The sequence below is a fragment of the Diplotaxodon limnothrissa genome, linkage group LG23 (genome assembly GCF_057381915.1).
Source record: "Diplotaxodon limnothrissa isolate DT_005_m linkage group LG23, D_limnothrissa_male_GT1.1, whole genome shotgun sequence".
Taxonomy (NCBI): Eukaryota; Metazoa; Chordata; class Actinopteri; order Cichliformes; family Cichlidae; genus Diplotaxodon; species Diplotaxodon limnothrissa.
Genome location: NC_140617.1, coordinates 11,289,112 through 11,401,772, shown reverse-complemented (window position 1 = coordinate 11,401,772; position 112,661 = coordinate 11,289,112). Strand labels below are relative to the sequence as shown.

The following is a 112,661-nucleotide window of genomic DNA, read 5'->3' as shown; positions in this document are numbered from 1 at the left end:
TGAGCCACGATCGCCCCTAAACACTGATAGAGATGATTTAAGAATCATCAGCTTACTGTAAGGAGGCAATTTATTAGAATCCAAGGTGTTCAGTGAGACTCTGGATAATAATGATTATTATGAGTAAATTGAGAAGTTTGATGAGGGCTCCACGGCAGCAGCAGCCCTCGGGGATGTAGGAGGAGTAAGGAGGTGTGGAGACCTACACCCACCCACACCTTCCTTCCTCTCTCCCTCCCTCCCTCCCTCCCAGTGGCAGCGTGGCTGATCCTCGGCTCACTCCTCTCTCTCTGCCTCACTCTCTGGACTCGCGGCGGATTTTGGAAGCGACGATGCGAGCTGCCCGGACTGCGGGAGCCGGTGTGCTGTGGGCGCTGCTGTGCGCTCTGGTGCCCGGCGGGGTGTCGGAGCTGGTGACGGCGGTGCAGGAGCAGGTCAAGCCCGAGTCCTCCCTGCTGAAGCCCAAGGTTATGATCGCCATCGTGGCTCGTAACGCGGCGCACAGCCTGCCATACTACCTGGGCTGCATCGAGAGGCTGGAGTACCCGAAAGAGCGCATAGCGATCTGGTGAGAGCCGCACTCACAGGCTGCAAACCCTGGTTTTATTTCGGGCAGTGGCCCGTAGATTCTCAGCGCACACCCAGGAGCTACATGATGCTGAGCATCTGTAACGAGAAGCAGCGGGTGTGCGCGTTAATTCTTGGAAACCTCCGAGACCTGTTGCAGAGTTTTATGATGTACTTAACTCGCGTGTCTGCCGGCATCCAAATTGCACACTGTGGGAGAAGATGAAAGGGCTGCTGTGCATGTTAGGTTCGACTTAACCCTTAATCACGGTTCCTTCTGTCTGATTCAGCACAAACCTGCGGAAACGGGGCTTTAAAGCAGCGGGGCTGCCGGGTATGAAGGGGCCTCACCCCAGGTGAGGTCCTGTGTTCCGTTTGGTCTCATAGAGCTGACTGTGATAATAAAAAGCAGGTGAAGGGGATAAAAGGAAACACTGAGCTGGTCTGACAGCAGGACGGGAAGTCATGCGTAAACTGTGTGTGTGTGTGTGTGTGTGTACCCAGGATGTGGGTTCTGCGGGCTGATGGATCATATCAAAGATGGGTGATTTCTGGCTTCCACAGGCTTAAATATCCAAGTGCAAAACATGTGAAATGGCAGATAGAAACAGCTCTGTGTTGAAGCTTTGCAATGTTGTTGGCATTGGTCTCCGGCTTTCGGTGTTTTCCTTTGTTTCCCAGCCTTCCCTTGCCGAATGTCTTGCTTTTCTTTGCAGAGAGTCTAATTGAAAGACCCTCAGGAGAATACACAGAGGCACTAGAGGGACTCACAAAGAGGAGGGAGGCTTCATTACACAGCAAAGTGCCTGAGATGCCATGGCTTTGTGAGTGGTTTAGGGCCCCATCAGCTACGACAGGCATCTCTGTACCTTGCAGTCAAAGTAGAAGCACAAAAAAGCTTTACGTTCTTGAAACATAACAGCACCTAACACACGTCTGTTTTAGGTGCAGCTGATTAAAATATTTCCACTAACATCCATCTGGTGATGTAAGAGGATGTGAACAGTATAAGTATAACAGTATAACAGTATAATACTTTGAGCAACACCTCCAGAACACTGAGTCTGTAATATGTGGTGCTGCCTTATTGTAATTTGAAGGAGGAGTAATTGGAAACAGTGAAACAGTTTTAATGTTTATAAAGTTCTTATTTTTCTAAGTTAACAAAAAGTGTCTGTGTGGTTAAGTCGGTCCGGAAAATGACATGTTTCACTGCAGCTCTGTGCTTCTCTGCTGTCATCATTACTGTTACCCATCGTGTAAGCCAAACCACCCAATGAATGCCCAATTGTAGTTCAGTTATCCCTAAACACATAAATACGCGTCAGAGCGTTTTACAGCATTTTTTACAAAACTCATTACTGCTGTGCGACAGCTTCAAACCCAAACATCAGAGTGTCCGAAGCTCCTCAGATAGATGGGTGATGCAAACACTTTGAGAATAAAACAGTAACACAAATTCCTTCTGATGACCTCAACATTACTGCATCTGAGCTGTTATTTTATATTATATGTTTGACTGTGGACTGCTTGGACAAATAGAGACATGAGTTTGGAGTTCCCATAAGGTAAGAGCCAAAGACTCTGTGGTTTAATGTTGCACAGCCATCCCGGAGCGTAGCTGGTGTGCTTTACTACCATCCTCAGCTTGTCTATGGGCCAAGTGATAAAACCTAAAGGGAAAGTTTGTGGCTGTGAAGCTTCACTTTTGTGAGGGGACACGGTGTTCCTCACTGTACTCGCTCTCGGAATCTTCATGCTTGAACACCACAGAGGACTGTTTTCTTTCTCCATACCCGTTTCATAAAATGCAGTCCAATAGGAACAGATCGGGAAAGGTGGTGAAGGATTCAGGTGATTTTTAGAGGGAGACACTGGGAAGACCAATGTTTTAAGTGAGAGTCCTCTCTAGTCTTCAGTAAAATAAGCTCACGGTACTTAAATTAAAAAAAAATCTAAAATTGTTTGTTCCTTAAATATTTTCCACTGGATCCACGGCTTTTTAATAACATAAAATATGATGTCAAATTGAGAAGCTTCTTTAGCTTTTAGAGTTTTGAATCCTTTGTCTTCAAGTATTTTTGTCCGCTTTAAATCATCTGGGTAAGGTCACACAGCTATTTCTAATGCAAGATTTTCTCCTGACAGGGCTGTGGATGTTGGGATGACCATTTCATTTTATTCCAGTTTCTATGGCAATCTGATCATCCGCTCAGATCTTCACCACTCTCTACCAGTTTTGGGAAGGTCAGACAAAACTGCCCGCCTGTAAAAGTTTTCCCCCTACAAGCGGGCACAGGTCTCACAGAGAAGTGGCAGTGGCTTGAAAAAAGCTCTCACACCGCTGCTAAAGAATGAAAGAATGCAGGGAATTAGCAAGAGAGGGGGCAGCTGTGCAGAGAGAAGGTGGTCAACAATGGTAGCAGGTTAGTTAATCCACATTCCCACACTAGCTCCACCAAATCTGCTCTCCTCGATCCTCTTGTTGTTTTTCTCCTTTCGGGCACTGAAAGAGAAATGTGCCGATGTTTAGAAAGGCTAACAATAAGGTCAGAGAAACTGGATTTAAGCGTCAAACTCAGTGACTCATCAAGGGCGTTGCCATCTCTGTGATTTATAGGCATGGACATGACGGGAAACAATGAAATTAGATTGCTTGTATTTCTTCTGATGCTTCTTGTAACAGTAGGAGGAAACAAGGTTGAGTTGAGATTACTTCATGCTTTATCTTTGGCCAGTTAAAAGTTTTAAGAGTTTCACCTTCAAAGGAGGCGATGGAGATTTCCCCGTACACTGAACTGTGTTTATGTTTGATGCACAATGCATGAAAAACCTCAAACTCAGCACAGCCTCCTATTAGTTTCCTGCTAATGCTGCTTTTCGCTGGCTGCCGGCTGTGTGTTGCCTGCAGGCTGTGTTCATCTGAAGCGCTTTCCCAGGTGCTCAGTTGGAGGTCGTGATGATTTGTGGACCCAATCTGGAAAATAGAGCGCCAGCATCGCTGCCTTTTCCCAGGGGGACTCTCTTTTTCACTTTCATAATGTCGTGTTGTTTATTATCCTGTAAAGCCACTTAACCCATATTTATGACCGTCACTGCACTTTATACTCAGACACAATGGGGAATGGTCCTTGTGGTATGTTTTTTATAGCGTTTAACATAATGAGCAGTTCTTGTCATTACATTTCATTGATAGAAATATTGCACAGCTGCAAAATAACAGGGAACGCTAAAAAGCCAACCACAGCTATTATTTTATTTTTTCTAAATAATGAGATAATTGCAAGTCCTCATGTACCCAAAAGCCTCAGGCACCATGAGTGTAAAAGTTCGCAATGTTCCACGGCTGTGTGAATACATGCTGAAGGCCTTGGTGAACAGTGTGCCGTGTACTCTGGAGATCCTGCCAGGTATGCCACGGTATCTTTGATCTATCATGTCATTATGACATCACGAAAAGATCCGATGTGCGTCACGTGACATAACGTGACATATGCAATCAGAGTTAGGTAGTAATAATACATCTCCCTCTCTGGTTTATTCACTACATTCATTTATTAGTTATTATTCATCTCTGGCGATATCTTCCCCAGTGCAGCTTTTGTCCATTCTCCATCCTCTCACCCCCAACAGGTCGCAGCAGAGGTTTCTTCCTGCTGAAAGCGTTTTCTTCCTTCCTTCTGTCGCCACGTGCCTGCTTATAGGCGTTGATTGTTAAAGTTCCTCTGTGTTATTGTTGGCTCAAACACACAAAATTCTCTTGCGAATGCAGTTCTTTGCATTCACAGTACAGAACTAGTTTTCTGTCATATTGTCCAGTAAAAGCTGAGTGTAGCTGTGATGCTGTGCAGGATTATCAGTACATAGTTTCTTTCTTTTAGCCCTTTGCTCACCAGGCTTTTTATATTCCCTCTGACTGATACAGTGGAGGAAAGTGGAAAGAATAAAACGGGCTTAGACGTTTATCGGTTTTGGAGCGCGGAGCAGATTTGCCGTGCCAGGTGTGTTACCTCGGGGCTCATTCCTCTGTGGAATTGCACCAGTGAAGGAGAAATTGTTCTTGGTTTTGTTGGGACAGAGCGGGACTTTTCAGAAGAGCAGCTCCTCCGAGCGTATGGAATAAATTTTGAGGACGGGATAAACTGTTGTGAGTTAGTGCTGACAGCGTGGGCATTTGTGAATGATTAGAAAAGTGCTTTTTTATTTCCCAAGTTTTTTTTACTAAGGAAAAATATGAGTGTGTCTAATGATCTCCTTAGTTCTGCTACAAGTATGACTGGATTTTCAAGCATGTGCACAGCATCTCTTCTCACATCAACCCTGTGTGTTTGATGTGGACATGTGTGTGTTCTGTTAGACACATAATGATTGTGTGTTCCACTCTGCTCCTTTGGCTCTGCCCCAGTTTTCCATTTACTTCCCCTTTATAACCACCAGGCCCACAGTGAGCCAGAAACAGTCCATGATCATCTCTTACCTCCCACTCATTATCACTTGAAAACTGCAGTCACATCCAGTCCATGGGAAACTTTAAAATCTCTTCAAACATCTGCTCTGATTTTTTAAAATAAATTCCAGAAACACAAGGTGACATTTTCCAGATAAGCAGCTGGTAATGACACAAACTCAGTGGAGCAGACGAAACTCTTTTCTTCTCAGCTGCAGCACAGTTTGCTTTGCAAACGTGAAGTTATCCTAAACCGATTTGATCTGAGCACAAGATGCATGTTTAGCGTGGTCACATTTTTTCTTGCATCTTGAAAGCTTTCTGGAAACAGGGCTTTTATTTAACACCAGCCCATTAGGTGGTATTAGTAGAAGTTATTACAGTATGTGGCCCTCCGACTATTTTCTAAACGCAGTAACTTCGAAGGTTAATCTTTGCCAGCCCCGCGCTCAGCCTTACCATCCAACTCTCTGTGAAGTTGAAAGGACGCAGCCGATATTTTACCCGATAACAGACCGGCCCCGTAGCAACAGGCTCTTCATGGGAATGTCTTCTCTCTAGCATCGACATATTTGTTCAATCTAGTGAAATAAACAAAGATGATTTACTCTCCAATCCCTCAGCCTCTTCTTCAAGCTCTCTTTCTCGCTCTCTCTCCCCCCCCCCCGGAGTGGAAATGATTGTTCCCGTGCTGGACTCCAGATGGTGAATTCTTGCTTAGATGCCCCATGTGCTCCGCAGCACCTCAGCAGCATGGTCAGACGTTGGCAGCACACCAGCAGTAGAATTTGCAAATACCTAAACACAATGGCAGCTTGGTATTGTCTATAGGATGAGGGAGGCCTGAGTATGAAATTAGATTAGTTGAAGTCGAGGGACATTCAGAGGGAGGCAAGAACGAATTAGTCGGGTAAAGAATTTAGAAAAACATTTTCATAACTAGTATGATATTCATTAGACTTAAGCGTCACTTTACTGACTTGTCTCCTGCCCCACTGTGTCCTTTCCACTCGTTCCCTGACATCCTTCTGGTCCTCCATCTCTTCTTCCATCTCAACGTTTTGCTGATTTTCTCTCTCTCTGTCTTTCTGTTCATTTTAACCTCCAACTTTTCTTTTTACAGTAAGAAAGTATTGATGTAATTCACCGGCCGAACGTACTTTACACGTTTACACATGTTAACTCTACATATCCGTAACATTAGAGCACATATTTAGGGTTTTGGTGCCAAAAAAAGCCAAAACTCACCTGAGATTAACTTGAAAAAACTGAGAATAGCTTCCTGTGAACACTGAGATGGTGTCCTGTGAGTTTAAAAAATAGATTCAGGGAGACATACGCAACCATACACAGTCATATCAACAGCATATAGAGCAGTATGTTGAGATAATTCTGTGAAACTGATCAGTTAAACTATGTCTTATGAGTTTTTTAAATCATGAAAATTTCATACTAGAGCCTGGGATTGCCACTTTTTAGTGTATCATCTTGTTGTAGTATATTTGCTGGTTGCTGCCGCTTTAAATGCATGTCTTACTTCTAGCTGCTCCCTTGTCAAAGCTCTTTCATACATGCATTCTTTTGAGTTATTCAGATTCAGAAGCTTCAGTCAGCAGCTTGATCCACAAGGACGACCAAAATAGGACAGATGCACACGCAAGAACTGTATTAGTTTATAATATATGATTATTAATTACATGTAAACAGGATCTAAAAGCAAAATTATGTACTTCACTTTAAACCATTTTGAGATAATTATATAATTATAAGTTTATTGAGTTGACTAAAATGTGAATGGATGTCTTTCTGTATATGTGGGCTCTGGCCTCTGTAACTGCCGTGGTAAGAAAACTCGTGTATCACATGTCACATGATTTCATGCGTAGAGGCAGATTGAATGATAGAATCCTTTGACCTTTACATGATATTAAAGCGAGAACCATATGAATTTCAAATCCTTCTTGTCGAGATCTCAGGTAGAGCGCTTTGCTCTCAGACTGCAGGCTTGTATGAGAGGGGCTCATTTCTTCTGTGCTTCAGTGCTGTCCTTCTCTAACATTTGATGACTATCTTTTTCGAGCCTTGAATATGAATGCCAGAAATTACACTACAGTGTGAGTCTGTTGGCCTTGGGTACTTTTGTTGACCCTGAAAGTCATGAGGAATTTCAGTCCAGACGTCTCAGCTCACCGCTCCCTACTCTTCTCTGTTCTTCCTCCATCTCTCTCTGACCATCCACCCCCACCCCTTTCCCCTTTGCCCCGCCGGGCCGTCAAGAAGCCGACAGCCACGTCAGCCTACGGACTGTATAGCAAAGTCAACCCAAAGAAGCACACCCTGTATCATAGTTATTATGTTTTAAAGGCATCAGTGTTCACGCCTGTAAGAGGTACTCTTACTCCCTAATTAAATGCAGCACCCAGTCATTATTGGCAGTGATATTAGATAGTTTATTGAATAAACAGTCAGCTGATACTAGCCTCCTGGGCCTTTCAGAACTGTGTTTACCTCAATGGGCCAATCTCAGAGTCAAGCCTCTGTGCTTAAAGTCAGAATATCTGGCTCACCTTTCTGGCTTGGATAACCATAAGGAAGAGTGTGTGAAATAATGTTGGTAATCATTTTTATGCAATGTTATTACAAAACATTGCCCAGAGTCTTTAAATTTTTGACTCCTTTATGAACATTTTTTAAAATGATTTGTTTTTGTCGTGCCTCACTCTGTTTGTCTCACGTGTAACACTGTGTGCACGTGCTACTTTGATTGCTTTATTTTACACTAATCCACTGCTCTTAAACTTTAATCCCCATTGGACCAATCACGTGCTGCATTCCCATCTCATATGGACCCCAGATTTCATGTTTCACATGAAATCTGGGGTCCGTATGAGATGGGAATGCAGCACGTGATTGGTCCAATGGGGATTAAAGTTTAAAAGGCAGATTGCTGAAAAGCTCTTATGGAAGAACAAATATCTTCCATAAAGTGATAGAGAGAAGGAGTGATGGGATGTGTAGGTGAGGCTTCAGGAAGCATGTGCTATCCAGATGCTGAGCCTAACCCCAAAGCTGCAGGCAACAGAATAATGAGGCTGCAGCTTACCCTAACCTTAAAAAACGGTGATGAGGGGACAGTATCGGGCAAGAGAGGAAAATAAAAAGGGTATGGAATGATGAAGAAGGGGGATATAAATCCAAGATCCTAAATTGTTGCATTTACCCAGTTATTGAATCGTGTTGCATCCCTGTGCATCAACGCCTGCACATCCATTTTTATCTTACTTCCCATAGCTAGAGGGACAAAAAGCTGCAGAGGTTTAAGTATCATCTCAGCACAGCTGAAGGATTTGAAAGAAACTGCAGGGGCTCTTTGAGGTCTCGCTGATCCAGCCTAAAGGTAGAGGAAATCCACCAGAAAGGATGATAGTTGCCTTGTAATAAAGAATGAATGCAGTAAGATCGAATGAGTTGGAGCCCCGGCTGTTCGGCAAACGTGATGAGGAGCAGAAAATGAGGTCGACTCTGGGTAAGTGTGTTTTCTGTGTCCCCATACACAGAAGCCTCGGTCTGTTTGTTTCACATGTGCACATTGTGTGCACATGGTGCTTGGATTCATACATTGCTAAGTTTCTCATGTTCAGAAATCATAAGGAACACTAAGATGCAATGTTGGTAATGGAAAATCACAGTGTGCTCGGAGCTCTTAGTGCTCAGAGGGGCTGGGCTGCAGGAGCGGCAGCCAAACAGGATGTGTTTCAGGGGGAAAGAGTCAGAAAGCAAACTTAATTCTAAAGCAGCTGCGGATCATTCTCAATAGCTTAATTTGTATTTATGTACCCAGACGGAAGCTGTGATGCTGCACACGGTTACTGTAAAAATACTATAAATGCTAATGTTTTATGTATCAGGACATTATAGAAATAATCCTTAGCAGGTCTAACATTAGGAAAATACAACCTCAGATAAATAGAAACACATAAATAGAAACACTGTCTTTTTATTTATTCAAGAAGAACAGCCAAGCTGCAGAATCAGTGTGTGAAACACAGGCAGGTGCTGCTAATCAACTGCACTTCATTAACTGATCTTCAGTCAGTGTGAGCACCCAGCAGTGCCAACAAAACTAATGAGGAACAACATTATCAATGATCCTAATCACAAGGCCAGCGACCTGAGCTGAAGGTCAGATGATGAAGGTCAGAAAAAAACCCCTCAAGATTTCCATCTCAGAGTCCACAGTTTGGGTCATACTATGTAAAACTGCAAGTTTTCTGGAACAATGTTCTTTGGATAGATCCAAGTGGAGATGCAAATACCTCGTATCAACTGTAAAGCCGGTGGTGGAGGGCGTGAGTTTGTCTCGCAGCCACAGGACCTGTGCACCTTACAGGCATCGAGTGGACCATGAAATCCTCTGTATATATCGAGTCAAGTGTGATGTCTGTCCCACGGTCAAAGCTGGGACCAAACTGGGTCATACAACTGGACAATGATCCTAAGCACAGCAGCAAATCTCCAGCAGAACAGATGAAAAAGAAAAGAATCAAGCTGCTGCAGCGGTCCAAAGTCCAGACCTCAAGCTGACAGTCAAAGAGCTGTGCATAAATTAATTCCCCAAAACTTCAATGAATGAACTGAAGCAACTTTGTGAGTGGGCCAAAATTCCTCCACAGTGATGAGAGAGACTGATAAAGTCACACAGAAAACAGTTTCTTTGAGTTCTTACAGCCAAAGTTGTTTCTACCAGCTATTGAATAAGTAACATTCAACGTATGTATAGTATACTTTTAGGCTTTAGCTACAAATTCCTCTTAACAGAGGACAATTATTCTAAAATCGGTCATTCCCATATTTTCCAAACCATTTGTAAGAGGCTGCAGACTGTTTGCTGCTTATTTGAAGACACCCATCAACCTTCAGTTGGCCGGTTACCTGGACACAGCATCCTGCCAAAAAGAGCCTATAAAAATAAAATAGAACTCTGCAGAGATTTAGATCCTTGCAGATTGAACAAAAGCATCATTAGTATTTTAATATGGTGTGGGCAAAACAAAGCCAGGACAATCTTTGGTTTGGAAGTGATTTTAATGAGCTCTGTGAGGTATTCACTAAAGTGCTCAGTCTTAACTGAAAACAGTTTAAAATGATTTTTTACAGCATATGTTTACCAAACACAAAGCCACTTTTCTTCTCCTTTCACTTTCAGTCATTCGTTCCTCGCATCTCGCCCATCGTTCGTGTCCCATCCGTGCACGTGCTCCCTGTACGTTACGTCCCCGTTTCTCGTGCCTCGCATTGTTATTTTTGTCAAACTTTCGCCTGGAGCTGGATCTGTTCGTCAGAGCTGGCATGTGGGAACATATTCATGTCCTGGAGCGAAATGCTGTTTAGCAGATGAAAAAATGTGTAATGTGTGGGCACATCTGCTTATTACCAGGTGTTTCAGTGTGTTCAGCAGCTATTCATCAAGAGCTTCTTTCTGCCTTTGTTGCTCTCTTGCTTAGAATTGTGCACCTGCTTTTACTTACGTTTGACTTTCGACGCACTCGGGCAGACGGGTATATTTAAAATGTCCAAACACAGGCATGCTGCTGTAAAACACAGCTCTGAACATCCTCGTGGTCTGCCGCACACATCTACAAGTACTGACGTGCACACACCACACATGCTGTTAGAGTTATTGATCATATAGCTTGTGGTTCTCTCCAGCTGTTCATGTCGGACGGAGAGTTTATTGGCCCGATTGAAGTTGACTTAAAGCCCAAACATAAGCTCGCCCTGATGGTCGGACTAACCTCCGTGTACAATGCAAGACTGCACATCTGTTTTCTTCACGGATGTAATTTATTTACATGTAATTATATGAAGATAATGAGCATGTAAGCAAATGCTTATTGTACAGAGAGCAGGTGTGTGTGTGTGTGTGTGTGTGTGTGTGTGTGTGTGTGTGTGTGTGTGTGTGTGTGTGTGTGTGTGTGAAATATGGAAGGAGAAGACAGGAGCGAAGTTTGGGCGTGTTGGTGTTTCTGTCTCTGTTCATCCAGACTAAAACTGGGTGTGATTTTGGAGACAGTACAGTAGGGAATATTACAGCAAGCAGTGGAAAACTCCATCTGTGTGTGTTTGTACACACACATTCAAATGGCTTCTGCTTCCAGATCTGTTGACCTCTCCTCCTTAAGTGACATTTTAAAAGTAAAGTGAGTTTGTGGCAGGTGACGTTTATTTTTCTGCTGCCCCAAAAAGTGAAGTGATCGCAAAAACTACAACGAGGGCATGTTTATGGTCTTAAGATCTCTCGCACAGATTTATATATCCACACAAGCTCCCGCTCACACATACAGTAGTCACACTGTCTCCTCTGAGTCAGCTGTTAGCTCAAGTGGAAATCTTTGCAAAGAAAGAGTGCAAACCACAGGGGTGACACCCCGATGCTTACAGGTATTTCTGCTGTTTTTCGGGGTCTAAATCTGTTTATGTATTCATATGGGATCATATCATAAACAGTTTTTCTTTAAGTTATAACTTTGGACATGTTTTAGGGTTAGGGTGAGGCTTGACAGAAGTAATTGCATTGTAACATTTTATTGTTTGCTCCAATCACATTGCATCAACATTCACAATTTAATGAAGCTAAAGACAGTTGTAGCTACAGTTATTCCTGCTTTTTTAAGTCTTTGTGCCCAAAGTTGGAGTGGTTTAATGATTCTCTTTGTCAGCGCTAATAATTGTTCAAAACCTAGCAGTCAGGCTTAAAGCAGGGTTATGGTAGGCTTGCAGTAACACTTCCCTGCATGGTGACTCATGAGACTTTGCCTGTTCTCCAGCACTGCAGTTAATTAGGCAGCAAAGAGGCTCTGCAACACTGAAACTGCCTGCTGTAACAACGGACAGTACTTAGGAAGAAACACTCTTCCCTTGACATGGAAGAGAGTACCTACCTCTTCCATGTTACATCAAGCTGACCACAGTCTGCAGTTCTGAGCGTTGTGTTCGACTCTTCTTCACTTCCTCTTGTTTCTGCACAGTGAAAACAGTCCTGGCGTGGTGTGCTCAGGAGAAGTGTTCAGCAGATGCGTGTGAACAAGCTGTGCTGTTGTTTCTCCAGTTGAACTTGTGGCTGTTCATTGAATGGAGTCCTGTGTTGTCTGCGTTGGTCATTTAGGGCAGCGACAGACCATAATGTGGACAACAGCACCGCCATGTTAAGAGAATGGCTGAAGAGAGCTCAGCACGTCTACCACTACGTGGAGTGGAGACCGATGGAGGAGCCGAGGTAAATCTACGAGAATTACTCATCAGACCTGTTTAGAGCAAGTCTAGTTCCTCCTCTCTTCATCAGTCATTTGTGCCCATTGATGGGATAGTGGACACTGAAAAAGTGTGTTTTTTCTCTCAGGTCCTACACAGACGAATGGGGCCCTAAACACTGGCCTCCTTCCAGATTCAACCATGTAATGAAGCTAAGGCAGGCTGCTCTGAAGGCCGCCCGGGAACGATGGGCTGACTACATCCTGGTAACCTCTTTAGTTTAAATTTAAATGTGCAGTAGGTATTTACCCTGAAGCTCTTTCCCCAGAATCTAGAAGCAGAGCCAGTATCCCGCTGAGTGCTTACAGCCATATTAAACCTCAGAACAAAATCAAATCAGCCAATGACATTTGCACCAGTGGATCATTCTGGTGGCTGGTTGTGTGCTGCTGTGATCCTTAAAGGCAGGGGTGTCAAACATAAGGCCCGTGAACCAGAATCAGCCCAGCAAGGACTCCAATCTGACCTGCTTGATAGCTTTTTTAGGATGTGAAAGAGGGCTCAAACTTAGGACTGATTTTTAATGGGGGTTTACAGCTTTACCGATAATAGTCGTGCTAACAGAGGCCTTTTGTTCACTACAGCAGCTTTTCTTTATCATGTAGAAAACCTGAGACGATATTTAAACATATCTCAGGGATTCAGTCTGTAGTTTAACTTCTTTACTCTGACAGAAACTTAATAACAAAGTGTGCCGTATGTGTAAAGCAGACGCCAAACAGCTAACGTTTATGTGATTTGTGTGTTTGAAGTGATATTATGTTTAGCTTTGTTTGCAGTGAGAGCATTAAATCATTTTTAGATGTGTACACAATGGTGTAAAATTACTTTTTATATTTAAATGGTTTGTTTTGTCTGATGTACAATGTAAAATATATCAGTTAAAGCTTTTTACATTTTGACGGTTAATGAATTTTTGAGTGCTGTTTTTTTGAAGAAGCTGTGACTGTGTTCAAGCTAACATCTGCGTATATGAAATCTCTGTAATTTCATGTTTCGTGTTCTTTGTTTGTAATTGCTCTCGCCTGCTCCTCTTCAGTTTGTGGACAGCGACAACCTGCTGACTAATCCTCGCGTGCTGAACCTGATGATGGCGGAGAACTTAACCTTGGTGGCTCCCATGTTAGAATCGCGCTCTCTTTACTCTAACTTCTGGTGTGGCATGACTCCACAGGTACAGTTAAATTCAACCCTCCGTCCATCCACTAATCCGGATTTATTAATTAGCCTGCCGTTTTTTTAAACGCCGTCCTTCATGTCAGGGTTACTACAAGCGAACCCCAGACTACCAGCCAATCAGGGAGTGGAAGCGGCTCGGCTGCTTCCCTGTTCCCATGGTGCACAGCACCTTCCTATTGGACCTGCGTCGTGAATCCAGCAGGGACCTGGCTTTCTACCCCCCTCACCCAGACTACAGCTGGGCATTTGATGACATCATAGTTTTTGCCTTCTCGGCACGTCAAGCAGGTCAGTTTGAATCTCCCTGCTCGCAGCAGACCACAAAAGGAGAGAAATGCCTTATGGCAGCTTCACCGTGTTGAACTCTGAGCTATCTATGACTTCATTCATGCACCTGCATTTTTTTGCAAACTTTTTTATTGTGCAGATGTTTACTGTTGTATAACACAAAGCGTTTCATTGGTTTCATGCACATGCGTCAAATTAAGGTAAATGAGCAAGAGAGTAAGATAAATGGATCCACGTGTCTTCTTTGCTGAACATGGGGGAGGTTTGTAAGTGTGTGCAACCAAATCAGTGTTTGTGGATTTGCATAATCCGATATGGAACAAATGCGACTGTTAGGATTGATCTTCTGGAAGAAGGAAAAGCACTAACAGATGCAAACCCGAAGACACAGAAAGAAACAAAGACGTCTTCTTCAAAATTTGTTTCAGCATGTATAGCTGTGCATTTAGGTGCCTGCAGTTGTGCATTATTTCACTGCACGTGTTAGACCGGAATCATTCACAAATGTAATAAAATCTCAAACGTTCTGCAGCATTGAAACATGTTTGGGCATAAACAAGGCACCATCAACAGCTCATACACTGATAAGACCGATTATGTCCACCTGCCTAATACTGTGGTGGGGAATAGAGATGTTGCCCGTTGAAGCATGGACTCCAGTCGACCCGTGAAGCTGTGCTGTGGTATCTGCTTGTGCAGATACCAATGTTTGCAGCAGATCCTCTCGGTCCTGTTAGCTGTGAGCTGGAGATTCCATGGATCCTTGGGCTGCAACTGGGGAATTTGGGGGCGGAGTCAACATCTCAAACTTTTCTGATACCTTTCTATCAGGATGAACTGTTTCTGCAGTTTGAGCAACAGCAGCTCGTCTGCTGGTGGGCCGGCCTTCGCTCCCCACGTGATTCAGTGAGCCTTGGCCGCCCATGACCCTGTTGCTGGGTCGCCACTCTTCCTTCCCTGGACCTTTTTATAGATACTGACGGCTGCAGAGATAATCAGTGTTATTCACTTCACCTGTCAGTGGTAATAATGTCCTGCCCGATCAGTGTATTTATATGATTTCAAGCCTGTGCAGCCTCTCGCTCTCATTCAGGTTGTGATTGGGAAGAGTTTCTGTTTGGTTTCAGAGATTATTTACTGTGTGCACGTGAGAGGAGGGGCGAGGGCCCCAAGTAGTCTAATTTGGGTCAAGAGGTTATGTTTACATCCCTGTGTGTGTGTGTGTGTGTGTGTGTGTGTGTGTGTGTGTGTGTGTGTGTGTGTGTGTGTTAGGTGTGCAGATGTATGTGTGTAACAGAGAGCACTATGGCTTCCTGCCCGTCCCTCTCAAGGCACAGCAAAATGTTGAAGATGAAAGCGAGAGTTTCATACACACCATCACAGAGGCTCTGAGTGAGTACAAACACACTCTATTACACACTTATTGTGACTGCTATCTGTCATTCCTTGATTACTCCGCCTCTCAGCCTGGCTTCTTCTCTTTCTTGACCGCCATGACCTTCCATGATTGCGATCTTGCTGCCCTCCCCGCTCTGTTTATCCATGCCACCCCCATTTCTTCTTGTTTTCTTTCCCTTTGACTTCTGTTACTACTCCTCCCTCTGCTGAGCTTTCATATGAGCCTAATCAAATGAACCATCACAATCAAGAGGAAGTTCAGGCTTTTACTAATCCTGTTTATCCTGTTATAACCCTTCACCTCCCTCCTCTCTGTGTCAACAGTTGACCACGATATCGAGCCGTCCGAGTATTTGTACTCTCCACCATCCCCCCAGAGCAGGATGGGCTTTGATGAAGTGAGTTAAAAAATGCTTGTGCCCAGAATGCTGACTTAGAGTAATCTGATTACATGTAAATTAAGAGCAAAATGTTATATATAGTGTACATTAGTTTATACTGTCACATTTTAATGATTAAATCCTTCATGTTTATGGTTAAAAATCATTTTTTCTGTGAGTGCTGGCTCTGCCCAGAGGAACAAGAGTGCAACCAAAACTGTCTCTTTGCACTTTCACAGTTTTTTCTTATGTCTCTTATTTTCTTTGCTTGCTTAGATTTTCTTGATCAACCTCAAGCGCCGGCTGGACAGAAGCACCAGGATGTTGAAAACAATGGCCGCACTGGGGCTTCACTCCACGCTGATAGACGCAGTGGACGGGAAGTACGTTCCAGACAAACACCTATCCATGAATCCGATGATGATTAAATCCAAGCCATACATTCTTTAATTTAGTCACAAAAGCGTGTTTTTATGCTACAGATACTTTGCTTTTGTAGAAATACACTTGACTGGTTTTTCCTCCTCTGCTTATTTTAATCCACAAATGAGAATGTTCTAGTCCCTTTTCCTGTGTTTATTTGCACGGCACCGCGGCTGTTTTTACTGATGACTAACAAAGCAGTGAGTGTAAACTGTAGATATATGATGTTTTTCATCGTTTTTTCAATCTGTTCCCTCTCTCAGGGCTTTGAATACGTCCCAGCTGCAGAGGTTGGGAATAGAGATGTTGCCAGGCTATAAGGACCCGTACTCTGGTCGGGTACTGACCAGAGGGGAGATCGGCTGCTTCCTCAGCCATCACTCTATATGGACACAGGTGAGGCCAGGGAGAGCAAAAGCACTATATCAGATAAAGAAGGTTCTGTAAAAGTGTTCAAACTTAAAAGCATCGATTCCACTTGCTTAAGTTTTGTTTTACTGAATACTTAATTCCTTCAGAGTAGCTGGTGTCTGACACTCTGATATTAAAATTAATATAATGATTTATTAATTAACAGAAAAAACTTTGAGATCATTTGATATATATTTATATTATATTGTATCGAATATATTTGTAGTTGGATGCTGTCACTGCTGCTTAAAGTGGTGTTTCAAGTAAGATAACTCTTTATTGTCATTGCGCAGTCATTTCTATTACAATAGTACAATGAAACTGGAAAGTGCTGAATCCTCTAGTGTACTTGATTTTTCACAAGGCTTTATGTAGACCTGTGAAATCTCTTTTTCTCATGACTGAGTGGCTTTGATTAAATAAGTAACACTATGAAAAGGAGGTGCTTTGTAAGTTTGAGAAGAGCTCACAGAGGGAGCAGGAAACATAGGGAGCTATTTGATGTACAGAGACTGGTGCCTGACTTCATGACCTACATGAACAGATCAAGTCAAATCAAGTGCCTTTTTTGTCATTTCAACAATGTGCAGTGATACAGTACACAGTTGAAGTGAGACTACGTTCCTCCAAGACCTTGGTGCTACATATAACAGACAATCAACACAGGACTACATAAAGTGCAAGTGTGAACAAATTGCAAACATGACAGTGCAATACCAGACAGAACAAAATGATATGGAAACAAGACAGTGCACTAGTTATGTGCAAAAGACTGAGCATTGTGTAGAAGTAAACATGAACACCACTTGTTTTGGTGTCCATGTGGCTCAGAAGTCGCAATGAAAAGCACAAAAACTGCACAATTTTGGTCCAGAGTGGCCATTGCTGTGTCGCCACCCCCCATCTGAAATCTTAGAGCACGTGGCATTCCTAGGCAGTCTCCCATCTAAATACTAACCAGACCTGACGCCGCTTAGCTTCTGAGATCAGACACGTTCAGGTGTGCTCAGGGTGGTATGGCTGTAAGCTGTTAATCGCACTCATGACTGTCCAAAGAAGAGACAGACAGACACAGCATCGTTGATTGCTACAGTAAAACGAGGAAAAACCAACACTGAGTTAAGGTGACTCAGCTTTTCGGTTTTAAAAAAACAGTCACCGCAGAAAACGATGGCCAAAAATCAATCTAAGGAGAGCAGCACTCGTGGCATGCTTTCATTTTAACCCCAGTGTTTGTGTTTTGTCACCATCAGGTGGTGGAGCGTGACCTCCAGAAGGTTCTTGTCTTAGAGGATGACGTGAGGTTTGAGCCCAGGTTTAAGCGACGGCTGCAGGCTATAATGGATGACACAGACAACACCCAGCTGGACTGGGACCTGATGTGAGATCACCTGCTTGACATTAGCTATATTCAGATCAGAAATCTTCTGGTTTTTCATTATTTTTATGAATGCGTGTCATTCGAGCACATTTAAACGAAGCCTGGTTAAAGCTGCATTTGTCTTGGTCTGTTTTCAGCTACGTGGGCCGTAAACGCATGCAGGTGCAGCAGCCAGAGCGGTCAGTGGAGGGTGTAAACAACCTAGTCGAGGCTGACTACTCCTACTGGACGCTCGGCTACGCACTGTCACACCGAGGGGCCAGAAAGCTGCTGGCTGCTCAGCCTTTGCCTAAGATGCTCCCTGTTGACGAGTTCCTGCCCATCATGTTCAACAAACACCCCAAGTCTGTCTTTATGACCCTCCTCTTTAATTTTAAATTACAGCGATTACGTGAAATGTGCTTAATCTGATACACTGTAAATAACATGGATGGGATGCAGAGGAAGAGGGTTTTATTTAAGGACTGCACAACGGTACAGGACACAACGCCTCTGTGTGATACTCAGACAAAGACCCTTTAGACGGTCTGGTTTCTGAACAGACAGGCAAATATTTACTGAGGACCACAAATAGATGATCGCAGGTGCACTGCACTCTTACCTAAGAGTAGATCAGGTGATCCACGTGGAGAGGATGACATAGCCAAGGCTAAATTTAAAAGTGTATGGACTTTTGGCATGCGTGGATCCAGTTTATGCATAAAAAGTCATACTCAAAGGGCAATGAAGCAGCACAGAAATAAAGCAGTTTCTATGCAGTAATTATCTATACATAGACATGGACACGCGTGCGCATGTCTCTGTTGTGATTTTTAGACTGCACGGCAGTGTGCAGATTTCTAATTTGTGCTCTGGTGGTGAACCACAACATCTGTCTGTTATGTTCTTTGTAATGTCTCTGCTTCCATCATTTTTCACTTTCCCTTGTCCCGTTTTCTTTGCTTTTCTCACCAGCACCAGCTCATTCCCCCTCTCTGTGCTCCTCGCCCACAGGGCTGGGATTGTTCTGGGGTTTCACTGGGTACGGTGCCTTACATGAGACACAATGCTGGCTTTTCTCTTTCGTTTTTTTTTTTCCTTGGGAATTCCTGCTCAACCCCCCCCCCCCCCCCCCCCCCCCCCCCCGTTATTTTAGCGTAGCACCTTCATTGCCACGCTGTGGCGTCCACTCTTCTTGGCTCTCCTTTTTTTTCGCCATTCTTTGCACGTTCTCCTTAGCGCTTTATTACATTCTCCTCTGCAAAATTTACTTCTTTGTACACCTCCTGCGTCCCTGTGTCACCCACGTCTCCACCCCCTTCCTCCTCTCTCTTTGAGGAATGTAGACCAGCACGGCTTTTCCTGCTGGTTGTGGAAAGAGGGACAGGATTCCCATTGATAGAGTTCCCAGTGTGGGGGTGTGCATAAGATGAACACTGTGCAAGTGTGTGTGTTACTATATAAATATATGGCGATGTGTGTCCAGCGTGGAGTGTATAGATTACTACACAAATACGCTGTGTGTATTCAACAGTGAGAGAGTTTGTGAGGGAAATGTGGAAAAGTGTGCGGGGGAAAAAGTGCCATGTGTTGTACGATACTAGGGGTTATCAGCTCCATTTTTCGTGTGGGATTTTGTTGTCTTCCATCCCCGTCTTTGCTCACAAATACACAAAAACAGGAGAAAGAGGAATATCTGACAGTGAAGCCAGAGTGAAAGACCTCATTGTGTGGAAGAGGCAGCAGCTCCTTTCAGCACTAATAAAGGTGTAGGGTTTCACTGTCCTTGTGGAGTGTTAACGGGCTTTTAACGTGTGATTAGAACTGCCTGGTCTGTTTCATGTAAGTGAGATTTTGAAAAAGATAAACACACCACAAACCAAATACAGGGAGTGCAGAATTATTAGGCAAGTTGTATTTTTGAGGAATAATTTTATTATTGAACAACAACCATGTTGTCAATGAACCCAAAAAACTAATTAATATCAAAGCTGAATGTTTTTGGAAGTAGCTTTTAGTTTGTTTTTAGTTTTAGCTATTTTAGGGGGATATCTGTGTGTGCAGGTGACTATTACTGTGCATAATTATTAGGCAACTTAACAAAAAACAAATATATACCCATTTCAATTATTTATTTTTACCAGTGACACCAATATAACATCTCCACATTCACAAACATACATTTCTGACAAAAACAAATCAGCGACCAATATAGCCACCTTTCTTTGCAAGGACACTCAAAAGCCTGCCATCCATGGATTCTGTCAGTGTTTTGATCTGTTCACCATCAACATTGCGTGCAGCAGCAACCACAGCCTCCCAGACACTGTTCAGAGAGGTGTACTGTTTTCCCTCCTTGTAAATCTCACATTTGATGATGGACCACAGGTTCTCAATGGGGTTCAGATCAGGTGAACAAGGAGGCCATGTCATTAGTTTTTCTTCTTTTATACCCTTTCTTGCCAGCCACGCTGTGGAGTACTTGGACGCGTGTGATGGAGCATTGTCCTGCATGAAAATCATGTTTTTCTTGAAGGATGCAGACTTCTTCCTGTACCACTGCTTGAAGAAGGTGTCTTCTAGAAACTGGCAGTAGGACTGGGAGTTGAGCTTGACTCCATCCTCAACCCGAAAAGGTCCCACAAGCTCATCTTTGATGATACCAGCCCAAACCAGTACTCCACCTCCACCTTGCTGGCGTCTGAGTCGGACTGGAGCTCTCTGCCCTTTACCAATCCAGCCACGGGCCCATCCATCTGGCCCATCAAGACTCACTCTCGTTTCATCAGTCCATAAAACCTTAGAAAAATCAGTCTTGAGATATTTCTTGGCCCAGTCTTGACGTTTCAGCTTGTGTGTCTTGTTCAGTGGTGGTCGTCTTTCAGCCTTTCTTACCTTGGCCATGTCTCTGAGTATTGCACACCTTGTGCTTTTGGGCACTCCAGTGATGTTGCAGCTCTGAAATATGGCCAAACTGGTGGCAAGTGGCATCTTGGCAGCTGCACGCTTGACTTTTCTCAGTTCATGGGCAGTTATTTTGTGCTTTGGTTTTTCCACACGCTTCTTGCGACCCTGTTGACTATTTTGAATGAAACGCTTGATTGTTCGATGATCACGCTTCAGAAGCTTTGCAATTTTGAGACTGCTGCATCCCTCTGCAAGATATCTCACTATTTTTGACTTTTCTGAGCCTGTCAAGTCCTTCTTTTGACCCATTTTGCCAAAGGAAAGGAAGTTGCCTAATAATTATGCACACCTGATATAGGGTGTTGATGTCATTAGACCACACCCCTTCTCATTACAGAGATGCACATCACCTAATATGCTTAATTGGTAGTAGGCTTTCGAGCCTATACAGCTTGGAGTAAGACAACATGCATGAAGAGGATGATGTGGACAAAATACTCATTTGCCTAATAATTCTGCACTCCCTGTATATTCACTTTTACTGTGCTTTATTTAAATATTAAGAGGTGTGGCGCAATATTTCTATCCATATAGCGTCTCCTCTGACTTCATGTACAAAGAATATGGGTTCTTGTCTGCAGCCAAAGTAAAACAAACTTGCTGTTATCATCATGAAGTTTGTTTCAACATTGTCTCTTATGCCCCTCCTCTTCCTCTCCTCTATATTCTCAGCGTTGAGTACATGTCTCACTTTGGGCCCCGAGACCTGAAGGCCTTCTCCGTGGAGCCGCTGCTCATCTATCCCACACACTACACCGGAGAGCCGGGGTACATCAGCGACACCGAGACCTCCACCATTTGGGACGATGATGCCGTGGCGACAGACTGGGACCGGCAGCACGCCCGCAAAACGGCCCAGCAGGGTCGCATCCGGCCCGTGGCGCAAAACAGCGTGACGGGAGACTCGCCGCCTCCTGCGGCCCGAGCGTCGCGTGATGAACTGTGATACGGAGAGTCGAAGAGAAAGACTCGTGTTTAGAAAAAACACACAGTGAATGCCATGCGTACACACACTGAAAAGACAGTACAAGCAGACACTCTGTGCATGCATAGCACAGGTGTCCAAACGGATAAAGGCAGTATTGAGCTGTCAGCCTTGTCTGCTACCTGAGGAGGCACAGAGGACGCACAGAGGAAGAGGATGGGATGAAGAAACTGGGACGAGGGCCAGCAGGCGTTTGACAAAAGCTTTATTTATTTCCCACTTGCCTCCTCTCAGCATGTGGAGACCGTTGGGCCTGAAAAAAATCCAAGCGACACATGGAAGACAACTAGCATCATTTGCAGGGTGTGAAAAAAAAATCACAATTGAAATTTATATTTTATTTAAAGAAAACAGATGTGTTTTAGTGGAAGAATAAAAGAAACTAAAAGCTTTCCTAAAACAACTCTGTAAGCTTTAAGCGTGAGAAACTGCCCATCAGCATCCCTTTGGTGTTATTGCGTGTGCGTGTGGACATATGCACGTGTTTATAGAGCTGAACATGTGTGGGAGGAGGGAGGCTGATGTATCGTACCCAAGAGTGTCACTGCTTCAAATGATGTCAGAAGCACACAAAGTAAATAAAAGTCCTTTTCTCGCCACGCGGGGGGGTAACAGACCCAAAGTCTCTGCTGTGCAGCAGGCTGGACCTGCTGGTTAGGAATTCAGAGCGCCAGTCTCACACTACATAACGCCTGAACGATGCGTGATATGCCGTTTCAGACACATGCTTTTGCAATTATGTGTGCTAAATATTTAGGAAAAACTGGATTATCAAAAGTTTTCATGTCCACATGGTCTTTGTTCAGTTGTGCTGCTGGGCTGAACTAATAAAACTTCTTCTCTATTTCTGTGTTTTCATTGACTCTGCAGGATAAACTGATGCAGATGTTATCTGTCTGTCTTCTTACAGAAATTAGGTTATTATTGTGTGTGTGTGTGAGAGTGAGTGTGTTATTCCTGTGGGACTAACAGAGCTTCCACTAAGTAATGCATATTATCGTGTATTCGGTTGAACAGCAAACATAAACGTTGCTACTTTGTTCCCATGATCTTCTGCTGTCTCCTCCAGTGGAAGTCGAGGCTTTTGCTCCTCATGGAATCACACAAATTGTGGTGAAGCCTGCACACAGCTCCAACCTCCCAGTAATTTTAAAGGTTAGAATGGTGACCATGTGCAGGACTACACTGTCCTCCACTATTTGTCTTTCACCTCAGTGGCTGAGTGAAATTCAGCTCCAAACTTTATAGTTTCTGCAAAGGCAAGATCTGACAGAGAAAAGGGTGGAAGGGGAAATGGGCAAGCAGGGTGGGGGTGGCGGAGTTTTTATGGGATCTTGTGAGATAGAGAGTAAGAAATGGAAAGAGCCTGTAATTGATTATTGAGCACAAAGCTCTCCTCCCATCTTAGCTCATGCTTTTGCTCTCATTGCACCAAGACTTTAAAATGATCTGAGCGACCTCAGACATCCGTCAGCTTGAATTATGTTTAAGTCTAACCTGAAGATGCACCTCTGTCCTCTCATTTTCTGTGCAGTTGGTGTTTTTATGTGTAGAAGCAGTGTGGGAGCCTTCTTCTGTCTTTACTGTAAAACACCATATACATACACACATACACATGTTGGTTTACTTGTTTCTACTATATTAATCCTGGTTCATGCAGCACTAACCAGACCTTACCTAATACAGCTGTTATGTCCTGAAGTTGCTTCTTATTCATTTCAGTTTACCTCAGGTGTCCCCCCCTCTTTTCTTTTCCTTTAGAAGAGAGATTGTGCTGCTCTCTGGTGGCCACGTGTGATACAGCAATTGAATGCTACGTGTTGCTTAATGAGGACTGTCACGTGGACATAACATAACCACATATGCTAAGATCCAGATCATGGTCAAATCGACAATGTAAGACATAAATAAAATATTTTACACCACAATTTGCTAAAACACATACAAATATTGAGTTGGAGCCCTCTCTCGTGTGCTGTGCATATTTCCAAACTGCATCATTTGAAAACACAGAAATTTGGGGCCTGGTCTACCACATGTGATGTTTGCATGCGTTTAGCTGGATGATGCAAACATGAAACATAGCGGAAGAGCTGCAAGTGGACAGCTCTGCTCATAACTCCTGTGTTGACAGGGAAGCAGATTCTGCATTGAGGTAAGAGATTTTACAGTTTTTACGATATTTTTTGGCTCAGATTTTATATCCAGTCAACATAACTCGGCTCTTTATTACCTGAAAAATTGAGCAGGTGCTGCAGCAGTTTTGTAGCAGGGCCCTTAGACATTTAATATTGTCACATACAGCACCTTGCACTTTATTAATAATGCAGTAGACCCAAAAGCCTGCTTGTCCTGCAGTGTGTTACACATGTCTGTGTTTGTGTGGAAGCTCACATATGCATGCATGCTTTTCTGCAAAATGTGAATGTTTGTGTGTTAGTGTAAGTATGTGTGCTGTGAGTAGACTAGAGGTACAGTAGCAGCAGAGCAGCTTTACTTTACCAGAACAGAGTCTGCAGCATTCATCAGTCCCAGTCGCCTCCTTCTGTGATTGCTCCTTCATCTCTTATTTAAAAGTTGATTGACTCTTAGCTCACTGTCATAACACCATAAAGCATAATGTAATTTTCCATCCACAGAAGCATTCAAAAAGACGCCATTTCTAAAGCACGCTGTTGTGCTTTCAAGTTTCTAGGAATCTCATTTCCATATTGTATGAAAATGAGCTATGGTTAGACCTATGTACACACCACACACTGAACATCAGGCCTTTGTTATGCTGGTGTCACCGTAAAGCATCTGTAATGCATCTTAAAAATCACATTTCTTCTACAAGTGCACCAATATATGAAAATGTGACTCGGAAACAAATATCACAGGCAAGACGATCATTCCAGATTAACTGAGTAAATTAAACATGTCAGCCGTTCAAATAATAATGACTTTTACATTGGCTGTGTTTCCACTCGTTTAACCGTGGTTTCATTGCGATTACATTAATAACTGACTTCCAAGTTTCTGGCGTGAAGCTCATTGGACCACAAAGAATGTGTTCAGTCCATAAGCAGCGTGTTCCTGTTTTGATTTTACCAGATACCAATCGTGCATAGATGACAGGAAACAAGAGGGAGATACAACAGAGGTCCTCAGCTGCTTTTTCCACATTACAGTTCATGGTGGGTGTCTTAACCTCGATGAGTAACGCTTTTCACAGTGTATATACAGAAAAAAAAGGTTTTCACATAGTTTTTCACAGGCCTGTACGGAGCCCTAAGTACAACTTTACGACCTCTGTAAGAATTAAGAGAGTACAACACAGCTGGTAATTGTATTTGACTACGAACGTCAGTATGAGCACTCTATGAAAGCAAAAGTTGCGACACTTTGCAGGTCTGGAGGATTCAGGTGTGAGCTAACATGACACCAAGGAGGTTTATCAGGCCATTTCCAAACAATATGAAGTCTATCAGGCTGCAGTGAGAAAGCCTAATAGACAGTGGAAATCATTTAGCACAGTTACAAGTGGACCTCGCAACATAGTTAGACCATGCAACGCTCAGAGAAACTGTAAAAAGAGATCCATCTCCGAGTCTACAGGCCTCTGTTAGCATGTTAAAGGTTAAAGATAACGACAGCATAGTCACAAATAGTCAGAAAAAGGCTGACCAGGCTTGTTTTGGACAGACAGGATCAAAGCGGAGATGTTTGTCCACCCTAACCCTAAACCCACTTCAGAGAGCTGTGCATAAATGAATGCTAATAAACTTGTGGAGTGGAGAGAGTGTGGACCCAACTGCAGACACTGACGAATGGACTTTAATGGTGGCAGGAACACAATAAAAATCAAAGGAGAAAGTGACTAAGAACTACACAAAACTTAAACTGGGAACAACTGCAAAGTAATACAAAGGAACTAAAAACCTGAGACGTGAAACACAGAACATGAAAACCTGAGACCAGGAACTCAAAGAAGGTAATACACAGACAATCCAGCAACAAACAGAGGACGACAAGGGGCTCAACACACAGAGGGATAACGAGAGAATGAGACACAGGAGCAGAGCACAGCTGTGAGAAATCCCACACAACGAGACCGGGGTAATCAAAACTGCAGCCTGTCAAAGTAAAACAGGAAACACTTGACACTGAAACGATGAGAAGCACAGACGTGAAAACAAAACTAAACTAGACGCAACACAAGGAACACAGGAGAAGCACAGAGACAGAAACCAAGAACCACTGACCTGCGATTACAACCAACTATTTACTCATTTTAATCATTATGTTTAGAGCCTTTTTTTTATTGATACCATTTTAGCCAACACTTTCACGTCTTTATCAACAGGCCTACTTTAGCCCAGCTTTTCAGTAATGCATCCTTGAATCTAAAACGTTCAACGGCTACCATACTTGTCGGTATGTTGTAGTATTATCACGATCCTGGGTCTTTTGACCCAGCGTTTTGGAGTTTTGGTTTATTCTGTTGTTTATGGTATGTTTAAGTTATTTAGGTTCTCTACGTTCATTTGCCTTTTAGTTTCCCCTTGTGTTTTCAACCCCTGTTAAGTCTCCCTTGCCCTTCATGTGTTTCATGTCTGTGTGTCTTATGTTGTCAAGTATTGATCCCTAGGGGAAATAAAGGATTCTGATTCTGATTCATGTTCTCATGTCTGTGTCTCATTATGTTTCCTGTTTTATTTTGAAGGGGTCCTCTTTTCAATATTTTTAGTTTTAATCTCCCCTTGTGACGTTGTTACATTCATGTGTGTCAGCTGTTTCCCCATGTGTTCCCACTTCCCTCATTAGCCTTTTTAGTTTTTGTTCACCGAGTTTAGGTTTTTGTTTACTTTGTTTGTACCGTTTTTGCTAGCCTTAATAAACGGCTTGTTTTTTGTTAATCCACGTCACGTTTGTTTTTGGTCTGCGTTTGAGTCCTCTTTTGCAAACGCATACAGTCTGCCTCAGCCAGACTGTGACAAGTATTTATGATTATGATTAGCATTAACGATGCCTTTATGACGTTTACTCCAAACTTTGATTCGACCTGCCGAATGTCACAGCAGAAATCGAGATTCATCAGACCGAGGAACTTCTTCCAGTCTCATGTCGTTGAGTTGTAGTGAGCCCATGTGAGTCAGTGTGGTTTTCTGCTGCTTCGAGGTTAGATGTGTTTATTCAGAGATGAGTTACTGTTCCTATCAGCTCAAAGCAGCTCGGCCATTCTTCTCTGGCATCAAGCATTTTCTCTCAGAGAGCTGCTGCTCACTGAACGTTTTCTCTTTTTGGGTCCATTCTCTGTGAACCATGGGAATGTTTGTGTGGGAAAATCTCACCATCAACCGTGCTGCACTCAAAGTCACCTACATCAGCTTTCTTCCTCATTATGAGGCTCTGTTTTCACTTTTCTTGAATATTCTGAGCTGCTACCGTTTGGTTCTCACTGAACCAAACAGCAGGAAATGTGTCAAAGTGGGCTGTGTGGCAGGCAGCAATCGGACCTGAAGCACTCAAGGGATAACACAAAAGAGTGAGCTAGTATGTATGCACGCAGGCGGACAAACACAGCTCAAACTAATCACAGACTAATGAGGCACACAAAGCAAAACTGAACATAATGGACATGGAGTGAAAGACTATCAAAATAAAACAGGAAATGACTAACTCTAACATACGACATATGAACCTGACACAAAGACAGAGGTTGGAGGGACAGAATGGGAACACAAAAGATGATGACGAACCTATCATCAGCTAAAAAACATCAGAGAGCCAAAGAGACAGAAAACAGGATCGTCACAACTTTTTATTGATAATTTTCAGAATTAGATCATATTAGTGGGCTGTTTTTCACTTTGGGGATGAGGCTGATTTAAAGCACATCCAGGATAAGTGTGGTAGTTGTCACCTGTTCACTGATCATCTATGACCGTGCATGCTTTGCAGCTCATATCAGTGTGGGAGTCTAAGTCGTCACAGGAAACAGCTGGTGATCTGTCAGTGTTCCTGACACGGATTACAGTATTTGGCGACTCTTTGAATAACGAAGTGAAATTGTTGCGTAAACGAATAAATGAGTCAGTGTTGCTGTGCTGAACAGTGACGACGCAGTGACCAACAAGTGCTGTCGTAAAACACTCACATGCATGCGGGCTTTTATGCATGCGCACAATACATTCAACTCACACTCACAAGAAAAGAGAAGGATGTGGAAAAAGAAAGCATTGTTCTCAAAACACGGCCTCCTGCTTCTCTTTAGTTTTTCCTTTTCTCCCGGTCAGTGATTGGGAGACAGTGCCCGTTATCTCCTTCTGTTCTCTTCCTCATACTGATAATAAGTAACTGTTCAATGTCAACAAGAGCTCCTCAGACAGCCACTCAGTGAGCAAGAGCAAGTGCGCATGAGGCAAGGGAGAAAAGGCCAACTCTACAACAGCATAGCGGAGACAAAGAGAATCTTAATATAAACAGTCTGTTGTGCAAAAAGATAAGAAAATCCTCTCTGTATTTGTGGTGTCCACTGGCAGCCAGCAGAGGGCAGTGTGGAGATGTGCAACGTTCGATCATTTCAGAGGATATATATATATATATATATATATATATATATATATATATATATATATATATATATATATATATATATATATTTAATAAAGGGATGTGTAAGATATGTCACAGATGTTCATTTGTCATGTTCGAGTTGATGTTGTGGGTTTTCACTGAAGTACATTTACTCTTATAACATTTGACAGTTACATGTACTGATGTCCACTGAAAGAGCCTGCACATCAGGGGTGTAATTTCCAGGGGGGTTAGGGGGGTTATGCCCCCCCCCCCAATAATCAGACCCAGCCAATATAACCCCCCCCCCCAAATAAAATTATGAATTATCTTGCATGAATAGGTTGTTGATTTTCTTTACTCATTTCAGTTATTGCCAGCAAAATAGAATCATCTGGGAATTTACCCAGATTTATTTATTTATTTAGACGGAGATCTTGCTGCACACGGACAGCGAATGAACCCCAGAGAGAAGGGGAACGTTTCAGTGAGGAGCTTCATTGCAGGACAAAGTATACTTTTCTTCTTCTTCCACTGTCTTTATCTCATTCCTACTTATTTACAGAGCATTTACTATTGTGTTCGTCTTGTTTTGTGTGCCATTGTTTGAGGCTCTGTGAGAGAGAAAATGAGGGGGAGAGAGATTTTGTTTGTATTGACCCAAGCTGAGCAGAGCTCGAATGTGTAGTGTGTGCACAGAGGTTTGGTTTCCCAGCGCTGGCCACGCTGCGACTGTGTCAGCACACTCAGACTGAAGCAGTGGGAAGAAGAAATAAGAAAATGTCAAGAACAACATGTTACACAGAAAGACCAAATGTGGGTGGGTTCAATGAGAGATAAAAAAGAGCAATTTGGGCTGAAGTGAAGTAACTTCCAGTTCACTGGAAGTCCGTCCAGACAGCGAGAAGAGTGGCCGCATGTTTGCTCACTCTTCCTGTCCATTCGTTCCCAGAAGGCACCGGCAGTCATGACCTTGTTTATCCTCCCTCTTCAGACACTCCATTGGAGCTGGGTTCATCCGGTTTGATTAGGCAGGCATTTCAGTGCTGTTTCCATGCATGAGCTGCAATCATGAATCAGTGCTAAATATAAGCATATTTTAGGAGGAGCCTGACTGCATTTCTGTGTGTGCAATGGATTCAAAGGAATTTTGTCACGCTGAGTCAGAGAGTAGGTCTGAGTCACGGCCGCAGCGAGCTCGAGTTTCAGGGGAGGTTTTCTGATGCTGGAGCGCTGCTGCACCGATTAAAGACAATTTAGTAAAAGTGCTCACACACACGCACGCACACACAGAGGGTAAACAAAGAAACACCTCACATATGAAATCCAGAAGTGGTCATATCAGCAATTAAAAATGAAAGCACTAACATAAACAGCAGGAAACCACGTTCGACCTGGATGGCAGTTAAGTCGAGTTTAGTTAAGTTCAGTTTATTTTGTTTGGCATGGTTTATTTTAGTTGGATCCTAGTTTAGTTTAGTGCAGTCGTTCTCAATCTGTTCAATTTGTTCAGTTTCTGAAGACTTTTTATTTTTAGTTTAGTTCACTTTAATTTAGTCTAATTAAGTTTAGAATGGTTTATTTGATCTAGTTTCATTAGTTTAGCAGGATTTAATTCAGTTGGTCTCTTCTCAAATTATGAAACACTAATGTAAAAACCACAGGGACCGTGTCAGCTTTTCGAGGAGATCCTGTAAATACGATAGCTTCATGTGTTTCAAAAAGTCCCATTCGATGAAAATGATTATGGGAAAGAAAACGAGAGAGGCTTTTCTGTTTTATCTGTCTGAGTCAAACCACAATATTTAAACGATGCACTCTGAACGGTTTGGAGGGAAGCGTGTCCGCTGGATCTTTGAGCAACCCCGACGCAGACGGTCCTGGTTTAACTTCTGTAATCATTTGTATTTTCTTGGCTTATCAAGTGATTTTTGAGTAGCATTTTTAATCTAAAAGAAATGACGAACGGCAACAGAAAGCGAAGAAAGCCGCCAGTCTTCAATCTCAAATACATCAAACCAGCCAGATTAAAAAATAAAAGAATACAACTCTCGAGTAAATGAAAATCTTTTACTTTAAAGTTCTGTTTCAGACCTGTGTGTGTGTGTCTGTGTGTGTGTGACCGGATGCTTGTGTTTTTCTGATGGTTGTTTATTTACTCGAGAAAACGGATGCGATGTCTGACTTCATAGTGCACCTCGCTACTGTAGAAAGCAGCTTTCATCACACCTTGTTCAGTATTAACTGCTCAGGCTACAGTGTGTGTGTGTGTGTGTGTGTGTGTGTGTGTGTGTGTGTGTGTGTGTGTGTGTGTGTGTGTGTGTGTGTGTGTGTGTGTGAGAGAGAGCACTGCCTGGTCCCAGATAATCCTCCTCTCTGTGTTTTACACATGACTGCTTCTTATTCCCTTCCCACACACACACACACAAGCGCTCTCTCTCTCCCTCTGGCCATCATTGTTACACATTTATTATGGTTTGACCTTTGACCCCGCTGTCACGAATGCCAACAAGCTGCGCTGCTTATCGGAGAGTTAAATCAGTAACTTCATGAGGTTGTTCACACTTCAGCTGTAACATTTTATTAGACTTTAAGGACTTTTATAACCCAAAGACGAGAACATTAAGAAAGGAAGATTTTAAGCTTAGATTAAAACACGGTCATTTCTCAAAACTCTGAGGATTTATTGAGGAACCTTTGGAGAGTCCTCAGGACCAATATGTTAGACACACTTTAAGTCTCTATCTTCACTGTCCTTTTCTGCTTTTAGTGTGTAGTTTTCGTAGGAGGGGGGCAGGGCCACTAGGTCATAACTCCTCCCCTTTTAGCTCTGATGAATGTAAGGGGCAAGGAAAGAAAGAGAGAGAGAGACAATAGACTTTAATCACTCATGTGGCTGAGAGCTGTTGGCAAACGGAGTTCCTTGAGCGCTGAGAGGGGAGGAAAAAAACAGAAGAAACAGGAAGGGAGAAGACTGAGGTGGACAACTTGAGTGGGCATTTCTCATCAGTCACACCTCTGAGCTGAAGCCAAGACCAGTTTGCAACCTTACTGAGAAGAGAGGAGGGCAAATCTGACATAAGATCATCCTGAAGGAAACCCTTTACCTCGTCACAGTTCGTAAAGGCTGCAGACGCAGACGTTTCCATCCACCCTGCCGTCCAAGCTAGAGTATGATCTGCTATCCTCGTCACCCCTGTCGCTGATGCAGGCAATCAGCATGATCTCTCACTACCCTCTGGCCACCTTCCTACCCTGGCCTACAGGCTCCTACCATCACCACTACCCCGACCTGGACTGCACCTTACTACTGGAGGGGGAGGGAGGGGTTGCCCTGCAGAGGTACCAGCCTCGCTCCCCGGAGAGCAGCCCGCGACACTGGGTCAGTCAGAGAATAATCATATCTATCAACTCTTTTGTTTGCACGAAATCTATTTGTATTTCTGGGAAGCACAGACATTTCCAGTCTCCTTAAACAATCTGGCAGCTGCTGGCCTTCGTATGAAGGCCTTCTGTTGTTTGGGAATGTGTGAGGTGCTGAAGTATGTGTGTGTGTACGTGCTGTCAAATGCTGAGTTTTTGGAAATGTAAATGGAAAAGTTTGGGAGCCAGAGAAGAGAGAAAAAAACGACACTGAGAAAAGAAGCTTGGAATTATAAACATTAAAGATACGCACTGAGGAGCAAAGATACAGGTGATGTTTGCCACTTCTGTTTGTCGGATGGTGATCTTGAGAAAGTTGAGGAGAAGCATAGGGAAGGAAAATCTGCAGATGTTACACAGGGACAGCTAACATGTACACATCCTGCATCCAGCTGTCTACACAACAAAAACCACATGAAACACACCTTTAATTTTCTCCATATATTAATCCAAGAAATCGCTTGGTTAATGTTTTGCCGTCTGTCATATGATTCCTCTATTTGGCCTCTACTTGAGTAAGTTTTATGCAATAATCTGACAGCTCATAGTGAAATAACGCAAACACGACGGTAACCTTTGGTGACACAGACGGGTGTCCGGCTGACCTCTTATGAAACGCAGTAATTCTCATTCATTCGAACGACCCCTTACTGGTCGTTCTGTGAGTGTGTCTTGTCACACACACATACAGGAGCCATAATGTGTTGGATTTTGCTTTTGTTAAATTTATTCTTCTATTCAGCTCTATTTTTATTCATCTTTGGTGTTTCTCATTTCCCAAAACAGCGTGACTGCCAGAAAATTAGCAGCGGCTTATTCCAGCTAAGCTGTGGCTATTTTTTTTTATGCACACACTTACTTGTGGTATTAATGCTGAAGTGAAAGTATGTTTGGTGTTTTCAGACAGCGCATAGGCACTTATTGGCTTGTAGAGGAGAGAAACTGAGGTCTGAAAACCAACCCGATGAAACGTCCTTTAATAAAAACAATAAGAGGAAGAAAGAATAAAATCTCCCAGAAGCCAGATTTTTTAACCTAAAATACATTTATTGCAAAATAACTGAAACTTAATAACTCCATGAGGATAAAGCACGAGCAGTGAAAACTTTGAAAAGCAGAGAGATGTGCAGACGTTTGAAAACGAAAACTCTGACAACTGAAAAAAATCTGGGTGTAAGAACAGAAACAGTATATTAAAGATCGACAAAGCCACCGCGATGACACCTACAAATTTAAAAGTGAATGTCGGGACTGTGAGGCTCAGTCTGAGAACCCGAGGATGCTATGTAAGCACATCAGATGCTGACTCCTCAGAGGGTTTCTGTCTGTTTCCTGCCTGTTTAAGAGTTTATGGGAAAAAAAAGTACACAAGAGTTCAATCTAAGCTGCTAGGAAGATCACTGAGTGGTGGAGGGGCCAAACATTTGTTGCTACAGCATTCAACAAGTGCTGGAAACTGATCCAATGAGCAATTCAAAACCCATCACAGTCACTGGAGAAGAAATTCGTGGAAACATTTTTGCGAGTGTAAACAAACTGTATGAAATTACTCTTTTTGCTATCATGATTTCTTCTATTTAGTCCGATAAGATTTGGAAAGTGTAAAAAGAGCCATATGATTTCTTTTATTCCATTCGTGTGTGCAGAGAGCAGGCAGGAAGTCAGCTGACTCAGTTCGCAGGAATCTCTGCCATGCTTAGCGGAGAAGGATGCTAATTGTGTGTGGGCCCAGAATTGTACAGGGGTGGGTAACGTCGTTCTTTTAAAATTAGCGCAGCGTTCTCTTTCTTCTTCTCTTGAGCAAGTCCACATGTCTATGGGAGGCTGCATTAGCTGCTACACACTCAAATTCAATTTGAGTGTGTGCAGCGTTGGTTCTGCAGGTTTAGGTTTTGCAAAGGAAAAAGAACACGAGGAGGGAAACACACGGTTCTGCTGGATTCACTGTGATTGCTCTTTTATTGGTAAACTGAGCATCTAACACAGTGCAGTGATGTATTTGTAGTTATAATTCACATTCAGAGGAGACGAGTGTGACACAGTGGTGCCTGAAGACCATCCTCCTCAGTGCTTGTCTGACATCCTGGCTGTCATGTTGCCCCATCACACAGCGCTGTTTCCTGCGATTGTTTGAAGGGGTAAGGATGCTGGAGGTTAGCCCACAGACCTCCTCTGAATGCTCAGGTTACATACATCGGCTCTGCTGTCAGATGCTTATCTGTTTGACTGTTTTTACAGAGCTGCGATTGTCCACATGCTTGGAATAGTCTTTCCATAAAATTATGTAAGGTAAAGAAAAGTATTTGTGGTGCAGCTACTTGCAGCAACTCCAAGAAATTCCTTTTAGTCATGTAGGATAACCTGCACCGAGTGCTTCTATTCTTAGTTTGCTTTGTACCCAGTTACACATGGTTATGAAACCATATCAGTCATAAAGTTAGTGACTGCAGTACTCAGCCTGTTGCAGACAGCTGTCAGGTCCACAGTTCAAGTCAGAGATGAGGGAGGAGTGCTGAGGAGGCAGTCAGTATCAAAGGTTCACTGACAGTTAAACTTACGACTGGAATGTGCACATAAAAAAATGAACTCGATAATAAAATGCATGTTTTTTGTTACATAAAATTCAACATTGGAGGGTTAGTGGCAAGTAGGAATGAAGGACTCGATAGAAATGTTGTCTTCATTTTGTGGTCTGTAGTGTCCTTTGCACCCTCCTCTTACTCACTGATTAGGCAGTTTAATTAAGCAGCAGGCCCATCAATAAGAGCTCCGGCACTGGGAATATCAGCGGATGGCTTACAGTAACCTGCAGGGCAGTTCAATAACCTCAGCTGGCCATAAGCTGGAAACACAGAAGTGACTTTATACAGGAAAAACAAGAGCAGGCAGTTTTGATGATGCTGTGTTTTCCATTGAAAGAAAGGCAGAAAGCTGAGTTAGCGCTCCTGCTTCCTCTTTCTCGACTTCTTTGGAGAGAGAAGTGCACGTTTAGTGCTGATGCTCCGTGACGTCTCAGTATTTCCAGTCTTCCAGTTCTGCCTCTTACTTGTCATTTGTTTTGATGACTTGACAATGATTTCGACATTTAGGTGATTTGTTCGTCCGGATGAAACTAGTTTTTATGCCTTTTGACCTCTTTCTTTCTGAATTTACACAAAAACAGGACCATATCCTCTTCAGCAGCACAGTTCAGTAACTTTCTGACACTACACTGACTTCTCTTTTCTCCTAAATGCGGACCTCGGCCGCCGTTTTCAGTCAGTCAGCCACGACGAATGTTGTTTACACGTGCTGCGAGTCAAGTTGTCTAGTCGCCTGCAGCTCTGTAGAGGTCCGTATTGTTAACTTCGACCTAATTAAGTCACATAATAGGACTCGTGTGAAAAGTCAATACTAAAGGCATTGCTTCTGTCACCCAAATGTCCATCCCAGGGCAACAACACCCCAGGAGCAGCCTGCTCAACTGGGGCAGAAACTCATCACACCATATGGTAGCTGTAAGGGTGCATGGTGCTGACTGCTGTGCTAAAAGTGGGTTAATATGAGGCAGCACCGGCTTTCATTTAGTTTGTTTTCAATGCTTTGGCAGCGGTGTGTGTGAGCGGTGTGTGTGTGTGTGTGTGTGTGTGTGTGTGTGTGTGTGTGTGGACCAAAAATTGGAAGCTTACTATACTTGTGGGGACCAAAATCCTGGTCCCTACGAGTTTGAAAACATTTTTGAGACTCAAAATGTGGTTTTAGTGACAGGGTTACAATTGGGTTATAGTTAGATTTAGGGTCAGGAATAAATTTTTCATTGTTAGGTTTAAGGCAAGGGGCTAAGAAAATTACGTCAATTAGATGTCCCCACAAGATATGAATACCTGACGTGTGTGTGTGTGTGTGTGTGTTAAACACACACAAAATTCTCTACTCCTTTTCCCGCTCAGGCAGGACATGCAGCATTAGCAGGACCCGTGACTGGGATCAAGCTGGCATTGTGTGTGTGTGTGTGCCCAGTTTTAGTAAAGCTGGGGCTTGTTGGTTTCCAGCTCTAATATGATTGGCCAGCACTCACAGATTTTATACCAGCAGATTACTGACTGCAATAACTGTGCTGACCTTACAGTGGATAATAAATAACATGAAAACTATATGCTAAGGAACCATGGTTTTCACAGTGTTCGCTCTCTGGCAGAGTAAACATATTGCTACATTTCGGTCAATGGTATAGTATCACCGGTGACGTGAATGCGCCGTTTCTGTGCCTCGGAGCAGCTAATGTTTGCTTTTTGTGCATCTCCTGCAGTTTCATTTCCTATGAAAAAACCCGTGGATGTGCATAATAATGCTCAGAATTAATCTGAGCAGCAGAAATGAAATGCAAGGAGTGTGTTTTTTTTGCTACGGGGAAGTGCATAAAAAACAAGTGGAAACAGCACGCTGCTGTCGTTTTGGTTTGTTGGCTGCTGCACTTTGGTGTGTTTGTGTTGCTTTGTTTTGCACACGTGATGCTTTCAGAGTCGCATGTATTATTGGCTGAGCAACAGATGGTCCTGCTCTCATTAGCAGAGGGTCAGACAGCCCAACCAAGCCAGTCCAGACCGATTCATTCAGGGCTTAGCAGGGCTTAGATCTGGGAGGGGGTGGTCACAGTTGGGGGCTACAGAGGGGAGGGTTTACCATGACTTCTCTTACTCTTTTAAACACAGAGAAACCTGAAATCACCTTAGCAAGCATCGTGGTATCTGAGTCACCAGAAATCGGATTATCCAGCTTCTGTGTAACCGTCCAACTGAGCCCGTATGCAGGCTGAGAAAAACCATGTGCCCCCAAATTTTGCATTCGTTAAACATTATTTGGTAGCTTTGATGATAACAAGCCTGGACTGAAAAACAGTTTTAGCTGAAAGCTGTATTAGTTTGGTTTGTATGTGAAGTGTGGAGGAGGAGGTGGAGGAGGAGGTGTGGGGGGTCTCTTGTCTGCAGCTCTGGACTTTACTGGAAACTAATGATGTCACCCGTCCAGAGGCAGAGAGAGAAAGAGAGAGCTAGCTCAACAACAGCCGGGACAATAGATCTGAGGGGAGCAGAGACGTGACATCAGAGGAGGGGAGAGTGGGAAGGAGCGAGGAGAGGAGCGTTTAATGTGGCCGCCTGAACAAAGGCTGAGCTGAGTGAGGGAGAAACAGAAGAAAAGCTGCGTGCAGCTGTGTGTTTTCATGAGAGATGACCTGACAGTCTTTATGCCTATTATCTATTGTTTTTGCTGGATTCCCTGACCATCTCCTGCTGATGTGCCACATCATTAAAACCCCGTCACATGAACACATGTGCTGACTGGGGGCATTGCCACTGCTTCATTGCTCCTAAACGACCCATTTAAGCTGCTTTGATTCTGTCATTTCAGCTTTTTATGAAGTTATAGCAGATCATCCTGACCCATAAATCCAGCCCTCTTGTTTTTTTCCCTCTGCCCCGGGGTGACTTGAGCCTCTGCTGACTCTGGATAAACACAGCAGTTTATGAACTCTGCCCTCTGCTGGGAAGCATGCTTTGGAAACACAAACACAAACACAAACCCACCAACCACACACAAACACACAGTGAAAGGCAAGTGTGATTAAGTGACTGTGCGCGCAAAAGAGAAATGGACGACATTCTGAGCAACATCTGGTTCCGATGCAGTACCGGGAAAGATCCTCCCAAATTTTTGGACTTGACGCAGAGACTTTCCACGGCAGGATCACAGCTGATACTCTTCTCACTGCGATGAATCTCCTGTCTGCTGTTTACGCGGGAGAAAGAGAGGGACGTCTCTTTCCGGCCTACATGACGGAATGACTTTCTCTCTGCATGCCAGCATGAGCTGGTCCAGCTGTATCGCGCCTGTCTTTCCACAAGTGTGGATCTTCTCGGTTTCTGACTGTGCCGTGAACTCTTCCCCCGCCTGCCTCGGTCTCTCCCTCTCACAGCACAGATAGTGCCATTTCAAGTTAATCTCCAAAGTGTACTACACTTTCTCTGATACGTGACCTTCTTATCTAACGTGTAAACACAGAGACGTTGCACATGCCACCCAAGACCCTCCTAATTTTGTCCCCTGTGTGTTAGCGGTTTCTGTTTTTTCTGTGCTGACATTCCTAGCTGACGTGAGTCTCTCACGTAATCTGTTCATGTTAAGTACTAAATCACCTCCCGTCTCCTTTCCTATCCTTTCCTTTCCTCTCCTTTCCTTTCCTTTATGACCATTCTCCAGGACAGAGTGGCTCCACAGCCAGTCAGGTATGAGGACACCAGCCTCGGTGGAGTCGAGAGGCTGGAGGCAGGAAGCGGGAGATTTCCTGGAATGTGCGTTTTTTCCCTGCTGTGGTGTAATAACAGTGCAAGCGGTGCTCCTCCTGTTTTTGTCCCCTCTCTGTCTCTGCTGTAGCTATTCTGACCAAGGAACAAAGGGAAGAGAGTACTCGGGAAGCCCAATAATGGCTGTAATCCATCATTCAAAAAATGGCCTTCCCTTGTCAAGGGCTTTCCTAAGTGTAATTACGTCATTAGTTTTTCAACAGAGCGGAAAACTTGGAATGAGGATTTGCCTGGACGACTGTGTCGGAGTTTAGTGTGCAGTGTTCAGACAGAGAAACATGATAAACTTTGGCTTTCTAGAGAGATGCATGAAGCTGAGTTAGATTTACGGAGCTGTGCACGCGTATACATGCAAGGATGGAAAAACATTTTTTTTATACAGTGTATAAAGACGTATTTACCCTGTAGCATTGTGTTACAGTATTGCACCTCTCCTCCACAGAATTTAATTCTGATTTACTATATTTAATAATGAATGAAGCAAATAAGATGCACCGCTGTGCACGATTAAAAGAACCTTTGTTTCATCCAACTATATTTTCCTAATATTATAACATATAAAACAAACGGTCTGTTTTGATCTACTCTGAGACATACTTCACATGATTGACTCTTTTCTGGACCATAATTTACAAAATGGACACAAATTAATAATATTTCAACCCAGCAGCTGACCAAGACCATAAACCAATCAGGACAGAGTTTACTGAGATCACGGGTCAGCTCAGTGTTTGATTGTTTTGCTTCTACAGTTGGACTTCTTTTTTGCAGACAGATGAGTCGCCCCCTGCTGGCCTTTCTAAAGATTGCAGCTCTACTTTCAGTCCTGGAAGTTCATCTTTTATTTACAGTCTGTGGTTCATGAATTAATTGAAAGTGTGATAAGCTTCATTTCATTCTTTAAAGTCAGCTGACCTGCTGGCTCGAATCTGGTGTACCTTCTTACAGAAGGTGGATTTTCCCAAATGTCAGGCTGTTTCCTCTTGGATTTGTCCTTCAGAGCTGGGATTGACTGAAACCAGAAGCAGCTCTGAATTTACTGAAATCTGCAGTCTAAATCTACTTTAGAGCTCAGAGCAGACTTTAATGGGCCCAATGGAAGCAAACTGAAAGATGAGCTCGTCCATCAGACAGAGCGGCAGCTGTCACGCTCATCAGACGTCTTGTTTACACTGAGGGATGACATCACTCCCACTGTGAGACCAACACTCCAATCCCCAAGGGGCTGAGCTAGAGGTCGTGTGGGGTCACAACCTTCCCACTGGCACTCTGGGCTTCCCAGAGTTCCTAAGACTGGGCCTGGGAACTGGACAGCAGCCAGATGTGCAGCACGATGAAGATTCAGCTAGAAGAAAAGCCAATCCTGTGCGGTTACCGCACATGGAGAACCACCAACTCAGTTGTACTCCTGGCAAAGCTGGGTGGAGCTACAGTGCAGTGCTGTGTGTGTGTCTGTGAGTGGGGTGCACCGTGGACGACAGTGGGAGCCAGTGACGAAGAGGGTGACGTTTGGGAGCCAGGGAGGTGGGTTGGGTGATTACGCATCTACACACAAAAAACACACAATTTTGAAAAGGGGACCACCACAGATCTACCTCCCACTGCTTCAGAAGACAGTTAGCATCATAAGGCTTCCAGTGTCCCCTCTGGATAAGGCCTTGTGACTATTGGATCACCAATTTAGCATTTTAGCGCATGTAAATGAGTCACAGGTGGCTCATTTTTTCATATTTGTTTACAATACACCAAAAGAGCCCTCACAACGCAGCCACTCGATTCACATCCTCCTGTTTATTCACAAAAGTGGGCTGTTTGAGTACGTGTGTAGACACAGTGGAACAGAGTTATCCATTCTCACACACTCGGCCTGTTCTCCTCTCCGGTTACTGACAATGCACAGTAGCGGTGACGCCATCTGAAGCCTTCCTTGTATTGTCCCACGCAGGGACTGCGAGGCTGCAGCTGCTTCATACAAGAAGGGCCTACAGTCCATCACTTCATCCTCTTAAACAACATCTGTATGTTAATGCATTATAGCAATAATCTTCATTTTAACTGCCCATATGGAAAGGAAATTGTAGTTTTATAGCTTTCTCCATTCTCCTGCAATGATTTGCTTATTAAAGTGTCCCATTTGACTAAGAATTATGACTCCAATTAGGATGAAAATGGGAAAATTGCCATTTGCATGGGTAATTCAAAGCATAAAGGAAAGTGTTTTCACTTTTTCTCCACATGGGTGGTGCTTATGTTCGTAATCGGACCGGTGAACTGTATCCATAAAGCTGGTGTGTTTCATCATCAACCAAAGAAAACCCTGAATGTGTTAGAGTACAGGATATCCACCCTGACTGCAACAAACCGCAAAAAACCCAAATCCACCATAACAGGTGTTTAAAAAATAAACTTTAAGTGAATTATTTATGGTCTTTGTTAGCAGTCGGCTGGATTACTGTAATGCGCTTTATATTAGGGTCAGTGCTTCATACTTTACTTATCTACAGAGGATGCAAACTGCTGCAGCTCATCTTTTAACTGTCACTTGAAAGTTTGAGCACATTTCCCTATTTTAGCTTCACTTCACTGGCTGCCCCTTCATTTTAGGATTCATTTTAAAATTCTTTTATTTGCTTTTAAAGCCCTCCATGGCCTAGCCCTATCTTATCTCTGTGAGCTGCTACAGCCTTATACATCCACCCGCTCTCTCAGGTCAGCTGATCAGCTGGTCCAGGACTGAGCGTAAACTTAGAGGAGATTGTGCTTTTGCTTTAGCAGCTCCCAAACTGTGGAGCGATCTGCCTTTAGAGATGAGACAGGCCTATTCTTTGACACCCTGTGCGATGTTGTTTTTTTAAGCTGATTGTATGTTGTTGTTGTTTTTTCTAATATAGGGCTGTTTTAATTTTTATGTATTATGTGTTTTTTTTGTTTGTTTTTGCTGCTTCGTTTTATCTATTGTTCTTAACTTATTTACTGTAGAGCACCTTGGTCCTTTTCTAAAGTGCTTTATAAATAAAGTTGGATTGCCTGCCTGAGAAGCTTCACGTTCTCTCTCAGCAGCCGCGAGTTGGTGAATATTCTGGATGAATTTTCACTTAATGAGGACAAACAGGATTGAAAGAAAAATTTAAGTGATTAGGCAGTTTAATTTAACCCCCCCCCCCCCCCCCCACCACCACCACCACCACCATAAATTATACATTAAATTTAAAAATTTATTTTAAAAAAAAGTTTACTATACGAAGGTAGAGCCTAAAATATAATTTCTTTAAAAAACAAACAGCGATGAATGAAAATGACTATAAAACAAATGAGAGTTATTGGTGATTAATGAATGAAACACAGGTTATAACCAGGTTACAGTGGCGTGTCTAGAAAATTTTTGTTGGGGGGGCCAGGTAGGGGCACAGATTTGGAGAAGGGTGGCAGATTTAATTGGCAGATAATGTTTAAAAAAAAATTCTACCAACCCTTAACCATAATTCAATAATCCTATAAACCTAATAACCAAATGCACTTTTAACTCTTATTAGAATGAGATTTTAACCACTACGGTGCAAAGTTTTTAGATACTGCGTTGATAAAGTACAAGAGATACAATCAGTGCTTTGTCAGTGTTTACTCAGCATTCAAGGACAGCAATATTTGCATAGTATTTTTACTGACATATACTGCACATATGTTTTGGGCAAAAACATTTTTGAATATTAAAATACGAACATTTGTAGCAAACAATTGACAAATTAGCCAGTTCCAATGTAAAACTTTCTCTGCCTGTTAAAAAAAGAAGATAATCTTCTCACAAACTGGTGTTTGATTTTGAAACAGGAAAAAAGTGGAGAAACAACTGAAAAGACTAATATTTGAATAAAACCTGAAAGCAAGTAAATACTTTCTATGCTGCCTTATGGTAAACTTTGGTAATATTGATAAAGAACAACACTGGCTGATGATGAAATACAGTCAGCTGGCATGGTGACACTGCCAGTATTAACCTGCAGGGCTGGACTGGGACAGAAAATCGGGCATTTTGACTACAGACCGACCCACCAGGTATTAAAGCCATAAAGCCTTTGAATGAAAACAAACCCTGTTGTGACAGTGATGTACAGTCTTTTTGGTATATGTATGATTTCTATACATTTTACGTCAGATAAAAACTTTGGTTGTAAGATTTAGATAATTATTTAATAAAAGCTAGATATTTTAAATGAGAATAAGAAAGAAAAGTATTTCTTTGTGCCCCCTTTCCCTGTTAATGCCCTACCTGGCCCCCTGGCAAAACTTTGCTAGACCCGCCCCTGCACAGTTACCAGCTGTCAGCTACATAAAAAAGGATCCTGGTGGGTGGTCTTCACGTTTCCCTCTCACCAGATATCCAAACCGACATCATGACCAGCAGCTTTACAGCTGTGGCTCCAGCAAACATCAGCTGATACTAGAAATTAATATTAAATAAATTCTAACAACAGCCGATCAAGCTTAAACGTGCTGCTGTTGTTTAGCGCAACATCTGCTGGTTTCGTCTTTCTGGCGCAAAGTGGGCGATAAACAAACAAGAGAGAAAAGCCGATCAGCTGATCATCGATCAGTTTCATGATTGAAGTAGCAACAGGAGAGGCAGGATGAGAGAAGAGGCAGCTGTGCAGCGTAAAGACAGAATAAATCCAGCTTTGTGTCTTTTTCCATTCTAGCTGAAGTTCGGGACAAACTGCGTCTCTTCTCAGCTCAATACGAAACGTGTAATATTTTCTCTGATTGAGGGACCATTCCATTTTTTTAAGGAGCCGTTGGCAACTCTACTAACTAACCTTATGAATAAAATAAAGTTCACTATCAGTAACATCATAGCAACCGAACAGCTGTATAAAAACTCCAAGCTGGCTAGAACGCAGTATGAGTTATTGCAACTGACAGTAAAAAGTCAGCACAACGAAAATAAACTCCACCTAAACTTAGTTTATATCTGACCCAGATAGACTGCAGGTCATAACTTCTTACCTGAAGTTCAGTTCACCTGACACTCGGACTGGCGGCTGCCTCGGGGCTCTCCTCCTGCCTCCCCTTCCCTCATCCACCTGCTGCCTCTGTGGAAGCCCCGCCATAGCCACCACCAAACAACGGAGTTATTTCTACACATCGACCTGCATCTGGCCAATCCACCACCTCTCATTGTTCATGCCGTTACAAAAAAAATAAAAAATAAGTCAAATAAGCCCGATGGCCAGTCCAGCTATGTTAACCTGCAACCAAATCTGCAGCTCCATACAGCAATGTTACGACTTAGATTACATCTTATAACTCATAACTCTTATGTTAGCTGCCCTCTGTAGCATACTGTCTGAAATATTCCACGGCTGCAATAATTCTTTAAGTGTTATTTTTTCCTTGGTATTCTAATTTCGCCGAAGTTTACTAAACTCAACAAACTTAATATTACTTACCGGGACATTTATTCTGTCCTCATTTTCTTTCACCGAAAAATTGTTTCCTGCAGTGCCGTCTTTCGCGCTTGGCTCTCCTACCTTTGCTAACGTGATGCACATAGCGCAGAAGCGATGCTGCATTCACTTACACTCGGATATCTGAGCGTCACCGTGAAAACATAATCGGACATTTGATATTTGATTGAATTTTATTGTTTTGCCTTTGGGGTGGCACCTGGGGTGGCCAGTCTGGTTGGGGGGAGTGGCCTGTGCCCCCCCAGGCCACCCCGCTGGACACGCCATTGCCAGGTTATACTACAAACACGTTATTATTGTTTTTTGAGTCAATGTTTTTATGAATTTCGGAGGAAGGACATTTATGCATGTGGAATATTTTGCACGCTCGAGTCCCAGCCCTGCGTGTGCGCTGATGTCAGTCTGATGGAAGTTGGAGAAAGAGCTCGGGGGAGGAGTTTAAATGGGGCTGCTGCGAGTGCAGGAAGGAGGAGTCTGCTCATTCAGCGGAGAGTCGAGCGCCTGTTGACAGAGGAGGGCTTGGAGTTTGGAAAAGAGCGCAGTGAACGTTTGCGGATCGCAGTTTATTTTGAAAGGAGCGCATCTTCTTGTGTACGTGCGGGAGAAACGTCGATCTCTGATGCTGACTTCAGATCATGAGAGAAGCGCTCACTATGAAGTTCGCCTGGAAAACTAAGATGGTAAAAATCCAAGCGCAGACTCGCAGTGTCTGTTGTTTGTGGTCAGAGTGGGGGGGTTAGAGTGGAAAAGGGGGTGAGTGTTTGTAGGCTTGGGAAAGTAGCGGATAACTGAGTGAGGGGGAGAGGGCGGGGGTGGTGGTGAGGGTTGTTTTTACTGCTGCGTAAAGATGTCGCGGTGAGCTCGAACCTGTACGTGGAGGAGTTCGGTTCAGTGGATAATGCTGAGAAATGTCCTCACCTGATGCTGTAGATCCAAACTTCTTCGTGGGTTTTTTATGGGCTCCACAGCAAAAAGCAGAGGGGGAGCAAAAGGCGAGGCCCCGGGGCCATCACAGCCCGTGCAGCTGGGTCCAGGCGAACAGATCAGCGCCACTCTCCTTATCTCCGTTATTCTTCCCAACCAGCTGATGGGCTGATGTGCAGATTAGAATTATTTGCAGAGAGAGAGTAATGTTTGTGCAGATTTTTGAAGGATCCCAGGTAGTGCGGTGTAAAGAGCTCACCTCCTGCTCTCTGAGAACTCTGTTTTTTGGATGCTTGGATAACTTATTCACTTATGTTACTGGCTGCTTTCATTTGCATTTGCATTGGGAAAACAACAACAAAAAGCAAACTTGATACACAAAGAGAGTGTAGCTTTTTTTTAAAAAAAAAAATCTGTCCACCTTTCAGAAAGCAGTCTGTGTGTGCAGACTGTGAACTCAGCAGCCCGGCCAGCCAGCACAGGGACCTCCCGCTATTGTTTTGGGAGTGTGTGGACTGCATGACTCATACACTGATGTATTTATCTGTCTCTGTGCCAGCCAGCGGGCAGCAGCCAAAAAAGAGAAAGGGAGAGAAACATGTTGCTGACCATAGGACAAGATGGAGAACAGCAGCATGGGACGGGCGTGCAGACATGTTTCAGATCCTCTGACTTGCAGTAACGCAGGCGCGTTGGCTGGTTTCATCTGTCAGAGTCGGTTAAAATCACATCTTTTTGTTTTTGGCTTTCTTTGAATATCTGCCCCTCACGTGTTTCTGTTCGAATCCAAACACTGCCGAGTAATGGCTGAGCGCCACTGGTCTCCAGGACTGACCATTGAACTTGCTAATGGTGAGTTTGGCCCTTGATCTCTTTGCCGGCGGCCCGTCTGTGTGGACTTTATGGGGACGAGTAATCTTGGCGTCCGTTGCCTTTGTGTGAGGACTTGGCTGAGATTTTGCCTGTGTGCTGTTTATAGGCACCTTATCCTTCGATGGCTGTCCGCTCCTTCTGTTTTCGTCTCCGTCTCCATGTGTTGGTGTCTGAGCCGGCCTCGGCCTCTGTCTGGATGCGATATCTGAGCAGCAGTTTGGGGTTTTGATTCCTCTCTGCTCCCTCTGTTTGTTTATGCACTCTGCTGCCGTCATTGATTTACAACCAGCAGCAGACGCAGCGCTTTCGACTCGGTGGATCCTTTTAGTCTCGGTGTGGTTGCGACACTGATTTGTAATCAAGCGCCGCCGACTTGTAGAAGCAGACAAACCGACAAACTCATATGTTCATAGAGGGGGGGGGGGGGGGGAAGCAATGTAAATATTACTGTGGAGGTGTTTATTCTGGACTTGGCCCATTCTGGCTCTTATCTACAACTTGGGTGAGCTCGGGTAAAGCTGTCCAGCTCTGACTTCAGCTCCAGAGACACCAAGACATCATGAAAGACATGGATTGGGAATAAAAGAGGGAGTAGAGACAGAGAGGAGGAGGGAGGGAGGCCTGGCAGGCTGCAGGGATGGGGGTTGGGGAGTTGGTCATTCTTGATGTTTTACTGCACTTCACTTCTTCTTCTTAGTTTTTTAAGCACTGGAGTTGTTTGTGTGTGCGTTTTTCCGTTCCCTCTGCTTTTCTCATACACAAAAATCACTTTCCTTTCTTGTTAAACTACTGAAGTTAGACTTGTGTTGGTCAGCTCTGCAGCGCGTCTGTCTCGATCTTTCTAATATTTCCACCGATATCTTCTTTCAGAGCTCAGTGCAGGACTGGGGGGAGGAAGTAGAGGACGGAGCAGTCTACAACGTGACGCTGAAGAGGGTCCAGATTCAGCAGGCGGCCAACAAGGGAGCGAGATGGCTGGGGGTGAGTAGGCCCTGACGAGGAGCTGAGCTCCAAACCTTCAAACGTTAAAAGTTCAGACTCCTTTCTGCACTCTCAGCTGCTGTAGAGGGAAAAAAGTGAATGTTTTTAAAGCAAACAATGTCCGGATTAGATTTTATCGTGTCCAGATGGCTTTTTTTGTTTAAAGCAGTCCAGTTATCTGTGTTCAGACTGCTGACCTTAAAAATGGCAAACCTAATCTGTATTGTCTTCTCTCGGGGCATTGTGCTCTACCGAGGCTCCTATTGTTTTAACGTTTGAGCTATAAATCTCCCAGTGGAGACAACACCTTTGAGCTGCCTGCTGAAAACGAACAGCTTCACCAGAGCTGGACCGTTTAGCCAAAGCATGTGATTTCCTGACTTTCCGAGCTGCCAACAAAGCCAGCACGTTCCCCTGTTTTGCAGAATGCTGGTGTGACATAGTTTCCCACAGTTGTGCATTTTTTCAGTGAATATAAGGCATTGCCGTTTCCCCCACAGAGCTGTTTATGTATCCGTAATAAGATGTTATGCAGTGCATCATTATACTGCACAGACGGGGCAATTAGGAGCATTGTTTCTCTTAGTTTCATAGTTTCTCTGGTGAGTTTTCCCAGAAAATGCTAAAGGATCTTCAGGATATTGTGTTTGTTAGCTTCTTTGGAACTGTGTGGCTGACATAAGGGATGAGAGCTGGCGCATAAAGAAGAATCTGATATCTGCTGCGAGCCTCCAACACTGCCTGGATGTATTGACAGTGGTGTAAGCCCAATTAGAGCTGATTAAAACAACATGGGTGTTTTGTGCAGAACAAAGAGCGAGCTCCCAATGAGATGAGTATATTTACTATAAACAGTCAGCTGTACGAGAACAAAAGCAGCTCCAGTCTGCACAGTTTGAGGCGTGTGTGTGTGTGTGTGTGTATGTGCAGTTGTGCTCATTGTGGCGGTGCCGTGGATCGCCTCGGACAGATAAATAATCAGACTTTTTGTGTGCTCCGTGCTGTTATCGGAGGGGAGAAGTCAACTGTGCCGCCATCCTCCTCTCTGTCTGGAGGGATGGTGGAGGAGGGGCTTCGCTGTGATTAAAAGCAGATTGGAGCGTTTCCTGTTGTAGCGTGCTAACTTCACCAAGGTCTCTCTCTCTCTCTGGGTCTTGTGCCACCCCTTACTCTCTCTTCTCTCTCTCCTCTGCTGTTTTGCAACCACCCGTTCTGTTTTCCCTGTAGACACAATAGTCGGACACATCTGGAGAAATCCAAATTAAATATAGGTCACCGTACTGTTTCCTTCATCCCCCTGATGTTTCGAGCCCTCGTTGTTTGTTTCCATTTCTTTCAGAGTTCCTCTCGACCCTTTACTTAAATGTATTAAATGCATTACAAGCACCAGCCAACTGCAGAAATGCAACAGTTTAAAAATGTATAAGGCAGATGGGTGACAAGTTAAAGAAACATTTGTGGATTTGTTATGAATCACTGTGTCCCTGCGGTAGACTTACCCACGGCTGTAGAATAGATTTCTGGTGGTTTTTGCTTAAATTTGTCATAATTCGCATGTTTCTTGTTTAGGCGGAAGGGGATCGCCTGCCTCCTGGCCACACGGTGAGCCAGCTGGAGACCTGCAAAATCCGAAGTATCCGTGCTGGAACGCTGGAGCGACTGGTGGAGACTTTGCTCACGGCGTTCGGAGACAACGACCTCACCTACACGTCCATCTTCCTCTCCACCTACAGAGCCTTCGCGTGCACGCAAACCGTACTGCAGCAGCTGCTCGACAAGTAGGCTGAAATGACACGATCCGAACTGAAAAATAATACTCTGCCTGTTTGTTGTGGCGATTTTTAAAACGCGTCGTCTTCTTATTTTCTGTGACAGATATGGAAGCATGGAAGAAAACGAGCAAGGCGCTGACAGATGCCACAGCTCTGAAACCACCGGCGCCATCAGAAAGTGAGCTGCAGTGTGACGTGCGCATCAGTGTTCCCGCTCACCTGGATTTCCACCTCTCTAAAAGGTTTCCCGGCTCTCTCCACAGCACCTTGGCTTCGATCCTGCGTGCCTGGCTCGATCAGTGTCCCGAAGACTTCCAGGAGCCTCCAGATTACCCCTGTCTCCACAGGGTGATGGACTACCTGCGCAAGGTTCTGCCAGGCTCAGAGGCTCTCAGAAAGGCAGAGGGTCTGCTGGAACAGCTGCAGGCTCAGGCCGGCATGGATGACACTGATGGTACTGCTATTTTCTTTTTATTTATTTATCTTTTTAAGCTTTGCATGACTCACAATTTTAAAATTCCTTCTTTACCTTGTGCTGGGCCTTCAAGCAGCACAAGCTGCCTTTAAGCTAACTTCCCTCTGATTGGCTACCCCTCACAAACAGAGGATTTGAAGAGCACTTGGGTGGGGTGGAGTTCATATTATGAGTATTGCCTCTCTGTGATATCATGCAGATGATGCTGACGTCAGTATTGTAAACTTTGACCATATTTAACGAGGATTCAGTGTTTACGCTGAGAACGGCTCACATCACTGCCTCCTGTATTCATGGGAAAAAGCATAGCAGGTCTCCTTTAAAATGTCTTCCTCCGACGCTGAGAAACGATGCGTTATCTTAGATGTGTCGTTTATTTCCTGTGCCTGTTTTGTTTATTTTCAGCTGGTTTCCACAGCAACCATTCATATAGCCTGGGGGAAGAGGATGAAGCGGAGATTGAGGTCCAGGAGGACTTCCTGTCGTTTGACGCCGACCTGGTGGCCGAGCAGCTGACCTACATGGATGCGGTAAGTGGAGGGAAATGATGTGGAAACAGGAGGGAAAGGTTACATCCCGTTTCTTCTGCGTCGCCTCACTAACATCGTACTCTTTGGGGGGGGCTTTTCTTGGTGGTGCTTTAGGTGCTGTTCAAAAAGGTCGTACCCCATCATTGTCTGGGCTCTGTCTGGTCTCAGAGGGACAAGAAGGACAACAAGCACAGCGCTCCCACCATCCGTGCCACCATTACGCAGTTCAATGCTGTCGCGGCCTGCGTGGTCAACACAGTGCTGAAGCACAGACAGCTCAGGCCTCACGTCAGAGCACGGGTCATCCAGCGCTGGATAGACATCGCGCAGGTCGGCCGAAGAGACAGACTCGCTCACGAACGCTTGGAATCAGTAAGAATGTTATCTGACTTGTGATCGTCTTTTAACAGGAGTGCAGAATACGGAAGAACTTCTCATCTCTGCGAGCCATTGTGTCGGCACTTCAGTCCAACCCTCTGTACAGACTGAAGAGAGTGTGGGCCTGCGTGCACAAGTAAGCCTCCGAACTCTCGTCTCTGCAGATGATCTCAGCTGGTTTTGATAGTAACGAGATCTCGCAGATCCTTTGGTGTGTTTTGCACGCGTGTTTTCCTGCCATGTCACATCACGTTAGCTGACGCGAATCTGCGCTTGTTGCAGAGACAGCGTGCAGACATTCGAGGAGCTCTCCGACATTTTCTCGGACCATAACAACTACCTGACCAGCAGAGAGCTACTGATGAGGGTGAGTGTGTTCATTTCATATCTGATCCAGTTTAGGAATGCTTAGTAACCATCTGTTACTCGAAATCCCAAAATTGCTTGTTCGCCGCATGGTTGGAACCAGAATTGGAGCCATTTTTTTGTTTGCCCCACAGGAAGGCACGTCAAAGTTTGCCAGTCTCGAGAGCTGTGCCAAAGAGCACCAGAAACGCACCCACAAGAGGCTCCAGCTGCAGAAGGAAATGGTAAGACAAATGCCGGCTGACAACGAGCTTTAGAAACAAATGCCGGCTGACAACGAGCTTTAGAAACAAACGCCAAACAAAGCGGTGTACTCTACACTAACTGCTAGCCTGTGCAGATCGTGAAGCCACACAGCTCTGCTTACGCCACGTGCCACGCTCCCATTGTTATTATCATCGCCATCTGCAGAGAACAAAGTGTAAATAAAGATGTGACTTTACTGCAAGATCCCACGGAATAATCGAACCGTTCCTCCACAGGGAGCGATGCAGGGAACGATACCGTACCTGGGGACTTTCCTCACCGACCTGACCATGCTGGATACGGCCCTGCCTGACCTAGTGGAGGTAAGAGCACCTGCTGATCGTGTGTGCGAGTGTTTGAACATTTGAAAGTCTATCTGTCAGAAATGGGCCTAAGTTTCCATAAGTGCGTGAGGAATTTTGTCGGTGCGTTTGTGGAGCTGTCCGCCGAACGCTGTTTGCGTAAGCGGTCGCTGGCGCGTGATGTCTCGGCTCTGATGGCGTGCTCTTTGTGTCTTCTGCAGGGTGGTCTGATCAACTTTGAGAAGAGACGCAGGGTGAGTCTTTAGTCTGCCTCCTTTGACATGATTACAGTTACTCACGTGGTGTTTACTCTGAGCAACCTTCTTTGTGCCTCTGCAGGAGTTTGAGGTGATCGCTCAGATCAAGCTGCTCCAGTCGGCCTGTAACAGCTACTGTCTGACTGCAGACCCAGCTTTCCTGCGCTGGTTTAAGGGCCAGCCTCAGCTCAGCGAGGAGGAAAGGTACACTCTACTCTGAATACCTTTTTTATTTTCATTGCACCGTTATCCATGTGATAATAAGCAAATTAGTGCATGAGTCATGGTCTGCTGGATCCATTCCCCCACAAATACACCAGAGCAGCTTTGTTCTGTCTTTTCTTATCGTCTCTCCCTGCTGATTTTGTCATTTCTTTAGTTCCTACTGATCTGTTCTACATGTTGTTTTGCTCTCTGAGCGCTTTTTTTTGTCTCACTGCTATTCTTGAAACCACCATCCGCTTGAAGGTTCACTGTTAATACTCTTTCTTGCAGCTATGCCTTGTCTTGTGAGATTGAAGGTCTCGGTGACAGCAGTCCGACTTTAACCAAACCTCGGAAAAGCATGGTGAAGAGGCTCAGCTTGTAAGTGCATTAAGAAAGGGGACATTTTTCGAAGCTAATAAAGACGAGTGCTGTTTTTAAATTTGAAGTGAAGTCCAGAGTAGAATGAGGAAATGAAACTGCAGGGACTTTTTAATGTTTTATCATCTAACAGCTCGCTTCATTTTCTGTTCAGGCTTTTTCTTGGAACAGACAGTAATTCGGCCAGTTCTCCGGTCAGAGAGACGCCACGCTCGCCCCCTACTGGCAGCTCCGGAGAGAGCATGGACTCGGTCAGCGTGTCCTCCAGTGACTCCGGCAGTCCGTCGGACAGCGAGGGACTCGCCACCCCGACTCACACCTCCGACTCCCAGCAAAACAAGGTGGGTGACAAAGCCACTGGGAGGAAGTGCTGTGCACTAAAAAAAAGTACACAACTTTATTAAAAACGAGTCAATTCCATTTAAATTTTTTATTGGATTAACATTTTTACACATATAAAGTTGCACATGAGAATTAACAAATGTTCTAATTTTTGAGCATTCACTGGCCACTTCATTAAGTATGCATTTTCCTTCAGAACTGGTGCAGTTCTTCATGGCACAGATTCAACACGGTGCTGGAAACATTATTCAGATTTTGTTCCGCGTTGATATGAACGCGCAGTTCATCACACAGCTGCTGCATCCGTGACTCTCCCGTTCCCTCGCGCCCTAATTCTGACCCTGTATGAACTGTAGCCTCAGTCTCCTGTTCTTAGCGGACAGGATTGGCGCAAGTGTGGTCTTCTGCTGCTGTAGCCCATCTGCTACAACAAGCATGGACCTATTGTGTATTCAGAGATGCTCTTCCGCAGACCTTGGCTGTAATGATGGTTGTGTGGGAAAGTCCCAGCAGATCAGATATTTCTGAAATATTGAGAGCAGTGTGTCTGGCACCTGCAACCACGCCACAGTCAAAGTCTCTTTGATTGGACGGTTAAATAGGTGTAATGAGCCAAGTGGCCGGCCAGCGTATAAGCTACATTTAACTCTTTTGACACAAGATGCAAAATGAAGTAAATGTTGGAGTTGTGTCAGATGATAATGAATCTTAATAATAATTTTAATGAAAAATGAAAATAATTGTTGTTTTTCATCGTGACCCCCAGCTATCAGAATCATCCTCCTGCACTTCACTCCACTCTATGGACACAAACTCCTCCACAGCCAGCGTCTCCGTGATTCCTACATCTCCCTCCTTCCCCGGGCCTTCCTGTATGCACCGACGCTCCATCTCCCTCACACCCCTGTCTTCCCCGAGTCAGACTCTCGCCTATAACACCCAGGCCCAGGACGCCTGCATCATAAGAGTCAGTCTGGAACACGGCAACGGAAATCTGTACAAGAGCATACTGGTGAATAAGTACTGACGCTTCTGCTAAAGATTTACATTTTCACAGTTTATGTTAAAGCTAACTTAATCTAATCTGTCCCACAAACAGCTGACCAATCAGGATAAGACCCCAGCTGTAATCGCTAGAGCAATGGCAAAGCACAACCTGGAGGTGGAGCCGGAGGAAGGATACGAGCTGGTGCAGGTCATCTCGGAGGAGAGAGGTAAAACATCGACTTTAAAATCTTTGGGAACTGTAAGCTAACCGTAAGCTAACATTGCTCGCTAGCAGTAGTCATATAAAAACTCAATTCTTTAAGATTTGCACGTCAGAATTTTAATTTGTTTTTTCCACTAATCAGCTGTTTTCAGGCTTTGTGAACCACACTGCCCTCTGTACTGGTGTGAAGATGGTATCACTGGTTGTAAAATTTACCCGGTTCTTATCCTGCTCTTAATTTCTTTCAGAACTGGTGATTCCAGACAACGCTAACGTTTTTTACGCCATGAACACGTCGGCAAACTTTGACTTCCTGCTGCGGGTGCGGGGCTCGGCAGGCCGGCCCGTGCAGCTGCGTAGCCGATGTAGTTCCACGCTCCCGCGGACCCAGCACCGCTCGAGCCTCTCGCTTAGACTTAGCAAAGTCACGTTGTGACCCTGCCGTGTCACCACTAACCCAGGGCGAGACACGACGGAGGGTGGACATATAATTGGATGAGGAGCTCTCTGGGATCCAGGGTGGAACCCTCCGGGCTTTCAGACTTTCCCTCTCATCCCGAACTGTGCCATTCCTCGCCCAGCCTTAACGTGAACCTTGGATGTGGATTAAACTGCTAATGCCTGTGACAGAGTGAAACAGTGACCCCAAGTGGCCTGAACTCTTTACTACAACAGATATTTTTTGCACATGTATTGGGAGCACCAACCTCCTGACCTCCAACAGTATTCTGATATTGAATGAACTCCTTTATGTCTTGTGACGTACATGTAGCTCAAGCTTTACCTTTCTCCTAATACAAGAGTGCTGAATGCAGAGACAGAAGATGGAGCAGTGAAAGAATGAATGAATGGACCTCTAACAGTATTCTGAATGATATTAATAATTGACAGAAGCTGTGATGCCTTTGGTTTCTCTTGTCAGACAGCTACGTGTGTGTGTTCTTCTCCATATTGTGAGCTGTGTGACGAATGCATCATTTTGTGCATTCTGATTGGTTCCAGTACTTGGTTTTATCAAGTCCTCTGCAAATGCTGAATTGCCTTACCTGCCCAATGTTTTGGGTGTAAAGAGTGTTTGAGCTTCTTTCTAATCTAGAGAGACTCTCAGATCTACAAAAAACCCGAGTTGTACAAGAACAAAAAGGATAAAGCGGAGTATCGTACTGAAATGGAAAGTATTTGTACCTCTTTGCCCTTCATTATATGAACTACAGAGTTGCACTTGACAGTTGGTAGCAGATGCCAATGGGATGTGAATATGGGAGAGCGTGCAAACTGCCGCGTGAAGTAGTTTGCTCCCTCTTCACTAAATGAGTTTCTTTTTTGTAATTTTGTTGCTTTTTCTATGCTTTTTGTAACACAGTTCAAAGCCACACATGTATACCAGACTGGAGCATTGCTAACATACATGCTAATTGTGTCAGAGTGTCATAAATCTGGCGGGATACTTCATTTCATTTAACGCCGTAAACGCCCATCTGTTTGTCTGTTTCAACACATGTCAGAAGCCTTCACACTTTCACTCCACCGCAGATAAAAACTGAACGTCACGTGAAAATGTTCCCATTAATTCAGCCTCGGTGTTTGTTCTCCACTGCCAAAGACTCTGAATAAATAAATTATTATCACTATTCTGACTCATTGCCTGTCGTGTTTAATGACTTTATTATCCGTAAGGCCTAAGGAAGCTTTGCGTCTGTATTTTTACCCTTGTGCAGTGGCAGATCACGTGCTCCGCACTGTTAGGACTGACATTGCTGCTCTGGACTGAACCCAACTCATTCTGCTGAGTGGGAAACGTTTGTGCTGACTTGAATGCAGCAGTCATGACCTTCCTTCCTTGGTTATACAATTTGTTTTTTAGGAATTCAAACACGAACGTGTGACATCCACAGGTTTTACTGTAAAACAGGACACGGCAGAAGCAAATGAGATTCCCCTTCTTTAAAAACACTAGATTTTACATTCTAAACATTATCACAGACATTAATAGGTTGTCCCTGTGTGATGTGCTGGTTAAGTTGCTGGTGGGTGTGCTTGGTTGTTTCAAGGACTCGTTCAGCTGACAGCCTAACAACTGCCAATAAAAGAATTTCATTTTAATTCAAACATGAAATGATGAAAAGAACTAAAAAGCAGAGACTAGTCTACTTTTTCAAAGCAGTCACCATGTAAGAGGCAATACAAAATGAAACGAACAGTTAAAAGTATGTGTGGGTGGGTGGGTGTGCTTATGAGGACCAATGTAGTGTTAGACCCTGTGATTGAGGGTCATCACTTCACCTTCAAAGGCCTGTTTCGGGGTTAAGGATAGAGTTTAGGATTCAGGTTAGAGCGGGAATTTGTGCTCGATTAGTTTGAGGTCGACAGCTACAGAATAAACCGGGAAGACGTGTTTGTGAGAAGTGTTGCTGGGGTTTTATGCTACCCTCATGGAGTTTCATTTTGACAGATTAGTCAGAAACATGTTGGCGCTCCTCCAGTTCCTCTCACACAGAGGAGCAGATACCGGTCCTTCTGTGACAGACGCTCACAGCAAACCTTGGTGTGAAGACACGCATGGATGTACCTTTCTGAGCCCATCTCTTCCTGCCAGTATCGAAAAGGACACCAACAAAAAGCAAAACCTGAGAAAAACGAGTAGGGAGGAAGAAGAATCATCTAGAGACCCTGTCGTCTGTTTCATTTGCACCAAAGCAGCTGAACAGAACTCGCAGTGGTTTGTGCTTTCTAACCGGACAGACTGGGAACCTGAACTTTAACTGGCTTTGTGTTGTCATGAATAGTGTTATTTGCACTCAAAAGACACGAGTCTGCGAATTTACCTCAACATTCTCCGCCTACTGTAAGTCTCGGCGGGCTCAGCTAACAGGTGCAGCATCAGTGCACCATCGTTAATGTTCACATATGTGTTTGAACTTTTGTGCTATTTTAAATGTCATGTGAGTGAATGTTATTTATTCTCCTGAAGCTGATAAAGTATTCACATGGAGGAGTTATTCTGTACTTCGACTCATGCTCGCTCTCCTTTTTCAGTCTAAATCTTGACAACAATCCTCAGGTTAGGAACACTTAAAGGCAGATTAATAAGTGCTGTTAAGCTTCAGCTTTGTGTGCTTCAGTGTTAGAGGTCTTCCTCTGCTCTTGCAGGACGCACTAACATTGCCGTACACAGAGGGACGCATTACTGCAGCTGTTGTTAATCCGTACGAGCCTCTGAGTGACACGCTGTAGTTTATGTGGTCCACTGAAAACAGCTGGCAAGTGTGTGTGTGTTCAGGGGGAGGAGCTTATGATCCATCTGTCTCCGTTTCTCCACAGCTCAACACGGTAGCAGGCAGCGAGGGGAGGCTGGGACAGACCCGAGTCCTTGTACTGCTTTAATTAAAACACGATTTGAGCCTCTGTTGGCTCAGAATCTAACAAGCGTCCAACACATCAGCCAAAGAAGACAACACCAGGCAATTAAACACTCATTTTGCCTTCGTCCGAGCCAGTCCTGGAGCCTCGATGCTCAGCCCCATGAGGCCTTTCACAGCAGACAGGTCTTTATTCAGCCAGTGCCAGGTCTGCCATGAGTGCAAAATCAGGGACTGTTGAAAACACTCATCTCTGGCAGATTTAAGCAAGGACACCAAATAAAAAAAAAAAAAAAAAGAGTCACATTTAATATCAACTTCTGGTTATGATTTATTAACTTATTCTCTTTAATTCATGAAAAAGAAAGAAAGAAAATCTTTAAAAACTAAAAAACTGTCAGTATAATAAACAATTGATAAGAATGTTTGATGATGAAAATAAAACCCAGAAATGAAACAATCCTCAGCAGAAACCCACACGTCTGAAAAAAGCTTTTCATGTGTCGGCATGAAGCCGGCCTTTCATCTTCTTTCATCACACAAACATATTCAAATACACGTGGTTTCCTCCCTGCACAAACGAGAAATCATAAACAGCTTAGAGAAAAACAAAAAATCCCAACTTGGTTAATTTATCAAGTTCATATTCGGTTCTTGCATATTTCAAAGCAAACGTGATTTGATAAAACTCGATTATTTAGCAAACAGAGAATTTTACAATGAATCTGTATCCAAATGTGAAGAGAATAAGAAGATAAGCTCAGTTTGACGTTCTTTACATAAGATATAAAACATAAGCAGCAGGTAAACTGGGTAAAGCACTAACAACAAAAGCTTTGGTTTGTCCACTGAGCCTAAAAATTCTCCTCAAAAATGTTGAGAATCTGAGTGTTCATCAATCGTGCCTAAGCTTCAAATACAACAACGCACGTAAGCAAAAACACCCGATTCCTTTACAATTTGTTATAAATATTACAATTTTGGTTACAGTTTTAAAACTTTGGTGGATTGCTGGATCACCACAAAGAAAAGGGAAAAAAAAAAAAACACATGGAAAACCCCCACAACAGATATGCATTTACCCTCAGAGCCACCTACAGCAATTCCAACAGGCTCCAACATCTATTTGTACCAGTTCAGGTACGAGGCAGGTCCGTCTCCTGTTACGGGTTAGTCAGATTTCTCCAATAACAAGCTGAAGAATTGAGATCAATCAAATAATGTGCCAATATTTCCTAAAAATATTCTTAGAAGACAGAAAACGCACCTCACAAAACAAAAATTATACTTAAAGAGGACCTATTATGCTCCTTTCCAGCTCCATATTTCTATACTTGGGCTCTACTAGAGTAGCTTTGCATGATTCCCAGCCTAAAATAATCCTTATTTGTCCTACAATGGGTCTCGTGAACAGCAGGAGCTCAAGACCTGATCTGTTTTCTGAGAAAAGCATAATAAACAATGGCTCTCAGTGCGATCACACAGAACCAGAGACAGTCTGACCTCGACTCGCCAGATCGTTTGAAACTTGGTGCTGTTTAATAATGGATATAAGCATAACAGGTCCCCTTTAATCATTATGCAGGTTTGTACACATAGACAGGATAATAATACAAGCAGCTGTTATAAAGTCTAAATTATTTAGATGAAACACTAATCTGTTTAGTGCCTGGTGTTAGTGTTCCTGCTTAACTCTGACAAATCTGCTGATATGTTCTAAGAAGAACATGTGCTCTGATCACACAGATGTTCCTGCGAAACTGGGGAACTATCAGAATATGGACCTGAATGTGGTTACTCTCCCTGCCTTCACTGAAAAAAAACAAAAACAAATCCCTGATGACGGGGTGCAGGTGAGTAATGTGTTGAACTTTAGTGTTGCTCTCCTTGTCTCTGCGCACCGTGAGGAGCAAGAACAGGCCGACAGCTGTGACCCAGCAGTGCGAGACATAAACAAGGCTAAAAGAAACGGACGGGGCTAATGGACTCGAACCCATTCCATTAAATGAAAGAACTGGAGGAATTTTCCATCTGAGCCTCTTCAACGTCTTTCTTTCATACAGCCAATCCCACAGCAGCAGTGGGACACAGATGTGTTAGAGAGAAGCGTGAGGGGGCATCGACGGCTCAGCAAACTGGAGGTGTGGACTGCAGCTCAGATGTAGGATCGAAGTTCGGCTGAACGCTTCGTTGGAAGGAAATATTTTAGGCTGGATGAAATCTGAGGCGCTTCAGCTGTCCGCGCACTAAACAATTGCGAACACTCGAAAAAGTTACCTGAGCGAAATGTTCAATACGTAAAAACAAGACGCAAAATATAAACTCATATTTATGCCAGCATAATTTTCCCCAAGATTAAAAGCTGTGAGCGGTTTCAAACCTTCATGATGAAAGTTAGAAACGATTTTAAAGATGATGCAGTCTGCGCCAACAAAATGCAGGTAAACGAATACCTTTAAAACATGATATATTGTGTTTAAATTGGCTTCCATTCAACTGTACAGGTGCAATAATTCAATGTAACATAATACCTGCTTCAACAAAAGTCCTCTAATAAAAAGCTGCTAGCAAAAATGAAGTTCCACTCGAAGTGTACGCTGAGGTGGTGACAGGAGCTTTCCAGGTCATGTGATCACTTTGTTGTTCTACTTTTACATCTATCAGTGAAAACCTTTCCCTCTTTTTCATGTTATTGCACAGTACAGGCATCTGCACTATTAAAGTTTCTGCTAAAAGACACACAAACAAACACAAACCCCAACAGTCTCCACTGTGATTATGAAGAGACGCCTCTTTTCCCCTGCGTCTAAATGATCCACGGTCCATTAAAGGTGAACTGCGTCCTGAAGTATGTGCACACGTCACACAGGACGGTTAAGACGGGTCAGATGGTTTCCATCTCAGACAAAAACAGGTGAGGTGCTTTGAACGGACCGGGAAATATGGTCATTATGACGAGCGTAGTGTTGATGGTCAGCCGTGCTGTACCGCCAGCTCCTGTCCTATGAAGCGGCGCAGGCGCTCCAGATACTGGCTGTAGAGTTCAATGTCGTTGTGTCCCGCTCCCTCAACCCAGAGAGGCTCCACAGCCTTCGGGCAGCGCTCGAACAAGGCCAGGCCGTGGGAAAAGTCGATCACCTCGTCCTCCGTGCCGTGGATGATGAGCACTGGGGAAGTGATTTTGGATACTTTCTCAATGCTGAAATGGAAAGAGAGGAAAACAGGAATTAGAAACAGAACCCGCTGAAACAGTGTGGACCGTTCTGACCAGAGATCAGGTTATCGAGTCTGACCCCGTGGCCCTCAGCAGGAAAAGGTTGCAGTGCCCACTCCAGGTCAAGGCTGAGTTCTCCAGAAGTCTTCTGTTGTTTTCCTACCACCTCTGTTCCTCGCCCACTTTACCATCGGATATTAGCTCCTGTGCTAAAGCTGACATGGGCTGCTACTGACTCCGAGTCCTTATTGTGTGGCCAAGAGACTCGTTCTGGGGCCGAGGATCAAAAATAAAAGAACTGTAACAACACATTCGAGTGAACACCCACACTACAACTGCACACCCATGTGTAGCAGCACGTGGGGTTAAACTGAACAAAGAGCTTCAACAATCCTACTGGCACGTACTGGGATTAAAACTGTTTACAGAGAGACTTGAACAACCACAGTTAGTCCAACTGGACTAACAAAACGAGCACACACACACAGGGCAGTGTGTGTGATGAGTCCTCCAGACGTAATTATGTAAAGTCTGAAAATAAACAGTGGCATGGTGGAACAACAGTTAGTACAGACACCTCAGTCAAAGACGGTTTGTAGTCCAAACCCCATTGGTGGCTTTACCGTGTAGAGTTCACATGTCGTCCCACAGAATGAACACGTTGGGGATCCTAACGTAGTCACCTGTGTGAGTGTGAGCTCCGCAGCACTGCCAGCATGCACGGTTAGATGTGTCTTGCAAAGTGCTTTGAGTGGTCATAATAGCAATGCATTTCCATAGTGAGAAAGAGCAACCACGAATCATAACCTACAAATCAGCAGATATTATCAATCATCCAGTCGATACCAGTACACCCAGTATAAGTGTGAGTGGTTTGTAAATGCACTCAACCTTGCCTTCGTGATTTTCCAGTCCAAAAAAACCAAACAAACAAAAAACTATGTGTCAACAGGATTTTCCAACAAATGAGACTCACTACACTGAAAAAACTAAAAACAAATAATTTAAACAGCACTTCAGAAGAAGAAAGGCTTTCCTTTCAGCACGTCTGTTTTCCCTGGACAAACACACTTTCACAAGTCTAAGTGGGAATCATGCTCTTCTGCTGACAGATTAATAATAATGTGAAAATATCAACAGACAGTCAAAGAGTCAGAGCACACAGATTGTGCATTTTGTTTTTGTGCATGACGTTTAAACACCCTACTCAGTGACAGAAAGAAAGAAGATGAAGCACGAACAGCTAGAGGGCAGTATAGAAAGCAGATCCCGTTTCCAACTCATCCACATGACTTGTACAGTCTCAGCTGACTCACAGCTGCATAATGGCTCAACTGTCTGGGATTTCCTTACCAGGATGACTGAGCATGCATCACATATACGGCTTTCACAGCCAATTGCTATGATGTGTTTGATATGCCGCAGTTTATCAAACATCATTTTAATTGGACAACGCAGGGAAACACAAAACCAGTTCATATCAAATTAACATTTTGTGTTTACGAACAAAATGTTATGTGGGAAAGAAATGAAGAGCTTCATACATACAAAACGTGTGAACAGTAAGAAGACTCTCTCTTACTTGGGGAAAGCGTCGAAGCAGTAGGTTTTCTTTGTGTCAGGAAACGCCACTCTCATACCAGATGTTAGAGGCGAGTGAAGAACCACGGCGGCACACTCGTACCGTGACGCCAGGTCTACAGTGGGAACTGTACCGATGCTCTGCCCGTACAGGATGATGTTCTCCGGGCTTATGCCATACCTGGTTAGAAATAAACAGAAAGAAAAAATACGTATAATACAGATGAGAGACAGCAGCCAAATCCACAAATATTACCTTTGGTGTACTAATGATTACTGACAGTACTTTCATTAATGCTTTAGTTATTTTTCAGAAAGAATTTTGTTCCTCAAGGGTCAAAGGTCACATGTCAGGTAAATTTTTTTATAGTCACCAAAAATGACTGACCAGTTTCTAAAATTCAAATTTTTATTTCACTTCATGACTACTCGCAGCTCCGTTAATGAGTGAATCTTTTACTGGCCCACACACAACACAAAAGTTTACTAACAGTGGGATTCTTCTGTAACAGAAGGACTTTCACAGAAACCTTTATATTTCAGAAAGCACATGCATATTTTTTTCAACATGCTGAAATTAAGACCCGAGTAAAGAGTGACACACAACGGTGACTTTTACATGAGCCGACCTTTAGTTAGCGCTCTGTTTTGTAACCCCCGGGCTACAGCTGCATTAGCACAGCACCGCTTCTGTTAATGAGACACTTCATCACCCTACAACGCCCTTGAGATACATCACCCCTTAGCCTTCCCTCATCCATCCATCTCGCTCTTCTTTATTCACACAGCAGCTGTCCTCACTCTGCTCCGTCCTCACCACCACCTCCATTCAACCCCCTTCATCACGCCCCTTTATTCGAACGTTCGTTTTCTGCTTTTTCTCTTCTTTAGCACTTCTCACAACAAAGGCATTTTTTGCCTGGGCACATTTTAAACATCGTTTGATCCCAGCTGTATCCATTGTAAACTCATGCCCCATTTTGCCCGAACAAGTTCGCCTGGGATAATAAAATTACACCTCGAAGGACACGTTTGGGCCAACTGCATCATCACATACCGTGTACGCAGGGCGTGCCAGGCAGCATCTATGTCTGCATACAGATTCTTCTCGGAGGGCTTGCCGGTGCTGACGCCATAGCCCGAGTAATCATAAGAGAAGATGTTGCAGTTGATGCGAGTGCCGAGGCCAATGTAGAAACTGCTCATCTGGCCGAGGTCAACTGCATTGCCGTGGGAGAAAAGCACCGTAAACCTGCAGGGATGATTCAGACAAAGGGTTAGTAACGAGCTAACAGACACAGACAGGTGCACGCTTGTCGGTTTTCCTATTTCCTTTAAAATAAATAAATAAAAATCACTATCAGCACTGGAGCCAAAGATCCAGCCTCTGCTGTGCTCTAATCAGAAATATATGATATACAGAGAACTACATTGTGATTACATGAGAAATATTCTTGTTTAGCGTTGCCAACAATACCATAGCTAAACACAGAACTTTTATTACGGCAGAAAAACAACTGTGCACAGAAATTAATCAAATCACAAGTAACCTGCTGTTTAAATCAAAAAGGTACTTGATTCTATAAAACTGCTGCAGGTTGAAGGATTATTTACCACGAAGGACTCTTGCTTCCAGACATTTAGTATAACCTGAGAAGCAGGGTATCCACTGTGAACGCTGGGTATCTAGCCCTTGGCTGTTATTCATGAATGCGTGTTGTGCTCTCTGGAGTAACCTGATACTTTTTCTACACACCGACTGTTTTGAAATTCTCCCTCAGTGGTTTTGTTTATGAGCTCTTGCAGCCCGTGGCTTCGCTCTTAGCCTTTCCACTTAGAAAGCAGCAAAACAATGACTCTGCCATATCACGTCAGGCCTGGGATCATTCTTTGTAATACTAGAGACACATTAATGCAAGATAAATGGACTGTAACACAAGCCTGTCCATTTCTTTTTAATTCATTTGGTAAATTAATCAGTAGCAGTTGAGAGTTAAATTCTTTTACATCTCATAAAATACTGTCAAACCTTCTAAGATGAAGAAGGTTATTTCCTCTTATAAAGCCATTTACCAACAACGGCCAATAAAGTCAATCACACCACATAGCTGCAAATGTTTTGTCTCTGACTGGAAACTTATGTTGTCAGGGAGTGTGCAAATCTTTTTACTGCGATCAGTATCACGAACAACAGTAAATTCAACTTTAAGGCTCTACAAACAAGCAGAGAAAATAATGAGAAAGAATAAAGACAACAGAATAAAGTCTGACAGGTGTGCCATGATCTACAGGAAAAAACCAGGAAGAGAAAATCTTTGCGTCAGCTGAGTCAACAAGAAAAGAAAAGAAAGCAAACCTGGGCGTGAAGAAGACTGTTGAGGAAGAAGACTGTTTAAATGCTTCAGAGCGAGTGTGACATACCTGTCAGTCACAGCTGACAGCTAATTCCATTTACCTGGAACTAGGAGCGCAGCGAATGTACATGCAGCCGACTCGGTTCCCTCGGCTGGATCGAGCAAGAAAGACCTCCGTAGTGTCCAGCTCTCTTTGAGAGTACTGAAACTCCGCTCGGTCCGTCAGGTGAAGCTTCCATCCCCCCTCTACGGCCCCGGTCCCCCCGCTTCCAGCAACCGAGGCGCCACTCCGCGCCCGCAGGCTGGATGTCCCCGTCGCCCCTGGTGCAGCAGGGCCCGCCTCTGGGTCTGGCAGAAAGGTGTACGTGGGTTCTGGGGGCAGGAAAGCTAGCTTGGCTGCAATGCGGCTCGGGCAAGGCGGGCAACAGAACAGGCAGCAGAGCTCACTGAGAGAGAGGCCATTCATCCTTCACTGAGAAGAAGAACACAGACAAGAGGATCACTGTGCAAATGAATTCACATCATGCAAACGTTAACACAATGAAACACTTATTACAATTTAATGCACAGGCCCTTAGTCTGTGGGTGCCGACAATGGGGATGAAGATTTGTCTACACCAGTTTTGGCAGAAAGCATTTCAAACATATTAAATTAATTTTGACGGTTAATGCACTGTCAATCATAATAAGCAATAATAATAATCTGTAAAAGTTTGCCACCTTGAGCGCCTTAATCTCCTTAAATGTGGCTCAATAATTATTCACAGAATAAGTTTCAGGGTTTTTTTGTTTGTTGTTGTTGTTTTTTTAAGAAATCTGAACGCCAACCTGGGCTTTTGCAGCTGTGATGGACCATATATTAAATGTGTTAAATGATTTGACAGACTTGAGCCACAGACCCATCGTTTTTTCTTCATACTTCACACTGATGTTTATAGAGTTCCAGGTAAACCACAGTGACTAATGCTCGTTGTTTTTATTACAAGTCATGAGTGAGAATAAATGCACGTACACGGGGTCCAACATGACCCCCCCGTGTGAAACAGCAGACCTACCTGTTGAGTTGAAGCCTGGTCAAAGAGAAACGAGCTGTGCTGAAACAAAACAAACAAGGAAGTCTTCCTTCCACCTGACCAGAATTCAAACTCGGGACGCTGCCTGCAGCCCTGTCAGCTGAACAAGGAAAAAGAGCTGGAGCCTTCCGGCTGACAGGGAAGTGTTATTTACAAAGTGTCTGCTGGCTTTTCTTTGTAGTCCCTGAACGCCACATTCCACTCATTTTACACCCTGGGACAGACAAACGACGCGCTTTTCTCTCCAAACGCGTCCTGGAGAGCTAACTAAATAAAAACACCAGCAGCTGGTTTTAGTTTGAGATCCCAACTTCTCAGTTTGGGAGACTCGCTTCCAATAAAAGTCCTGCCCTCAAAGTTACCGAAACTAACTTTATACACGAACACAGAGATGTCCCTCTGTGCCCCCTGTCCGAAGAAGTGACAGTGAAGACCAAAAGAAGGGACAAGTCTTCCCCTCGCTTCCCGGAGAGACGTAGTTTTTTAGCGCGTCCCAGCTAACGCTATGCTGGCTTAAGCTAGCAAGAAGACACAAACACAGCTGCTCGGTAAAAGCGGGCTCGCGCTGTGACGTACAGCGCCGTTAAAATGCAGATCCCGGTGTGAACGCTTCTGTCCGCGAGCCCATTCTGGACGCTGCTGGCGTGTCCTCCCGGTTTATACACAGCCCTGCCTGTCGTTATTAATCCACACAGATGCGGTGTTTTCCTACTTCTCTGCTGTTTCACCGCATCCGGAAGTGACAGTTGACCGGATATGACGCAGGAAGTTTCCATTGGACAATTATGGGAAAGGTGTTATCAGCGCGGATGACGGCGCTGTAAAAGGTGACATGTTTGAACTTGACTGTTAATTTGTATCTTTAAAGATAAAGAAGCTCAATTCACGGTATTTCTCATAATCCAAGAGTCATCGCAGTTACTTGGAGACCCGGCTGATTCATCAAAGATGATATGTGCTACTTACAACTAATTTTATTTGATAAAGAGCACATTGTGCCCTAATGGATCTATGTGTGATCTCAATTCAGTTAACAGCTTATATCCCCTTTAATTTCTCAGTTCAGTTTTATTTATATAAAGTCAAATCGCAACAACAGTCACCTCAAGACGCTTTATATTGTAAAGATGTAAGAAAAAAATACAAAGAAAAACCAACAATCAAATGACCAGGTACTTCCCAACTGTGGGAAGGGGAAAAAAATCCCTTTTAACAGGAAGTTTGACCATAACCAATAATTAAAGTAAATGATTTAAGCTTGTTTTGTGTCCTAAAGGAAGGTGGGTCTTCCACAGGTCAACACTCTTAAGCTGTAACTCTCCCCAACAGTTTATATTAAAACAAACACACACACACACACACACACACACACACACACACACACACACACACACACACACACACACACACACACACACACAGAGCTTTGCTGGCTCAGGAGCCACCTTTACCATCTATTCAAGAGAAATGTCAGCTTTACAACCTGCTATGTAGGCCATCCTACATAAATATCCATAGCCTTGTTAAAACAGCCCTGCATACCCACACCTTTACCTCAGTTATTTTTGCACAGATTTTGAGAGATTCACCTTTGCACTGGAACTGACAAGTGTCGGGGTGATTTATGAGGGGAGGATAGCAGCAAGAGCCAAAGGGAAGATTTATAAGATGGCAGTGAGACTTGCTGTCATGTGGTTTGGAGACAGGGGTACTGACAAAAATTGGGGGCTGAGCTGAAGATACTGAGATCTTCTCTGTGAGTGAGCAGGATGGACAGGATTAGAAATGAATCCATCAGAGGCCGATGATGGAGCCTCAATGACTACCGACCAGTTGCTCTAACACCTGTTATAATGAAGTGCTTCGAGAAACTGGTCCGACGTCACATCATGTCCTGCCTGCCACCCACACTCGACCTGCTCCAGTTCGCATACAGAGCTAACAGATCAACTGAAGATGCCATTGCTACAACGCTCCACACCACCATCTCTCACCTGGAAGTGCAGGGCCGTTACGCCAGGCTGCTCTTTGTTGACTTTAGCTCTGCTTTCAATACGATACTCCCGGACAGACTAATAGTTAAACTGCTGGAAATTGGACTTCCTTCTACCACCTGCCGCTGGATCAGAGACTTCCTCTCAGACCGTGTACAGAGAGTTAGAGTGGGGCCTCATCTTTCCTCAGCCTTAACACCGGCTCTCCACAAGGCTGTGTACTGAGTCCCCTACTGTACACTCTGTACACACATGACTGTGCTAGTACCCACCCAGACAACACAGTCATCAAGTTTGCAGATGATACCACCGTGGTGGGGCTCATCTCAGGGGGAGAAGTTCAGAGGCTGTCAGATTGGTGTGTAGATAACAACCTGGACCTCAATACCACCAAGACAAAAGAACTGGTAGTTGACTTCAGAAGGAGGAAGTCTGAGCTGTAGCCTGTCAGCATCAATGGCGAGTGTGTGGAAAAGGTCTCCAGTTTCACACAGAAAGGCACTCCAGAGGGTCATCAATATGGCCCAAAAAATCATTGGACATCCTCTTCCCTCCCTGAAGGACCTGTACAGCACTCGCTGTCTCAAGAGGGCACGAGCATCCTACGGGACGGTACACACCCAGGACACCGGGTGTTTAAGCTGCTGCCGTCTGGCAGGAGGTTCAGGCTGCTGAGGTCCCGAACAAATAGACTCAAGGACAGCTTTTACAACAGGGCAATAGCCCTAATCAATGCAAATAGCTCACCTGACTGGCTACCTACCTGGACTTTTTGGGGGGGGAGGTAACAATGGTAAAAACAGTAACAATAATAATATTTATATTTATAACAAGGTGCAATAACAATTAATGTGCAATAATAACAGTGTGTAATACAAATACACTTATTATTTTTTATTACTAAGTTATTATACTGTGTTGTGTTGTGTTGTGTTGTTTGTGTTGCGTTGTGATGTGTCGTATCGGGTCATGTTGTGTTATATGTAGTGTCGACATAGGACAGTTTTCCAATTTCATTGGACTATTGGACTATGTACGACTGTGCAATGACAATAAAGAGTTATCTTATCTTAAGGTCCATTAGGCACATCAGTACAAACCCACAGGGCCCCGAGAGGAGGTCTAACTTTTTTTTTGCCCTTTATTAAACACTGGATGACATCAAACAACAAAGCTACTGCCTAGAATGTAACTTGTAATTGTTAACTTTAATGACTAAATCATGATGGAAGTAGGATGGATATCTTATACATGTAAATAAACGGGCTTAATTATACATAATAACACAGGAATATCCTATATCAAACTGATATTATTCAGACAGATAACAGAATAAATGAAAAAATTAACGTGGTCTCCATGTGCTAGAGAAAGGCTTTGATAATAATAATAATAATAATAATAATGGATATCGGCCATCGGCCCCTCTGGCCATCACCAGTAGGCGGTAGGTGAAGTGTCTTGCCCAAGGACACAACGACCAAGCCGGGGCTCGAACTGGCAACCTTCCGGTTACAAGACGAACTGCCAACTCTTTGAGCCACGACCGCCCCCGGTGTCATTCCTGTCATTCCGCCCCTTTGAGTCATTCCTTCAAAAGATATTTCCTCATTCTGTGTTTTGGTGTTGTACGTGTTGACCTGGGAATAATTTCATGAGTGCAGAGGCATGTTTATACTCAAAGTAAGCCCTTGTTCTATAGACAGAAGCATTCTGGGAGATCTGAAAGTAGTATGGATAAAGGTGATAACCTTTATTGACCTGTGGCGCCCCTACGTCTTAGGGCAGGGCTGTCAAACTGCAGAAAGATCAGAACAAGACCTCCAAAGGCTACAAACTGGCCCACTTGATGGCTTTACAAAAATGTGAAAAATCATAGAAAAGTCATTTATAACAGTTAAATACGCTTTTCCCGCTGTGGTGATAACAGCACAACTACATTAGCTGTAAAAACGCGTATATTTCCACATCTCCACATGCAGCTTGTATCACAGTAAAATACTGAGGTTTTCTTCTAAAGCAGAGTGCAAGGAGCTTGGATTTAAAATGAGTATTTATTTAGCATACATTAAGACAAATAAATACAAACGACAAGTGTAAATTAAAATAAACTTTGTGATTTTATTGTTTATACTTACTCTTACACATCATACAATCCTAACTCTTAAAAGAAAAAATAAAAAGATATCTGGTGGTGTTTCTGGGGGACTGGAGTGCCAAGGGACGGCAACTACACCTCTGTGAACATCGTAGATTTCATCTCAAGTCCCTAAAGCTCATCTTGAAAGACAGAATAATATGTCTTTATTCCTGCAGTGAAGCTGAAGAAAATTCATCCTAACTCACAAGTTTATTATTCTCAATCAAAACCCTTGCATGATGAAGACACTGATTATGAAAGGTGTGAGAACATCAAACAATAATCAATGCAACAAAAAAGGGGAAAAAAAACCCCAAACAAAACACAAGTATATGCACTGATAATATCTCAGTTACTCAGGTCACGTAGCCCTAATTGCTGGTGGCAAGTCAAACAGTCAAAAGATTTGAATGATTCAAATGTCTCAAATCACATAAAGACAACCATCGTCGGCCAACGGACAGTCAGTCTGACGGCAACACGACTTATCGTGTGACTTGTGGTGGTTTACATTCAAACTGCTCACATTTATCAGGAAAAACATGCTGAAACGTTTGGAGCACTGATATGAGCAGTCAATAGAAAATGAGCGTAAACCATGCAACCCCCCATGATTTACATAACTGAACAATCATCACAGGAAAATTCTCCCATGAAGAGACAATTAATCTGTAAAGGAAAACCGAGCTTACCGTATGCAACGATGTTTTATAATCATCAACCAAGTCTGAGAATTCTGTGTCTAAAACACAACGAACTGCAGAGCAGCACCAACCACTCGTCCCCCTGAATATCACAGTTAACACCTTCTCAATTTGAAATTTACACTGTAGGTGTGACGGTGGAAGAAGTTAAATCACCGTCACTGCGGGCTCAACTCATCCACGGCAAAACGTCTCGCCGTCGGCATGCCAAGTCATCACGTCGGCCATTAACGCAAAGACTCGACGAAGGCTCTTTTTCAATCAGAAGAGGCAGAACTAAGCCGACACACGGAGGAGTGTGATTCCTCTCTTTCGCCTTTTGCGGTGGATTATTTTTAAATTGCATTCCCTGAAAATTCAAATGCAACTTTTCTCCAGCTTTCATTAATATATAATGAACCGCATCAAGCAACATTTACAGGGAAAGCTTTTAATAATGAAAAGATGAACCCTCTATTTCTTGCTTGGGGCCCTTTAAACTTTCAGTAATATCGCTATTGCTACAAATCAGTAACAGGATAAAAGCTCTGACTGAGATACTCTGTTATTCAGCAACGTTAATATAGCTCGGGAGGGAGGAGGGGGGGCTGGTTAAGAGTGTAGCTAGTATGGTAAAATAGAAACCACGTGGCCTGCAGGGGATACTAGTGGTTATTAAACAATTTGAACATTACACGTAAAAACCTGAAAAATTAATGAGGAAACAAGATGGGGAAAACATCAGTGCTAGTTGTAGCACATTTTTTTGGATAATTATGAAAAGCACTTTAATACAGAGAGTACTATTTGTTGCCTTAATTCCCCACCTTTATTACCTGGCAAAAATCTACATTGAGGTTATACTATAAGAAGAGGAGCTGTATGGTATTTACATTTGAGGAAAAAAAAAAAAACAGAGTCCTGTTAACGGGAACCTTACGGTTCCGGCCATGCATTGTGCTACTGCTGTGCGGCTTTTTAAACATTCCAGCTTCATTTCAAACTACGCGGTCACAAAACAGCAACGCGTGTTTGACTGCACACATGCACGTGGGACTGATCTTCCTAGAAGAAGCTAGCTAGAAGCAGTCTGAGCACACTGTAAAAGCACAGCACGCAACTCTGCGGCACTGCAACGCTGAGCAGAACGTACGCCATCGTCTATGAGAGCAACTGCGACCCGGGTCAGTTTTCATTCAGCATGTGTCAGTGGTCTGCTGGTGGTAGGAGAAACGTGGAGCTTCATACAGGCTCCGAAGAACATAAAAGGTCATTCGAGGCGAGCGCGCCGCCTTACCGAAGAAGAAAATCTCAGCAACTCGACAAGGCAATTTCATCAGCAAGGCTGCGATACAGCTCGGATATAAACTGCAAGTGACCCGAATGCTGAACAAAACTGAGCGGGCATGGCACCGTAGCTTGTGCTCTGCAGCGGACATACGTCGTTGTGCTTCATACCCAAAGCCTTAATCACTGACATCCTACTGCACTCGCTCCCTCCGAGCGGCTCAGCCGGGCTCCGCTCCGTCACGTCAGAGCTCGGGCGCGCATTTTCTTCTTCACTGGTTACATAATCAGGATGGAATTACTTAAATATAATCGAAGAAAAAGTTAAGAGCAAATCGTTAAAGATTCGCGGACACATGCTGCCAATCCTCCAGCACAGACCAACCAAACAATAAAAAATAAATAGAATGCAATCACACAATTCAAGCTAACTACAATATATTAATATAGATCTTCTGATGTCATACGCTCATTAAAATAAAGAAGAAAAAAAAAAATCAATCACACAGTTAAGTCAAGGTCGTTTGTTTCCCTCCCCGGCTTTCCCCTTCCAATGACTGTTCATGCACCCGGTATCCATACAAGCCTACATATCAAAGAGAGACGCATGTGGAAAACTCAGACTTTGGAGTACTACATGTGGTCGCCCACAGAGTAAAGGAGTTGCCAATTTGACAAGTAGTTGACATCATTTTTCAGTCTGGGATAAAATACTATATTCCAAAGCCCTTAAAGGTCTTGCTGATACATGAGTCACTAGACCCCCTAAATGTGTTTCTGTCATTATCCCGATTGACACATTCCTTAACAGCTTATCCTCGTTCATTTCAGCTACCTACAGGGATTGTATAAAAAAATACACTCACACGATCCCGCTAAGTGGAAAAACAACAACAACAAAAAAAACAAAAGGGGTAAAAATCAAATTCCTGCCCTTCCCACGGCAAAACAAATGTCCACCAAGCCCTCATGGCTCTCTCCCCAGCTCTCAAGCAAATGTGCACGCACACACACACTTTCATACAAACACACGCGCGCGCTGCAGCCACAAGTGGAGAGAGGGGGAGATGCTAGTAAGGGAAGTGTCTGGACTGTGGCTGCGACCGCACCACCCCCACCCCGCCCGCTTTACACTACCATGAACAAATGAAGCCACGATATCAGGTGTTTTCATCCAAGTCGCCATTGTTCAAATTCACAAAGTCAGAAACTTCTTTTTTGCTCTCAGTCCTCATAACTTCTGAATCTTCTCAGCCACTACGATGGGGTTCTCCTTGCGTAACTGGGCAGCGGCTGCGCTCCGGTAATCATAGGGACAGTCGTGTTTGTCGGAGTAACGATGGATGGCGCAGAACAGGTTGCCACAGCGACAGTCAAAACCTTGAGGAAAAAGAAGCAATTAAACTTGGACGCTTTATTATAGATATCACATGTATCTGGACACCAGAGACCAAAACTCACATCTCGTTTTGGGGCAGAATGGCTATTTTCTTCAATTTGGGATTGTTTCATTTCTCGGGTGCTGACCCCAAATCAGTGTGTTAGAACAGACAAGAGGACAGAGCAGCAAGGAAACTATGTGCTGCAGTAGATAGGGCCAGCAGTAAAACCCACATATGTTTGGGTTTATATACAGCATATTTGATGCATTACCTGCCATCAGACCAGACTACTAAGACACCACTGACAAAAACATTCATTTGACCTTAAAAAAAAAAATACGGCAATTGTTCCTTGACTGCTGCCTTGTTAGGTCGGTAAATCTCACCACATGACTTGGTTCAGATCTTCCAACTTCTGTGAGGTAAAATTCACCGACTTCTTTTTAGCGTACCATTTCCAAAAGTTAATAAGCTTTGGTTACACACACACACACATTATGAAAACTCAGTTTTCATGCTGTCTATCCGTAAACTAAAGAGTTATTTTTCATTGTTGGGAACAGCCCTGTGTCTCTCTCCAAGCTGCAGGAAAACAGAGTCAGCTCGAGGTGCAGAGGGAGACTGAGGCTATATTAAAAAAGAAAGAAATGCATCACCCAGTCCTACTACATCCCGATTATTTTACAGACTTATTCTTACACTGCCCTGTGTAAGGTTTTAATTAAATTCAGTTTGACTGGGCCTTGATGATGTTGCTCAATTTTACATGCTAACTCAGGATGTGGTCTCAATTAAGCTGATATATAATCATTGCTATTAAGTCTCAGAGTCTCCTATGAAGCAAAAAAAAAAAAAAGGACCGAGCTGCACACTGTGAAATGTATCACTTAAGTGCAGAATGTCGCTCGCTGTACATAAGCAATCATCACAGAATAAATGCACATATGAATCATTTGTGTGCAGCTGTCATTATTGTCCTTTAAAAACAGGTTTAGCTCCAAAAGCTCTGCAGGCGAAGAATATTAAAGATGTCTTTGACATTGCACCACATACATCCGTGTGCCAAATCAATGTCTTATTAGGGGTGAGGAACCCCTGCCGACTCATAAAACACAGGATAAACAGATAAGAAACTTGAGTGAAATTCTTCCCTCACTTACCAGTAAGTCCTACTTTCTTCCGGCAAGAAAAGCAGCGATTCTTTTTCTTGTTTTTATCAGGAGTCTGGTCGCCATCAGACGAAGCCTGCGCAGCTTCCCCGACTGGCTCTGGTGGGGAAAAACAAAGCAACTGTATGTAAAACAGCTGTATGTTTATTTATGCACATGTACAAAAGACAACACAATTAACTTCAACCAATCAAATATGCTAGCCGGGTCAGAGGCCGTAACTTAAGCTTTATAAAATATTATTTAAACACGTAAAAACACGATTTCCTTACACAGTTATTTGACTGCAACACAGAACATGCCACACAGCAGAAGGCAAAATGAAATAAAACGGGAAAACCAATGGAGTCATCACAGAGCATATTGTGTTTATCACTTCAGGCACGCTCCCGGAACACGGTGGCGAGTGCGTCCCATTGTTTATTCACGCAGCAGTTCTTAATAGTGTACTCCTCTGCTTTGAGTAGGGCCGACCGTGTGGACGGTGGGTAGGGAATGAACTACTGCTTTCTACGATGTTTACCTGTGCTGTTTGAAGTACCCTCCTCTTCACCCTCCTCGGCTTCTGCTCGATCAGAATCCACAGCTCCTGAATCCTGGGAGATGCTCATAGCTGTCATCTGTTGAGTTACTGGGCTGGTGGAGCTGGGACTAACAGGGCATCAAATCAAGTCAGCAAATTTCAGTTTAGATTAAATAAAAATACTGAAAAAACACACAAAAAAAAAAAAAAAAAAAAAAAGAATTGAAATGATTAAATTTATCTTGGTACTCTCTTTGCTTTGGTTTTGTCCCCTTTGGGAGGAAACAGATCCAGTGCACACGCTGCAATATAAAACCATTTTTAGCAATTTCAAGAGCCTCGCAGAACTTTTCTTACCTATCGCACTTTCCTCACAGTGAATTAAATCCATTTTTAACATTTAAAAAGGTTAGCCCAATGGTAAAGTTAAAGCAAATTATAAAAGAGGCCCTTCAAAACGCCGAATAGCAGAAAAAGAACTTGGCCAGCAAAAAATTATTCAGCATTACGCTGCAGTTTTTCAGAACAGGGCCTCAAGCTAAGTTTTAAACTACACCATCCTCTAGCTAATTTTCTTCCAGTGTCAATGACAACACAGCCCATCGTACACTTAATTTGGCTTTTGATAATCATCAGAAGCTCATCACAACCTCACCTGTCAATGTCGACGTGCAAATTGAAATAGCTGAAAAGTTCTTACTAGAAGGTTGGGGTCGTCGGGTAAGGTAAAAATGTTTTCACCCAGAAAATGACTGCACCATGGTGATAGAAGGTTTTGTTTTCATAAATAAATATGCACACAACTGCCTACCCTTCTGCAGAGGCAAGCTGCGGTACTAGCATGAACTGACTGGACTAGTCAAAGAGCCAACACGGAGTATATTTTTCCTTGATGAATCACATCTAAAACACTGATTCACAATGACTCAATGAAACAACACGGCTCTCTGCGCTTTTCTACGCGTAACTCAGCATACCTGGTTGTTTGTTCCTCAGGTGGGGTTCCTGCCACCTCTGTACTGGGCTCTGAGGTTGTGCTCTCCACAGTTGTACCGGCCGATCCTGGTGATCCCGCTGGTGAAGTAGCAGCTGTGTGCACGCATGTGTGTGTCGGGGAGGGGGGAGGACAGTCAGATCAGTCACAAAAATCTGTTGTTGCCTCACACATGGATGACTTTCCACTTGCTTCTAAGCGTCTTGACATTCCCTACATGTATTTGTTTACCATGATCAGATGCACTTTGAGTTAATGTACAACAACAGATGGCAATGTAACTCTCTTGCTTTCTGATGCCACAGTGTAGGCAGCTAATGCTACCTCTGTTCTCCAGCCCCTTTTAGCTAGTTCGGCTCCCTATTTCCAGTGCACTTTTTGAGTGACTCCCATTTAAAAGCTCCTGACTTATTCACCTGGTACACCCTTATCCAGCAGACCCCTGCTTTTTATAGGTCATGTCTCTCCCATCTTCCTACCTTTCTCTCCAGGGGGGCTGGACCGCCCCCCTCCCTGTTGTCTCTGCAGGTGTTCCTTGTAGCAGACCGAGCACATGCCGTTGGTGCGGGGGTTACCATAGAAACCGCATCCCATAGTGCAAAGCATTGGCACCTGCGTCTGATTGGTCTCCTGAGCCATGCTCTGACAGAGGGGGTAAGGGGGATGGGAGAGGATAATCCTGAAAATGGGGTTGCAGAAGTTAGTGAGAATAATTAGCAGTCCCTGTTTGATTACAAAGCTTTTAGGTTGGAGCTAAAAGAGCTTGGAGATTGGCATTGCAGCATGAGAGTAGAGTTTGAGCACATCATGACTTCTTTTACCTCTTTTGCACCGACACAGAGCCAGTCCAGCTCTGAAAGGCTTGAGGACTGATCGTTACATAGCTTAAAGAAAAAAGACAATCACAGCAGACAAATCCTGGGGCTTATTTGGCAAATACTGTTACTTTCTAGCTAAAGCCCCTTCCAACTTTTACAACCAGTAAATTTGCAGCACTGAGCTGGTTCACACTTTTCTGGCACAGAAAGTAGTCATCCCTCCCCCCCATTTACTGGAATGCATTGAACCAGCTCTAGATTAGGCACTGGACAAGTGGAAAAGAGGTCTTTGTGAATTAAAGGTTATGGTCCACTACTTGCAGCTGTAATGAAGGTCTGTTGCAGTTTTATAAACTTCATAAACCAAAATTAAGACCAACCCCAACTTCTGAAGGCCAAAGTCCACGATTACTGCAAAATCAGGCCTGGACTTTGGCACACTGAAAATACTAATAAATAAACTATGCTTCAAAATTATTAGAAAACACAAAAACGTAGCAGCAATAGAAATACCAGTGAAACGGATCGCCGAATGTACTGCACCTCTTACAACATCAAAGCAAGCACGAGTTTTAAAAGTAGGAAGCTGTGGGATTAGTTTGAACAAACACGGAGAGCTGTGCACGGTGACGGAAACAAAGGGTCCAAAGAGCCGCACACACACACACCCTAGAAGGTAAATGACGGTGTGTGAAACATGCGCTAACTCAGCTGTTTCGCGCTTTCTTCCGCCGCACAAGACGTTTTTGGTCATGGAGAAAGTTGTGAAAAAGACAACAAGAATAAAACAAAAACCCCGTCAGTACGAAACCGCGCTGGCTAACGTTAAAACTGCGCTGCGTGCAGTTTAGCCGAACAACTTCCAGCTGGCTGTTCCCAGTCCGAGTTTGTCCGCACAAGAAAACAATTGGCGTCCTGTGCTTGAATAGCTCACAGCAAACATTAGCAAACAGCCTCGCTGGACGTTTGGTCTGTCTGACACTGCATACAGGTGTAAAAGGAAGGACGAAACTCGACCGGTGGCCCTGTGTCATCGTGAAAAATACGAAAGTTAAATGCTACAGCGTCCTCGGTGACGAACTATACGCAGATCGCGGCTTTTCAATCGAATAAACGCTAGTGTTAGCGGGCTATCTGTTAGCAGAGTTGCTAACGCAGTCAGCCAACCCAAAACTAGAGCGCCTCCCAACAGCGTCCCGGCTGGGTTTATGACCGGTACCACATCCCGGGAATCTGCCGAATCAGTCGGGAATGAAGACATTACCTGAAACGTAGTTAATCGGCGGCTGTCGACGACGGAGGGGTTCAGATTTGAGTGAGCTGTGTCCCCAGCAGAGCGCGCGGCCTCCTACCCAGCGCTAGCTCCCGACATTCGAAACAACGACCATGACGTCACCGCCAATGTCAGCCCTCAGAGCGACGGGCCAGCACAGCAAACTACACCTACACCACCTCCACCACCACAGCTGATCATCACACACAAGGTCAGAACAGCATCGTTCGGCCCCAGTCCCTCTGTGGACACGATCCCTGACTTTGGCCTTTTTATTTAGGCGTTTTAATCTTACAGTTAATTTGTTTTATGTTATTGATCTAATGCTGCTTCTTGAGTTCCACATCCACAAAAAGACTTCCATTTTTGTGATGAAACAGGGAAATCAATCATTTCTTCTTCACAAAACAAATAATCTCTCTAGACTTATTTTTATCCTCATTTTTCTGTTTGACACCATCTCCTGTTTCTAACCTGTGTGTGAGGCTGTTTCCAAACATAAATAAAGAGTCACTCGCTCATACATGATTCTGCAGTGTTAGAAATTTATTTACATATCAGTTTAATGACAATTAACTCTTTCCAGAAAGAGAATACTGAAGGTAAAATTCGAAAACAAATTAAATGCATCTGATTCAAGATGTCCTCATGTCTTTTCTATATTATTTTTCCTATACGCCACTAGATTTTACTTTGTTTTGGGAAGGTTTTGAATTCCTTCCAAACAAAAATGTTTAAAGACACATTAATCTTTCAGAGATTAACAAAACACAACAAAAAAAAAAAAAAAACCAACAAATCTACCATAAATAATAAAGTGCAAAACAATCATTTCCTAAGGCCACATTTTAGATTTTAACTTCTGCATGATAAATGACATGTCAAAAACTGATAGAATTATGATGATGACAGTTTTTCATGAATATTATGGCACCTATTTTGAGCTGGTTCATCAACATCTAGAAATAGTCCCCTAACACCACTTTGAATCATCTCAGAGGAGCACAGGAAGTCTTCGCGTCTACTCGTTTGGTCCGGCCTTCTCTGCCACGTCGCCCTCTGCATGCTCAGTGATCTGAGGAGCGAACGGTCCCACCAGCCAGTTGAGCGGCGTGTTGTGCAGTAGATAGTCCATGACACCATCCACAGACTTCTGAACCTGGGATGGACACACACAACAGTACAGTTTTAATAAAAATGTACAGTTAATAAGAGGATAAATGATCTGAAATAATACTGAGCACCATCAGAGATTGAAAACAAATTAGTTTCACTGACTAGCCACTTTATTAGCAGATTGTTAATGCAAATAGCTAATCAGCCAATTACATGGAAGCCACTCTCTGCATTTCGATGTGGTCAAGACGACCTGCTGAGGTTCAGATTGAGCATCAGAATGGGAAAGAAAGATGATTAGAAACTGCTGATCTGTTGGGCTTTTCCCTACACGACCATATCCAGGATTAAGAATGGTCCAACAAATAAATTAATAATATTATCCAATGTGTAAGACAGCAGTTCTCCAGATAAAAATGCCTGGTGACGTCACAGGAAAATAACCTGACCTTGCTGCCAGACTGTGTTGAGCTCACATGAAAGCAACAGTAACTCAAATACCAGTAATTAGGCCTTGTACAAACAAAAAAAAAAAAAAAAAAAAAAAAAAAGAGGGTTCAACACAGCAGTAGCAAGATGTACCTAATAAAGTGGTTGGTAAGTGTATAACATACACTTGAATGTTGTAGCATCAGCAGTGCATGGGACTTTCCAGTGACATTACACAAGAACTAACGTGGAGAGTGGTGGCGCTGTGGGTGAAACTAAAAACTCGAGCTATGAGCTACATTTAATTAAGCAGCTGCACAGCTGGAGCAGTAAAGACAGCAAAGCATGACGCGTACTTGGTTCAGCTGATGACGGCTCCGATCGAGGAGGACCGGCGTGATGGTGCTCGTGTTCCTCAGAGAGGAATACAGCTCCTCGGCAGACTGTCGAGCCGCGGTCAGCTGGTCCTGGACTGTGCTCGGCAGACCTTTAGCACTTGAAACCACGCTGGCACACGCCGACCGCAGCTGGTCGCTCAGACCACGCACCATAGAGAGGGTCTGCCTTTCAAGCTGCTGTGAACGTAAGTGGAAACAAAAACCAAATGAATAAAATGTAAAGCTAAGATAACGGGACAGTCCAAATGTAAACAGCACAACAATGACACAGAAGGAAATGACGGCGGAAAGTAAATAAAAAGCTCTGAGTGTGAACCTATGCCAAGCAAGCTCACTCTCTGGGCAGCATTTATTTAAGGGGATATATTAATATTGTTTCTTTGTTCTTTTTAAATGTACTTCAACAAGTTTTTAGTGCAGTAAAGACAAACATTATCTAGGAGCAGATCGTGGATTGATCTGCAAGTAACTGGACATTATTCATAGAGATTATATCATATAATACATTTCTAATTAACTAGGCAGCTCATTCCCTTCCTTTTGACAATAATGTCTTTAACACACACATTCTGTGATCAACTTGACAGACAGGCAGATGTGAAATGTAAATGTTGCCAGGACAAACAAAGGGCAAAAGAATTAAGCCGTTTGAAACAAAAGACATGAAAATTTGACCTTATGACCTTGAGGAGGTCATAAGGTGGCTCTACACATTATACATTATCACTTCAACCTTCAAAAATCAGTCTATTTACCTTGAAGGAGAGGTCAGAGGTCAAATGTGGACATCACATTTTGGGTTGTCTAGACCACAATACTAAATTTTAAACAAATGTTCTCATATGTGGATCTCATTTTCTAAGGAACAAAAATCAGGTTAAAAAAAAAAATATCAATAAATCAGGCAATTCTTTGTTTTTACCTTCATCAGGTTCCAATCAGCCCAAATAGCAAAGAAATTAAAAATGCATGACATGAAACAGTTCGGGTCTTAGGAGGTCAAAGTAAAAATGCTGCTATGAAATATATCTGTAAAACACAGCTGAATAATCTGTTTCAAAGACTTTCGGTCCTGACCTCAGACTCATTTTTGGTCCCGTCTGGCTCTGGCTCAGACTCCGTCTGCCCATCATGTCCTCCGTGCTTCTGCTTCCACTCGGTCCAGCGCTGCAGGAGTTTCTCAGAGGCTCCTCCTATCTGGTTACCTGCTGAACCGAGACTGGCGCGGGCGCTTTCTAGCAGGTCTAGAGTGATGGTAATCTGAGCCACCGTACCATAGGCTGCGTCCCGGTAGTGACGTGCCCGATCCAAAGAGTGCTGAAGAGCTCGTTCCTGTACCTTAGTGGAGAGTTTCCCCAACCGGACAAAGTAGCTGGGGTTGTCTGAAGAGGTAGCTACCTCGCTGCTGGCAGGTTCGGCCACAGCAGCTGAAAGAGGCGAGTGCTAAATCAGATGTGTGACCCTGACATTACTAACAGAAATAGACCGTTAAAATACGTAGCATCTTCATTGCACAGGGTGTTGGGTATGTCATGACTGATGGAAACACTTTTCCCCTCCATCTGTTTGAAGCTTTGCTGCTAAGAGCCACTACAGAGCCTCTGATCAGTTCTGTGCAAGCAAAAGGACATAACGCTGCATCACTGTGCTTTCAATAAAAGCCACTTTGATGGTTAAAGGAACAACTTCAACTGTGCTGCTGCCACAGTTGCAATTGTGCCACATAGCCATAATCAGAGACGGGGCTCTTTCACAGCTTCCACAGTGGAGTATGGCAGGTTGTCATGATAACATGACATCACAGTAGCAGGTGTCAAAGCTGTGAGTGCTGGAAATTGCAGGTACTTTTTGGGCCAAGTTAACAGAAGGGAAGTTCACTGGAATGCCCTGCCTCTCTATGAATAGCACCGACCATCCACGTGTTCAGTCACGGTGGTCGAATTCAACAGTCATGATGACCACCCCCCCCCATTTCACCAGATTACCTCATCCTGCTTTTGTGACCTATTTTTTGGGATAATCTCAATTATTCATTTTTTAAACCTTTATCTGTCAAGACACATTCATATAATTCAACAACAGGCAAACGGGTTCATTACCACCCAGTGTTTTCGATGAAGTGATTAGCACAGCTACTGACCCAGCTCCCTCTCAGTGAGCGGTAGGTTCTGGTCGACCCAGTCCTCGGATCGGCTGAGGGCCAGGCCCATCCCACTGCTAACCATCTGGCCCATCCTGGTGCCCATGACTGTGTTGATTCCTCCGCTGACTGCTGCCCGGGTCAGCTCGACGCCACCCATCACAGCCCCCACCACGGCTTCTTTGGCCCCTGCCACAGACTGGTACACCATTCCCACTGTGTCTGACACCACCTGAGGAAGTCGAGATAAGATAATTACCTTCTTTTGAAAACCAACGTGGTGCCGGAGCTCGATTTGGTGCCGACTATAATAAATAAATAAAATTCTGCCACGACTTTCTTCCTCTGAAATTACCCCAGTGTTTATCATTAATGCTAGCTGATAAACTGTGCTCATGCTGCTGTAAAATGCTGCCACTACTCAGTTTGCATTAGTGCCAGCAGTGACAACACGTTAGTGGAAAAGAGGTAAATCTGCAATGATCAGCGAAGCATTTTGCGTTTTCTGTATTGTCAAAATCATCCAGAATGCACCAATACGAAGAAAACAAGCACATGGAGGCCAGAGAGCTGTTTTCTTTATCAAGTCTATCATTTTGGATTTTTATGACAGCATTTAAGCACAATAGGGTTAGGTTTTTTTGATGCTACATTAAAATATTCTGACCTTGTCTGCTGGTTGGTGAAGAATAGGCAACTTTTCTTCCATCTTATCCAATCCTTTCAAAGCGTACTCGTTTGCAGAGGCAACTGCAACAAGTGCACAACGCGAGAATCAGTGAGAGTAATACCACTCCGTAAAAAACAGGCATCGTGTCAGGTTTACAGTACAGCTAGAACTGGATGAGTGTCAGAGATTCAAATTACACCACGATAAAATTTGGAAAGTTTATTCTCATGACAATAAAAGAAACAGTCTTATGATTCTATTGCATTCTATCCCTGAGGCAGCAATGGATTTGACTTCAGCTTCTCACCTTTAATGCGCAACCAGCATGAAATATCTGTTTGAGGTACATCTTTGTGCGATTATCATACGTTACATCGGATTTGCAGAGATGGGAACCTACGTTGTGGCTCGATCATGTTCAAGAGAGGTTTGGTCCCTGCGGTGGCAGCTGCACCCAGAGTCCGGACCCCGCTCTCGGCTGCATCCATCACTCCCTTCAGTAGGGGAACGCTGTCTTTGGTGGTACTGTAGGCGTTTGAAACCACCTCGCACGCCAAACTGACCAAGGGCAAGTTGCTCACTCGTGAAACAACAGTCTAGGACAAAAATAGAACCGTCGCCGTTATTGAAAGCACAATCCTGTCTCACAGTACAGTATAGTTCAGCTCTTTTCAGGTCTGTATTAGTAATCAATAAGGAATAATTATTAATTTCCAAGAGTAGATGATCAAAACGGGGAAATATCAAGTGTCAAATGAGTTCACAGTAGACTCGTGTTATGCATTAGGGATCATTTCAGGTCACAGTGCCCCTCACCTGCTGCTCTCCATTAGCTGGTTCTGCTGCCGGAGCTGCACTCTCATTAGTCTTCCCGCTGTCTGCCATTGTGACTGCTGGATTCAATCTGTGTCGTGGAATACAGAGTGTCAGAAACAGAGACTCGCCTCACATTGCCCACTGTGCATGATGAAATAACGGCTTTCTCTATGATACTCTGTGTTTAAATAGCTGGTATACTTTATCTCGCAGCAATCTTTGTCCTGTCAGTTTAATGCATGCGGAAAGGCAGCTCAGCCACGCCAAATTCATTTGTCAACACTATGATGTAACACAGACGAAACTACATTAAAAACTGATACATTTGGAAGTGAGTATTTTCTTGTCAACTTCCAGCATCATTAAAACAAAGCTGTGTATGAAGCAAGAATTAATGAGACAGGTGTTTGTTAAGTCAAGGCGTAAGCATTATGCATACGTAATCACTGAACTTATGATTTTTAAGCTCTTCTTCCATGATTATCTGTGTTTGAAGGAAAGATTTGAGCCAAAATGTGATTCAAGACTGCAAGAATAAAAGCCTGACATTTTAACAGCTCTTCACAGCAGTTAGGGTAACATGACTAACATCACTGGCAGCAGCAGCAGCATCAAAGGAAAACTCCCAAGAATGATTTATGCTTTGAAGTGTATTAGAAATAAAGAAAGTACAAATGGCTGGACGACACATCGCAAGTCCCTGTTGTTACTAAAAAGAGTGAAACAAAAATCATCTGGGGCTTATTCCTTTAATTCAATTCTTGGACTTCTAAGTGCGAGCACAGCTCCCTGACAGAACACGGATCCTCACATTTTTCTTGCACTCGCATTCAAAACGAAGGAAATGTGACGACAACATAAAAAGAAAACAGGGATGATAAATCATGCGAGAGAACTCTGTGGTTATGAAAGTTCTGATAATTTCAAAATATGGATGAGAGTCCGAGGAAAATCAGAACTAATGGCACGAACCGCGGTCCCGCAGGGCACTGAGTGTTCATGAGCTCTCGTGGCGGCTTGCAGGCAGAATGGACGACATCTGATATTATTAATCTAACGGGAAACGGCGAGCAGTGCTGCGCTGGTGTCAAATATTTCTTTAAATGAGAACTAGGCCAAAATAATTACTCAAGTGAAAAACTACCATATTACATGAATACAATGAAAAAGTGTCTTAAATGAAGATCAAATGTAATACTTAACTGGGCCATGCAACGCTGTAAAATTAATCAGCAATTTATTCTGTTTCACTGCAGGTCGTTTCAACCCTAGCCAGCCTGCCGTGTCTCTTCTAGGAGTGGGAATTAGGATTTATAAAAACCTGTATCAGAAGCACCATAAAAAATAATAATAATACAAAAAATTATGTGTTAACTCGTGCAAATATACATGGAACAGTATATGAAAAATTTGGTGTACACAGCTTTATCCTTCAGCTCAGTCTGAACTCTGAGCAGCTCTCTGTGAGGCTCTTCAGGAATAGTTCTCCAGGCTTCTTGAAGGACATTCAAAGCTCTTCTTTGGGTGTTTCTGCCTTTTGTTCTCTTCACACTGCTTCAACAGATTTGCTCCACTATCAAAGGACCCTGGATCTATATCGGACAACCATCCATCTAAAAGCAGCGAAATAAGGTCTGAAAATCTGTTGAAAAGTGAAAGGCCACAGGGAAAGCTAAAGGCTAGGCCTGAAACTCTGATTGTGGGTGACTCTGCCGTAAAGGATGTACAAAGGATGTGCGGTAAGAACACTAAAGTCCTCTGCTTTCCTAACGATATGGTCAACAACCTGAAGGAGAGAATTCTTCAAATTGCAGATGAATATCCAACTGTGACAAACATTGTTCTGCATACAGGGTCAAACGATGTGTCCAAACAACAGTCGGAGGTTCTGAAACGGGACTTTACTGGATTATTAAATACTGTAAACTCTCTGAATGCAGCTGTATTCATCAGTGGACCTGTACCGCCGGTCAGAGGAGGAGACGAGAGATTCAGCAGGTTGTTTACACTGAATAAATGGCTTATATCAGCATGTGCTGACCACTCAGTGCACTTTATCGACAACTTTAATATTTTTTGGGAACGCAGGCATCTGTTCAAAGCAAATGGATTTAATTTTAACAAGTCAGGGGTGAAACTGTTCACCTCCAACTTGTTTTATTCCATACGTCATCCATCCGTGCTTGGTGCCAAGGCTGAGATAAACGAGGAGTTATCTCATAAAGAGGAACAAACAGTACTCCAAGAACAGACAAAGCCCAGCAGAAACCTTGAGGAGGAGCTCCATTTGCCCCCACCCGGGAAGAGCCTCAGAAAGGAGAGACATCCATGGCATCTGAGGAAGAGCCTCAGAAAGGAGAGACATCTAAGGCAAGAAGAGGGGTCCCTATTTGCCTCCAACTCTCTCAACAACACCAACGACCAGGACAAGGGACCACGACCTTCCCCAGTCCCCCAAACCCCTGACAGGCCATCACCCTCCTCCCCCTCCCTTTCTCCCTCCTCCCCACACCTGAAATTCACTGAGGAGATGATGGAGCGGGTCAATGCTGGGCTCAGATCTACCCCCCGTCCCAATCCCTTTTTGTCCCCCATAAACCCCCCACCAGAGCGGCCAAAGGTTCGCCATCGAGCCCCACCCTCAACAGAGCAATCGAAGTCACATTGCCCAGCCTCGCCCCCCTTAGTTCCTCTTCATGCCCTGTCTCCGCAGTCTGATGCGTGATGTGTGAAGGGTCCGGGCTGTGAGGATTATGGCAGTGATGACTTTTCCCAGGAGAAGCTGGGACCCTGTTTACTAGAAGGTTTTAAAATTTCTGTACTTTTAGGTGACAGGAGACATGTGGCCTGGTCAAAACACAGAGAGCTGCACTCTAAAAGATCTTTAAACATAGTAAACATACCTTGTGTGCCACAGACTGCTCCCAAACACGAGGGGACAAGTAATACCTCTAAAACACTTAAGTTGGCTTTATTAAACATTAGATCTCTAGCTGGGAAAACATTTTTAATTAATGATTTAATCACTGAGCACAGCCTTGATTTTATGTTTTTAACTGAAACTTGGTTGGACCAAAGTAACAGTGGAGCTGTTCTCATCGAGACGACCCCTCCTAACTACAGTTTTATCAGTGAGGTCAGGGCGAGCAGGAGAGGAGGAGGGGTTGCTGTCTTACTTAATGAATCATTTCAATGTAAGCAGCTATCTCCTGGAAGTTTTCAGTCTTTTGAATATGTGGCTTTACAGCTGAAGGCCCCATCCAAAGTTGTGTTTCTTAATGTTTACAGGCCTCCCAAATACTGCACAGACTTTTTTAATGACCTCAGTGAACTGCTGTCTGTGATCTGTGTTGATTTTGACTGTGTAATTATTGCTGGGGATTTTAACATTCATGTGGACAACCCTCAGGACAAAGGGACTAAAGACCTGAGTAACACTCTGGGCAACTTTGGGCTGACTCAGCATGTAACAGAGGCCACACATAATAGAGGACACACTCTTGACCTACTGATCTCCAAAGGCCTGAGCATTTCAAAGGTTACTGTGTCTGATGTGGGCCTGTCTGATCATTACTGTGTTTTCTTTGAAAGTAAAATCTCAGCCCACACAAATATATCAACAACAGTGATCACAAAACGGTGTATAACTGAACACAGTAGTGCAATTTTTAACCAGGTCTTCCCATTAACACCTGACCTGTCCAAAGGTTCAGTCAATGAGCTCGTCAATAGCTTCAATGCTAACATGTTAAATTTAATGGACACTATTGCTCCCATTAAGGTGAAGGTTATCTCTGGAAGGAAAAAGTCTCCATGGAGAAACTCCACACTAGTGAAAAATGAAAAAAGAGAGTGTAGGAAAGCTGAGCGCAGATGGAGAAAAACAAACCTCCAGGTTCATTATGACATTTATAAAGAGAAACTTCACAATTATAATTTACAACTGAGGAATGCAAGGAGGTCCTACTTCTCTGACATCATCACTAAAAACAGCCATAATGCTCGGGTCTTATTTTCTACAGTTGACAGGCTAACAAACCCTCCTGTGTCAGTGGCAGCTGAACTTCATTCGACCATGGCCTGCAATGACTTTGCCAAATTCTTCACTGAAAAAATCCAAAAAATTAGACAAGCAATTGGTACATCAACAGCAGATCCAGGATATGTACTGTGTCCACCAAAAAACTGTTTAAACACCATGAAACAGTTTCAACCTATTAACAGCAAAGACCTGGAGGACATCTTAGGTAAACTGAACTCCTCCTCCTGCTGTTTAGATGTCCTGCCAACAAGTTTTTTCCAAAAAGGTCTCAAAGACTTTAGAGTCAGACCTGTTACAGATCGTCAACTTTTCTTTATTATCAGGTGTGTTTCCAGAATCACTAAAAACTGCTGTAATCAAACCTATACTGAAAAAGGACAATCTTGACAAGACACAAATGAACAACTACAGGCCGATCTCAAATCTCCCGTTTTTAAGTAAGATCATTGAAAAAGCAGTTTCTCAACAGCTCAGTTACTTCTTAAAACAGAATAATTGCTACGATGCCTTCCAGTCAGGTTTTAGACAGAACCACAGCACTGAAACCGCTCTGACCAAAGTGTTTAATGACATATGTCTGAATACAGACAGTGGAAAAATGTCAGTCCTAGTTTTACTGGATCTCAGTGCAGCATTTGATACAGTTGACCACAACATATTACTCAAACGACTGGAGAACTGGACAGGTCTTTCAGGAACTGTACTAAACTGGTTCAAAACATACGTAGAAAACAGGAAATACTTTGTATCAATAGGTAACTTCACATCTGAGCAGACAAGTATCACATGTGGAGTTCCCCAAGGTTCCATCTTGGGACCCCTTCTGTTTAACATCTACATGCTCCCACTGGCACAGATTATAAACAACAACAAAATAAACTATCACAGCTATGCAGATGACACACAAATATATATCACAATGTCACCAGGAGACCGAGGCCCTGTACAGGCTCTTGGTAAATGCATTGAGGAAATCAATGACTGGTTGTGCCACAATTTTCTCCAGCTAAACAAAAACAAAACTGAGGTAATAGTCTTTGGCGCCAAAGAAAAACGATTACAGGTCACCAGAGAACTTCAATCTATACATCTAAAAACCACAAACCAGGCGAGAAATTTGGGTGTAGTGATGGATGCAGACCTAAACTTAGAAAAACACATTAAGACAATAACAAAGTCAGCTTACTATCACCTCAAGAATATATCAAGGATAAAAGATCTGATGTCTCAACAGGACCTGGAAAAACTAGTCCATGCATTCATCTTTAGTAGGCTTGATTACTGTAACAGCATCTTTACAGGTCTACCTAAAAAAATCAGTCAGACAACTACAGCTCATTCAGAACTCTGCTGCTCGAGTCCTCACTAAGACCAAAAAAGTGGACCACATCAGTCCAGCTCTGAGGTCCTTACACTGGCTGCCTGTCCGTCAGAGGATAGACTTTAAAGTTCTGATGCTGGCCTATAAAGCTCTGAATGGTTTAGGACCAAAATACATCAATGACCTCCTGACCCAGTATGAACCATCCAGATCCCTCAGGTCATCTGGATCCGGTCTTTTATCAGTTCCCAGAGTCAGAACCAGACACGGAGAAGCTGCATTCAGCTTTTATGCTCCTTATATCTGGAACAAACTCCCAGAAAGCCTCAGATCAGCTGAAACACTCAGTTTATTTAAATCCAGGTTGAAGACTCACCTGTTCTCAGCTGCATTTGAATAAAGCACCAAATCCACACTTTAAGCTTAAATTTCAAAACTTACATTTAACTACTGATTTTATCTACTGTTCTGATTTTATCTGTTTTGATTTTATATACTGTTTTGTTTGTTTGTTTGTTTGTTTTAATCAATTTTAAATCATGCTTTTTATTTGTTCTTGTTTCTAATGTCTCTGTAAAGCACTTTGAATCACCTTGTTGTTGAATTGTGCTATACAAATAAACTTGCCTTGCCTTCAATAATGCTGAGGCCCAGGCTCTGGGGAGGCCGATCCATGACTGACTGTTCCACTGTGTGTTTTTCTACCCAGATGTGCTGAATAAACTTCAGCCTTTCCTCCCCGTTTCCCTTCATCAAGAAAGGCTTCCTGACAGCCGCCCTTCCACCGAGACATTTTCTGATGAGGTGTCAGTGAACAATAGATCGGCTGAAGGTCCAAATCATCCGTCTGGTCTTTGCTGAATTTTTTTGTCCTGTTTATTAATGACATGACTTTCAGATATGGTTAGTCTGCTGTAGATGGGGTTTTTTTTGTTTGTTTTTTTAAAAAAAGACCTCACACTTCTTAGGTAAACATATCATACCAAGATGCCAAGTTTTCACCTAACAGCTTTTTGGGAATCTAGATTCATTTATCCTTCCTTTCACTAGCTGGGCCCACATCCTCATTTTAGGTTTGACAGCGTTTTAGTAGGTAAAAGTGAATGGTTTGACATGAATTGAGCTGCGGTTTGGGGAAGGCCTCAAAGGGGACTGGCGGTGGCTCCCGGGCCTGGCAGATCCCCATGCACTAAATAGAAATGAAGAAGTTAAATAATTGAGAACAAGGAGGGAGGGAGGGTGGGGCACGTAAACGAGAATGAACAGCTTGCAGAACTGGGGGAACCTATATAGATGACAACCGGACGGAGCGCGTTTGGAGGCGCGGTCCTGCTCCTGAAATTCCGATACATTATCTCCAATTAGCCAAAGAAAAGAGGACCAAATGATGTCTTTTTGGGACAAGCTGTTGGTAACAAAGTGCCTGAAGAGTCCATTTAAAGTTTGTCCTGTTTCCAAGTCTTCTGTTATGTGTGGACAAATGTGTCATAGGTCACGTTACGTGGCTAAACAAACAAAAAAGATTCAACAGTGAGATACAAGAACTGAATAGGAAAGGAAATAAAGTGAAAAAGAAAACCTTTGTTTCCAAAAGCCATACTTTCTTGAAATATTATTATTAGTTTTTTAAGAAATTGGGGGTGGCTCAAGACTTTTGCACAGTACTGCATTTTTAAATTAGGGTCTCATATAGAAATAATATTCTTTACAAGTTAAAGAAAATGCATTGAGTTTTATTTAATGAGGTAATACAATCTCATTAGCTTCACTGTACTCTGACCAAATTTTCTTAGGTGGGTAGTCACTCCCCCCAAAGGACACTTCCTGAGCTCGGAAAACCTCAGAGTAGGCAGACTCATCACATTGAACAACGAGGGGATATTCAGTTTGGTAATTAGCGCACATGCATGCACACACACCTGTCTTTGTGCATATGCACGCACACGCACATACCTGTCTTTGTATCTTAAGCATATAGTTAAGACAACAAAGAGATACAAGCAAGAGAAGGAAGGAGGAAAGAGGCCCGTTAGCCAGTTGGAAAGAAACATCTGCAGCAAAATCCGTCCCTTCTCCCTTTGGTGCCTGCAACATGTGGATGGCATCTGCTTGCGTTCTGCCAGATGGCATACAGACATAAATGGACTCCACCTGTATTACCTGGGATGCTGTTAACAAGCGTCTGACATGCATGACCTGATGTACACAACAGAAGCAGATGAATGGGAGAAGCATGAGTCCTGAGATCTTCCTGCTGGAGAAACAGCCAGCAGCATCCTGAGGTGTGCAGCCAACCAGCGGCAACCTGAAGTCAGTGCTCAGGTCGGCTTCATCGACCTGACAGGAGGAGGCGATCAGCAAGAGACGAGCCTCAAATCCAACAGCCTCAGCCACGACTGGCATTTTTATAGAGCTACTATTCAATCATTTCACACAGTTTGGATGTCAGTGTGAATAAAATCATTTAACTTTTGTTTTTCGTGAGCTCTGGCAATCCAGAAGAGATCTTTCTGGCCTGTGCGTGACTCAGAATTACACGTTATTGCAACAGCTTGGTTGAGCAACGCCGGTTTTTTTTTCTTGAGTGGCAGTTGATGAGATCTTCACCAGTTTTATTACAAAGCAAAGTCTGACACTGTGCACCCTGATATCAAGTGCGAGATGAACCTGCGATAACAGTACAAGTTATGAAGAAGGCTTTTATGCAACACAACCGGCTGCTTTAGACTTCTCAAAATGATCATCTCACTGACAACTGAATCCAGTAAAGTGGCCATTAAAATCCTATCAAGCCTCTTCCTACTGCTTTGTGTGTGACATCCTTGCAGTGTTGGGCCATGTCAGAGCCCTGCAATGGTCCCTGGATTTATTTGATGGGGTCACCCGACGATTTAAAAGAAGTGAAACATAATGTGGTCTACTGAGCTCTGGCTTTTATCTTGTGAAACCATCCACTGAAAAATGAATCCGAGTGGGAAAAGTCACTACCTGTCTGAACTACTCAGAGCACATGCCCACACACTGAGGCCACAACCGGAGATGAAATCTCACAACAACAGATTGCCTGATTTTGAAAGGCTCTGAAGCTAAGAAAGATTTAGGTAACCGAGTGCACAATATTAGTTTAAGCAAAGGCTCTGAGCAGCATGACGATGATTCCCAGCAGAGCTAATCAGGTCCGTCTTTCATTGCTTCCCCTTTCTACTCGGTGAACTTTCACCCATGTGAGGAACTATGACTCGTTACTTAACACAGCACCAAACAAACGGCTTCTCCGAATCAGTCTCCCGATCTGTGCCTTAGCTTTTCGTCTTCATGGGGTTCTCTTTAAAAGAAAAGCTGTTTCCGCAGCTTTAACTGGAAGTAAGACCGAAGGCTAAAGCTCAGCTGGGCAACCCGCACGAGTTAGTTGGTTAAACAGCTTAAAAACATGGCTGACTGCTGTCAGGACGGAACACACCTGTGGGATGAGCCACTCACCTGCCTGGGAGCCTGCCGGTTCACAGTCTTGTGATGACCTGCTGTGTTACTTCCGATCAGTGACCCGGTCCACCCCGCCTCAGAGCCTTTATAGTGCACTGCTGCGCTACTCTTCAACACAGGGGAGGAAGGCGGAGCCTAAGACTGGCTTACAAACTTTCAGCCAATTAAATCACAGCACGGAAGTGCCCGTCACTGCAGGCCCCGCGGGCTCACGGTGTTGCGCCAGAACTTTCCAACATTTCTGTGACTTTTCTGTGTCACAGATGTGCTTACACGGATAAACGAGCAGTGGTCAGCGGGGTTTATAAACTGTTTAAGTATAAAATAAAATAAAAAAAGACTCCTTTCATAATAATAATAATAATAATAATAATAATAATAATAATAATAATAATGGATTGGATTTATATAGCGCTGGCACCCAAAGCGCTTTACAATTCCATTATTCATTCACTGTCACATTCACACACTGGTGGAGGCAAGCTACAGTTGTAGCCACAGCTGCCCTGGGGCAGACTGACAGAAGCGAGGCTGCTAAGACAGACACTATTTCTGCTTTTAAGATTAGGCTTCAAACTTTCCTTTTCGCTACAGCATATAGTTAGGGCTGGATCAGGTGACCCCAAATTCTCCCTTATGCTGCAATGGGTGCAGGCTGCTCGGGGATTCCCATGATGCACTGAGTATTTCTTCTTCAGTCACCTTTATCACTCACTATGTGTTAATAGACCGCTCTGCACTGAATCATACTTGTTATCAATCTCTGGCTCTCTTCCACGGCATGTCTTTTATCCTATCTTCCTTCTCTCATCCCAACTGGTCGTGACAGATGACCGCCCCTCCCTTAGTCTGGTTCTGCCGGAGGTTTCTTCCTGTTAAAAAAGTTTTTCCTTCCCACTTTCGCCAAAGTGCTTGCTCATATGGGGTCAAATGATTGTTGGGTTTTTCTCTGTATGTATTATTGTAGGTCGGCAACCCTAGGCACGAAGGGTTAACTGATGGCACGACCATAGCTGGACTGGCCATTGGGGATACTGGGCATTTGCTCGGTGGCCCGGTGACTTTTTTTTGCTTTGTAACGGTATAGGGTCTACCCTACAGTAATATAAAGCACCTTGAGATGACTGTTGTTGTGATTTGGCGCTGGATAAATAAAATTGAAAATAAAATAAAATTGAATCTTATATTTTAGTTACAATATCTGCTGCTGCCCTCTTGAGCAGATCTTTCATGAAAAAAAACCAGACCTGGATAAATAAAGGCTATATAAAAGTTATGCTTAACTTCTACTTTATGATAAAAACGTTTAAAATGACTCATGAGAGCTATATCTGGTATAAGTTTGAAATTTATCTATAACAGTTTAAATACAGGTGATTGTTTTTGGAAATATCAATCATTTTTTGGCACCTATTAGATTATTCTGTTATTATATGTTACCTTATATATGTAATCAAAGTAGTTGAATTAGAATACTGCTGTAGATCACATTATACCCTTTAATATAGAGTGTGTGAGCTGTATGTAGTTTAGTTCTCATTATACTTTTGAGTTAACAGAACATATTCACATATTAGTTCATTAGATAAATGTGCATCACTCTGTATCCTTGATCTGCTGGGAATGTGTTACACTGTTTTCTTGACATGCTTAATTGTTGAATCATGAAGAGAAGAGTGTCAGCAGGAGACTCTGTGTCTAAGACAGGGGAGATAGATAGACCACATTCCACACCCCCACCTTACAGAAAGCAGAGAAACAACTGCCGAGGTCATAACTTAGGCGCTGTAACAGAGAAAAAATGTGATGTTTTGGCTTTTACGACTAGCTGGGGGCCACTAGAGACTATAAAAAGCTGAGCAACCCGTCACCATTTTGAGACATGTGCCTGACCCTCTGGTAGCATCTCTCCCGTCCGGACGTTGTAATGCTCTGACTGTTGAATTGTATGGAAATAAATGATTGTTGATTGAGCATTTATACACCGAGTATTGTCCCTCCTTCAGCCCAAAGATTCAAAGAATTGGGAAAATTCAACAACTTGGTGCCGTGTGACCCGGATCTTTGGTGTGCTGAGGAGGTGCAGATTTGACCTTTGGTGAGATCGTGAGGCGAGGTGAACAGAGGACCGGTCCAAAAATAAAAAGGTAAGCACAGCCTGTTGTATTATAAATACCAAATGTGCATATTGGGCTTTCCAAATTAATCTGTTCACTGAGTCACATGTATTTTCACAGTAAATTTGTCGGTGTCTGGTTTTTGGCGCAAGATACTAACAACATAAGTTGAGGCTGAATTCCAGTGTGTTAAATAAACTGCTTCTACCGAGAAACTAATAAGACACTACGTTGAGCTAGTTGCAGTAAACTGCTTCTACCGAGAAACTAATAAGATACTACGTTGAGCTAGTTGCAGCCACTTTACCTTCCACATTTAATTTTGTCTAATACTGGCTTCTGTAGCAATAATACGTTAGAATTTCTTCTGAAGACGCGGCCATTAGTCCAGTACATTGAAGTCGAGGTTTGTTTATTTTGTTTATGGTGTCAGTGACGTCCTGGCTTTTGCCGGCTATGAAATAGAAGTTGATTTAAGGAAAAGCAGATGCTGGCTTCACGGTGCAGTTGAACGCTGGCAACGCGAGAGCGAAACACGTCCGTAGGTTTGGTTTATGATACGGCGTGTTCCGGTGGTGCGGCCGTGAAGTGCAGTAGTGGTTGGTGCTAGTTTTAGTACATTGGATAGAGGTTTTGACGGTGGTTTGTGGCGTCAGTCGAGTTTTAAGGGCTGCGGTCATAATACAAAGTAAAATTTTAAGTACATAGAGCAAAACCTGGTTTATGATGTCAGGTATAACTTCGGGGATGCAAGCATCACTTTTATGATGCGACTTTGCCCCGTTGTGGCGGTCATAAGCGCAGAGAAAGGGGTATTTTGGTCTATGGTGCAGTGTGCTTTAAGAAGATCTAACAGTTGAGCTCAGAAGTTTCTGTGTAATCTTCCACTGATGAGGAACGCTCTCTGTGTGTCTCACTGATGGTGTAACGCGCTGTGTGTGTAAGGCGCGCTCTGGCTATGTGTGAGGCGCGCGCTGAGTGTGTTTCTGTGTGTGAAGTGTGAACACAGTGACAGTGACGGTTGATGTGTTTGATTAGGAGGACATTAGAGCAAAGACACATTTTAGGATCAAAGGTTGATGCCTAGTGTACCTGTGGAACATTTTGCCTATGGAGTGGCGACCCTCCTGTTCGTGGACGCGCGGCCAGGACCGGCGGCGTCCGGATGCCGAGGTGGTGACTTGGGGAGGTGAGGGCCCCCGCATAGCTACGGAAATAACACTGGAACGGCCGTGTAATCACGGGTTCACATTTATTCCGGACTAGAACAAGACACATTTTGCGAACAAAGGTTGAGTCTAGATTAGTAAAGAAATATAAAAAGGTTGAATTCCTCGTTTCAGTGGTTGAAATTGTTGTGTGCCTGTCCCCTGACGAGTGTGAAATTAAAATAAAGAGGGAATTTGGAGCCACATAGAGATAGACGGGCATAATTGGGTGTATTACTCTGTGGTGTAATAAAAATAAAAAGGAGAGATAGTAAGAGGTGTGCAGTGGAGAATTATGGAGGAGTACAGAGAGGAATGTGTTGGGAGACTGGCGTACAGTTTACGCTGTCAAGGTAGGCGGGTTGCCTGCTTATCTGTTTAACATGTGATGAAAATGAAATTAAATAAATCTCTTAGTGTGTTAATACAGGAAGCTGCGGACCTGGACCAACTGCCCCCACAAGCACAGCGGCCGAAGCAAAATTATAGTAATGGGAACCACACCCAGCACGAATCAGCAGCTGTGAAAAAGACAGCAGCAAGGAGAGAATTAGAGGAGAAATTAAGAGAAGTTTTAACACATAAAATTGGGGCCAACGGACTTGTGGAGGTTGGGAAGGCGTCCGGAGCATCACAACAAAAAGGTGAAACAAAAACACACACAAGCAGAGAAATCTGAGAGAAAGGCTCCTTTTAAGGTAACGCCTAGTTTGAGAAAAGATAAAATTAACCTGCTTTTATACAAATGCACATACACGCAATGAAGAAACAGCTTACACTCATGAACACGTGAAGATTTTCCAGCAAGGTTAAAGAAAAATTAACATACTTAAATGATGAAGTCTATACATTACTGACAAAGAAATCCTCTGGGTTGCAGGACAACAATTTAACTAAAAAAAAAAAAAAAAAAAAAGGAACACTGGTCTAACCAACCAGGCAAGACACAACAAATTTAGTGGTTAAAAGATTCAAATTGTGACATGTTTTCTGTTGATTGATTAATAAAAGTGATTACTGAATGAAAGAAAGTTCCTTTTTTGGGCTTTTAAACATGATCTTAAGAATTTTAATATATACCGGTGTTGTCCTGTCAACTTGGTGGGTTAGGAGTTGATTATATCGGGAGACAAAAAAACAAAAAAAAGGGGGAGAGAAGGCTGACACAGGGCCTGGCCCCGTTGTCTCCCCTCTGAATAACACAGCCAACACAACATCATTTTCCTGTTCGTTTGTTTTTGTTTTTTGTTTGTTTTTGTTTTGTTTTGTTTTTGTTTTTTCTATACATATTTAATTACAGGCTGCTTTGCCGGCCCTGAAAGCCGAGGCTGACTGGACTCCTGCTCTCCCCCATACGTGACACTGACCAAATGCTGCAACAGCTGGACCCACAACAACGACCTGAGAATGTCAACAGACCTGCAGGAATGTGATCTCATGCAGCCGAGACGGAGAGCACTAAACCTAAGGCCCGTTTCACTACACGGGGGAAAATTCCCAGACTGCGTCAGCTGACAGAGCTGTGACGAGACGCCCGCCAAGCCCGAATGAAAAGTAAGGCCGAGCGAAAGAATGCTGACCTTGATGACTTTGCATTCACACTGTGCAGGACAGTGATGGACCAACACGGATGATCGGGTGGCGAAAAAGGGCGTGACCGAGACAAGAGGAGTAACTGAGGACAGAAGGCACCTCAGAATGGACAAAAACACAGAAGAAGATGCAGGTTTCACCTGCGGTGAACATCGACACTGGAGAAAGGACTGCCCCAATTGGGGTCAGAACCAGGACGGACAGAACTTTGGGCAGCAGCAGCAGCAATGGTCGCAAACGAACTGAAAAGGAGGAGGGCAGGACCCCAGGGCACGCTTCAGGCAGTGGTTTACCCAGAACACCAGAACAGGAAAGTGATGAACACACACACACACACACACACACACACACACACACACACACACACACACACACACACACACACACACGTCTCCAAACACACAGATTCAGAATGAAGTGAAATACACACATGAAGACGTGCACTCGTTGAGTGAGTGAGAAATGACACACACACACACACACACACACACACACACACACACACACACACACACACACACACACACACACGGGAATGCTGATTCACTGAGAAGTGATGCACACACATACACATGCACACGCTTGTGCAATGAAGAGTGATCCACACGCACACACACATACACGCTGATGCAATGAAGAATGCTTTGCTTATGCTGATATGCAAAATGCTGCACACAAACATCCCAGTGCATAATTTTTATGAGGAGCCAAATCAAATCAAATCAAATCAAATCACTTTTTATTGTCACATCACATGTGCAGGCACACTGGCACAGCACATGCGAGTGAAATTCTTGTGTGCGAGCCCCACAAGCAACAGAGATGTGCAAACACAACAACACAAACGAGCAAAATACAAGAATGGCCAACCTGAAACTAATAAATATATGTACAATATATAATAGTGTATGCATTTCTGGATGTGTATACTAAATGTTTTCCTACGTGTGTGTGTGTGTTCAGCAGTCTGATGGCCTGATGGAAGAAGCTGTCTCTCAGTCTGCTGGTACGGGACCGGATGCTGCAGAACCTCCTTCCTGATGGAAGTAGTCTGAACAGTTTATGGCTGGGGTGACTGGAGTCCTTGATGATCCTCCCCGCTTTCCTCAGGCAGCGCTTCCTGTAGATGTCTTGGAGGGAGGGAAGCTCACCTCCAATTATCCGTTCAGAGCACCGCACTACTCGCTGGAGAGCTTTGCAGTTGTAGGCGGTGCTGTTGCCATACCAGGTGGTGATGCATCCAGTGAGGATGCTCTCAATGGCACAGTGATAGAAGGTCCTGAGGATGCGGGGGCTCATGCCGAATCTTTTCAGTCTCCTGAGAAAGAAGAGGCGCTGCTGCGCCTTCTTCACTGTTTTGTTTGTGTGTACTGACCACGTAAGATCCTCAGCCAGATGTACTCCAAGGAACCGGAAGCTGCTCACTCTCTCCACAGCAGCGCCGTTGATGGTGATGGGGGTGTGTACTTCTCTGCACCTCCGGAAGTCCACTATCAACTCCTTTGTCTTTGCGACGTTGAGGGTGAGATGGTTGTCTTGACACCAGTGGGTCAGGGCGCTGACCTCCTCCCTGTAAGCCGTCTCATCACCGTTGGTGATAAGACCCACCACTGTAGTGTCGTCCGCAAACTTCACAATGATGTTGGAGCTGTTAGTGGCTGTGCAGTCGTAGGTGTAGAGTGAGTACAGGAGAGGGCTCAGTACACACCCCTGTGGAGCACCAGTGTTCAGTGTGATGGGGGATGAGGTGATGCTGCCCAGTCTGACCACCTGGCGTCTGTCAGACAGGAAGCTAAGGATCCAGCTGCAGAGGGAGCTGCTCAGTCCTAGATCCTGCAGTTTCCTGTCCAGCTTCGAGGGAACGATGGTATTGAATGCTGAGCTGTAATCTACAAACAGCATCCTCACATACGTGTCTCTCTTCTCCAGGTGTGACAGGGCAGTGTGTAGTGTCAGGGCTATGGCATCATCAGTGGACCTGTTGTGGCAGTATGCGAACTGTAGAGGGTCCAGTGAGTCGGGTAGTGCAGAGCAGATGAAGTCCCTGACCAGCTTCTCGAAGCATTTGCTTACGATGGGGGTCAGGGCTACAGGTCGCCAGTCGTTCAATGAGGAGATGGTGGAGGATTTGGGTACAGGGACGATGGTGGCCATTTTGAAGCAGGCTGGGACTACAGACAGAGAGAGGGAAAGGTTGAAGATGTGCGTGAACACTCCAGCCAGCTGAGCCGCGCATGACCTGAGGACGCGGCCGGGAATCCCGTCCGGACCAGTAGCTTTGCGTGCGTTCACCTTCCTGAAGCACCTCCGCACATCCTCCTCAGACACAGTGTGCGCACTGACGTCATCCGCGGTGCGCACACTGTCCGGTCTCATGGTGTTCGCTGTGTCGAATCTAGCGTAGAATACGTTTAGATCCTCACACAGAGAGGCCGTGGTCTGCGGTGTGCTGGTTTTCCCTCTAAAGTCTGTGATCGTGTTTAGTCCCTGCCACATACTCCGAGGGTTGTCAAACTGTTGTCAAACTGTTGTTCCACCCTGTCCCTGCCATTGATTACCATTAAATACTTAGAATGTGTTATATGTCACCCAGAGGGCATTTATGTAGATTTTAGGAATAAGGTCTAAAAAAAGTTTGGTTATGAAAACAATGTCTGTGCGTGAGGTCTGTTTATGGCTCAAGGCCTTGACTGAGTTCTTTGCTGTGCTTCACACAGCCCTGATGAGGAACAGTGGCACAGAGTGAAAATGATGAATTAATAGTGTAAGTTTTAGGTCGGAGTACGGCATTTTCTGTGATTGAGTTTTAATTCAAGGAGGAACAAAAGGTGTTACGGCACCTGAGGTTCTCATTCCCACACAATATTGTCCCGGCAGGAAGCAAAATGTTCCTGTGAATTTCTGGTTGATTGTTTGGTTTTGTTTAGCGCTAGCTTGATTTTATCAGTGAGCTTTGGCTTGTGTTCTTTCTCATAAGCGAGAGAGGGATAGTTTTATGCTTGGACATGTCTGCAACGGGCCCTAGTTTGTGTTATTTTAGTAGTATTTTGTTGGTTATGTCTGTTTTCGTTTTTGTTACAGTGCACTGGAGAAAAAACATCTGAGAGGTGTGATCCACCGGTGGTGATATGTTGATATTTTGTGAGTTCATGATTTAACAATCAGCTCTTTAAACAAGGCCTGAAAGATTGAAATTTAAAGCTCTATAAAATATTATTACTGTAAACAGTTGCAAAGTGTGCTTCTCCATGATTGTAATTGGCTTGGGAGAAATTCACTTATAGGGAACACTGATCTAAAAGGATTGCACCGAGTCAATCCGGCCCAAAAAACAACAAGGAATTGTTTTCCTTTAAAATGATGACGTCATCTTGCTGGTGATGGAGGCTCGAATAGGTTGCGCGGGAGACTCCATTATCAGCAACATCTGGTATGAATGTGTATGGAGGTATGCATGTGAATGGACTGTGATGGACTGACGACTAAAAGTTTTGACTGACTTGATACTGAGACAATGACTGCACCAACTTTAGGATTAGTAAATGCCAATAAACAATTCATAAACAATTCACCCAGCCGACAAGAGAAGGGTGGATGCTTCGCTTTGTTTTGTTTTGTTTTTTCAGGAGCAGGGGGATAAGAGAGACTGGAGGAGGAGACTCTAGCTTCACATAAGTATGAACTGCAGACTTAACACTGTGGTTGCTGATTTTGAGTTACTGATGTTTGCATTAAGAAAACTGTGCTATATTAGCTGTGTTTTGAGTAAGGTATCATGTTATATTATTGGGAATGCCAAATGCTACAGTGGAGAAGACTTTTGATACCACTCATGACTGGAATATGTTATTATTAACCATAGCAGGCCACTGTAAAAAGTCAATTAAATTTTATAGAGGAAAATCGCCAAAACCTTAACAATACCTATGAATGACTGGCCACATTCAGAATAGAGATATGCAATAATAAACATTGGTCCACGTGATTTAGGTTCTCACTTGAAATAGTAAGTTATTAAATGTAGAATATAATCGACAGGGACATTTGATAGGATGTGGTACTGCAAAAGAACAAGAGCAAAGTAAATAAAGAAAATATTGTGTTTAGTTTGGATAAATTCAAATTAAAATGTACCATTACACTCAGAGGATCAATATGAAATAAAACATATGCAAAATTTGTAGGAAGTACATGACTGATAACTGTTCTGTCCTGAGCGTTTGTTTCTAGAGCACCCACTTGACCACACCAACAGTTTCTCGCCACCGAGGAGGGGTACTTGCAAAAAGAATAAAATAAAAATCTGAGTTTAACAAAACATTTTAAATGTAAATATCAAGCTTACCTTTCTTTTTCCATGAAATGTGCTTGTGGGCACGCCAGCCATTTTGAAAAGGTGGGCAAAACAATTGGCAAGGCCACACCCCCACACATGTGATATAATTTTAAAGGTACTGTTGCCCTCTCTAAGAAACATCAGGAATTAGAGGAGTGGCAAGTAGAGTATGCGAGCTACAAGCAAAAACTAAAATGTGTACTACAGTGTGCAAAAATGAAATACTGGGTCATCAGGGGGTCATGAGGGACATTTATAAAACTAAAAGTCCCACTAACCTTAAAGTGCACTTGAAAAGCCCACACAAGAAGGTTAACCTAGCTTACCTAGAAGACCTCATCAGGGGGCGCACACTCCCCCTCCTTGAAGAGCTCACCCACTCAACCCGCATCCCCAGAAAACAGCTAACCCCAGATAAGGCAGCGTGATGTATCCCGAGACAACAGGACTGGGACATCTAAATAAAGGTGTGAAACAATCGCCTTCAAAAGGTTATCAATTCACTTCAACCAAAATTAGGACCACACGGTGCGGCAAGAGTTAATAGTTATTAGTCTCAACACCCAAGGATAACCAGAAGAGCATGACTGATATGATGGAACTGGGATTTTGTTACACTTAATTCTTGCAAAACACAAATAAAACTAAATTGAAACTAAGGATTTTCAGAAAATAAAAACTACACTAAACTAGCAAAGAATTGGTAAAAACTAATTACAACTGGTAAAAATTGAAAATCTGGAGTCGAAACTAAATAAAAATAACAACTAATGGAAATGGCGAAAAGTTTAAAACCCTGGTGCAGAGATTGGCAAATCTGACCAGGAAACGTTATAAAATGGATTGTCAGGATAGTCAGCGTTAAAGCCACTTTTGACAGTCCATACTAGGATGGCATTGGACATCTTCGGGGCGGAAGAGGGTTGGTGTGACCAAGGTGTGGTTTGGCTTGTTGTATGTACATTTCAAAATGTTACAGCTCTGGATGGACCAGTTACCAGATATGATGTCACTAACCTTCTCTTTTAAGTGTCTAGCTCCAATGAATTGACACATGGGAGTGTGTCAAAAAGGGGGAGTTGAGTCCGAACATCAAACAATGGTGTTATGAACATTTTATGACTTTATTTGTGTGTTTAATAATTTAGCTATGGTAAAACTTAAGCTTATAATGTGGTAGACTTAGAAATGGTTCATTAATTTTTGATTTCTTTTACACACACATAGATTATGATTAGAATAGGTTCTGAACATAATATTTTAAACCAAATTTGAATCATTAGAAGAACAATGGATAACAATATTAGATTATCAAGGCTAGGGAGAGAGGTGTTTTGGTTTTCTGTCTCTTGCAGAGAAAGGAACAGACACCAGACGGGGACCCGGAGATGTGAGGACCCTTCACAGCAGGGACAGATGTAGGGACTGCCGAGACAGCAACTGGGGTCAAGTGTCATTACGTTTGGGCTCCTGGAGAAGATGGATCCCACAAACACAGCAATAACCATGAAGGGGTTGGCGAAAACCAGGAACACCAGACCAACGAGGTTCAAGAGGCTCTTGGCAAAAAGGGGGACACGCCGGTGACCCCAAAACACACAGATCTTTGTTTGAAATCGGGGCAGAATAATCCCCAGAACTGTGCAATGACTAAAGGGTGGTCTAACCCCGGAGGTCGAAGAAAGAAGCTGAGAATCACCCAACTGGAAGACACTGGTAGCTGCAGCAATAAAAATAAAGGTTAAAAGCTCCTTAGACAGAGGTTCTAGTCTAAGTACATTTGAAAGGTATAAGGGGGCATTAAAATGGGAGTGGAAAACTGGAGCACCAAAATAAAGCTGTGGGAGAATTGGGGAGTGATGGGAGAGTCATCTGTAACTGCTGTTATGGTTGTAAATCTAACTTTGCTTGCATCTGAACTGCGTGAACACAGAGGTCATCCCACATATGGTCCACCCGTTAAAGGGGGACAGAGGGCCTCAGGATCAAGAAAACTTGGACCTTGCGACCCGGGAGTGCATGTTGTAAGTGATCTCTTTCAGAGATCAAAAGGGGGAATTATTAGATTATTCTGTTATTATATGTTACCTTATATATGTAATCAAAGTAGTTGAATTAGAATACTGCTGTAGATCACATTATACCCTTTAATATAGAGTGTGTGAGCTGTATGTAGTTTAGTTCTCATTATACTTTTGAGTTAACAGAACATATTCACATATTAGTTCATTAGATAAATGTGCATCACTCTGTATCCTTGATCTGCTGGGAATGTGTTACACTGTTTTCTTGACATGCTTAATTGTTGAATCATGAAGAGAAGAGTGTCAGCAGGAGACTCTGTGTCTAAGACAGGGGAGATAGATAGACCACATTCCACACCCCCACCTTACAGAAAGCAGAGAAACAACTGCCGAGGTCATAACTTAGGCGCTGTAACAGAGAAAAAATGTGATGTTTTGGCTTTTACGACTAGCTGGGGGCCACTAGAGACTATAAAAAGCTGAGCAACCCGTCACCATTTTGAGACATGTGCCTGACCCTCTGGTAGCATCTCTCCCGTCCGGACGTTGTAATGCTCTGACTGTTGAATTGTATGGAAATAAATGATTGTTGATTGAGCATTTATACACCGAGTATTGTCCCTCCTTCAGCCCAAAGATTCAAAGAATTGGGAAAATTCAACACACCACAATGGTCCCTTTATTTCTCAGTTGATGCTTGCATGGACTTTTTATCCCAGTTTTGCTAAATATACTAAACTCTCTCTGATCATGTGTTGTATGACTGCTTATAAATTGGTGACCGAAGGGAACAGTTACTGGTTTTATTCGCTCAGTCACTGAAGTAAACTCATTCATAATGTGATGCATTCATAGACTACACATAAAGGCTTTCATTTGTAATCTGAGCAGAACTTACACTATAAATCTTTCTGAAATATATTTGGGCTGTCTTGGATCAGTATGTTTAAGAGCTAAGATCTGCCTGAAGATTTTCACTGATTTTTAAGTCAGGGGAGAGTGAGGGAGCTCCGTGAGAGCTTCCCCTTCAGTGTGTTTCCTAAGGCTCAGGGTGGATCTGGAAAAAGGGTGACAAAAATTCATTTTCCCAAGGGGCCATGTGAGAAACTGGGACTGTTGTTGAGGGCAGCATCAATCATTCTATCCACCATCTTCTGCTTATACAATTCTGGGTTGTTGGGCGAGAGGCGGGGTACACCGCAGACAGGTCGTCAGCCGGTCACAGGGCTAAAACAGGGAGACGGACGACCGTTCACACTCACACCTGCTCTGGTGGATAACCTCACCTTTCCTTTGACAGTCTGCATGTAGGAATTGCTGATATTTACTAAACTGATTCTCTCAGAAATGTTTCCTGTGCCAGCGGCTGCCCCATAAATCTGAAAGCAGGCGTTTTCTTTTGCTCAAACACACATTTGGTCACGTGACTCATTTCCACAGGGTTTACTGAAGCACTGTTTGCAAAGGTGAGACTCTGACCTTTGTGAAAAAGTCTCCAGTGAGGTTTGCAGTGCAATGATGCATTGATGCAGCTCCTTTGGATTCACATGCTTTTCTTAATAACGGAGCAAACTCTCGTGTCTCATGACGGTCGCCGCATGTGGCTGATCTTCTGTCTACACCTTCACCTCACTCGTTTAGCATCCATAACTTTCATGTGGACCAATAATGCATCACTTACTATACAACAATGCTGCAAATGTGTCTTTGTGTCTTTGTGTTTCTAAGAGAATATCAAGCAGAACATACTTTTTCATTCTATTTTGTAATTAGGAAGTCTATCCATTTTTCATATATGTTAATGGGGCATTTCTTTATCCACGCAGCTTCATGGTAAATGGTAAATGGCCTGTATTTATATAGCGCTTTACTAGTCCCTAAGGACCCCAAAGCGCTTTACATATCCAGTCATCCACCCATTCATCTTCATTCTAACTGCGTGCAAACTCAGCTGACTGATGGAGGCTGCGAGATGAGGCATTGTACTATGAGAACGCACCAGAAGAATAGGTTAGAGAGAGTTAAATGTCAGACTGTAACTGATCTCATGTATAAAACCCACCTGACTGACTGATGATCCATATATTTATATAAAAGGTTAATAGATTTGTGCATGTAATGTCGTATCATCATTAAAGCAATATTAACTTAAAGCAGAGAGTACCAGCTACACACCATATTTAGCCTTTTCTTGCAGCCTTTCTTCATTTATCCCCTTTCTGTGGGATGTGTTTATATCACGTGTTAATGGGTCAGTATTATAAGCGATAAGAGACCTGATGTGTGCTGTAGGTGTCAGAGGGGCTCTCCCCGTCACAGCTGAAAGTCAGGCAGCCTGTTTCATGCAGTTAATGCAGTAAACCCTGAGAGGGCAGTGTTTACCCACGGAGTCAGCTGTTTCTGTGGCCTCACCCACACAGAGATAGACGCTTCACATTTACATCCCTAAGATCTTTCTCTTCTGCAGATGCACCACAAATCCAGAGCAGAGGGCCTATTTTGCATTAAATGTTAAACAATAAAATATTTAAATATCTGCTGGGAAATGGGAATGTGGACGGCAAAGGAAGACAGACAATACTTCCTTCCATTTAAAGAACTTATTGCACGGACTGTGAGGTGATTTCTGCATAACCTTTGTACTTAAGAGTGGGATTCAGACAATGCAGTGTGTTTTATCGCAGTAAGGCCAGTACAGTGACTTCCTTTGCTGGATGCTGTGTATCATCATAACAAGAACTCTATTAACTTACCCTTTTCATTTAGAGAGGATTTTCATTATTCAGGCCATTACAGTTTTCATTATGGCTCTCTGTATTTCCCCAAATGGCTGCAGTAGGCTCCAGAGAAAGGAAACTGATTACCGCTAATGTTCACATCAGATATTCATCGAACGGGACCTGTTGTAACTATGTTTGGGCCTGCTTCATTATCCAGCAGTAACAGTTCGGGTTGTGACATCACACCAGCAGACAGGTCAAAGTCACAAAAAGCACAAAGAGACGAGAAACGTAGGCTTGTTGTCTCGACCACAGCTCTGTTACTCCTTTGCCTCTGAGTGGCCAAGCTGCTTCAGCCTCTGTTTACCTTTAAGCATAATCCATACACATGCATGCACACTCCCCTGCAATGTGAGCCCAGAAGTCTCTCATCTGTTCGTGCTTAACTCTTGACTCTGCTTCACTGATTGAGGCCAGAATTGTTCTGGAAATTGAGTAATTGAAGATTAGTAGATAACAGGAAAATCACTCATCCCTCAGAGTAATATGATCACACCACTGTCCCCTCCTTGCTCTCCCCTCTCTTTCTTTTTCCTGAAGACATACCTTTCAAGATCAAAGCAATAAATTGGCAATCTGAAGAAATTTTTCATGGATGCGAGAGCAGAACCTGAAAATATTTATATAGATTTCATCTTCAGCCGCCTGTTTTTTTGTCAGAGTAAATAGAAATGCCTACTCGGGCATTCATTTGGCCACAAGTGGGCATAAAATAAAACCAATAAATCGTACAAAAACCAATCCAGTGCCCAGTATTGTATATACAGTGCGATGTCGTATTGTAGCATACACATTTGAATCAAGTATTCATTGAAATTACTCCATGAAACCCACAAAAAAATCTGTAATTTTGATAAGTTAATAACCATAAATGCTTTAAGATGTTCGGTCTCTGTTGGCGTTTTACTCACAGCATTTGGTTGAATGATTAATTGTTTCAACAAGATATCCATCACCATCAAAACACTCATGCAATAATCTGCTGTGGAGTGTAAGGAGCAGTACAGCTATTCTGTAATGAAATTCATTTCCTCTCTTCGTGTTTTCAATTCATCCACAACTCTCAGGTGTGCTGGGAGTGGATCACAACACAAGGATTTCTTACCTCCTGTTTCACCTTCTGCTCTTCACTGTCAACAGGGCTGAAATGGTAGAAATTATCCATCCATCCATTAATAGCTGACCAGCCCTGCTGGGTTTCATTTGCACCATTGAATCTTCCTGAGTCTCATTGAACCACGGAATCTTATTCCCAACATCCTGCAACAAATTTCCGGAGACCTGAAACTAAAGGTATCAGTAACATGCAACACGGCGACAAATCATCTGCAGGGTGAAAGTTGATCTGGACCTTACTACAGTCTTCCCAATAGCACATTAATAAAGCATAACCAAGCCAAAGATAATGCGTCAGAGTGTGAACTTGTCATGGTTAAAGTAATAAAGAGACAGTAAGTTGACCTTGAAGAAGATTTCTGTGAGTACCATATTTATTATTACCTAGGGTTGCCAACTCCCTGAAAAATAAATAAGGGACACCTCGTGGCCAGGGCCGGGCGACCCAATTGTCTTCACCCTTCCCAGTGTGGTGAATTTTCTAGCTCTTTTTTTGTGTGTGAAATTATTTTTTTAACCATTTGACTTGAATTTGATTTAAATAGATGTGTATTCTTTGTGATATGAACACATGTGAAACAAATGATCATTTAGCCATTTATTTTTAGCTCATGTTAGATTCTAATATTATTTTATGCCATGTTATACCCCGAATTAAAGATTGTGAATTATTATGTAGTTTTAGTTTGCATTATTCTCCTGAATTAGAAGAAGCTGATAACTATTACATTAGTTAAACTGATTTGCATTACATTAAATTGCTGACTTGTTGTGAATGAATGATATTGTTTTATGATGCATTATATTGCTGAGTTATAAGAAATACTGTTCGCAGAAGGTTATTGTCTAATTTGTCTGAGTAGAAGAGAACAGAGTGTGCTGGAGTTTTCTGCCCCATTTCAGCAGGAGCAGATAAACAGGGAGCCAAGGTCGTAGCTCAGGCGCTGTGTGAGAGAGAGCATGTGAATGTTTAGGCTTTTTATGATAAGGTGGAGGCACCAGAGGCTATAAAAGTTTGAGCAATGCTCCACCATTTTGAGATTTTGAGGCTGTCTGCATCAGTGTCCATCTCCCACGCGTGTGTTCATTAAAATCATCGTTTGACTCAACCCGGCCGGACCAGTGTTGTTATTGTGGTTTTTTCTCTTGTCTCCATCCCCAATATTTTGAACCTTAACAGCTTGGGGGCTCGTCCTGTGGTATTGGGGTGGAATTTAAAAGTTTGGACGGTCCGAGGTTGTCGAACGGACAGGCACGAGCCAGTGGTCTGATGTGAGTGGACAAAAGCCGGCTTATCTAAAGGTAAGGCACTACCTGTTGAATTATTTCCAAAGTGTGCCAAATTGGATATGACTAAATTAAAGTCTACTCACTGAAATTACTGGTAGAGTGTCTGTTTTGATTTTGATGAGAATCACCGTGTGTTATGCAGTTAAAGTTGCTTAAGAATGTTTAATGAAGTTGAAGAAATATGAAACTGTTCTGGAGGTAACAGATATAATGTTGGGTTTGAGTCCCTGGATATTGAGCTGAAGGCTCAGGTAGTTTGGTAGGGAAATTAGGACAGAAACTGTTCTGGAGGAAACAGAGACTGGTTAATAGTTTTACAAATTAGGTCAGAAACTGTTCTGGACGTAACAGATACTGTTTAATTGGCATGGTAAAATTTGTCAAAAATCGGTTAGGTGAAAATTATTATAGGACGGCACTGGAAGATGCTAAGAAGCACATAGCCCGGGGGTTATGCCCCCTCCTGGTCGTGGACGCGCGGCTTTGACCTGTCGGCGAACAGGGTTAGTTCAGTTTGGCTTATCTGTGGGGTACAGGGCATCCTGAAATAAGCTAGGAGTTACCGAGTCTCCTCATCGTTTAAAACGGTGTCATGTGCTTGTTTGGACAAAGTTAAATTGAGTTAGGGACTTTAGAAATCAGGCCATAGGCTGTTCTGGAGGAAACAGATACTGGTTAATTGATTACAAAAAAGTTAACTTTCTTCGGTTGGACCCGTTATGATAAATTTGTCGAAATTGTTTAGGTTCTTTAGAAATCAGGCCATAGGCTGTTCTGGAGGAAACAGATACTGGTTAATTGATTACAAAAAAGTGAAGCTTTCTTCGGTTGGACCCGTTAACTTAAATTTGTCGAAATTTGTTAGGTGCTGAATCTGTCAGGCCTGTCAGTGATTGTAAATATAAGACGTCTTTGTAATATAAAATAAAAGAGTTTTGTCTGAGCTTTGTGTGACCCTGTGTGTGACGACAGCGCACTGCAGCGCTGCGAGCTATTTTTAGACGGTGTGTGAACATGCAAATGAGCGGTGACGCGCACAGAGGACTTTTGTTGCTGTTTAGCGTGTTTTTGAGTTTTATAATTTTGATTTGCAAACAATGATACATGCCTGTAAGTAAAACGCTGATTTTGCTGATTATGATACTACAAATAAGGTGTTGAATGACTAGGGTGTGAATGATGTTGGGTTTTAAAGCGGAAACTCAGAGAGGAGTGTGTTGGGAGACTGGCATGTAGTCTGCAGTGCAAAGGTGGGCGTCTTGCCTGCTGGTCTATTTAACAGTGATGAAAATGATATTAAATAAATCTCTCAGTGTGTTGATACAGGTGGCTACGGGGCTGGACCAACTGCCCCCACAAGCACAGCGGCCGAAGCAAATTATAGTAATGGAAACCAAATTCAGCAAGAATCAGCAGCTGTGGAAAAGACAGCAGCTAGCAGAGAATTAAAGGAGAAGTTAAGAGAAGTTTTTACACATAAAATTGCGGCCAACAGACTTGTGGAGGTTGGGAAGGCGCCTGGAGCATCACAACAAGAAGGTGAAACAAAAACACACACAAGCAGAGAAATGTGAGAGAGAGGCACATGTTAGAGAAATGCCTCGTTTGAGAAAAAACGTTAAATTAGCCCATGTACAAACGCACATACACGCAATGAAGAAACAGCTTACACCCATGAACACGTGAAGATTTTCCAGCAAGTAAAGCAGTGAAACTTAACATACACCCGCCGTTAAATAATAAAGTTTATCCACTACTAACAAATAAACCCTCTGGGTTGCAGGACAACAACTTAACTTCAAAAAAAAAAAAAAAAAAAAAAAAATCACAACCAGTGATAACGCGACAAATTTAGTGGTTAATAAAAGTCAAATTGTGACATGTTTTCTGTTGATTGATTAATACAAGTGATTGCTAAATGAAAGCAAATTCCAATTTTTGTGCTTTTAAACATGATCTTAAGAATTTTAACATGTACCTGTGTTGTCCTGTCAGCTTAGTGGGCCATGAGTGGATTATATGGAGAGAAAAAACAAAAAAAAGGGGGAGAGAAGGCTGACACAGGGCCTGGTCCCGTTGTTTCTCCCCCTCTGAATAATGCAGCCAATACAACATCATTTTCCTGTTCATTTGTTTTTGTTTTGTTTTGTTTTGTTTTTTCTCTTTATGCTTGATTACAGGCTGCTTTGTCGGCCCGGAAAAGCCGAGGCTGACCCTGGACTCCTGCTCTCCCCTCTACCATCTTTGATGTGACCCTGACCAAATGCTAAAGCAGCTGAACCCGCAACAACAACTTGAAAATGTCAACAGTGCTGCAGGAAAATGATCTCATGCAGCAGAGACGGAGAGCGGTAATCCAAGGCCCGTTTCACTACACGGGGAGATTTCTGTCAGCGTCTTTTCTTTCTGAGAAGACTGAGAAAGGCCCGGCTCCCACCACCGATTCTGACCACCTTATATAAAGGAACTATTGAGAGCATCCTGAGCAGCTATATCACTGTCAGGTTCGGGAACAGCACCATGCCGGACAGACAAGCTCTACAGAGGGTTGTGCAATCAGCTGAGCGCACCATCCGCTCCGAGCACCCTGACCTGCACGCAATCTACAGCAGGCGGTGCTGGACCAAGACCAGGAAGATCGTGAAGGACCTCAGCCATCCCAACAACAGACTGTTCTCTCTGTTGCTGTGTACGTGACAAATAAACATCTGGATTTGGAAAACGAGGCACTCGCAAAGCCACCAGCATTGTGCCTGATTGGACACACCCCTCTCACACACTCTTTACATTCTTGCCATATGGAAAAAGACAGCTTCAGCTGACAGAGCTGTGACGAGACGCCCATTAAGCCCAGATGAAAAGTGAGGCCGAGCAAAACCATGCTGACCTTAACAACTCTGCATTAAAACTGTGCAGGACAGTGACGGACCAACAATGACCATCGGACAGCAAAAAGGGCGTGCCAGAAACAGGAGGAGTAACTGAGGTCAGGAGGCACCTCAGAATGGACAAAACACCAGGAGAAAATAAGCTGAAGGCACAGGTGTCGGGGCTCGGCCAGGAGCTGACCTCTGAGAAGAGCCGAACAGCAGAGCCGCAAAAGGACGTGGAGCAAAGCAAGGAAAACATCGATGTACTTCAATCTGAAGTGGACGGAAAAGATTGTGAGGTTTCTGCCCCTCAGTAAGAGCTCAAGGCATCAGAGCAGAAAACTGAGCATGGCTCAGGAGGAGCTGGCTGATTATCGAACCCATCAGACTTGGAGTCCCAGACACACGACTTGAAATCAGCCTCAGGACCTCAGCAAGGAGATGAGAACAAAGCAGAACGAGAAGCAGTGACAGCAGCTGAACTTTGACCTGAACAAAATCTTGACTTGGCTGGGAGAAACAGGAAGAGCTGGAGCAGCAGCGTAGACTGGAGCTTGACACTGACATCCAGACGATTGAGCTGCAGAATAAAACCCTGAAGGAGCTACAGAAGCAAAAGGGTCAAGCTAAGGAGGAGTGGAATAAGGAGAAGATGCAGGATACTGGAGAAAAGCACTGCCTCAATTGGGGCCAGAACCAGTATGGACAGAACTTTGAGCAGCAGCACCAACGGATGCAAACGGACTGAAAAGGAGGAGGGCAGGACCCCAGGGCACGCTTCAGGCCGTGGTTTACCCAGAACACCAGAACAGGAAAGTGATGAACACAGACACCCACACAAACACACACATCTACATGCACTGACTCAGAATGAAGAGAAACACATACGAACATATGCACTCGTTGATTGAGTGAGAAATGACACACACACCTGCAAAAAATCAATATGCTAATTCAATTCACTGAGAAGTGATCCACACACACACACACATCTACAAGCTTGTGCAATAAAGAGTGATACACACACACACGCTGATGCAATGAAGAATGCTTTACTAACAAATGCTGCACACAAACATCCGAATATGGAGTCGGTGACAACAATAAGAAGCCATTGATTGTTTATTGGTTAAATGCATTTCATGCCACACAGAGGGCATCTGTGTAGATTTAGGGGACAAGGTTTAAAGTAGTTTGGTTGTGAAAACAATGTCTGTGCGTGATGTCTGTTTATGGCTTGAGGCCTCCACTGAATTGTGTACTGTGCTTCACACAGCCTGATAAGGAGCAGTGGTACAGAGTGAAAATGATGAGTGAATGATGTGAGTTTTATTTCGGAGAGAATATCAAAAGGTTGTGTTGATTTGACTCAGTTGTTTAAGTTTCCGCCAAAGCAAAACATTTGTGTGTAACCAGTGTCTACTATTGAATCAAGTCAATCCAACATGTCTTTGTCAGTGGAAAAAAAAGGAGTTACGGTGCCTGTAGGCCTACACAATATAGTGTGTGAAGTTTTGGTTGATTTTTGGGTTTTGTTTGACACTAGGTTGATTCTATCAGTGAGGTTTGGATTGTTCTCTTTCTCTAAGAGAGAGAAAGATGGTTTGAACTTTGGACATGTTTGCAATGGGCCCCAGTATCTGTTATTATATGAGTGTTTTATTGTTTACGTTTGTTTTTGCTTTTGTTACAGTGCACTGAGATAAGAACATCTGAGAGGTGTGATCCACCGGTGGTGATATTTTGGTATTTTGTGAGTTCCTGATTTAACAAATCAGCTCTTTAATCCAGGCCTGAGAGATTGAACTTTAAAGCGCTATAAAATATTCTTATTGAAAACAGTCGCAAAGTATTTTTTCTCCATGATTATAATGAGCTTGGGAGAAAATTCACTTATATGGGACACTGATCCTGAAGCCTAAAAGGATTGCAGCGAGTCAATCCAGTCCAAAGAAGGAAAAACAAACAAGGAGCTGTTTCCTTTAAAATGATGACGTCATCTTGCTGGTGATGGAGCCTCGAATAGGCTGCGCGTGAGACTCCATTATCAGCAACTTCTGGTATGAATGTGTGTGGATGTATGCATATGACTGACGACTAAAAGTTTAACTGACTTGATACTGAGACAAAAACGGTGCTGACTTTAGGATTATTGAATGTCCACAGACAATTCACCCAGCCTGTAAAAGAAGGGTGGATGTTTTGTTTTGCTTTGTTTTGTCTGCAAGAACAGAAGAATGACAGAGACTAAAGAGCTGTAGCTTCACAGCAGTGTGAACTGCAGACTGAACCCTTTGGTTGCTAATTTTGAGTTACTGATGTTTGCA

The 112,661-nt window shown here is 43.4% G+C and overlaps 5 protein-coding genes across 7 annotated transcripts; 2 read left to right on the top strand and 3 right to left on the bottom strand.

Annotated features, from left to right (window-relative positions):
• Window positions 1-332: 332 nt before the first annotated feature.
• colgalt2b (collagen beta(1-O)galactosyltransferase 2b) lies at window positions 333-21,677 on the top strand. The gene is made up of 12 exons (XM_085347670.1): window positions 333-568; window positions 12,180-12,290; window positions 12,414-12,531; window positions 13,365-13,499; window positions 13,588-13,792; window positions 15,065-15,184; window positions 15,515-15,588; window positions 15,847-15,953; window positions 16,257-16,389; window positions 17,658-17,785; window positions 17,923-18,129; window positions 21,404-21,677. The coding sequence occupies exons 1-12, from the start codon at window positions 333-335 to the stop codon at window positions 21,675-21,677; spliced, it is 1,848 nt and encodes a 615-aa protein (XP_085203796.1).
• A 9,517-nt stretch (window positions 21,678-31,194) lies between these two features.
• On the top strand, window positions 31,195-54,503 carry rgl1 (ral guanine nucleotide dissociation stimulator-like 1). Of its 2 annotated transcripts, none has more exons than XM_085347493.1 (18): window positions 31,195-31,656; window positions 46,168-46,278; window positions 47,848-48,056; window positions 48,154-48,228; window positions 48,314-48,504; window positions 48,931-49,055; window positions 49,170-49,385; window positions 49,466-49,569; window positions 49,716-49,800; window positions 49,934-50,023; window positions 50,282-50,368; window positions 50,569-50,601; window positions 50,687-50,808; window positions 51,100-51,189; window positions 51,344-51,530; window positions 52,298-52,543; window positions 52,631-52,745; window positions 52,990-54,503. In XM_085347493.1, the coding sequence occupies exons 1-18, from the start codon at window positions 31,480-31,482 to the stop codon at window positions 53,175-53,177; spliced, it is 2,451 nt and encodes an 816-aa protein (XP_085203619.1). In that variant the 5' UTR covers window positions 31,195-31,479; the 3' UTR covers window positions 53,178-54,503. The 2 variants fall into 2 exon arrangements, with proteins under 2 accessions (XP_085203619.1, XP_085203618.1); XM_085347492.1 differs by lacking the exon at window positions 31,195-31,656 and adding an exon at window positions 43,994-44,180.
• A 1,998-nt stretch (window positions 54,504-56,501) lies between these two features.
• Window positions 56,502-65,054, bottom strand: abhd17ab (abhydrolase domain containing 17A, depalmitoylase b). Its single transcript, XM_085348108.1, has 5 exons — window positions 64,305-65,054; window positions 63,351-63,721; window positions 61,953-62,147; window positions 60,897-61,076; window positions 56,502-59,299 (listed from the first exon to the last, which is right to left on the bottom strand). The coding sequence occupies exons 2-5, from the start codon at window positions 63,713-63,715 to the stop codon at window positions 59,074-59,076; spliced, it is 966 nt and encodes a 321-aa protein (XP_085204234.1). The 5' UTR covers window positions 63,716-63,721; window positions 64,305-65,054; the 3' UTR covers window positions 56,502-59,073.
• A 3,380-nt stretch (window positions 65,055-68,434) lies between these two features.
• On the bottom strand, window positions 68,435-76,704 carry LOC146607607 (AN1-type zinc finger protein 5). 2 transcript variants are annotated; one of them, XM_085347913.1, is made up of 6 exons: window positions 76,577-76,704; window positions 74,974-75,173; window positions 74,478-74,589; window positions 73,501-73,628; window positions 72,969-73,076; window positions 68,435-71,806 (listed from the first exon to the last, which is right to left on the bottom strand). In XM_085347913.1, the coding sequence occupies exons 2-6, from the start codon at window positions 75,131-75,133 to the stop codon at window positions 71,658-71,660; spliced, it is 657 nt and encodes a 218-aa protein (XP_085204039.1). In that variant the 5' UTR covers window positions 75,134-75,173; window positions 76,577-76,704; the 3' UTR covers window positions 68,435-71,657. The 2 variants fall into 2 exon arrangements, with proteins under 2 accessions (XP_085204039.1, XP_085204040.1); XM_085347914.1 differs by lacking the exon at window positions 76,577-76,704 and adding an exon at window positions 75,316-75,416.
• Window positions 76,705-77,382: 678 nt separating this feature from the next.
• On the bottom strand, window positions 77,383-91,080 carry plin3 (perilipin 3). The gene is made up of 8 exons (XM_085347558.1): window positions 90,998-91,080; window positions 82,155-82,242; window positions 81,739-81,934; window positions 81,336-81,418; window positions 80,669-80,900; window positions 79,606-79,955; window positions 78,487-78,705; window positions 77,383-77,744 (listed from the first exon to the last, which is right to left on the bottom strand). The coding sequence occupies exons 2-8, from the start codon at window positions 82,221-82,223 to the stop codon at window positions 77,607-77,609; spliced, it is 1,287 nt and encodes a 428-aa protein (XP_085203684.1). The 5' UTR covers window positions 82,224-82,242; window positions 90,998-91,080; the 3' UTR covers window positions 77,383-77,606.
• Between the last annotated feature and the right edge of the window lie 21,581 nt (window positions 91,081-112,661).

What these genes read in the sequence shown, in the direction of transcription:
- LOC146607607 (XM_085347913.1), bottom strand. Translation starts at nt 75,133, where the DNA reads ATGGCTCAGGAGACCAATCAGACGCAGGTGCCAATGCTTTGCACTATG. An exon ending in CAGCCCCCCTGGAGAGAAAG is followed by an intron (nt 74,590 to 74,973) that starts GTAGGAAGATGG and finishes GCGTGCACACAG; the next exon opens with CTGCTACTTCACCAGCGGGA. An exon ending in GAAGAAAGTAGGACTTACTG is followed by an intron (nt 71,807 to 72,968) that starts GTAAGTGAGGGA and finishes TTTTTCCTCAAG; the next exon opens with GTTTTGACTGTCGCTGTGGC.
- colgalt2b (XM_085347670.1), top strand. Translation starts at nt 333, where the DNA reads ATGCGAGCTGCCCGGACTGCGGGAGCCGGTGTGCTGTGGGCGCTGCTG. An exon ending in GCAGGATGGGCTTTGATGAA is followed by an intron (nt 15,589 to 15,846) that starts GTGAGTTAAAAA and finishes TTGCTTGCTTAG; the next exon opens with ATTTTCTTGATCAACCTCAA. An exon ending in ATGTTCAACAAACACCCCAA is followed by an intron (nt 18,130 to 21,403) that starts GTCTGTCTTTAT and finishes CTATATTCTCAG; the next exon opens with CGTTGAGTACATGTCTCACT.
- rgl1 (XM_085347493.1), top strand. Translation starts at nt 31,480, where the DNA reads ATGCAGGCAATCAGCATGATCTCTCACTACCCTCTGGCCACCTTCCTA. An exon ending in CTGCAGCAGCTGCTCGACAA is followed by an intron (nt 48,057 to 48,153) that starts GTAGGCTGAAAT and finishes TTTCTGTGACAG; the next exon opens with ATATGGAAGCATGGAAGAAA. An exon ending in AGCTGACCTACATGGATGCG is followed by an intron (nt 49,056 to 49,169) that starts GTAAGTGGAGGG and finishes GTGGTGCTTTAG; the next exon opens with GTGCTGTTCAAAAAGGTCGT.
- abhd17ab (XM_085348108.1), bottom strand. Translation starts at nt 63,715, where the DNA reads ATGAATGGCCTCTCTCTCAGTGAGCTCTGCTGCCTGTTCTGTTGCCCG. An exon ending in CGCTGCGCTCCTAGTTCCAG is followed by an intron (nt 62,148 to 63,350) that starts GTAAATGGAATT and finishes TCATCCCTGCAG; the next exon opens with GTTTACGGTGCTTTTCTCCC. An exon ending in TGCTTCGACGCTTTCCCCAA is followed by an intron (nt 59,300 to 60,896) that starts GTAAGAGAGAGT and finishes TTTCCATTTCAG; the next exon opens with CATTGAGAAAGTATCCAAAA.
- plin3 (XM_085347558.1), bottom strand. Translation starts at nt 82,223, where the DNA reads ATGGCAGACAGCGGGAAGACTAATGAGAGTGCAGCTCCGGCAGCAGAA. An exon ending in TTCACCAACCAGCAGACAAG is followed by an intron (nt 80,901 to 81,335) that starts GTCAGAATATTT and finishes CGACTTCCTCAG; the next exon opens with GTGGTGTCAGACACAGTGGG. An exon ending in GCCGTCATCAGCTGAACCAA is followed by an intron (nt 77,745 to 78,486) that starts GTACGCGTCATG and finishes TGTCCATCCCAG; the next exon opens with GTTCAGAAGTCTGTGGATGG.